General features: G+C 37.2%; 1 protein-coding gene across 4 annotated transcripts; it reads left to right on the top strand.

Annotated features, from left to right (window-relative positions):
* The first annotated feature begins 72,091 nt into the window (after positions 1 to 72,091).
* On the top strand, positions 72,092 to 135,550 carry LOC106081414 (potassium voltage-gated channel protein Shal). Of its 4 annotated transcripts, none has more exons than XM_013243336.2 (7): positions 72,092 to 72,995; positions 118,631 to 120,247; positions 120,316 to 120,478; positions 121,544 to 121,732; positions 126,100 to 126,138; positions 133,786 to 133,941; positions 134,010 to 135,550. In XM_013243336.2, the coding sequence occupies exons 2-7, from the start codon at positions 119,133 to 119,135 to the stop codon at positions 134,103 to 134,105; spliced, it is 1,758 nt and encodes a 585-aa protein (XP_013098790.1). In that variant the 5' UTR covers positions 72,092 to 72,995; positions 118,631 to 119,132; the 3' UTR covers positions 134,106 to 135,550. The 4 variants fall into 4 exon arrangements, 3 of the variants coding, with proteins under 3 accessions (XP_013098790.1, XP_013098792.1, XP_013098793.1); XM_013243338.2 differs by having other exon boundaries at positions 72,092 to 72,999; XR_009398043.1 differs by lacking the exons at positions 126,100 to 126,138; positions 134,010 to 135,550 and adding an exon at positions 124,965 to 125,248 and having other exon boundaries at positions 133,786 to 133,874.
* The last annotated feature ends 8,629 nt before the right edge of the window (positions 135,551 to 144,179 follow it).

Below are 144,179 nucleotides of genomic sequence, written 5' to 3'. Positions count from 1 at the left end.
AGTAAATGCCTATTTAAGTCTGAGTTAATGTTTTCATATTGTTTGGCATGAAGGCAGGCAACCGCTTAATTTCATTAAAAAGTATTTGCCATATGACTGAGTTTTCACATGAGGCTTACACATTGATGATGAGTAAATACGCAGCTCACTCATGAATATTTGATCATTTGGAAAAATAAGAAAAAAATGTGTTGCCTTTTGGGTATTTGTAAAGGTGATTAAAACTTTTGACTTAATTTTAAAATGAAAGAAATTTTCATATAACTTAATAAACTTAAAAGTAGGGAAAAAGAGGGAAGTAGGCTGTTCTCAACCAAAATCAATGTTTAAAAGACAACTCACTTGAGTTGCTTCTTCCTCAGCTTATATATCCCTCTCTTTAGTAAATCACCTATCATATAACAAAGTTTATACATAAACTACACATTTCATCTGCTCTGTCGGCTGTTTTAACCCCAACAACCAACTAACAACTTCATTTTATTTGATATACTTCAAGTATTTATTATACAATTGTTGGAAACTACTTTGTGTTTACTTTGTGGCCTTAACTTTTTGTCCTGCATTGATCCTTCGGCAAAGTATTAAAACAAGTGAAAACAAAATTGTCTACTTTTGCCAATGGTGTATCATTACAATTGCATTGTGAGGCCAAAAAGGTGGTTCATTTTGGTGGGAGAGGAGTGAAAGTTTCTTTAGTTGTGAAGTGGTTGGTTAGGTTAGGTTCTGTGGTAGTCTGCTATCAGTAGCCTGTATTTATTTCATTGTAATACCACTAAACCCTTCCAACTCAACAGCAAAATTCCTTTTCCATCATCCAAATACTTGCTTGACACCATTTTGCTTTTAACAGTTTCTTGCAAACAAATGTTTGCATATATTAGTGGCAAATTTAAGAATAATGATGAGAGGCAAGTATGCCTGCAACCTTCGCATATCAGAAACAGTGATGTACCCTTTTCCTAATCGATGGACCAAATTATAAATTTTATGAGGTACTAGCCGAATCGGGCCCACTCCGCTGCGCCTTCTTTAACTCTCTAATATCTTTTTAGGATGGGGACACTTCGCCCTGAATGCGCACATCGAATTCGTGCCATTGTAGCCTTTGACGCTAAACGCGTTCGAATCCTGGGGAAAACATCGGACAAAGCGGTGTTTATCCCAACTTAATGTCATGCATGGTCATTTAAAAAAATTTCCCCAAAGAGATGTCGCACTGCGGGGCGCCGTTCGGACTCGGCTATAAAAAAAATCCCTTATCATTGAGTTTAAACCTGAATCGGAAAGCACTCACAGATGTGTGAGAATTTGCCCCTTCTCGATTCCTTGTGGTAATTTTCTTCCTTAGGATATTGTTCTCTTTAGAGGAGGGATGGCGCCTCCGACATTTCGACTCAAATATGGAAATCAAATTTGGGCTGCACTCCCTAATCCCTTTAATTTGACCCTCATATTGCCATGGCCGGTAAATATGAACCTTTTGGAGGGTGTTTTGGGGCTGGGGCTGCCACCGGCAGTTTTGCACTGAAAATTGATATCAAATTCGTTCTTTATTCCCAGCGGAAACGAATTCCAGTTTAGGGGGTGCTTTAGAGCGTACCCTAAAGCACTTGGGTCCAAAATTGTTTATTAAATTCATTTTCTACTCTCAAATACCTTTCATTTCAGTCCCATATTGTCACAATGGGTCAAATAACCTAGACTTGAATGCAAATTTTGATATCATATTCGTAATCTACTCCCTAATATTTGTAATCTACAGCCTTATACTTTTCATTTGAGTCCCATATGGACATGAACTTCGAATATATCTGTTTAGAGAAGTTTTGGGGATGAGGGAGGCGCTGGGCACTTGGACCCAAATTGTAATACCATATTCGTTTTCTGGTCTCCAATATCTTTCATTCGATACCCTTATTGTGCCTATCGGACCACTTTCGGATATGGGTGGCGTTTTGGAGGTAAGGGCGAGGGTCCGCCTCCACCCGATATCTAAAAATTATATAGCCTATGTTTCCTTTCAGACAAATGCACAATCTATGAAAATTTTAAGAAAATCGGTTCAGCCAAATATCATGTAGTCATAATGGGTCTTATGGGGTTTTTGAGGGGTGGCGTGACCCCCTATACTTCGATCCGATTTTGTAAGCCCGATTCGAAATCTACTCCCGAATACCTTTCATTTGAGCCCCATATTGAAATAAACGTCCAATATGTCTGTTTGGGAGAGTTTTGGGGTTGGGGTGGCCCGATGGGTACTTAGACTCAAATTTTAATACAATATTCGTATTCTACTCCCCAATTTCTTTCATTTGATACATATATTGTCCCGATCGGTCCACTTTTGATTTTGGGTTGTGTGGCATAAGGGGGAGGATCCGTCCCCCTTTCGATACGGAAAAATTATGAAGCCTATGTTTTCTTCCAGACCAACCTACACATTAAGCGAAAATTTCGAGAAAATCGGTTCTGCAGTTTTTCAGTCTATACGGAACAAACAAACCGAGTCTCATATATCCGTGATTGGCTAATATGCCCATTTTGGGCGTTTTTGTGGGGTGGGAAATCTACTCCCGAACACCTTTCATTTGAGCCCCACATTGTCCTTATCGGTTCACTTTTGATTTTGGTTGGTGTTTTTAGGGTAACGGTGGAGGAGAAGCTTATTCCTACTTCCTGACCATATTCGTAATCTACTCCCGAATACCCTTCATTTGAATCCCATATTGCCATGATCGTCAAATAAACCTATTTGAATTCAGATATGAACAAGTAACAAGTAAAAGCGTGCTAAGTTTGGCCGGGCCGAATCTTGGGAACCCACCACCATGGATTCTGCAAAAAATTTAGTTCATTCTACATGCCAAGTTTCTGTCAAACCAACAAAAATTAAAGCTTCTAGGAACCGAACGAGGATGATAGATAGGTTTTTAGCCAAATCGGACATAAATTGCAGCTTCCAGGAGCTCAAGAAGTCAAATCGGGAGTTCGGTTTATATGGGACCTATATCTTAATCTGAACAGATATGGCCCATTTGCAATCCCCAAAGACCTACAAAGACCAACATTTCAAGCGGCTAGCTTTACACGTTCAACCGCTATTTCGTGATTTCGACAGACGGACGGACGGACATGGCTATATCGACTCAGAACGTCGAAACGATCAAGAATATATGTGCTTTATGGAGTCCTCGATGAATATTTTGAGGTTGTACAAACGGAATGACTAGATAAGTATACCCCCATCCTATGGTGGTGGGTATAAATGTTCGGCCGTGCCCAACTTTTGATATCCACCACCATGGATATACGTTTTTTTTTTATCCTACCAAGGATATATGCATTTTTTACCCTGTTAATAACTCTACTATATCCATATTAATGTCCAAATATAGGTCGATCTTTTTCATATTTGGTCCCCCGAAATCGGAAAATAAATGCGGCTTTGATGGGCTTTAGATCGGTGTTATCCTTACGTTGCGTTGCGCCATCCCAATACACCAAACAACTGAGGTGTAGCTCAGTATTGGTCTAATCACGTTTCTATAGAGATAGACTACTATCCCCGAACTCAGGCCCCATTTTGAACCTAAGGCCCGTTTACATAGTGTAAGCCTTCTCGAAACGCGTATGGAGTAACAGCGGGAGTAGAGCTCCTCTGACTCTTTCCCCGACGTTCCTTCATCATTTCAACTTCTGGTTAAGAATTGTGCCCCGATACTCCAAAGAACCGCAGCTCTATCTCGTGAAGTATTGTGGCCTTCTAGGGGACCCTGAGAAATGTTCATAGCTTCTTAGTAGAGAGAGATCAATTATCCACCATAATGACAATATCATCCACGTAGTCAACAACCTTCACTCCATTCAGCTCCAAGCAAGTGGTACAAAATAATCGAATCTTCTATGTAATGCGCTGATAAATTTGAGCATTACCATTGTATCGATCCAGCTGACCAGGTTGACATTTGGACTTGAATGACCGCTTAATGCCATTCTTCTACAGAGTCAACTCGTTTTTATAATATATATAAATCCAAACCACAATGAACAGACCGAAACTTAATGTAGGTGTCTGGCTAGCAGTTGCTTGTAAATGATAGATCAAAAAAGTGTTAATGTGCAGATTATAACACAGAAACATTTCTCTTCATTACCATTTTATACACCCTTTGGTCATGTATGCAGTATGCACTTAATATCCTTGCTGGCTTTAAACAACAGAATGCAATTAAAATTTCGTATGCAACACATTTCAACGAAACCAAGTTGAATGTTGTTGGTTCACAACAACAATATGCGCTCCAATGATAACCACACACGGAATGGGGAGAACATTCTGTTTGTGAGAAGAAGTGATACTTAATAGCATGACAATATTGGAAATATTGGCATTGTATTGCCAATAAATGAAGATATTAGCTGGCATTGCAGCAATATCAACTCCTCTTTTATACCATGCATACAAAAAAAGTTTTTGCGGATGGTGAAATCTGTCTATAAGATAACAAGCCTCTTACGCAGCCTTAAAATGGTAACGAGAAGAGGTTTTAAATGGAACAAATTTTATATTCTTCAAAGATACCTCAACCTTAGTCTCATTGAATAGCATTATAGTAAATTCAAGACAACTAATTGTTGAGCAATGACCTTAGAGGTAATCATATCTCTCTGTGGACTCTATCCTACTATAATAATGTACAGTTTTATGAAGAAATATGATCTAAGTGCGAATTTGTGGTGCTTTATATTGTCTTATACACAGAAAAAAATAGGTTTCAATCACGAAATTTATTGATCCAATTAGTTTTTTAATTGAAACTACTTCAAACACAAACATGATAATATCAATCTCCGTTTTCGAAGAAGTAATTCAGAAAATGTCAATTAAACAAGTAAGAGCCTGCTAAGTTCGGCCACTATGGATCGCATTTGTATAGTTCTTTGCGTCGTATCTCTTTTTAGGCAAACAGGGAATAAAGGATAAGAATAGTTATGTTATTGGAGATATATCAAGTAGTAGTTCGATTCGGGCCATAAATGAATTGAATGCTGAAGAACATAGGAGTAGTCATTGGGTAATATTTCAGTCCATTCAGAGAAAAATTGCTTCTTGTAGAGACTCAAGAAGCATTATCGGAGATCGGCTCATAAGGAAGCTGTATCAGGCTGTGGACCGATTTAGACCATGTATGTTGAAGGTCATGAGAGAAGACTTTGTAGAAAATTTCAGCAAAATCGGACAAGGCTAGATTGACTTAAAATGTCATGACGATCAAGAATATATATAATTAATGGGATCCTAGACGCATATTTCAAGGTGTTATAAATGGAATGACGAAATTAGTATACCCCCATCCTATGGTGGAAGGTATAAAAATCATATTCAATTAAAAAATGATTGAATCAATTGAATATTTAATTGAAAACTATTGGTTGCCCGAAAAGTAATTGCGGATTTTTCATAAAGTCGGCGTTGACAAATTTTTTCACAGCTTGTGACTCTGTAATTGCAGTCTTTCTTCTGTCAGTTATCAGCTGTTACTTTTAGCTTGCTTTAGAGAAAAAGTGTAAAAAAAGTATATTTGATTAAAGTTCATTCTAAGTTTTATTAAAAATGCATTTACTTTCTTTTAAAAAATCCGCAATTACTTTTTAGTCAACCCAATAATTTATTTTCAGTAAAAGTTTTAATTGACAATTTTTTTTGATTTTTTCTGTGTAGTGTTTAACATCAATTTGTAGATAAATCATATTTCCATTCAATTAAAATTTTAGATTAAATAAATTTTTTAATTCAAAATAAACAAAAAATTCAACCACCATTATAATTGAAAATTCTCTAAGATTCAAATAAAAAATTAATTTAATTAATCAATTTTTTAATTGAAAATTTCAAAAATTTTAGTCACGACTGTAATTGAAAAAAAAAAAATAATATTCAATTAAAATTATGATTTATTTTAGAAATGCTAAAATGCATTTAAAATGCAATTTAGAAATGCTAAAATGCATTTACCTTTGCAATAAAATATTTTTCATTGTTAACTCAATATATATATAATTTACAATTATAAACTAGAAAAGGGAGATCTTAAATGTGGTTTCTTTTCAGTCTTCTAATTTCATTGCTATCATCTAGTATGGATATTGCTAGTGGATTTAAATGGTTGCTGAGTCTGTCGAGGTAGTTATTGCTGCTTCTGATTATCTCGTCCTTAATTTTTCTTATACTCAGATCGTTGTGAATACAGTTGTTATTTACAAAGCAAGGAGTATTGATATTTAGTTTAAGGGTCTTGGACCAGTATCTCCGCAAAATCTCTAGTAGGATTTACTTGCGGTTCCCCATAATTCTATTCCATAAGTCCTTACTGATTTAAAGATCGTTTTATAAAGAATAATTTTATTTTGCAGACTGAGTTGTGATTTGCGTCCAATAAGCCAATACATTCCTTTTGTTTTTCTGTCAACTTCAGTTCTTTTTGACTTAATATGCTCTTTCCATGTAAGTCGCTTGTCCATATGCAGACCAAGGTATTTAAAACCGCCAGACTTGCGATCACAACACCATTCAAAAATAAGTCGGGACAATCTTCTCGTCTTAAAGTAATGAACACTTATGTTCCACCTTTTTAACCTATCTTGAATTCCGTTCAGTTGTTGTTGTACTTTACATGCTGCTGCTGATGGATGTAAACTTGGAGCCAAAATAGCAGTGTCATCGGCATTTGTAGCCAAAAATGCATCAGGATTAACAAGAATGTCAGATGTATTTATAGTATATTACATAAGACCAACAACGCTGCCCTGTGGTACTCCAGATATAGTATTTCCTATTTCAGATTCATCAATTATTGTACTTTCAATAAAATTTTTTTAATTGAAATTGAAAATTTGTTATCGATTTTTGTTTTCAGTTAAGTGAAGTGTCATTTGTGTTTGTTAATGATCGATCATGAAAGTGTTCTAAAGAAAGTATATGTTTTTCTACCTTTGATCCATGTTGACCGTGCTTGTAGATTGCGGATTTTTAGTCGCCCCCTGATCCGTAACATGTATAGATTAATTATAGACCGGCCTGGGCGGTATTATACATAGGGCTAAGAGCTTGCACGATATATTATGGGTTAGGTTTAAGTGTCAGTCTGCCATCAGACTCACTTAGTCGTTTTCGTCCATTGTGATACCACGGGAAAAGGAGAAGGAACATTACTTCTACTTTCTGCCGTTGAATCATCCAGATCGCTTTAAAAAGCGCAACAACTTGGGAAAGCTCACATTCGCTAAATCAGACAAGTTCTCAAAGAAATGAGAACCTAAAGTGGAACTCCTTCTGATTGCCAGTGCGGGGATATCCTGGAATTTTGATGTACATTCCTCCCTTCAGAGGAGTAGGCTTGTTATGTATCAATACAGATTAACTTTTGTTTGGCTAATCAAGACTGTTTGATTGCTGTTTTCATAAGAATGGACATCTTCTTGAATTCTTATAATTTAAACTCCAACAGAATACCAAAGCAGTAATACATAAAACTAAACTTTAGGAATTTTAAAAGATGAATTCAAAATTTTATTATGTATGCCTTGAACAATATCTTATGTAAATAAACAGCATTAACTTTAACAACAACAAACAAATTTATTACTTCTCCTTGTTCATTCATTTTTATGTTGTTTTTATCTTGGCCTTTTGAAAAATTCATTCAAAGATAATTTACATACATCAATGTGAGTACAACTACAACTTGTTCAAATGAAATATGTAAACGAAGAGTCCAACAAAATATCCTTTGTATCTGCAGACTTCAACAACTTTCAAGTGGTAAGCCAGCAGGACAAAATAGCAGTTGGTCGGTACCTTTAAGTCATCAAGTGGACTTGTGCTTAAGGGCTTAAACATATCAACTACATGCAATCTTTGCTTATGAGTTAATGTTCATGGGTTTGAGTATGACACATGCCAATTTCAATATGATAGATACTTTGACAGCTTGGGGATTAGGTTGGGTCATTAAAAAAAGTTAATGAATTACATAAATATTTAAACAAACCGAGACTTGCAGTATGACAAATGCCCACAGGATTCAATTAACTTAATAAACTTTAAGAGAAGTTGAAAATATGACCAACTAACTTTCAATTAGGGAATAGTGGGAGAACTTCTTTCATATTATTGAGTGTTTTTCACTTCAATTATCCAACTGTCCTTAACCATCATTTAAAGCGATTAAATGGTGTTCTCATCTGTTGCATCATCAATATCTCTGTGACCACACTTGATGTTGGCAGAGGAAACGAAAGCTAATAAAACAACCCCATAATAATCTCCATTTTTGAATATTTCATAATAGCGATTTTGCTTCTTTCACTGGTTTGTTTTCTTCTATGTTGTATTGTCAAATCCATTTATATCCTTCATCAGATATAATCATATCATATTATATCTAATTGGAAGAGTCCGGATTTATATATTGGGTTGCCCAAAAAGTAATTGCGTATTTTTCATATAGTCGGCGTTGACAAATTTTTTCACAGCTTGTGACTCTGTAATTGCATTCTTTCTTCTGTCAGTTATTAGCTGTTACTTTTAGCTTGCTTTAGAAAAAAAGTGTAAAAAAGTATATTTGATTAAAGTTCATTCTAAGTTTTATTAAAAATGCATTTACTTTCTTTTAAAAAATCCGCAATTACATTTGGGCAACCCAATACTTACTTTACTTTGATTGGCTATGACAGAACATTTGTTCCACTAGTCGAACGTAGAATAGCGTTCCAATAGCCTCGATCTTTTGCGCTCATTCCAAAATCTCTGACACCAAGTTTCGAGGTGTCTCCCACCACTTGATCTTCTCTTCGGGCTTTTGGTCTTCCCGGTTTGTTTGCGTGTACCACCGTGTTTGCCTTCAAAAGACTTTTTTGCTGAAGCTTCTTCATCCATTCCGACAACATGACCTGGCCAACGAAGCCGTTGTATTTTGATACGTATAACTATGCTATCCTCGTCATACAGCTCATGGTTCATACGACGCCTTTATTCTCCATTAACGCAAACTGGTCCATATATTTTACGAAGAATCTTTCTCTCAAATACTCCAAGCACTGCCTAATCTGCTTTCACAAGTACCCATGCTTCAGAACCATATAACAGCACGGGTAGTATCAGTGTCTTGTATGGTGTAATCTTCGTCCGTCGAGAGGTGGCCTTGTTTGTAAACTGCTTACTTAGTCCAAAGTAGCATCTGTTTGCCAGTATTATTCTTCGCTTTATCTCAAAACTGGTGTCATTCGTTTCGGTTAAGGCGGTGCCGAGGTAGATAAAGTTACTGACTACCTCAAAGTTGTGGTTCCCAACTTTCTCCATTTTCTTTATCTGCTCGGTTGTTCAAGGTGTTTTGGAAGTTGAAACCATCCATTTTATCTTATCTCCATTTACTGTTTGAATCTCTTTCGACTCTTTCAAAGGCAGCAGTTACTATCTCCGGTCCCTGACCTATAATGTCGATGTCGTCGGCATAGGCGAGTAGCATGTGTTCTCTTGTGAATAGTGTCCCATATCTATTCACATCTGCATCTCGTATCATCTTCTACAGCAGAATATTAAAGAGATCACACAATTGGCTGTATCCATGTCTGAAACCTCGTTTGGTATTAAATAGTTCGGAGAGATTTTTTCCTATTCTTACTGAGGCACGTGTATCCGCCAGTGCCATCCTGCAGAGTCTTACAAATTTTGCAGGGATACCAAACTCAGACATGGCTTGAAATACCTTTGAAATGGGCTTTGTTTGCAATAAAGTGATGATAGGTGTGAATTTGTCCTTCTCGGGTCTTTTCCAGGATTAGGCGCAGTGTGAATATCTGGTCTAGGGTGGTTTTAACAGGTCTAAGGGGTATCGAAAGGGGCTTTGTTTGCAACATAGAGATGATAGGTGTGGATTTGTCTTTCTCGGATCTTTTCCAGGATTTGGCGCAGTGTGAATATCTGGTCTAGAGTGGTTTTAACAGGTCTAAAGGCGCATTGATAGAGCTCAATTATCTCATTGACTTAAGGTTTTAATCTTTCACACAGTACGCTGGAGGGTATCTTGTAGGCGATGGGGAGGAGGTTTATTCCTCTATAGTTGGCATATTCCGTCTTGTCTCCTTTCTTGTGTACGGAACATAGTATGCTAAGGTTTCAATCTTCGGGTATGCGTACTTCTAGCCAGATTGCACAGACAAGCTGATGCATACGCCTTATCTGCGTGTCGCCTCTGGTCTTAAATAGTTCAGCGGGTAAGCCGTCGGCTCCAGCTGCCTTGTTGTTCTTCAGTCACTGCTCCTTGGACCTCTTTTTGACTAGGAGGCAAACATTCTATACCGTCATTTGGGATTGGTTCTGCGATATCCTCTTCGCCGCCAACGGCGTACACTAGCAGGTTATGTTCTTTCCATATCCTCAGCATTTCATCTATGTCAGTTACCAGATTTCCTTCTTTGTCTCTGCAGGAGAATGTGCCTGCATCAAAGCCATCGGTTTGATGTTTAATTCTTTGGTAGAATTTCCGGACTTCATTCTGACTCCTGTACATCTTAATTCGCTCACACTTACGTCTTTCCATTTCGTTTTTCTTTCTGGGGAATAGATGTTTCTACTCTCTCCTTTTCTCCCGATACCCCTACTGTTTGCAGGGTTGCTCTATATGCCGCATTCTTGACTTCAGTTGCATCTCGACACTCTTGATCGTACCATGGGTTTCTTGGGGGAGGGTTCCGATACCCAATTACGGATTTCGCGGCATTTTACATGCAGTGGGCAATGGTTTGCCACTGCGCCATTATATCATCGGAACAAGGAGTGCTTTCATCAAGCAGTTGGGTCAGTCGAGTGGAGTATACCATCTGTTGAGTTTGCAGCTTTTCAATGTCCAGCTTCCGTGCAGTGTCAGATCGTACTTTCCTCGCCATGTTCAAACGGGTGCGACCCTTTGCTGCAACAAGGTAATGCTCTAAATCTATTGGGTTGCCCAAAAAGTAATTGCGGATTTTTTAAAAGAAAGTAAATGCATTTTTAATAAAACTTAGAAATATATTCGCTAGCAACCAGCCTGGGAACAGACGCTGATGTTGGCCTAACATCAGCTAAGCTGCCCGTGTTAACGATGGACACCACACAAGTCGGAGCTTAAAGTTCCAGCCTGTGTGGTTCTCTTCACGTTGTCCTTGATGTTAGTATCCTCTACGCACATTTGCATTGCCTACCCTAATGTTATTCATATCAAAATCTACCTTTACTACCTTTTATTGTAATGACCCACAAACAAGATAACAACAACAAAATGACCCTTATTCCACAATTTAATAACTCATGATGAACTTACTATTGACAACAATATGCATCTACAAACAATAATAAAAACCAGAGGCAACAGCACCTGTATAAATTCCTCTTTACAATTTGAAAAAGTCATTGCATTTCCCATTTCTATGAGTTTGCCTCAAGTTGCACATCTGTGTAGTGCACATTTTGAGTTTTCTGTTTTGAGATGACCAACGAGCAAATGTTATTTTGATTTACATTGGATTACTAGATGAATATACTCCTCAACTCTTTAGTTGAGTAAACATGTTTGGATGAGATGTAATTGTGTGGAAAAATACAGAACTCAAAAAATTGAGGAATAAAATGAATGAGATTTTAGAAAGGAAATGTACACTTTGAAAAATATTTTTTTATACCCACCACCATAGGATGGGGATATACTAATCTAGTTATTCCGTTGACAATACCTGGAAATATTGATCTAGGATCCCATATAGTATATATATACTTGATCGTCCCGACATTCTGAGTCCATCTACCCATGTCCTTCCGTCTGTCTGTCGAAATTACGATACTGGTCGAATGCGTAGAGTTAGCCGCTTGAAATTTTGCGCAGATACTTAATATTGATGTTGATCATTGGGGATTGCAAATGGGACATATCGGTTCAGATTTGGATATAGCTCCCATATAAACCGATCTCCCGATTAAACTCCTTGAGCTCCTGTAAGTCATAACAGAACACGTAGTGTTCCGTTATGACTTCCAAGAATTGTGCCAAGTACGGTCCAAATCCATCAATAAGCTCATATAGCTCCCTTATAAACCAATCTCCCGATTTGACTTCTTGAGCCCTTTCAAGCCGCAATTTTCATCCGATTTGGCTAAAATTTTGCACACTGTGTTCCGTTATCACCTTAAACAACGTTGCCAAGTAAGGTCCAAATCAGTCAAGAAACTGATATAGCTCCCATATAAACCGATCTCCCGATTTGACTTCCTGAGCCCCTGGAAGCCTCAATTTTCATTAGATTTGGCTGAAATTTTGCAGGTAGTGTTCTGTTATGACTATCAATAAGTTTGCAAGGTACAGTTCAAATCGGTTAAGAACATGATACAGCTCCCCCTGAAAGCCGCAATTTTTTATCCGATTTTGCTGAGACTTTGCACATAGTGGTCTGTTATGACTTCCACTAACTGTGACAAGTGCGGTTCAAATCGGTCCATAACCTGATATAGCTCCCATATAAACCGATCTCCCGATTTTACTTCATGAGCTCTTACAAGCCGCAATTTTTGGTTGATTTTGTTGAAATTTTGCACATAGTGTACTGTGCTGACTACCAACAACTGTGTCAAGTACGGCCCAACTGGGTCTATAACATCATATAGCTCCCATATAAACCGATCTCCCGATTTGATTTCTTGAGCCCCTGAAATCCGCAATTTTTATCCGATCACGATAAAATTTTGCACATAGGGTTCCGTTATTAATTTGCAGCGTCTATGCCAAGTACGGTTCAAATCAGTCTATAGCACCCATATAAACCGATCTCCCGATTTTATTGCTTGAGCCCCTGGAAGCCACAGTTTTTTATCTTTATAACTTCCGTTATAACTTCCAACAACCATGCCAAGTAAGGTTCAAATTGGTCTACAGTCGATCTCCAGATTTGATTGCTTGAGCCCCTGATAGCCGCAATATTTGTCTGATTTGGCTAAAATTTTGCACATAGTCATCCGTTATAACTTCCAATAACTATGCCGAGTACGGTCCAAATCGGTATACAACCTGATATAGCTCCCATATAAGCCGATCTCCCGATTTGACTTATTGAGCCCTGGAAGCCTCAATTTTTGTCCCATTTGGCTGAAATTTTGCATGTGGTGTTCTGTTATGACTTCCGATAACTGTGTCAAGTACGGTCTTAATTGGTCTATAACCTGATATAGCACCCATATAAACCGATCTGCCGATTTGACATCTCGAGCCCCTGGAAGCCTAAATTTTCATCCGATTTAGCTGAAATTTTCCACATAATGTTGTGCTACGACTTCCAATAACTGTTTTAAGTACGGCTCAAATCGGTCTATAAGCTGATATAGCTACTCTATAAACCGATCTCCCGATTTGACTTCTTGAGCCCCTGCACGTGGTGTTTTGGTATCACTTCCATCATCTGTGCTAAGTATGATTCAAATCGGTCCATGACCTGATATAGCTGCCATATAAACCGATCTTGGGTCTTGCCTTCTTCAGCTTTTAGAGGGCGCATCTCCGATCCGATTTGGCTGTAATTTTGCATATGGTGTTCTGGTACCACTTTTAACATCTGTGCTAAGTATGGTTCAAATCGGTTCTTAACCTGGTACAGCTGCCATATAAACCGAACTTGAATCTTGACTTCTTGAGCCGCTAGGGAGCGCAATTCTCATCCCATTTGGCTGAAATTTTGCATGAGGTGTTTTGTTATGACTTTCAACAACTGATCTGGGAACTTGATTTCCTGTGCCTCTAGAGGGCGCAATTCTGATACATAACCTGATATACTTGCCATATAAACTGATCTGGCAACTTGACTTCTTGTTCCTCTAGAGGGCGCAAGAGGGCGCAAATTCATCGAATTTGGCAGAAATTTTGTACAACGGCTTCTTCCATGACCTTCATCATACATATTCAATATGGTCTGAATCGATCTATAGCTTGATACAGCTCCCATATTAACCGATCTCCCGATTTTGCTTCTTGAGCCCCTACAAGGCGCAATTCTTATCCGAATGGACTGAAATACAATGTTCAGCATTCAATTTATGGCCCGAATCGGACTATAACTTGATAAAGTTCCAATGGCATAACAGTTCTTATTCTTTGTTAGCCTAAAAAGAGACGGCGCAAAGAACTCGACAAATGCGATCCATGGTGATATAAGATTCGGCCCGCCCGAACATATTACTTGTTTTTTTTTTTTGTATACTAGCCGAACCGGGCCCGCTCCGCAGCGCCTTTAAGGTTCTTATACCTACATATATTCCATGTTCGTTATATAAGTCCTGTTTTGGTAGAATTTAAAGATAGGGACATTGCGCCCCGAATGTGGATATCGAATACGTGTCATTTAAGTGCAGAGGTAAGCAAGTCCGCTAAACAATTGAGTTCAAATCCTGGCGAGAACATTGGAAACATTTTAAGTGGTGGTTATCCACTCCTAATATTGGCGACATTTATGAGGTCATGCATAGAAGTCATTTAAAAAGGAGTTACTTTATAATTGAGCTTAAGCTTGAGTAGAGGCCACCGTAGCGCAGAGGTAAGCATGTCCGCAAATGACGCTGAACGCCTGGGTTCGAATCCTGGCAGGAACATAAGAATATTTTTTGGCGGTGCTTGTCCTCTCCTAATACTGTCTTCATTCGTGAAGTACTTTGTCATGTAAAAACTACTCCCCTAAGAGGTGTCGCTCTGCGCCACGTCGTTCGGACTCGTCTATAAAAAGGAGGCCCCGTATCATTGACCTTAGAATTGAATCGGGCAGCACTCATTGATATGTGAGAAGTTTGCCCTAGTTCCTTAATGGAATGTTCATGGGCAAATTTGCATTTGCAAGCTTGAATCGGGCAGGACTCCTTTGTACGTGAGAAGTTGCAATGTTCATGAGTAAACTTTTGCTCTGCTCCCTTATACTTGACTTTGGGGTCCAGATTTTAGTATGTAAATATGTCCGGTTTAGGGTGTATTTTGAGAGTGAGGTGGCCATCCACACACTTGGCTCTTCAAGTAAATATTGGGTTGCCCAAAAAGTATTTGCGGATTTTTCATATAGTCGGCGTTGACAAATTTTTTCACAGCTTGTAACTCTGTAATTGCATTCTTTCTTCTGTCAGTTATCAGCCGTGACTTTTAGCTTGCTTTAGAAAAAAAGTGTAAAAAAGTATATTTGATTACAGATCATTCTAAGTTTTATTAAAAATGCATTTACTTTCTTTTAAAAAATCCGCAATACTTTTTGGGCAACCCAATATAAGCGTCGTACTATACTCTCAAATACTTTTATATGATTCCCATATTACCATAGTTGGTAAATAAGTCCTGTTTCATTCCAGCCCTATATTGTCGTGATTGGTCTTTATATTCATTTGGCAGGGAGTGCTTTTTGGGGATGGGATGGTTCCACAAATATTTCGCCCAAGTATGGATGTCAAATTCGTGCCTACTCCCAAATACCTTTCAATTAAGACCAAAATTGTCATGGTCGATGAATATGGACGGGTAGGAGGGCGTTTTGGGGCTGGGGCTGGCACTCCGCTACTTTTCCTTAAAAAAAGGTATTAAATTCATTCTTTACTAATTAAAATTGCGTGATTTTGGCGATGGGGACACCACCCATTACATGTACTTCTTCCTTTTCCTATCTACTACCAAATATCTTTCATTTTAGTCCCAAATTGACATGACCATCCAATGTGTCTGTCTAGGGGAGTTTTGGGGTTTGGGGTGGCCTGCTGGGTACTTAGACGCTGGATACTTAGACTTAAATTTAAATACCATATTCGTATACTACTCTCCAATACCTTTCATTTGATACCCATGTTGTAGCAATCGGTCCACTTTTGATTTTCGACCGAATTTTGCATGCCAGATTCGTAATATATTCCCGAACACCTTTCATTTGGGCCCTATATAGATATTAACGTTTAATTTGTCTGCTTGGAGGAGTTCTGAGGTGAGGGCGACTTCCGGGGTACTTGAAGCCAATTTTTAATACCATATTCGTATTGTACTCTTCAATATCTTTACTTTGGTACCCATATTGTCCTTATCGGTCCACTTTTAATTTTGGGTGGTGTTTTGTGGTTACGGGGGAACGTTCGACCCCCTTCCGATATCAACATATTATAAAGCCTATTCCTCCTTCCTAACCATATTCGTAATTTACTCCCGAAATCCTTTCATTTGAGTCCCATTTTGCCATAATCGTCCAATAAACCTTTATTCGGGGGTTTTTGGGGGTCGGGCCTCCCAGTTACTTGGACCCAATTTTTAATACAAAATTCTTGATGTACTCGTGAAAACCTTTCATTTGAATCTCGTATTGTCCGAATCGGTACACTTTTATTTTTGGGTCGTACTTCTGGGGTAAGGGGGAGAGTCCGCTCCCCCTTCGGATATCAAAAAATTATATAGCCTATGTTTCCTTTCAGACCAACCTATACAATCTGTGAAAATTTCAAAGTAATCGGTTCAGCCGTTTTTGAGTCTATACGGAACAAACAAACAAACACACATTCATTTTTATACCCTACACCACTACTGTGGTACAGGGTATTATGACTTAGTGAATTTGTTTGTAACACCCAGAAGAGAGATAGACCCATTGATAAGTATACCGATCGACTCAGATTCACTTTCTGATTAGATTTAGCTATGTCCGTCTGCCTGTCTTTCTTTCCGTCTTTCAGTCCATTTTAATTTGTACGCAAAGTACAGGTCGTAATTTTCATCTTATCGTCTTCAAAGTTGGCACAAGCATTTTCTTGGGACTAGAGACGAAACCTATTGAAATTGGGAAAAATCGGTTCAGATTTGGATATAGCTCCCACATATATGTTCGTCCGATTTGGACTAAAATTGCAATTACATCGTCATTTGTAAACCGATTTTCACGAAATTTAGCACGAGGTGTTCCCTTATAAGTCTCGACATTGCTGGTGAATTTCTTAGATGTCTGTCTAGATTTCATTTATATATGTTCGTCCGATTTTAACTAAAATTTAACTATGTAAACCGATTCTCGAAATTTTTGCACAAGGGATTCTTTTATAAGAAATTTTAGACGAGGGGTTCTCTTATAAGTCTCGACATTATTGGTGAATTTCATTGAAATTGATTCAGATTTAGATATAGCTCCCATACCAATATGTTCGTCCGATTTGGTCATTTGTTAACCCATTGACGCGAAAAATGGCACCAAGGATTCCCTTATGACTCCCGGTATTACTATTGGATTTAATAGTTCAGATTTAGAAAAAGCTCCCATATATAAGCATCTCCCTATTTTATTTTTAAGGCCATTGCCAACTCATTTATCAATCGATCTTCTCAATAATGTTGCACAACGATTTACTCTATGGCTCCTACTATATGCACGGATTTTGATCAAAATTCTACATTTCAAATTTAAGCAAATTTTAAATTCGTCAATTTAGTCTACATATCCAATGTGGTGTAAGGTACCAAAAGGTTGGCTTCGCCCGACTTCAGCCCGTCTTTACTTGTTATATATAAGATACTAAAATTTAATTTTTGTTCATTTTCTTCTAAATCTCGAGAACAGATACAAGAGCAAATCAATTAAATACAGTTTGTAAGGCACAAAATGGCCTTTGCTTCGGTTAGCGCCGCTGGCACCAATTATTTTCCACTTCACTCTTACTCTTATCCCAATGAGCTTTACTTTCATAAGTTTAGCAATTTTTTTAATTGAATGTTTATTCATATAAGATTTTGCAACACATTGCGATAACAATTCTTCTCATACTTATTTAACAGGCTTTTTTGTTTGGGTGCAACGAAGGAAATCATTATCGCCATCTATCGGTGGGTAGTGCGAATTAAGTTCATTTAGTCTAGTAGCACAGACAACAACCTTTGAATTGTTTTGGTCTTAACTATGAAGGCCAACAGATGTATTATATCGTATGTTGGTGGTACTCACCATTTTATTACGTTTTTGTATGAGATACTATACCGTGGGTATGGGTTGCGTTAGGTTTGGTTTAAGTGGCATTCTGCCATCACTCTCACTTCGAAGTTTTCGTTCATTGTGAGACCACAGGAATAGCAGAAGGAACGTGCCTTCTAGTTTCTACCTTTGAACCATCCAGATCTCTCTAAAAAGTCCAACAACTTTCGAATGTTCACATCCGCTAAATCAAACATGTTCTCAACGAGATGAGAATCTAAAATGAAATTCCTTCTGACTGTCTGTGCGGGACACACACAGAAGGTGTTTTATAGTCTTTTCTTCTTCCATGTCCTCACAGCAAAAGTCATTACTGGCAACCTTCAGTCGGTCAGCATGTTTTCCGATTAGACAGTGACCTATCATAACGGACATAATGACTGAGACGTCTGTTCTAGCCAATGACAGCAAGGCGGCAGACCGCTTCAAGTCTAGAATAGGCCACATAGTTTTGGAATGCTCATAGCCCCCTCTTTGTGACCATCTGTCATTCAATGTCCTTCGGGCCTGGTCCTGCAAATTTAGCTTACATGTCGCTAGAGGCATACCAACAGACTCCAGATTCCCTGGAGTGTGTAAGGAAATTCCTAGTTTCGCAAGCTCATTCGCTTTACAATTCCCTGGGATATCTCTGTTGCCCGCACCCAGAACAGGTGAATTTTGAATTTGAATTTTTTCGGGCCCGAGCGCAAATAAAAAAATGTCATCTTAATACTGAAGCTGATTCGATGAAACTTTAACTACAGAACTAAGTTATTCCCATAGACAACCACACTTTGAAGGTTTTGAAAGATAAGGATCGGTAATAGAAAATAGTGTATTGGCAATCAGTACAAAATTCAGCTCTGACTTTATGACCAAATGTCACCGCCGATGGGTTCCTGCACCCAAAAGCGACCACAATTTAAAACAAAAAAAAAGTTTTGAGGTATCTTTACCAATTTCACAGTAACAAAAGAATTTCAACAATTTCCAATTTTGAAAGATTGTGGGTTGGACCCCTCCTCCAAAAAAAAAAAAAAAAAAAATAAATAAAATCCTGGCTACGTCCCTGGCTCCCGATTTGATTTCCTGAGCCCCTGGATGTCTCAATCTTCATCCGATTTGGCTGAAATTTCGCACATAGTGTTCCGTAATGACTTCCAATAACTGTGCCGAGTATGGTCCGAATCGGTCAGAAACCTGATATAGCTCCCATTTACCCCGATCTCCCGATTTGACTTCCTGAGCTCCTGGATGCTTCAAATTTCATCCGATTTGGCTGAAATTTTGCATGTAGTGTTTTGTTACGACTTGCAATAACTGTGCGAAGTACCGTCTAAATCGGTCTATAACCTGATATAGCCCCCATACAAACCGATCTCCGGATTTGACTTCTTGAGCTCCTGGATGCCTCAATCTTCATCCGATTTAGCTGAAATTTTGCACATAGTGTTTTGTTATGACTTGCAACAACTGTGCCAAGTATGGTCCGAATCGGTCAGGAACCTGTTATAGCTCTCATATAAACCGATCTGCCGATTTGACTTCCTGAGCTCCTCGAAGCCTCAATTTTCATCCGATTTGGCTGAAATTTTGCATGTAGTGTTCCGTTATGACTTCCAACAACTGTGGCGAGTATGGTCCGATGGGTGGGTTCCTGCACCCAAAAGCGACCACAATTTAAAACAAAAAAAAAAATGTTGAGGTATCTTTACCAATTTTACAGTAACAAAAGAATTTCAACAATTTCCAATTTTGAAAGAATGTGGGTTGGACCCCCCCAAATAAAATCCTGGCTACGTCCCTGGCTCCCGATTTGATTTCTTGAGCCCCTGGATGCCTCAGTCTTCATCCGATTTGGCTGAAATTTTGCATGTAGTGTTTTGTTACGACTTTCAACAACTGTGCGAAGTACCGTCTAAATCGGTCAAGAACCTGATATAGCTCCCATATAAACCGATCTCCCGATTTGATTTCTTGAGCTCCTGGAAGCCTCAATCTTCATCCGATTTGGCTGAAATTTTGCATGTAGTGTTTTCTTACGACATGCAACAAATATGCCAAGTACGGTCTGAGACGGTCTAGAACTTGATATAGCTCCCATATAAACCGATCTCCCGATTTGACTTCCTGAGCCCCTGAAAGCCTTAATTTTTTTTCGTTTTGGCTGAAATTTTGCATGTTGTGTTTCGTTATGACTTGCAAGAAATATGCCAAGTACGGTCTGAATCGGTCAAGAACTTGATATAGCTCCCATATAAACCGATCTCCCTATTTGACTTCTTGAGCCACTGGAAGCCTCAATTTTCATCCGATTTGGCTGAAGTTTTGCTTGTATTGCCAAGTATGGTTCGAGTCGGTCTATATCTGATATAGCTCCCATACAAACTGATTTCCCGATTTGCCTTCTTGATCCCTTACAAACTTCAATTTTCATTCGATTATTGAAAATGGTTTTATTGGCAACACCAGTTCTATGAAAAGATGATCTTCAAAACTTTAAAACTTCCTCCCATTCACATTAAAAATCCATAACAAAAGTTCTCCCCTATATCTCGATCACTTTTTTGTTTCAGGCCTTTCAAGTGCAATCTCTCTTCTCCGGCAAAAAAAAATTCTAAAAATTCCCATTAAAATTGAAAAATATCATACGTTAGCCATTTTTACGATGAATGCAAAGTGACAGACATGACTTTGACAGTTAGGCAAACATGGATCAATTGCCAAATGTTGCAAGCATAAAACATGAAGCCAGGATCATGAAGGCAAAAACCCACAAAGTAGCACACACATACATATATACATGCAGAACATAGTCGTTGAGGAGAAAGAGAGAGAGAGAGACAGGGAGCTGGGGGAGTCCAACATCAATAACCGACTTAACACACTGCAATAGAGAAGCGTTTTCTGGTGGTCACATGCGAATCTTGGGATGAGTATCTGAAAGCTTCAATGGACCACCATCTATCCCATAGCACATTTTGCTCTGGAGGTGGACCATGGAAAAAGTTCATGTTGCTAGTTGCTGATTTAGTCATTGTTGAGATGTTTATCTATTTAGCTATGGTTGTTATTGGCGTTGCTTTGGATTTGGATATGAACGAACGAATTCGGATTTCAATTCAAAAAATCATTGTTGCCGTTGCACTTTCTGTTACTACTACTATTGCCTCAGCCTCAAGTTGTTGATTTGGCCTTTGTTTGGCTGGCTTTTTTAACTGGGCTCATTTATGTTTTTCTTTTTTTTTTTTGCCTTTCATATGAATGTTCATGGCCACATTGAAAAATCAAAAACAATTGAAATCTAAACTTTTTCTGAGAGCAACAGCATCAGTATCAGCATAGAGAATAGTTAAAAGTGGCTGTATGGCAAAAATTTTGCGTTTATGGAAAATTTTTATGTCGCTGTTGTTTCCTTCGGTTTCTTTTGCCTATGACTTTTGGGTTATTTTGACAATATATCCGCATGGCTGTTGCATGTCTTGGAAGTCAAAACATAACGTTCCGTTACTTATCATGATGATGTTCATGGTTCCTCTTTGGCTTTGTTGACATTGATATTTTTGCAGAGTAGGATTTCTGCTAGAACTTTGCCTCCTAGAAGTTCATCCATCCCGTCTGCATGGAAGTTGACAAAACCTCAATACACTAAATTGACAATTTTCATTGCACAAGCTAGCACACACAACGGGAAACCATTGTTTTCTTCTCTATTGCAAGAACATTTCGAAACTTTTTGGTTTTTTTTTGGGGCCAATTGTTTAAAAGATTTATTTGAACTCGTCCAGAGTCATGCATGCATTCGTATGACAGTTGAGTGGAATCCATACAAATTAAGGGGAGTTGATGATTTTTCCTTTTTTTTTGGTTGTTAGACATTTTGCACTAGGAGGTCAAAAATAGCAATTTTCACATAAATCTATGTTCTTTGCCTAAAATAAACAAAGTCTTGGAAAAAAAAAATATTATTCGATTTTAAGCCACCTAATTTTGGCTGCCACGCATAGGTATTGTGATACCTAATGTTCAAGAAATAAATTGGCCCTATTCTTGAAATTCTTGAAAATTTTAAAAAAATAGGAAATAACAATTATTGTGCTTACTTTGGGAGCCATTTAAGAAATAACAAGTAAAAGCGTGCTAAGCTCGGCCGGGCCGAATCTTATATACCCTCCACCATGGATCGCATTTGTCGAGTTCTTTTCCCGGCATCTCTTCTTTGGCAAAAAAAGGATATAAGAAAAGATTTGCTGTGCTATTAGAGCGATATCAAGATATGGTCCGGACCACAATTAAATTATATGTTGGAGACCTGTGTAAAATGTCAGCCAATTCGAATAAGAATTGCGCCCCCTTGGGGGCTCAATAAGTAAAATTGAGAGATCGATTTATATGGGAGCTGTATCGGGCTATAGACCGATTCAGACCATAATAAACACGTATGTTGATGGTCATGAGAGAATCCGTCGTACAAAATTTCAGGCAAATCGGATAATAATTGCGACCTCTACTGGCTCATGAAGTCAAGACCCAAGATCGGTTTATATGGCAGCTATATCAGGTTATTGACCGAATTGAACCATACTTAGCACAGTTGTTGAAAATCATAGCGAAACAGGTCATGCAAATTTTCAGCGAAATCAAATAAGAATTGCGCCCTCTAGAGGCTCAAGAAGTCAAGACCCAAGATCGGTTTATATGGCAGCTATATTAGGTTATGGACCGATTTAAACCATACATGACGCAGATGTTGGATATCATAACAAAACACGTCGTGCCAAAATTCATTCAAATCAAATAAGAATTGCGCCCTCTAGAGGCTCAAGAAGTCAAGACCCAAGATCGGTTTATATGGCAGCTATATCAGGTTATGGACCCATTTGAACCATACATGACGCAGATGTTGGATATCATAGCAAAACACGTCGTGCAAAATTTCATTCCAATCGGAAAAGAATTGCGCCCTCTAGAGGCTCAAGAAGTCAAAACCCAATATGGGTTTATATGGCAGCTATATCAGGTTATGGACCGATTTGAACTATACTTGACACAGATATTGGATATCAAAGCAAAACACGTCGTGCAAAATTTCATTCCAATCGGATAAGAATTGCGCCCTCTAGAGGCTCAAGAAGTCAAGACCCAAGATCGGTTTATATGGCAGCTATATCAGGTTATGGACCGATTTGAACCATACTTAGCACAGTTGTTGAAAGTCATAGCGGAACGTGTCGTGCAAATTTTCAGCGAAATCGGAAAAGAATTGCGCACTCTAGAGGCTCAAGAAGTCAAGACCCAAGATCGGCTTATATGGCAGCTATATCAGGATATGAACCGATTTGAACTATACTTAGCACAGTTGTTTGAAGTCATAGCGGAACATGTCGTGCAAATTTTCAGCGAAATCGAATAAGAATTGCGCCCTCTAGAGGCTCAAGAAGTCAAGACCCAAGATGGATTTATATGGCAGCTATATCAAAACATGGACCGATATGGCCCATTTACAATCCTAACCGACCTACACTAATAAGAAGTATATGTGCAAAATTTCAAGCGGCTAACTTTACTCCTTCGTGCTTCCGACAGACAGACGGACGGACGGACGGACATGGCTAGATCGACATAAAATGTCACGACGATCAAGAATATATATACTTTATGGGGTCTCAGACGAATATTTCGAGTAGTTACAAACAGAATGACGAAATTAGTATACCCCCATCCTATGGTGGAGGGTATAAAAATAACCTTTTTCACTACCCACACTCTAATGCTACAGGCAATTATCGACTTGGTAAAATTCTCTATAAAAAGTGTTTTTTTAAGCAGCTCAATTGGAATTGGTATCAGAGAAGTTTCCACTCTGATGTATAAGGGGACGTTTTATGGAAAAAATGTAACGTAGCTTTTAGGTAAATTTCTGCAATTCACAAATGTTTAGTGATATGTCAAAAGAAAATGTGTTGCCTATTTTTAGGAGATATTTTCCCCCTAAAAGCTTTAAGTCGCGGAAAATCCTTTTAATTTGCTTTGCCTATTTTTAGGCAACTTGAGTTTTGAGCAAAATTGCCGCATTAGAGGGGGGATTTCTGAAAATTTCTTTTTTCCAATGATTGATTGCACTGGCTAATTTTCGTTTTAATTTGTATACCTTACACCACCACTGTGGTACAGGGTATTTTAACATTGTGCATTTGTTTGCAGGCCATCGTGGCGCAGAGGTTAGCATGTCCGCCTATGACGCTGAACGCCTGGGTTCGAATCCTGCCGTACTTGCCAACAACTGTGTCAAGTACGGCCCAAATGGATCAAGGACATGATATAGCTCCCATATAAACCTAATTAAAGGCATTTTGAAGAAGAGTATGAATCTGATATTGATATGAGGGACCAAATATCTGGGGTGACTTTCTACCTTTAAAACCCAACAGAACAAGTTTACCGGTATGGTTATCAGATGTGAGCTTTCAGGATGTAGAGTAAAAATCTATTATAAATGTATGGCCCCAGTTGTCTGGCGGATGCCTTCTCCCAAATATCTGGCACTGTTAGTAAATGCTTTTGAAAATAGACAACAAATGCCCTAAACAAATGATTTTGTAGTTCTGAGAAAGATCCAGGGCCCCAAATGCCTGCACCCCATTGTTGCCAGCTTCATATTTACAATAACATTTTATTTTCAAAAGGCATTTTAGGGTATAGCAAAGCTCACCGGTCCAGCTAGTGGGTTGCATACAACCAGAGAAAAGTTGATTTCAGTGCCATACGGAATTGATAGTAAAATAACACCGTATGGCACAAAATTAATACCGGACCGTAAGGAAGAAACATAGAATGATTAGTACCGTTTGATACTAGCCTTATTACCAAACAGGTATTGGTTCTAATAACAATCTGTTATTGATTTTAGCACCAGACCGTTAATGGTTTTAGTCCAAACCGCTATTGATTTTTCATAAAATTATTAGTAACGCTTGGTACTAGCCCCATTATCGAACGGATATTGGTTTTAATACCAAATTGTTATTGGTTTTAGCACCAGACCGTTATTGGTTTCAATCCAAACCGCTTTTGATTATTCCACCACATAATGAACAAAAAAAAAAAAACTATTGAAAATAATTTTAATCTAATTTTATTTCGATTATTTATGTTAATGATTACAAAAAAACAATATTACATCGTGACCAACCTCAATTCTTTGTATTCATCAATTGATTTCAAAACCGTTGATTCCTAGAAGTGGTTTCATATGAATATACCAACACAGCATCGTTTTACATACAAGAGACTATCATGTTTTTTTATGTAGAATGTCCTTAGAAATTGTACTATTTACATTTTCACCGCTTTCGAGTATTTGAACAGGTTTTTACGCACTCACATTTTATTAAAATATTGTATTTGTTTGTTTAACAAATATTTTATATATTTTAAGTACAAAGCTCAACTACACTTCTGGCGCGATGACAAGAATTCAAAAGTGGCGCAGCCAACTCTCAATAGCCTCCTTTGTCTGGTGTTGAATTAATACCAAATGGTATTAAAAATCTTTGGTATTGGCAAAGTATCGTAATTTTTCATTTTTCAGCGTAACTACAATATGACATATTTATTGCCTACATTTAGGCAGTTCTTACCAGAGACTTTTGTACGTTTCTACAAAATAATATCAGTAGAAACCAAAACGAATACAAAATTTTTAAGGGGATCTGATTAAGATATCCTATTATCTAACCTAACCCAAGGTAAAAATGGTTATATATTGGGTTGCCCAAAAAGTAATTGCGGATTTTTCATAAAGTCGGCGTTGACAAATTTTATCACAGCATGTGACTCTGTAATTGCATTCTTTCTTCTGTCAGTTGTCAGCTGTTACTTTTAGCTTGCTTTCGAAAAAAAGTGTAAAAAAGTATATTTGATTAAAGTTCATTCTAAGTTTTATTAAAAATGCATTTTCTTTCTTTTAAAAAATCCGCAATTACTTTTTGGGCAACCCAATAGTTTAAAAATTAAATTTTTTACTGATTACTTTTAGGTAATATCCAGTTAAAGTTTCACTGTGTACCTTAAAAATGATAACTATATTATCATCAGGGATTGAAATTGTCTAAATCAGTCTGCAGACTTAAGTTACTAACTTAACTTAAGTACCTAATCCAAAACAAAAAGTTCCATAGCTGCTTATTTTTATTGCCTACTTTTAGGATTATTTTTAAATTTTTTTCCTTCTAAATAATTAGGTCAAAATGGAGTATATTTCTTCTGGCTATAAGCTTCAAAGTGTCACTTTTTTTTTAATTAACCGAAAATTATTCATCATCTTCTTAAGAATAATAATTAAGACACGCAACTGCCAAAGAATTATCTTAAGATTTTTTTTAAAATTGCATTTTTTTATTGCATGTATAACATACTCGTAATAACCTGCATTTTCTTCGCCTAACTGCTTCACTAATGTGTCATTATGCTAACTAACAACAAATGTTGCATTCATTTTAACAACTTGTTTGGTGAAGAGGCAATGCAACTGCACTTTTTGTTTACTGCTAGCTTTTCAGTTGTACCAAACACGCTATTTAGACATTAAGAAGGTCGTTTCAAAATTTAAAATGCGCATTTTCTCCGAAGAACCATTAAACAAACCCGTAGACTGGGATTAAGGTTAACACATGTAGCTGGGATAAAAAGGCATAAAATGTAAATACAATAATAATGATTTTTTCCATTAGGGAAAATGGAGAATTTAGAAAGCTATAAATTATTTTAATAAGCTAAGAAAAAATATAAGCTGAGAAAGGCTCAGAACAAATCCTTGATAGAATTCTGCGGATCCATGGAGAATACATCTGAGGCTTCTAGACTAAACAAGATTCTGCCCTCGAGACCTATTACGGTGGGGTATATTCAGAATGTATGGACAATGTCTAGTGAGGAACCACTAGAACTACTCATTGATACACATTTCCCGGGAAATTCTTCAACGGACAATGTGGCGCCAGAAGAGGTTGTCACATTGCATTCGTCAGAGGTTGTTAGGGAAATTGTGTGTGAGCCGAAAATCCTTTGGGCGATAAGAAGTTTTAACTCCTTTAAGTCGCCAGGCCCTGATGATGTATCGCTGGTTGAATTACAAGCTGTGTCTAATAGACTGGTTCCCTGGCTTAGGGAGATATATTTTGCTTGTATCAGAATGTCACACAAACCCTACCATATGAAGGCGAAAGATTTTCGACCTATTAGTCTGTCATTCTTTATGCTGAAGACTCTAGAGAGGTAGATAGAAACATATCTTAGGGCAAAGATCCTTGGAGACCGCCTGTCTTGGCAGCAGCATGCATATAGTAAAGGCAAGTTCACTGAAACAGCCCTTCACGACCTAGTCGCCTACATAGAGGGTTCTCTCACTGTCAAGGAATATACAATGGTAGCATTTCATGACATGGAAAGTGCTTTCAATAATGTAAAACCGACGTCAGTCATGAAGGAGTCGGAGTTTCTAGGCATCAACTCTACCGTAAGAAAGTTTATAAATAACTTACTTACTAAAAGATGCATTACGGCAGGCTTGGGATCTGTGGATCTAAAAAGATGGGTCAGCAGAGGAACGCCTAAAGAAGGTGTACTGTCTCCTCTACTTTGGAACATAGCCATTAACAATATATTATTGTCTCTGGAAGAAAAAGGTGTAAAAGTGGTCACGAATTGTCTTGACATGGCAATTGCGATTAGGGGAAAGTCTCCCAGCACTCTAAGAGATATACTTCAGGAAGCTCTACGTGCAACAGCAAAGTGGGCTACCGAAAGTGGTCTAGGTATAAATCCATGCAAGACACAAATAATTCTTTTCAGCAGAAGATACAAGTTGCCTACAGTAGAACCTGTCTCCTTAGGTGGAGAGAGTGTTCCATTAACAGAAATCTCAAAATACCTGGGTGCAAGGGCAAGAAAGGCAACTCTTACCCGTTACACCTGCAAGAGAGCCATTGGCAAAAGTTGGGGGTTTAGACCGATACTGCAGTTGTCACACTTATAATGCTATATGGTGTTGTGGTCTGGTGGACGGCGTTTCAAAAGTCCGCCTATTGCTCAATACTTGTTGTTTTCAATACAGTCGCACTGAGGACGACACCTTTTGATGCTCTGATTTTAATGCTACATATTATGCCTCTGGACATTGTGGCTAGACAAATTGCAGCGACCCATGCCGTGAGGTTAAGGGAGCTTTCTTATTGGTCATGTGGCGGCTAAGGACACTGTGTTATCCTTGATACAATATCCCATGTTCCAGGCAGTGTGGATTACATCCTACATAAGCCGCTTTTTGATAAAAAGTACTGTACCACTATTTCTGATAGAACCGATTGGAACTACGATATCCCTGGTAACAGAAGTTAAATAGACTTCCATACGGATGGTTTCAAACTAAACGACCAGGTGGGCTTTGGAGTGTATTCTAAAGATCTAGAAGTGGTCATATCGAAAAGGTTACCCGACTTCTGCAGTGTGTACCAAGCGGAGATCCTTGTAATTAAGGATGTGGTGGAATGGCTGGAAAACATATCTCTGAACACAAAAACCGCCCTCAACTGTCTCAGATCTCTCAACGAGATGGCTGAGCAGTTCAAAATTTTCCTGTTCTGGGTGCCGGGCACAGACAGTTATCCCAGGGAATTGTAAAGGGGATGAGCTTGATAGACTAGGAACTACCCTACACATTCCAAGGATACTGGAATCTGTGGGTATGCCTCTAGCGACATGTAAGATAAGTTTTCAGGACTTGGCCCGAAGGACAACGAATGATAGATGGTCACAAAGAGGGGGCTGTGAATATTCCAAAACTATGTGGCCTATCTAGACTTGAAGAGGTCTACTGCTTTGTTGTCATTGGCTAGAACACACGTCTCAGTCATTGTGTCTGTCATGACAGGTGACTATTTAATCGGAAAATATGCTGACAGACTGAAGGTTGCCAGCAATGACTTTTGCAGAAGCTGTGAGGATATCGAAGAAGAAGAGACTATAGAACACCGTGCGTGTCCCACACTAGCAGTCTGAAGGAGTTTCACTTTAGGTTCTCATTTCTTTGAGAACCTGTCTAATTTAGCGGATGAGAACATTCGCAAGTTGTTGGGCTTTTTAAAGCGATTTGGATGATAGGTTCAACGGTAGGAACTAGAAGTCATCTTCCTTCTTCTGTTTCTGTGGTATCACGAGGGGCGAAAATAGCTTAGTGAGTCTGATGGCAGATTGCCACTTAGACCTAACCTAGTTACGATTCCGGACCTCATTCCCTTAGGCTTCATGCGTTTCTCTTAAAGAAAAACTTACAAATATTAGGTTGCCCAAAAAGTAATTGCGGATTTTTCATATAGTCGGCGTTGACAAATTTTTTCACAGCTTGTGACTCTGTAATTGCATTCTTTCTTCTGTCAGTTATCAGCTGTTACTTTTAGCTTGCTTTAGAAAAAAGTGTAAAAAAGTGTAAAAAATTATATTTGATTAAATTTCATTCTAAGTTTTATTAAAAACGCATTTACTTTCTTTTAAAAAATCCGCAATTACTTTTTGGGCAACCCAATAAAATACAAAATAAAACCATTTTATTTTCTTAAATTCTTCATGTTCAGCTCTTAACTTCCTTAAGACATCCATAATGACAAATTTATTCTCTTCGTAAAATTGTTTTTCTCACCATCAAATCAAAGGCATGTTTCTAAAAGTGTTTATCCTCTTGATATGTTTATCTAATCAATTCATTATACTGCAAAACTATCTTCACTACTTAGCCAATTTTAAGAGAATACGTACATACCCACTTTTATCCAAAAACAAATGGCGTTGACAACCTTAACATTGCTTTGACTTGCTAAGAAAATGTTTGTTCATTGACCTTTTGGCTGTTGCCAATAAATAAGCACCTTGTTTGTGGTATAAAATTCATGGAACTAGACATTGTATATTGGCTTAATATACAGCTGGTGTTTTTTATTTCGCTATTCTTAGTTTATCTTTGAAAGTCAAACAAAAAAAAAAAAAAAGAAGCTGCTACCTGGGCTAGACTTTTTGATGGCGCTTAACATTATGAACATTATGGGCAAACCCATTAAATGTCTGCGAAAACATTAGCCTTTGGTCTGTCCAATGCAACCAACTTTGATGTAAAAAGGAAAAAAAAACCAAACAACAGCAATGGGTGGAATGCCTTCATGCCCATTGAAGAGACTTAATAAATATTATCAAAACCATGGTCTATTGATGATGACTGTGGGTCAATATACCGATAAGTTAAAACTGCAGCTAATGGAAGAAGGAGTTTTACAGAGTCATGGGCAAGCTTAGAATGACCTGTCATAAGTTGTTATGAAAATTTTTGTGTTTTTAAAGTCTTTTTATATGAGAATTAGTATAAAAAGGTTGGAAGGGTGATGATAACATCAAAACAAAAATCCTTAAATAATAAAAAAGTCGCATAATAGTTAAGGTTGAAATAAATGATGGAAATTCTTCCAACTGAAGAATGTTGGTAAAACTTTATCCGAAAAATTTAATTAAAAATATTTTTTCTGTTTAATTTTTGGAACTGGGGACTGTAAAATGTTTTTAAATTTAATTAGATTTTTAAAATTAAAAAAAATTGTGGTAAAAGACCAGTAAAACAAAAGAGGACCTCCCGTGGTGAGGGCAGCCAACTTCGTTTTCTGCAGTGTTCCATTGACTGTCTTTTGTTTCTTGGTTTTCGTTGAATCTGAGCTTCAATGGACCTCAGCAACTTGCGGGGCTACTTCCTTCACAGTTTATATGTTCTTTATCTTAGGTTTTGGTACTCACTACTTCTGCTTGCGATGCCTCTGCAACTATCAGTACGTCTAATGTAAGACTATTTTAATGAATAGATCATCCCCTTCAGGTACTTCGTGCTTTACCGCAGGTTCTGATTCTTTCGTGGCGCTAAACCCGTGAACCGCGTCTTCGACCGTTTCAAGTGTGATGCCTTATCCTGCTTACAGCGCGTCCTCTTTTAAACGCCTTTCGTGGTGCAAAACCCATTTACCGCGTATTCAACCATTTCTCCGACCCTTGGGTGGTGCCGTTTGCCTCTACACTACATTTCGAAGTGCGTCTTCTTCGAAATGTAGTGTAGAACCCGGTAGACGCGTCTGCTACCGTTCCTCCGTGTCATTTCCCATTTAGCGTTCGTTTTTTTCGGGCCAACTGCCATAGTGCCAAACTGCGTAAGTCGGGTACACTACCGTGTCTCTCAGCTTAGTGTGTTAACTTTTGCTGAACCAGCTTACGTAGTGGTTCTCCGTTCTTCAGGTGAGGTTCTTCAGATGTAGTTGTTGTAGTAGTGTGTTGTACACTGAGGCGGCAGTCCTTTATCGGGTCAATCGGTGTCGAACCAGAGCATTTCGCGATCGATAGCTCTTAATTCTAATCCGCAGGCGAGTGTGGATCATTCCGTCATGGTTGGCCAGATCTTGCCCTCCCGGCATATCACCCTCATTTTCTTTGGACACCATCCTACCTTTCCAACCAAGATTCTCCGGGTGAGTGATAAGGGCGCCCTGACTTTCCCTACAAAACACCGCCACATGTGTCCTCCACCTGTCCCGGACGCCAGAAGCAGCTTCGTATCCGGTCACGTTACCTCCAAAGTGTCATCATTAGGACTCAGGTGCGTTTTAAGTTTGAACAAGATTAAGTGATGTTTGAACAAGATGTGTCAACGTAAATGGGTGCAATATATACTTCGATGTAGGCTATTTTTTCTTACAACATTGGAAATACGCCTCGAGGTCTCAAACTGCCTAAAAGTCCAGATCCCTCTTTCGGGCCTTTGTTTTTTTACTTCATATGTCACACATGCAAACAAATTTTTACAAATGATACCCCAAAAGGGGTATCATGGGAATTTTTGTGGATAAAATTCGAGCAAAATTTATTTTTGTTTTTTTTTTAGGCTCTTATCTGCATAATCTTAATATATATCTCTTTTTGTTTTTCTCTTATATTTTTTTATTTTTTTTTTTTTTTTTTAATTTGGAAGCCTCGGTCAAAATTTCAAAAAATTACAGCAAAAAGTCGGATATTCCCGAAACCAATAGAAATAATGAATATCTCAAACGGACTTTTTTGAACCACAAGTGGCAGGCCGAACAATCTTCGAAATGCCAAGCTGACCAACTTTACAGCCCTTTCAAGAGGTGAATGAACCACTTAGGACCTTAAAATAGGGCACATGATCTCGCATACAACTCTGCTCTAACCATTTGATGTTTCAAAGAGATATCTTTCCCCGTTCTCAAACGGCAGATTCTTTCCCACAGTGCGCTATGTTGCACCGGGCCTCGTCATCACTTATTTCCATCTCTAAGGGGCGCCGAAGCAGTGCCATAGCAGGTCGCTTCCCCTTTTTCTAGTGACAGGCCGAACAATCTTCGAAATGCTAAGGTGACCAACTTCCAAGAGGTGCTTGTACCACTTAGGACCTTAAAATAGGGCACATGATCTCGCATACAACTCTGCTCTAACCATTTGACGATTCAAAGAGATATCTTTTTCCGTTCTCAAACGGCGGATCCTTTCCCACAGTGCGCTTTGTCGCACCGGGCCTCGTCATCACTTATTTCCATCTCTAAGGGGCGCTGAAGCAGTGCCATAGCAGGTCGCTTCCCCTTTTTCTAGTTGTCCTTAGAACACCAAGACGTAGTGGCGGCCCAGCCCATGTCCACCCCACTGCATTTGGAAACAAACAGAACATAACCTGCCACTTGACAGCGGTTGCGTACAGTCTGCAAGAATTCATTTCATACCCATGCTTTCTAATCTTGTAGTGAAGAGCAAACCTAATCGGCTACCGAAGTGGCGACCACCTCAATTTCTATGCCCTCATCCTTTTTTGCCAACACCCGCTGCAACCACTTAACAGTGGTTGCGCACAGTCTGCAAGAATTCTCCATACTTTCTAATTTTGTAGTGAAGAGCAAACCTAATCGGCTACCAAAGTGGCGACCACCTCAATTTCTATGCCCTCATCCTTTTCTGCCAACATCTGCTACAACCTCCTTTGGTTCTGCAAACTCCGCACGATCTACAACCTTCTTCGGTTTTGCTAATAACTCAAACAAATTCTGCCAACACCTGCTGCAACCACCTACAGATCTGCAATCACCACCAGCCAGATCTGCAACCTTCTTCGGTTTAGCGAATAACTCAATTTTTTGTTCCATCTAAGATTCCCGTTCTCCCTCAAATTATGGTACCACCACCGAGTTTTATCACCACCTTAGGTTTTGCTACTACTACTACGGATTCTGTAACCTTCTTCGGTTTAGCGAATAACTCAATTTTTTTTCCATCTAAGATTCCCGTTCTACCTCAGATTATGGTACCACCATCGAGTTTTGTCACCACCTTAGGTTTTGCTACTACTACTACGGATTCTGCTACTATTGGTTCATCCTCAGATACTACCATAGACTCTGTTACCAATCCATGATTCTGCAACCACCGTTGGTGGTTCTACTACCTCAGATTCTGGCTCTACCCCAGACTCCGCTTCAGTTTCTGCAACCGACTCCGGTTCCCCAAATGCCTCACTTTCTGCTTCTACCTCAAAAATTCTATTTCCAAATCAGCCCGAACCGATCTTGCTGTGCACTAGATAGAGAATTATTTTCATCCAAAAATAGACTTTCTACCGTCAGAAGAGATAGCATATCTTTCTGTACAATTTGCCTCTATCCAAAACACTGTCTAGCTTCATCAACGGCGGTATCATTCTGCCCGACACTAGTTACCAGTACAGTGTGCACAGGTAAATTGTAGAGGACGATAAATAAATGAACCTTGGTATACACAACATTTTCAGAATCAGTGTAGAGTACATCAGACAAATTTCTCAGAGTGGTGATTCTCTCACAAAAGCTTGCTACATTTGTAAAACCTTGTAACGTGGTATTGTCTATGGCTGAGGATAACTCAATCGTCTCTACGTTCGACTTAGCCACCCACAAACCTTAAGTGATAACACAAGTTAATAAGAATCAAGGATTGACAATAAGATGATTTTTTTGTCATGATGAAATTTGGGGGGTCCATCCTGCTAGAGATGTTCTCATCCACTTTAAGGATATCAGCTGAGAATATCTCCAGCAGGATCCCACACAGTCCAAGCTCACATATTCTATTCAATCTTTATACACTTGAAAGCTATGACTTAGCTTAAGGTTGTGTTGTTTTTTTCCTTCTCCGTCAACTCCCCTGATAGAATATCAAATTTTATAATAAACTGTGAACAAGATAATCTCTAGCAACACTTTACTGACAATTGAGAGATCCTTAGAAAAGTAGAGAAAACATCAAAGTAAGCCCCTCTCTTAACCCCCAATGTGACATTTGTAGAACATGCTACTTCCTTTAGCAGTATCATCACAATTTCAACCATAATATAGGCCCTTGTGGGTATTGTTACAACATGACTATGACAGAGTGAGTAATCTCTCATGAATTGCTTATGACTTTCCTCATAACACAGGTTGACAACAGCAAGAAACTGCTTGCAGCCTTAGTTATTCCTTGATGGCGGCAGAACACACACACACGCACACACACTCACTCGTCATAAACCAAAGAACAACAATCAGGCAAAGTGTTAACAAAATGATACAACACCGACTGATGTTTTGTCAAAAGGTGCAGCAGTTGTAAGGCCATGCAACAGCCAAAGGATGAAGGCATTAATGTTGGAGTTTTTGCCTGGTGGCATTGTCATTGCAATAACTTGTTGGTGTCTTTGGAAATTTATTAGAACGCGTTAAACTGCTCAGATAACAAAGCGCCGTCCATAAGCCCCAGGGGGAAATTTTAAACATTATTCCTGTTTAAAAAAAAACAAAAAGACAAAGAAGAACTCTATCTTAACAGCTACTCTTATGGCCTAGCAAAATGGGAGAAAAAAATACAACAACAAATCTTTAAGTTACAAAGATTACAGCTATTGCGCATGCGTAACCATTATACCTCCTGTACATAAATGTTGTTGCATATTCCATGCTAGTGCTGCTGAAGTGAGGCCAGATCCTTCTGATGACATAGGTGTTTGGTTTCATGGCCTTCAAGGCATTGCCATACACCCGTTTTATTGCTCTTGACCACACACACACACACTCTTTAAAACTCCTCCCTGCCTAGAGGCTGTCCAATGCCTGGGACCGTTGCGTTGATTGATGTTGTTAGACATCAGATACCTCTATTTGACCATTGTAGCAATGCCTGGATATTTGTAAATATTTAATTTCACCTTAGCTAACTTTAATTAACAAGAAAATCACCAGCTGCAAGTGTCAATTCTGTGAAACTCTATAACCTCCATTAAGCCTCCCTCATGCACCTTCTCCCTCTCTCTCTCTCTGCCATTAATGCTGGAGTTTTGCATGGCTTCCAATTTCCGTTTGATTTATCTGTTCGTGTGGCCAAACGCTACAAAGTCCAATTTTATCTTGATCGTTTAATTGGTATGATCTCTCATTAAACATAAAATGTTTAAATGTTCTGCATAGCAGAGTTCTGTTTTTCCCGTTTGAAGTTGAGTTGGATTAGCTGCTATACCACCCATTTTCATATGGAGCATGCATGAAAAGGAAATTGCACTGTATGGTGGTGGCAGCTTATGCGAACTTCCTCATGTTTAGGTTCTACTACAGTTGTTAATGGCTTTTGGGATTTATTGAAATATTCCCATGGTATTGATTAGGAGTTTAGCTTTAAATGTTTCATTCCAAAGAATATGGAAGTGATAGCAGAAACTATGGAAACAAACATAGGAAATATAGGAAGTACACGGCGAATGATAGTGAATATAAAATCCACTGAGTGAATTCACCATGAAAATGGACAGCTTTGACGAGCTATTTGTGGAAAGGGGCCGAAAGATTTTAAGAATAGTATCAGAGCTCAATGTACTAGAAGAGTATAGCAAATGGGAAACAAGCGAACCTAAAATGAAATGAATCGTCGAATGAATTGCTGTAGGACGTACCCCAAAACACTTGGCTCCAAAATTGGATATGAAAATCGTTTTCTACTCTCAAATACCTTTCATTAGAGTCCCATTTTGTCATAATATGTCAAATAACCCATTTAACATATCTTTAGGAGGAAAAGCGCAGATTTTAATGTCATATTCGCTATCAACTCCCTAATACCTTTCATTTGAGTCCCATATAGCCATGGTCGGCTATATGCCCATTTGGGGGTGTTTGGGGGTATTTGAGGGTGGACGACCTCCCATTACTTGGACCTAATGTTTTATGCCATATTTGTAATCTACTGCCTAATACATTTCATTTGAGTCCCATAATGAGCTCGAATATATCTGTTTAAAGGAGTTTTGTGGTTGGGGGGGTGGGGGGCCCGCTGGGTACTTGGACCCAAATTTTAATACCATGTTCGTTTCTGGTCTCCAATACCTTTCATTTGATACCCATGTTGTGCCCATCGGACCACTTTCGGATATGGGTGGCTTTTTGGGGGAAAGGGGGAGGGTCCGCCTCTAACCGATATCTAAAAATTATATAGCCTATGTTTCCTTCCAGACAAACGTACACAATCTATGAGAATTTTAAGAAAATCGGTTCAGCCAAATATCATGTAGTCATAATGGGTCTAATGGCCTTTTTGAGGGGTGGCGTGACCCCCTATACTTCGATCTGATTTTGTATGCCAGATTCGAAATCTACTCCCGAATATCTTTCATTTGAGCACCATATCGAAACGAACGTCCAATATGTCCGTTTGGGGGTGTTTTGGGGTTGGGGCGGCCCGATGGGTACTCAAATTAGACTCAAATTTTAATACCATATTCGTATTCTACTCTCCCATACCTATCATTTGATACCTATTTTGTCTCAATCGGTTCATTTTTGATTTTGGAGCGTGTATTTGGTCCGTCCCCCTTCCGATATCGAAATATTATATAGCCTACGTTTCCTTTCATTTGAGCCCCATATCGAAACGAACGTCCAATATGTCCGTTTGGGGGAGTTTTGGGGTTGGGGCGGCCCGATGGGTACATAGGCTCAAATTTTAATACCATATTCGTATTCTACTCTCCAATACCTTTCATTTGATACCTATTTTGTCTCGATCGGTTCATTTTTGATTTTGGAGCGTGAATTTGGTCCGTCCCCCTTTCGATATCGAAAAATTATATAGCCTATGTTTCCTTCCAGACCAACCTACACAATATACGAAAATTTTGAGAAAATAGGTTCTGCCGTTTTTCTGTCTATACAGAACAAACAAACCGAGTCCCATATATCCGTGATTGGCTTTTTGTGCCCAATTTGGACGTTTTTATGGGGGTGGGGTGACCCCCTATACTTGAACATGAATTAATATGCCAGATTTGTTATCTACCCCGGCATACTTTTCATTTAATACCCATATTATCCTTATCGGTCCACTTTTGATTTTGGGTGATGTTTTTGGGGTAACGGGGGAGGGTCTGCCCCCTTCCGTTATCAACAAATTATAACGTCTATTCCTTCGTCGTGACCATATTCGTAATCTACTCCCGAATAGCTTCCATTTGAGTTCCATATTGGGGGCGGCTCCCCAGGTACTTGGGGCGGCCCCCCAGGTACTTGGACCCAACTTTTATTAAGAAATTCGTACTATACTCTTGAGTTCCATGTTGTCTCGATCGGTCCCCTTTTATTTTGGGTAGTACTTTTGGGGTAGGGGAAAGGGTTCGCTCCCCTCCCGATATCAAAAAATTATATAGCCTATGTTTCCTTCCAGACCAACACAATAGTAGTAGTACTTTTGGGGTAGGGGGGAGGGTTCGCCCCCCTCCTGATATCAAAAAATTATATAGCCTATGTTTCCTTCCAGACCAACCTACACAATCTGTAAAAATTCCAAGGTAATTGGTTCAGTCGTTTTTGACAAACAAACAAACACAAATTGAATTTTTTATACTAATACTAATTAATACTAATTTCGTCATTCTGTTTGTAACACCTCGAAATATACGTCTGAGACCTCATAAAGTATATATATTCTTGATCGTCATATCATTTTAAGTCGATCTAGCCATGTCCGTCCGTCTGTCCCTCCCTGCGTCTGTCTGTCAAAAGCGCGCTAACTTCCGGAGGAGTAAAGCTAGCCGCTTGAAATTTTGCACGAATACTTTTTATTAGTGTAGGTCGGTTGGTATTGTAAATGGGCCATATCGGTCCATGTTTTATTATAGCTGCCATATAAACCGATCTTAGGTCTTGACTTCTTGAGCCTCTAGAGTGCGCAATTCTTATCCGATTTGAATGAAATTTTGCACAACGTGTTTTGTTACGATATCCAACAACTGTGCCAAGTATTGTTCAAATCGGTCCATGACCTTATATAGCTGCCATATAAACCGATCTTGGGTCTTGACTTCTTGAGCCTCTGGAGGGCGCAATTCTTATCCAATTTGAATGAATTTTTGCATGAAGTATTTTATTATGATATCCAACAAGTGTGCCAAGTATGGTTCAAATTGGTTCATAACCTGATATAGCTGCCATATAAACCGATCTGGGATCTTTACTTCTTGAACCTCTAGAGGTCGCTATTATTATCCGATTTGCCTGAAATTTTGTACGACGGATCCTCTCATGACCATCAACATACGTGTTGATTATGGTCTGAATCGGTCTATAGCCCGATACAGCTCCCATATAAATCGATCTCTCTATTTTTCTTCTTGAGCCCCCAAAGGGCGCAATTCTTATTCGAATTGGCTGACATTTTACTCAGGTTTCCATCATATAATTTAATTGTGGTCCACACCGGACCATATCTTGATATCGCTCTAATAGCAGAGTTAATCTTTTCTTATATCCTTTTTTGCCTAAGAAGAGATGCCGGGAAAAGAACTCGACAAATGCGATCCATGGTGGAGGGTATATAAGATTCGGCCCGGCCGAACTTAGTACGCTTTTACTTGTTTTTAAAACTTCCTTTACTATGGTAATTTTGTCAAAATTTTGTTTTTATAGTTTTTTTTTGGGAATTTCGATAAAATTTTCTGGTTTTAAGAAAATTTTCTTATAATTTCTTTTTTTTTTGGGTAGTTTTATCAATGTTAGGTTATTTAGGAAATTTTGTCTACATATCATTTATATATATAATTTTGTAGATTTTGGTTTCTAGTGGTCATTGTTTTTTAACATTTTGTTTTTATGAATTTTTTTTTAATTTTTTATTTTTTGAATCTTCAGTTATAGAAATTTTCTTCAAAATTTCCTTTTTCATGCTTTCAACTTATTTGAGTCCCACTTGCTTTTTTCTTAACTAACTTCCTTCAGTCTTTGTCAGATCTGGGTGAACAACTACCACAGATGTTGCATAATTTAAAGTCAGTCATTTGTCTTCGTTTCCACTCAAATGGTTAGAATTCAATCAAACAATATTTGACAAGTTTTGGCCAGGCATTTTTGCCCAAGCAAGCATTACCAGTTGCAGATGAAAATTCCAAAAAAAAAGAAAAATATCCTCACAAGAAGAGAATTATAGCCACTAGCTCAACTACATATTTGCAGTGGAGGATGTTCTTAAATGCAATATCCAGCATTTGCAAATATTAGTCGCTTGCAGCTCTCATAGATGAAGATTAATAGACGAGTTGAATGCCATGGCCTCTGCATGTCAACATGATTTAGCGAAAATCTTAGCTCTTAAAGAAAAAATCTCGCGAATCCTTGCATATACCCATGTTTCATGGTGCCTGAAGGCTTTTAAGAGCATAATAAGTGAGTATTTCAAAATGACAGGTGGGAAGAAGAATTTCCTGCCAGAAATGGGTCACCAATGTCAAATCATTCAACAGGCAATATGTTACAGATTTTGTAATTTATTTTGCCAAGAACAATTAGGAAATATTTATAAAACTTCCTAATTGTGCTTTGTTACTTACAGCTAATTGTTCTCTGTTAGGAGCTTGGAATTAAAGAGTTTCTCTAAATGCCAGCGATAAGGATTTATGGCCTTATGCCACACCAACTGACAACTACAAATGCTAATTGGAGAAATATCAAAGAAATAATCATAACGGTACCATAACACCTTACAAAGGTATGTCAAGTTATGGGGAAATATCGCCAGCAGGCATTCGAGATAACTTGGCTTCTAATAAATGTTTATGAAAGATTTGTATCGTAATCTGTGGTAGCTTAAGGTGGTGTGGAAGTACATAATTGCCTTATACTGCTAATGATCGATCATACACCAGAGTCAAGAATTTTGTTACGATTTGAGTTGTATGGCCTGCTTGATATGGTTGTGGTAGAAAATTTTGCCTTGTACGTCTTTCCGTGAAAAACTCTTATTTTATTGCTGCTGCATTTAGGTATCTTGGTGCGTATTTTTCTGTTCAATGAAAAGTATGAGTGAGAGACTTTTAATCCAGTCAATGACAATGTCCGTCTTTCCGTCAAAAACTCTTTTTTTATACCCTTCACCATAGGATGGGGGTATACTAATCTAGTCATTCCGTTTGTAACACCTCGAAATATTGATCTAGGACCCCATAAAGTATACGAGGGTTGCCTTTTATATTTCGGGATTGGACAACTTTTGTGTTGCAATCTGCCAACTGACAGCTCTATCGTAAAGCTTGACATTTTTGAGGTTATTCTGACTCAGAACGTTTTGTGTTGTTTACAGTAACTTAATAGATTCATCTCGCCCAACAAATGGAATTAAATCGTGAACATTTTCGTGCGATTATTTTTTACAACCTTCGATGTGGATTAACTCAACCACAGTGCATCGATGAACTTAATTCAATTTTTGGCGATGAAGTTCCATCAAGGACCAGTTTTTATCGATGGTATGGTGAATTCAACCGAGGTCGTAGTCCAAGACGTGAAGGTCTTCCAAAATCGGTTGTTGTTCCAAAAACCCTTGATGCTGTACGCCAACTGATATTGCAAGATCGTCATACATTCAATATTGCATGAACATTTGACCATCGAAGAAAAATTTGTTCGTGTTTGTTAATCGCTCAAAAAATGACTAGTGTCGATTAGTCGAGAGAAATGCTCCGAAAATACGTTCGCGGTGCTTCAAAACACGCCTATGACATCGTGACAGGTGATGAATCGTGAATTTACGCGTATGAGCCCGAAAGTAAACAGCAGTCGACTGTATGGGTGTTTCAAGATTAGCTAAATTCAACAAAAGTTGCTTGCGCACGAAGCACTTTCAAGCAAGTGATCGCCTGTTTTTTCGGAAAAACTGGACATGTCGCAATCGTATCACGAGAACAACACAGATCCGTCAATTCTGAATGGTGCACAACCATTTCATTGCCTTTTGTCTTCCAAGAAATCAGGAAAACCAACCGCCGAAAACGGATTACTATTCACCACGACAATGCGAGCTCTCACGCATCGGCACTAAAAACATCGATTTCATGAGTCATCCGCCGTATATTCCTGACTTGGCCCTGAATGACTTCTTTTTATTCCCGTACGTAAAAAATAAAATGCGAGGTGTACGTTTTTCGACACCTGAAGGAACGGTTGATGCGTTCAGAATGCATGTTTTTGAGATACCTCAATCAGAGTGGAAAAAGTGCTTCGACACTTGGTTCAAACGCATGCAAAAGTGTATAAATCTTAATGGGGAATATTTGAGCATATTAAAGAATAAATCGATTTTCGATGATTAATATTTGTTTTTTTTTCTTTAATCCCGAAATATAAAAGGCAACCCTCGTATCTTGATCATCTCGACCTCCTGAATCGATCTAGCCATGTCCGTCCGTCCGCCCTTCTGTCGAAATCACGGTAGGTGTCGAACGCCTAGAGCTAGCCGCTTGAAACTTTGCACAGATACTTAATATTGATTTAGGTTGTTGAGGATTGCAAATGGGCCATATCGGTTCAGATTAGGATATTACTCCCATATAAACCGATCTCACGAATTGACTTCTTGAGCCCCTGGAAGCCACGATTTTCATGCGATTTCGCTGAAAATTTGCACATTGTGTTCTCTTAGGGCGATGTCCGTCTTTCTGTAAAAAACTCTTTTTTATACCCACCACCATAGGATGGGGGTATACTAACTTAGTCATTCCGTTTGTAACACCTCGAAATATTGATCTAAGACCCAATCACATATGTTCTTGATCGTCTCAACATCCTGAGTCGATCTAGACATGTCCTTCTGTTCGTCCATTCGTCTGTCGAAATCACGATAGCGGTCGAACTCGTAGTGCTAGCCGCTTTAAATTTTGCACAGTTACTTAATATTCATGTGGGTTGTTGGGGATTGCAAATGGACCATATCGGTTCAGATTTACATATATGGGTTGCCCAAAAAGTAATTGCGGATTTTTTAAAAGAAAGTAAATGCTTTTTTAATAAAACTTAGAATGAACTTTAATCAAATATACTTTTTTTACACTTTTTTTTCTAAAGCAAGCTAAAAGTAACAGCTGATAACTGACAGAAGAAAGAATGCAATTACAGAGTCACAAGCTGTGAAAAAATTTGTCAACGCCGACTATATGAAAAATCCGCAATTACTTTTTGGGCAAGCCATAGCTTCCATACAAACCGATCTCCCGACTTGACTTCTTGAGCCCCTGAAGCCGCGGTTTTCATCCGATTTGGCTGAAATTTTTCACATTGTGTTCTGTTATGACTTCCAATAACTGTACTAAGTATCGTCAAAATCGGTCTAGAACCTGAGATAGCTCCCATATAAACCGTTCTCCCGATTAGATTTCTTGAGCCTCTGGAAGCCGCTATTTTTGTCCGATTTGGCTGAAATTTTGCATGCGGAGTTATGTTATGACTTCCAACAACTGCGTCCAGTCCTGCCCAAATCGATCTATAACCTGTTGTAGCTCCCATACAAACCGATCTCCCGATTTGACTTCTTGAGCCCCTGGAATCCACAATTTTCATTTGATTTGGCTGAAATTTTGCACGCGGTGTTCTGTTAGCACTTCCTGTGCTAAGTACCATCAAAATCAGTCAAGAACCTGATATAGCTCCCATATAAACCGTTATTCCGATTTGACTTCTTGATCCCCTGGAATCCACAATTTCAATCCGATTTGGCTGAAATTTTGCGCATAGTGTTCTGTTACTACTTCCAATAACTGTGTCAAGTACGATCCGAATCGGTCTATAAATTTATATAGCTCCCATATAAACCGATCTCCCGTTTTGATTTCTTTAGCCACTTGAAGCGAAAAATTTCGTCCGATTTGTCTGAAATTCTGCATATGGTGTTGTGTTAGAACTTCCAATAACTGTACCAACTACGGTCCAAACCGTTCTATAACCTGATATGGCTCCCATATAATTCGATCTCCCGATTTGATTTCTTAAGCCCCTGAAAACCAAATTTTTTTCCGATTTGGCTGAAATTTTGCAAAATAGTGTTCTGTTACGACTTTTAACAACTGTGCCAAGTACAGTCCAAATCGGTCTATACCCCGATATAGCTCCCATATAAACCAATCTCCCGATTTGCCTTCTTGAGCCGCTGAAGCCTCAATTTTTGTCCGATTTTGCTGAAACTTTGCGAGCGGTGTTCTATTATGACTTCCTGCGCTAAGTACTGTCAAAGTCGGTAAAAAAAACCTGATATAGCTCCCATATAAACCGATCTCCCGATTTGACTTCTTGAGCCTCTGGAGGCCACAATTTTCATCCGATTAGGCTGAAATTTTGCATGTGGTGTTGTGTTATAACTTCCCACGACTGTGCCAAGCACGGTTTAAATCGTTCTATAACCTGATATAGCTCCCATATAAACCGATTTTCTGATTTGACTACTTGAGCACCTGAAAGCCTCAAGTTTCATCCGATTTTGCGGAAATTTTGCACATAGTGTTCTGATATGAACAACTGCCAAGTATGGTATTTCGGCCAGATATATATCCTATATTTTAGCAGAATCAATGGTGGTGGGTTCCCAAGATTCGGCCCGGCCGAACTTATCATTTAGTCTCTTCGGTATTTTTCAGTCTGAGAAACGGATTGAGTGGCGCTCAGGTATCGCCCCACAATCTCGAAGGAATGACCGTCCCAAATCTGTTGGTTTTCACTTGAGGTGTCGACCGGCATGTCGTCACAGTATACTGGTAGCTCCTTGTAAGCTCGATTGCGCTAAAATTTTTTACCTATAGCGTACCCCTCGAACCCCATGAAACCGAATGACCCACTCTGGCAAAGCTTCTCGCTTCCAGTCTTGGAGTCTTAACTTCTGCTTTTGATCTAATCCGCTTCCTTTAAATGCTTAAACTTCAATATTCTTTTACCTTCATCAAACTTTTCATTTACATGTTTAAAATCTTAATGAAAACCCAAAACTTAAATAGACCATGCATTATTTTTCATAGACTTCCAATTAAAGTCGAGATTATTTTGTTATAGCAAATACAAAAAAAAAAAAAACCAACAAAACATCTGCTTCATTCATATGCTTTGATGTTTTCTAGCCTTTGGCCACAAAAAAAGAGAAACAAAATAAAATGCTAACATTCAATTAACCAGAGTTTAAAAAATCTAATGGTTAAGAAATCAGAACAGAAAATGGATGGCAACAGCATAAAAGACTAAACAACATTTCATAGTTAATGGTCTTAACTAAGAAATGGTTTTCTGGGCATAGCCCCAAGCTGTGCCCAGAATTACACCTGACCAATTTACCACATATCGCCTCTTCTTCTTTGGTCTTCTTCGTTATACGTTCTTGTCTAGTTAGTGGCTTAATTATGATCCATTTAATTGAAATGTTTGCTGGGTTCCCGCTTCAGCTGCTCCAAAACCCTTGCCTTGAATGATTTGTAGATTTTTGCAGCAAGTGTTGAGTTTTGTTTCTATGTTCTCTCTCCCCTACCCCCCCCATCCATTTTTATGTTAGTGCTTCTTCATTTCTTTATTGCTTGCATACTCTTATACCTTAGCCTTGACAGACCATAACGCGTGCGGCATTTTCTTCATCGTCGTCTTCTCATATTTTTGAGCTTAAATGAAAGTTACCTTGACGATTGACCCATATAGGCAGAAGGCCAAAACATTTGCCAACAACACCGACACACGTCGTTTGACTAAATAGAAATGGGTGTAATACTTGCCAACGCACACACACACACACACACCCAAGAATTTATTTATTCAATGTGGTTTTGGTTCTTAGAAAGGTAAAGCGAAATTTCTTCTAGGGGTGAATGTCACAAAAAGGAATCTTGAAATTTGTTTGGGATTTTTCGCGAAAATGCCGTTTCTGAAAATAGAAAGCTCGGAAAATTCTGTAGCAAAACAGAGCTTAAAATAATTTGGTGATTTTTGTGCTTTTCACTGAGATACCAAGAAAATTGAATCGTTTTATATTGAGTCTATATTGAGCCTTGGGAAGATTGTAAGCATACACTGAGAATATTTTTATGCTAACTCCAAAGATAAGTTTAATGAAGGTAAACGAATATAGAAGTTTAAGCAGATAATGTGCATTTAAGGGAAGCGGACTAGATCAAAGAAGTGGGTAGGACTCCAAGACTGGAAGGGAAAAACTTTTTCAGAGTGGGTCATTCGGTTTCATAGGGTTCAAGGTGTAAGCTGTTGGTAAAAAATTGTAGCGCAATCTAGCATGCCAGGAGCCACTTGTATACTGTGACGACATGCAGGTCGACACTTCAAGTGAAAACCAACAGATTTGGGACTGTCATCCCTTCGAGATTGTGGGTCGCTACCTGTAACAGTAGCCCCACTCATCCCGTTTTTCAAACTGCAAAATACCTAAGAGACTAAATGAATCAGCAATAAACAAGTAAAAGAGTGCCAAGTTCGGCCGGGCAGAATCTTGGGAACCCACCAACATGGATTCTACTAAAGATTTATACAAAATAAATTTTTACGAAGGGCATAATTTAATTCTACTTACCAAACTTCTCTCAAACCAGCAAAAATTAAAAATTCTAGAAACTGAACAAGGATGATCGACCGGTTTACATGGAATCTATATCAGGTTATATACCGATTTGGACAGTACTTGGCACAGTTGGTGGAAGCCATAACACAACAGAATGTGCAAAATGTCAACCAAATCGGATGAAAATTGTGGCTTCCAGGGGCCCAAGAAATCAAATCGGTTTATATGGGAGCTATATCATGTTATAGACCGATTCGGATCGTACTTGGTAGAGTTTTGAAAAGTCCTAACAGAACACCATCTGCAAAATTTCAACCAAATCGGAAAAAATTGTGGCTTGAAAGTGCTCAATAAGTCAAATCGGGAGATCGGTTTATATGGAAGCTATATCAGATTATAGACCGATTCAGACCATACTTGGCACAGTTGTTTGAAGTCATAACCAAACACCACATGCCAATTTTCCACATGCCAAATCGGACAAAAATTGCGGCTTGTAAGGGCTCAAGAAGTCAAATCGGGAGATCGGTTTATATGAGAGATAAATCAGGTTATAGACCAATTTGAACCATATTTAGCAATATTATTGGAAGTCATAACAGAATACCACATGCAAAATTTCAGCCAAATCGGACAAAAATTGCGGCTTGTAAGGGTTCAAGAAGTCAAATCGGGAGATCGGTTTATATGGGAGCTGTAACCAAATCTGAACCCATATAGCCTATTTGTAATCCCCAACGATCTACATCAATATTAAGTATCTGTGCATAATTTCAAGCGGGTAGCTTTAGCCGTTCGACCGCTATCGTGATTTCGACATAGCTAGATCGAATCAGAATTTCGAGAGGATCCAGAATATATATACCCTATGGGTTCTTAGATCAATATTTCGAGGTGTTACAAACGGAATGACTAGATTATTTTACCCCCATCCTATGGTGGTGGGCTTAATCAAAATGTGTGGCTCTTTGTTTGTTCCAAATAGTCACAAAAACGGCTAAACCGATTTTCAGGAAATTTTCATAGATAATAGAGTTCAGCTCCCCCGATGAAAAAAAGTACTTCATTTTGTGATATCCGCAAGGGGGTGGACCCTCCTCCCCCTAACCTCAACTTTCAAAAACGCCAGATCTCGGAGATGGGTGCATCGATTTAAATGAAAAAATTAAAAAAGTTTGTATGCCTACTTATGGTAACCCAAAAACACAAAATTTGTATAAAACTTTGGGTTCAAATAAACGTGGGGGAGCGCCCTACCCCAAAACCCATCCAAACGGACATGTTTACCGATAGCAGCAATATGGGTATCAAATGAAAGGTATTTAAGAGTATAGTACGGATTTGATACAACAATTCGAGCTTACGGGTAGGGCGTCCCACCCCCTCCCCCTAAAACCGCCCAAAAATAACATGTTTTCCGATTGGGGCAATATGGGTATCAAATGAAAGGTAGTTGGATGTAGAATACGAAACTTATATAAAAATGTGGGATCAAGTGCAGGAAAGGGCGCACCACCCCAAAAATCAACACAAAATGGATCAAAGGACGATCGGGACAGAATGGGATTAAAACGAAAGGCATTTGAAAGTAGAATACGAAACTTATATAAAAATTTTGTGTCAATTCCCGGGGAGTGACCCTACCTCAAAGTTATGCCCCAAATTGACATGCATACCAAACGGCTCAATATGGAATTCTAATGAAACTTATATGAGAACTAAATATGAATATAAATAATATTAAAATTTGGACCATGTAAAAAGGGGGCCGCAAACACTTATGTGTGAAGCGAAGCACACCGGGCCCGCTATTTGCTTGTAATTAAGCAATTCAATACTCAATTTACTTCATTCATACACCCAAATTGTAAGTAATTTGCAGTTTATTAATAAAACCAGTAGCTAGAAATTTGCTAAAATTATATGTTCTAAGACAACGGCGGAGAAAAATCATCATCTAGCAACAAACCTATTGCTCTTAAACACATTGTTATAAGTTGGTAAAGTAGGTAGACATAGGATTATTTCAATATACTAACAAACATATCAAGTTGGGTGCGATTTCACTTGAATCAGCATAAATGTATGCCACACACATGCTAAATTTAGCCCATATATTTTTTTTGTTACAACAAAAAAGCCATGGAAGAAGACATGCAAATTCTCATAGAGCTATGCAAAATGTCTTAAGACATACTTATTTGCCACTTCACAAGCATGGCTGGCTGGCTGGCTGGCTGACTAAAGCTCATGGTGAAGCTGAATAGGACGATGTTGATCTTCATCATCATCGTTGATGATGATGAATGAATGAAGGAATGAAAGAATATACCGCAAATGTCGGCTTGGGATGTAGGTATCACATTTGTATATGATAATCGGGGAAAAAGTAAGTAAGTATCAGGTAACCCATGTTTGAAATGAAAACTCTATAGGCGAATGTGTGTGGATGTGGTAGGTAGCATCCACTTACACCACATTAAATTGTTTTTTTTTTTTTATATTATTATTCTAATGCTGCTGTTGATGGTGGGCCTAAAATTGTGAGCAGCCATAATCTGATGGAAGCCGATCTTACATTAACAGTGGTTACAAAAACTTGAAAATTGAAAAAAAGTGTTTTGAGAAACTATGGAATGAATAGAAATGAGTAAAAATGCATTAAATTCGGCCAGGCCAAACTTTGGTTAAGCACGGCAATGCTGAATTACAGTTTTCCTATAGAAAACCTTATTAAAAGCCAGGCTGAATTACAGTTTTCCTACAGAAAACCTTATTCAGCCCGGCTGAATTACAGTTTTCCTGAGGGAAAACCTTATTCAGCCAGGCTGAATTACAGTTTTCCTATAGAAAACTTTATTCAGCCAGGCTGAATTACAGTTTTCCTATAGAAAACCTTATTCAGCCAGGCTGAATTACAGTTTTCCTATAGAAAACCTTATTCAGCCAGGCTGAATTACAGTTTTCCTATAGAAAACCTTATTCAGCCAGGCTGAATTACAGTTTTCCTATAGAAAACCTTATTCAGCCAGGCTGAATTACAGTTTTCCTATAGAAAACCTTATTCAGCCAGGCTGAATTACAGTTTTCCTATAGAAAACCTTATTCAGCCAGGCTGAATTACAGTTTTCCTATAGAAAACCTTATTCAGCCAGGCTGAATTACAGTTTTCCTATAGAAAACCTTATTCAGCCAGGCTGAATTACAGTTTTCCTATAGAAAACCTTATTCAGCCAGGCTGAATTACAGTTTTCCTATAGAAAACCTTATTCAGCCAGGCGGAATTACAGTTTTCCTATAGAAAACCTTATTCAGCCAGGCTGAATTACAGTTTTCCTATAGAAAACCTTATTCAGCCAGGCTGAATTACAGTTTTCCTATAGGAAAACCTTATTCAGCCAGGCTGAATTACAGTTTTCCTATAGGAAAACCTTATTCAGCCAGGCTGAATTACAGTTTTCCTATATAAAACCTTATTCAGCAAGGCTGAATTACAGTTTTCCTATAGAAAACCTTATTCAGCCAGGCTGAATTACAGTTTTCCTTTAGAAAACCTTATTCAGCCAGGCTGAATTACTGTTTTCCTATATAAAACCTTATTCAGCCAGGCTGAATTACAGTTTTCCTATAGAAAACCTTAACTGAAAAACTGAAACTGAATTACAGTTTTCCTATAGAAAACCTAATTCAGCCAGGCTGAATTACAGTTTTTCTATAGAAAACCTTATTCAGCCAGTCTGAATTACAGTTTTCCTGTAGAAAACCTTATTCAGCCAGGCTGAATTACAGTTTTTCTGAGGGAAAACCTTATTCAGCCAGGCTGAATTACAGTTTTCCTATAGAAAACCTTATTCAGCCAGGCTGAATTACAGTTTTCCTATAGAAAACCTTATTCAGCCAGGCTGAATTACAGTTTTCCTATAGAAAACCTTATTCAGCCAGGCTGAATTACAGTTTTCCTATAGAAAACCTTATTCAGCCAGGCTGAATTACAGTTTTCCTGTGGGAAAACCTTATTCAGCCAGGCTGAATTACAGTTTTCCTGTGGGAAAACCTTATTCAGCCAGGCTGAATTACAGTTTTCCTTTGGGAAAACCTTATTCAGCCAGGCTGAATTACAGTTTTCCTTTGGGAAAACCTTATTCAGCCAGGCTGAATTACAGTTTTCCTTTGGGAAAACCTTATTCAGCCAGGCTGAATTACAGTTTTCCTATAGGAAAACCTTATTCAGCCAGGCTGAATTACAGTTTTCCTATAGGAAAACCTTATTCAGCCAGGCTGAATTACAGTTTTCCTGAAGGAAAACCTTATTCAGCAAGGCTGAATTACAGTTTTTCTATAGAAAAGATTATTCAGCCAGGCTGAATTACAGTTTTCCTATAGAAAACCTTCTTCAGCCAGGCTGAATGAGGGATTTTAAAGAGAATTTTTTTTTATCTTCTTCCACACCACCCACTGTTTGTCATCATCCCAAGACCCACTAAGTAATTCAAGCAAACCGACACAACTTAGTTGCATAGACACAGATAAATCGACAGACAGACGTTTAGACTTTCATGCCACAAAGCTCTCACTGACCAACGGCAGACATATTATATATATATAGTAGTGGTCACCACCATAAGGAATGAATCAAATAGCTCACTCTTGTTGACTTAGGTGGCTAAAATACATTCCTATGATATTTCATTGTATTTTGTTTGGTAAACTTTTCATTTTCTGCAAAAACTGAAGTAGAAGAAGCGAAAAACAGTTCATAATTGTGCCAAGTCACATTTAACCGAGTTACCTAAATAATAGCATAGACTAAGCACAAGACAGACAGACAGATGGATGGATGGATGGATGGATGGACAGACATATAGCAACCATCAGACTAAATGGTCTAAATGGTTGGTTTGGGAACATCACCAAGCATTTGCTGGTTGTTAGTGCTGGTTATTTTACTATCTGTGGGATTTGTCTCCCTGCCATGTACTTACTTCTGTATATATACCTACTTATAAGTATACAGCAATTCTTTTGGCTGTCATATATATGGCTAACCCAAAGAGAGTTGGCAATCATCTGGGCAAAAGTTTTTTGGCCACATTCTAAAGATGATGACTTGCCCAGGCAGTAAACGAAAAATAAAATATTTATTTAGAATTAATCATAATTATAGAAATTATAAGCCTCTTTGCTCTTTGCAACACTTTCATACAACCCCTTTGAAAAAAAAAAACGAAAATAAAGCGACACTAGCCAGGTTTTTTAGGTTTGAGTAGGGCAGTGGGCCAGACTCTTGGGAAAAAACACCTTATTTTTTGTTTGGTTTTTTGTTTTGGGAAGGGGCAGCTCATAATTTATTGTCATTTCTAGTTGGTTTCCCTGAGCCATAATTGTATTTTTGTTTTTCTCATTTGCTCGCTGCGTCCCGTTCCCCCTTTTTTTTAGGCCAGTTGGCTTTAAATGCTCTAACATCTCAACGAAAGTGTAATTTGTTAATGCCTTTAAGGCTGCGCCATTAATTGTTCGCCAAAGACGTTAATCATATTTGGCCAAAGAACAAAATAGAGGAAAATAAATAGTGTAGTCTTTGGAAGAACAGAAACAGGGCATTGAAAGGAAAACAGAAGCATTTTGTTAAATTAAGAATATTTTGTCAGGTGAAAGGCCAAAGGAGGTAACCTCTTATTCGGACAATAAGAAATATATGACCCTTAAGCAAATCCCCAACTGCAAGGTAAATTTTCTCTATGCAGAAGGCGCGGTTTATACACTGAATGTTTAACTTGAGAAAGTCTGATTTCTTCCATTCCCCTTCCAGGCAGAAAATCTCCGGTTTGTCTTTTTTTTTAATATTTTCCTAGTTCACACATTCAGTTCTTGCACATGCTCTCCAAAAGGCCCAAGGCTCAAACCTTACTCTACTCCCAAAACTTGCCTCAGCTTGGTGTTGGTGCTTTCAAATACAAATTTTTTTCTCACAATTTGTTAAAGTTAATCAATGATTAGTCATGGGAATAAGCCAAAGCAACACGCCAGCAACGGGGAATTATGGGCACACATTAAAAGTGGAAAAGCGGAAAATTTGCATACATTAAGGCAAAAGGTAACAGAGACGATGTTAGTTTATAAACAACAACAAAAAAAGACATGGGATATTTTTTAGTTGTGTATAAATTAGGGCAAAAATGAACGCCCCATCAAAGGCATGAAAAACCAAAAACATCTACTCAGAGGCTCCATAGCTAGTTTTATTTTTCATAAGAAACTTGATGGCAAACTTTTCCAATATAGGTGAGGGAGTTAACTCAAATGAAAAGAGCAAAGAGTAGTCATTCATTCGTACTTACCCATTTTTCAAAACAAAAAACTATGCCATCTTGATTTTGTTCCCTTGCCACTCCAAGGAAATAGGTAGCAGCAACAGCACCAACATGCTTTTCAGTTTTCCTTTGATGGAAAACCACCGCAGCCACATCACCATGCTACCTATGATGATATTGAAGTTACCATGGCCACCGTCACAGCCACAGCCACTGTTGTTTTGAAATTGCATTGATGTTCGCATTGATGTTGTTTTCGTTTTAGGTATCGTTTTGATGAATGTGCCTGTAAAGATAATAAGACATGACTTCTTGACAATAAACAAACAGCAAAATATGATAAAGGGCCCCTGCTGAAGTTTTGTTTAGTTTTTCCATTTCTGTTTTTTTGTTTTTTTTTTGCTCATCTCCAAAGACAGGAAAAAGCCAATTTTCCATTTGTTAGGGCTGTCTGCAGCTATTCAAAGGTGCCATATGAGTTTACAAATGGCATTCCTGCATAAAATTTTCTTAACCGCAAGATAATTTTTCTCAGTGATTAGCTGCGGTTTGGTTCATATCAACGGATAAATGATAAACAAATGGATATACAATAATTATGGTTAGAAAAATAAAAAGAAGCGTCAAAGAGATCAGGTATCACTTAATGGGAAAATTGTATTTAAATGATAGTCACAAAAAAAAAAATAAAAATTCTGGCGCCCAAAGTGGGGGTTTCCTAATCGGCCGGATCGAATCTTATATACGCTCCACAATGAATCGCATTTGTCGAGTTCTTTTCCGGGTATTGCTATGCCATTAGAGCTAAAGAGATCAGGTATCCCTTAATGGGAAATTTTATTTAAATGATAGTCACAAAAAAATCTGGCGCCCAAAGTGGGGGTTTCCCAAAAATTTGACAATTTTAATCTAATTTTAAGATTTATAATCAGTGAAATAATGATAGAGTCCTAAACACATTTTTTATGTGTTAAAAACAATATAAACTAGAAAATTCAAATTCTGGCGCCCAACTTGAGAAACTTAAGTTATAAATTTTTATAAACAATTTTTCAAATATTTATAATAGGGAAATATTTTCATCAATTTAACCAAATAATCTCTCAAATTCTTCAAAATTTTATGGAAAACATAATAAAATAACGATCTTTTTAACTCTGGCACCCAAAGAGGGATCTTTCTATCAACATAATTCAATTAAAATTAGCAAAATTTCAAACACACATTATATTAAGAAATATTCTTTTAATAAGAAAAGTAGAACACAATAGACTGTTGGAAAATTTAAACAAGTAAAAGTGTGCTAAGTTCGTCCGTGCCGAATCTTATATACCCTCCAACATGGATCGCATTAGTCGAGTTCTTTTCCGGGTATTGCTATGCCACGTTTTGGTCCGATTCGAACTGTAATTGATTTGAATGTTGGAGACCCTAGTAGATGTCAATTGTGTAAAATTTCAGCCACTTTGAATAAGAATTGTGCCCTTTAGAGGCTCAAAAATTAAAATAGGGAAATCAGTTTATAGCAGAGCTGTATCAGGCTAAAGACCGATTCAGATCATATTTGAAACATATAATGAAGGTCCTGGGAGAAGCTGTTGTGCAAAAGTTTAGCCAAATCGGATAATAATTACACCCTCTAGAGGCTTAAGAAGTCAAGATACCAGATTGGTTCAGCTAAATCGGATAAGAATTACACCCTCTAGAGGCTCAAGAAGTCAAGATTCAAGATCGGTTTATATGACAGCTATATCAGGTTATGGACCGATTTGAACCATAATCGGCACAGTTGTTGGAAATCATAACAAAACACCTCTACGCAAAATTTCAGCAAAATCAGATAAGAATTGCGCCCTCTATAGGCTCCTGAAGTCAAAACCTCAGATCGGTTTATATTCATATCATGAACATTCCACTAAGGAACAGGGGCAAACTTCTCACATATCAAAGAGTGCAGTCCGATTCAAGTTTTAGCTCAATGATAAGGGGCCTCCTTTTTATAGCCGAGTCCGAACGGCGTTCCGCAGTGCGACACCTCTTTGGAGAGAAGTTTTACATGGCATAGTACCTCACAAATGTTGCCAGCATTAGGAGGGGAAAACCACTGTTGAAATTTTTTTCCGATGGTCTCGCCAGCATTCGAAACCAGGCGTTCAGCGTCATAGGCGAACATACTAACCTCTGCGCTACGGTGGCCTCCATATCAGGTTAAGAACCGATTTAAACCACACTTAGCGCAGTTGTTGGAAATCATAATAAAACACCTCATGCAAAATTTCAAATCGGATAAGAATTGTGAACTCCAGTGGCTCCAGAAGTAAAAATCCAAGATCTGTCTATATGGCAGCTATATCAAAACATGAATCGATATGGCCCATTTGCAATCCCAACCGACCTATACTAAGATAAGAAATATTTGTGCAAACAGAATGACAAAAATAGTTTACCCCCATCCTATGGTGGAGGGTATAAAAAGTCATTTAATTGTTGGCGCCCAACGTGGAAACTAAATATATAGATATCTTATAGCCAAACATAGAACCAGTTGCTGGAAACGTTTGCTAATAATTTCTGGAAACTTATATTAAAAACAAAACAAGTACAAGCCTGGTCGAGTCTTGAGTACCCACCACTATGGATTCCGCTAAAAATTAATCCTTATTAACAGAGTTTGTATTAGAATTATTTTGGTCTCAAGAAGACATATCGGGATATCGGTACTTAGAAGGGCCATATATCATCATATTGAACGATTCGCATAAAACTTCGCACTGATATTGCAAGTCCTAAGATAGGGATTTGGTTCAAATTTCAGCCCAATCAGGTAAAAATTTAGGCTTCTAAGGACTGAAGAATTAAAATTGAGGGATCGGTTTATATGGAGACTATTCGGATCATGTTTGGCATGTGTTTTGAAAGTCATAACACAAGCCTTTGTTCCAAATTTCAGTCAAATCAGATGAAAATTGAGGCTTCTAAGGGTTCAAGAAGTCAAATCCGGTGATCGGTTTATATGGGTGCTATATCTGTTTATAGACCGATTCGGATCAAAATTGGCAAGGATGTTGAAAGTCGTAACACATGTCTTTGTTACAAATGTCACTCAAATCAGATGAAAATTAATGTTTCCAAGGGCTCAAGTAGTCAAATCCGGAGATCAGTTTATATGGGGCTATATCTGTTTATAAACAAATTTGGATCGTACTTAGCATGGACCTTCAAAGTCATCACTCAAGTCTGTGTCCGTGAAGATAAAGTGAACTTTAACTAGTAGAGACACAAACCAATCCAATTTTCAGCGTAATGTTAACACGTTAACAGAGCTCTGTTATAAAGTTATCAGCAAATATTTAATAATAAAAAAAACGATAAAAAAACTAAAATATATCACAAACGCTTCAAATTTCTCAAAAAATATTAAAATTATGTAAATATTTACTATTATCACATATATGAAACAACTTTTCTCACGTGCGCTATTCTAGATAAAGATGAGCCCAATGTGACGGACTGAAAAATAGTGCATCAATAGCCGCTTGGGGATTTATTACATGGACCAAGGGTCTTCCAAAAATGCTTTAATCGACACCCTAAGTATTGAAGGAAAAAAGATAATGGACATTTTTGATTGTATTGGCCATATCAGAGCAATTTCACTTTAGAGAAAGATGAGCCCACTGTGGCGGACTGAAAAATAGTGCGTCAATAACCGCTTGGGAATTTATTACATGGACCAAAGGCTTTCCAAAAATTCTTTAACCGACACCCTAAGTATTGAAGGAAAAAGATAATAATCATTTTCGATTTTATTGGCCATATCAGAGAAATTTCAAAAAAGTGGAAATATTTAATTCTGGCGCCCGACGTAGGACATGTATATCAACTTAACCTATTAATGCCGAATGGGTAGCAAAATACAAAAAAAAAAAAAAAAACATAGCTATTTAAGAATAAAACCTATGCGATTTCTACTGGCACTATGTGGCGAATGATATTAATCAAATAATTGGTTTCTCCCCAAATAAGGTCATGTTTTGGGCGAAAATTGGCTTGTCAAAAGTCAATACTTTTACAAAGCCCAAAAGTCGAAGCATAAAGTTTACTGAAAATGCTTGAGAGTGGGAACTCTGGCAAGAGTCTTGAAGATTTGATAGTTTTTATATCTAAATGAGAAGAAAATTTTTCAAATTTTCAAATTTTTTTTTTCCAAATTTTTTTATTCAAATTTTGTTTTAAATATTTAAAAAAATTCCACGTCAAAGCTCTTAAAAATGATATAATGAGATTTCATAACATTCGGACTGGCGGTAATGGGTTAAGACAATTTTTTAAGTTCTGGCGCCCAACATGGCAACTTTCATATCAAATCAATATTCTTAAAATTTCAGTTCAGGATTTTTTTTTTAATTAAGTAAAAACAAAAAATCTATTTTTAAATTATGGCACCCAACGAGATCTTTGCATTGTTGGGTGCCAGAATGAATACAAATGATGTATAATGAAAGCAAATGATGTATTCTTATAAGAAATTCTTTAAATATATTTATTATTTTTAAAACTGGCGCCCAACGAAGCTAATATTTATTTGAATGAAAGCCAATCATGTATTGTATTTTTATGATAAACCCTTCAAATATTTTTATTATTTGATTTATGTTTAAAAAACAAAAAATTAATCCTGGCGCCCAACGTGCGAGCTTTCATTTCATGCCAACAAAGTATTTGAAATAAATATATTTATATACTGGCGATGCGCGGAAAGTCTTTCAAATGAAAATGAAGGCGAAAGTTATAAGTTTTTTTTTGTGGAAAGACAGAAGAACCAGTTTAATTTCTGGCGCCCAACTTGGGAGCTTTCATATCAAGATAACGAAGAATTCTTAAAAGGAATCTTGACATTAATAATAGTGATCGTGAAATATTTTTGTAAGCAGTATAAAATTCTATATAAATATTTTATATATTTTTAATTAAAACATTATTTTTCCTTGTTTTGATTGTTTTTTTTTTTTTTTTTTTTTTTTACAGAACCTCAAATTGCTCTCTAGTCAATGGAAACTCATCAAGTTTAAGGTTAGTTGGCTTTTTTTTGTTTTTATTTCTTCCCCAACCTTTTGATTTCCTATTGCCACTGAAAATCACAACCAACTAAAGAAAATAGAGCCACGTTGTTTTTGTTTTTTCTAACCAAGCATATTGAGCTGCGGTTAGTTGCAACTTCTTTTCGCTGTCGCTTTAATGGTTGATATTTCTCTACAGCAACATGGATGATTGAATGATAAGACACCGTGTAGATGTGGTTACTTGGTTGGACTTCCAGCAGAAAATTCATATAAATTTTCATCAAAATTCGCACAAATTGTCATTATGTCTTCATCAGTGTACAAAATGAGTTTAAGAGCGTAACAACGCGCAAAATCATGGCCAAGGCTAGGGGCTCTAGGAAAGAAAAAAAATTTTTATATATGATTAAACAGGAAAATGGTCAAAAGACACTCGAGGAAAAAAGTATTTTTTTAGAGAATGAAATATATTTCAAAAAATTAAATTAAAAAAAAAATGTTATCATACTTGGTTTCAGCAGCGTAGCGGTTCATAACCTGATTTAGCTGTCATAAAGCCCCATCTCTGATCTTGACTTCTTTAGCCTCTAGAAGGAGCAAATCTTATCCGATTTGGCTGAAATTTCGCATGATGTGTTCCATCATTCGTTTTATAACCTGATATAGCTCCCATGTAAACCGATTTCCCGATTTAACGTCTTCAGCCTCTAGAGGGCGCAATTACTTGGCTGAAATTTTAAACGTGTTTTTTTCTAAAGGCCATGACAAGTACCTATATATTTGAAAAAGTCATTCAAAGAAAGTGTCAAATGCGATCTATGGAGGGAGGGTATTCACTTGTTATACCTACCACCATAGGATAAGGGTATACTACTCTAGTCATTTCGTTTGTAACACCTCGAAATATTGATCTGCGACCCCATCTTATATATAAAATTCGATTTGTGTTTGTTTGTTTGTCGGTTTGTTTGCCGGTTTGTTTGTTTGTTCCGTATAGACTCAAAAACGGCTGAACCGACTATCTTGAAATATTCACAGATTGTGTAAGTTGGTCTGGAAGGAAACAAAGGCTATACAATTTTCATATCGGGAGGGGGACGGACCCTCCCCCTTACCCCAAAGTACTACCCAAAAATAAAACTGGACCGATCGAGACAATATGGGATTTAAATGAAAGGTATCCAAGAGTAGAGTACGAATTTCATAATAAAAGTTGGGTCCAAGTACCTGGCGGGCCGCCCCAGCCCCAAAACCCCTTAAAATAGCTTTATTTGACGATCGTGATAATATGGGACTCAAATGAAAGGTATTCGGGAGTAGTTTACGAATATGGTCAGGATATAGGAATAGACTTTATAATTTATTGATAACGGAAGGGGGCGGACCCTGCCCCGTTACCCCCCCCCCCAAAAAAAAAAAAAAACAAAAATCTAAAGTGGATCGATAAGGACAATATGGGTATCAAATGAAAAGTATGCGGGAGTAAATAACGAATCTGGCATACAAATTCATGTCGAAGTATAGCGGTCACTCCACCCCCACAAAAACGCCCAAAATGGGCACAATAGTCAATCACGGATATCTGGGACTTGGTTTGTGTGTTCCGTATAGACTGGAAAACGGTAGAACCGGTTTTCTCGAAATTTTCGCATATTGTGCAGGTTGGTCTGGAAGGAAACATAGGGACGGACGCTCCCCCTTATGCCAAAACCGCAACTCAAAATCAAAAGTGGACCAATCGGGACAATATAGGTATCAAATGAAAGGTATTGGGGAGTATAATACGAATATGATATTAAAATTTGATTCTAAGTACATACCGGGCCGCAACCCCAAAACTCCCCCAAGCACACATATTGGACATTAATTTCAATATGGGGCTCAAATCAAAGTTATTTGGGAGTAGATTTCGAATCTGGCATACAAAATCAGATCGAAGTAAAGGGGGTCACGCCACCGCTCAAAAACGCCATTAGACCCATTATGACTATATGATACTTGGCTGAACCGATTTTCTAAGGAAGAACACCAAGAACCGAGAAGTGGCAAATTCTCACACATCAATGAGTGCTTTCCGATTCAAGTTTAAAGTCAATGATAAGGGACTTTTTTATAGCCGAGTCCGAACGGCGTCCCGCAGTGCGACACCACTTTGGGAAATATTTTCTAAAATGTTTTTTAAATATAATATTTATTTTTATTAAATTTTTTTTCTCCAATTTTTTCTTATAGTATCCACCCAGTTTTACTTGTTTTTTCCTTATTTTTTTATTTTAATTTATTTTTTTAATTTTATATTTTCTCCACAACTTTTTTTTTGAGTGTTTTCCCCCCAGCACTTAACTTTCTTCACCTACAGTAACAATCATCGATTGTAAGTCATGGATGGGCCGTAAGCTTACTGCTGCTACTGCCGTTTTTGCTGTCATTGAGTTTTCGTGGTTTTTTATGTTTCGCTTCCCCCACATTGTTGCTGTTACTAAGATTTTCTTCTTTAATCCTTGTAACATTTTTTTTTTTTATTTTTGAAAATGCAATAGCCTCAATCCTCCCAAGCAGCAGCTAGGAATTGATTTTCCTTATTTTTCTGGCCCTGTAACGAACTCATGTTGTCGTAGTCATTGCCATAGTTTAAGGGCATTTTGCTTTAGCCATGTCAGCCAGCCAAGGCATGGCATGGCGAAAAGTTGACGTTTCTGTGGTTTATCTTTGGTACGGTGATAAATTGCTTGAGCTGCCAAGTTATGAGAACTGCAAATCTTGTAATACAAAAATTTTTTTAGTTTTTTCTTTCCTTAAAGATTGTTGATGTGATGCGATGTTGGTATTTGAGATTGTTATTGGAGGGGGAGATGAGTTTGGTCAAATGCTGCCTAAGCCATTGAACATTTTCGAGAAAGGTGTAGATAGTTGTAGGGCCTCTAGGATTTTCATAACAACTAAGTGAGGGCAGACCCCCTAAGGGGGTATTTAGGTTCAATCCATCTAAAACAAGTAAAAAGGCATTAAATTTAGCCGTGCCGATATTTGAACGACCACCGCCAAATGCAAAATTTCCCATGAGCATCCCATCAAGGAACAGTTACAAACTTCTTACATATCAATAGTGCTGTTCAATTCAACTTTAAGCTCAATGATAAGGAACCGTCTTCTTTTAGACAAATTTCAGCGATATCGGGTAATAAATGTGCCTTAAATAGGCCTAAGACCCCAAATCGGTAGATCGGTCTAAGTAACACAAATTTTCTAAAAAAAAGACCGATATGGACAACATCCCAAATTTCAGCGAAATTGTTTAGTATATCTCAGAGACATATTGGTATGGGCGAGTGTGCGGTCTTTCAGGCAGAGGTCTTTGCCATTACGGTGCCGCAAGAGAAATTCTAGTAAGGGATTTAGGTTAGGTAAGAATGACAGTCCTTTACGTGGGTACACAATGTGACGCTGACATGGGTTCCTGGACATGAGGGGATTCCAGGAAATGAGATGGCGGACGAGTGCGCCAAAAAGGGTTCGTCTGCGCCGGGCGGACCAGCCACTGGTCTTGCCCACGTTGCAAGATGGGACTTCGTGGAGGTTGCAGGACTGCAAAGGCGCTCTGTCCTGGCATCGACCGAAGGAGAACGAGGGAGTTGCTGGTGTTCGATAAATGGTCGATGAGTACCTTAACAGGGGTCATAACCGGGCACTGCGCCATAGAGCGTATGACGGCGCGCATGGGGATACCGCATTATGATTTCTGCAGGAGTTGCCTCGATGAGGATGAGAAGGAGACTATCGAGCCCTCCTAATTTGTATTCATCTCCTTTCTGGGGAGCCGTTTCTTCTGCGATCTGAGTGAACGTGCGAACGTAATTCTGTTAGGTCTCCAGATTTTTTGTCGGAACAGGATGGTTTTAATGGGGGGTGCCATAAGCTCCGGCGTAGGTCCCCTCCCAGCTACTTTTTGCTAACCTTATTAAGCCCTTTGCGGGTAAGCCATTGGTACTTGCTGTCTTTTCAATTTTGAGGCTATCTTCGACTTTTCTGCTGCCCTTGCTAAGATTTTTGTGGGTAAACCAGATTTCTGTGTGTGCCTCCGTAACACAGAGGTTAGCATGTCCGCCTATGACGCTGAACGCCTGGGTTCGAATCATGGCGAGAACATGAGAAAATAATTTTAGCGGTATTTATCTCCTCCTAGTGCTGGCGACATTTGTGAGGTAATATGCCATGTTAAAACTTCTCCCCAAAGAGGCGTCGCACTGTGGCACGCCGTTTGGACTCGGCTATAAAAAGAAGTCCCTTATCATTGACTTCAAAATTTGAAACGGACAGCACTCAGTGATATGTGAGAAATTTGTCCCTGTTCCTTAGTGGAATGTTCATGGGCAAAATTGCATTGCAAATACAAATCATCCGTATCGGCTGCCTTCATAATTTTGAAATTGACTTTTTTCCAAATCTTGGAAGGATATTTTTGGGTAATTCATCGGTATCGGCAATCTGATAACGGTGGGATAACGGTGGGTAAAGCATCGGAAACGGGTGTCTTCATAATTGTTAGGCTACAAGCGCCTTTCTGCTTCAATTAGAAACGCCTTTGGAGGTAAACCATCGCTACCGGCTGTCTTAATAGATTTTAGGCTAACTTTTGTTTCTTTATGGTGATTCGTTGGTACCGGCAATCTTAATAAGATATCTATATGCAATTCATCGGTACCGGGTGTCTTCATAATTTAGATACCCTATTTTTCTACTATCGTCAGAAACACCTTTTCTGGTAAACTATTGCAAATGGCTGTCTTCATAATTTTGAGACTGACTTTTTTTTTTATCTTAGATAGACCTTAGGAAACGTCGGAACCGGCTGCCTTCATTATTTTAAGGCTGCCAGCGACTTTTCTGCTACCCTAAGAAAAATCTTTCGAGACTGAATCTTAGAAAGACTTTTTCTGGGTAATTCAGGGGTATCGGCAATCTTAGTAAGATAACTGTGCGTAAACCACCGTTACCGGCTGCTTTAATAATTTTGAGGCTGTTGGCGACTTTTCTGCTACCATTAGTAACACCCTTGTGGGTAAACCATCGCTACCGACTGTCTTCATAATTTTGAGATTGACTTTTCTTCTTATATTGGAAAGACCTTGGTGGTAAATCTTCCGTACCGGCAATCTTAGTCTTTATATTTTCTTCTTATCTAAAAAAGACCTTTGGAACCATCGGATCCTTCTATCCTTAGAAAGACCTTTTTGGGTAATTCATCGGTGTCGGCAATCTAAGTAAGATACCTGTGGATAAACACTGGTACCGGCTGCTTTACTAATTTCGAGGCTGCTGGCGACTTTTCTGCTACCATTAGTAACTCCTTTGGAGGTAAACCATCGCTTCCAAATGCTTTCATAATCTTGAGACTGACTTTTCTCCTCATCTTTGAAATACCTTTGTGCGTAATTCATCGGTACCGGCAATTTCAGTAAAATATTAATGGGTAAGCCATCGGAACCTTCATTATTTCGAAGTCGCCGAAGTTCCGAAGATCTTTGGGAGTAAACTATCGCCACTGGTTACATTAAAAATTTTGAGCCTGACTTTTCTCCTTATCTTAGAAAGACATTTGTGGGTAATTTATCAGTACCGGCAATCTCAGTAAAGAATTCATAGGTAAACCATCGGAAGCGGTTGTCTTCATAATTTTGAGGCTGCCAAATACATTTCTGCTACTCTTAGAAAGATCTTTGGGAGTAAATTATGGCTACTGGTTACATTGAAAAATTTGAGATTGACTTTTCTCCTTATCTTAGAAAGACATTTGTGGGTAATTTATCAGTACCGGCAATTTCAGTAAAGTATTAATGGGTAAGTCATCAGAACCGGCTGTCTTCTTTATTTTGGGGTCTCTAGCGACTTTTCAGCCAGGATTAGACAGATCTTTCGGGGTAATCTCTTTCAGATTTTCAACGTAACCAGTAGCGGGTTACAATCTTGAGACTGACTTTTCTCCTAAGCTTTGAAATACGTTTGTGGGTAATTCATCGGTACCGGCGATTTCAGTAAAGTATTAATGGGTATGCTATCGGAACCGGCTGTCTTCATTATTTTGAGGTTGCTAGCGATTTTTCTGCTACTATTGGAAAAATCTTTGTGGGAAAACTATCGCTACTGGTTACATTGAAAATCATAAGACCGACTTTTTTCTTATCTTTGAAATACTTTGTGGGTTATTCATCGGCACCGGCAATTTTACTAAGACATCTGTTGGCAAACTAGCGGTACCGGCTGCCTTCATTGTTTTGAGACTGACTTTTCTCTTTATCTTCGAAATACCTTTGTCGATAATTCATCGGTACCAGCAATCTTAGTAAGATATCTGTGGGTAAACCATCGGCACCGAGTGCCTTCATAATTTTGAGTCTGCTAGCGACTTTTCTGCTATCTTTAGAAACACTGCCTTCAAAATTTTGAGATTGACTTTCTCCTAATCTTAGAATGACCTTTGTGGCTAATTCTTCGGTACAGAAAAACTTAGTAAGGTATTTGAGGGTAAACCATCGGAACTGGCTGCCTTCATAATGTTGAGACTGCTAGAGACCTTTTTGCTACCTTTGTAACTGCCAACGACTTTTCTGTTGCCCTTCGCAACAGCTATGGGTGGGTTAACCATCGGTACCGGCTTCCTTCATTTTTGTAGCCACCACCATAGGATGTACTGTATACTAATCTAGTCATTCCGTTTGTAACACCTCGAAATATTAATCTGCAATCCCATAAAGAAAATTTATGTCTTGATTTTAAGTCGATCTAGCCATGTCCCTTTGTCTGTCCGTCCGTCTGTAGAAATCACGATAGTCATCGAACACGTAAGGCTAGCCGCTTGAAATTATGCACAGGTACCTCTTATTGATGTAAGTCGTTGGTGATTGCAAATGGGCCATATCGGTTCAGATTTGGATATAGCTGCCATATTAACCGATCTCCTGATTTGAAATATTCAGCCACTGGAAGCCTCAATTGTTATCCGATTTGACGGAAATTTTGCACGTAATGTTTTGTTACAACTCCCAATAATTGTGCCGAGTATGGTCCGAATCAGTCTATAACCTGATATAGCTCCCATATAAACTGATCTCCCGATTTGACTTCTTGAGTCCCAGGAAGCCGCAATTTGTGTCCGATTGAGCTGAAATTTTGCAGATAGTGTTCTGTTACGACTCCCAACAATTGGGCCAAGTTTAAATGGAGTCGGCCTATATGCTGATGTAGCTCCCATATAAACCAATCTTCCGATTCGACTTCTTGAGCCCATGAAAGCCGCAATTGTTGGCCGATTGAGCTAAAACTTTGCATGTTTGAGTGTTTCGTTACGACTTTCAACAATTGTGACAAGTGCCTGATGTAGTATAAGTTTTAGTAGAATCCATGGTGGGGGGTTCCAAAGATTCGGCCGGGTTGAACTTAGCCCTTATTTTGTTTTAACCTTAAGACTGCCCGTTAGTTTTTAGCTGACCTTAGAAAGACCTAGTTGGGTAAATCCTCGATTTCATTTACATATCTAATTTTGGAGCTTTCAGTGAATTTTCAGCTATCCATGTAGAGATCTTGGTGGCAAACCATCTGTGTCGGCTGGCTTTTTAGTTTTGCGGCTGTTATCGACTTTTCCGCAAACCTTAAAACGGCATCCATGTGCACTCTGCTGACACAGGTTACCTTCTTAATTTTAAGGCTGTCAGCCTTAGAAAGATGCCTTCTTTTCTGTTTCCCTTAAAATGAAGACTTGTTCAAAGAAGACCTACTTTAAAAAGAAGTTGCTTTTCTTCATCCTCTAAGGCCTTATTTTGCCTACCCTATCTTACTTCCGCCTCTGTAAGCTTATGTTTGCATAAATGTATTGGCAGTTATCCATATCTATGAGTTACATTTTTCTTCTTGGCCATAAACAACAAAAGGGCTATTGAACACTGTTTTGATGTTTATAAGTGTTTGAGTATATGTGTTACTCGTGCAACAAAACAAAAAAAAGCGAAATTTAGGACATTCAAAGTGGTTTTTGGTGTGAACGAAAAATACCAAAACATTTTAACTTTCACATTTGGAAAAATGTTTCTGGGCTTTTATTGGAAAATGAAAACTGCAAGCGAAAATGTGAACATGATATGCATATTTAAGCATGTGTTTTTAACGACAATTCATGAAAATGAAGGACAATAGGGGGAAGAAAAAAAAAACAATACAAAAGAGAAGTATTCAATGCAATAAAGTTTTAGAGAAATCAAGCGCTGCATTTTTTAACTATTGTGGCAAAGATTTTTGTGAAAACAATCCATACATATTTTAAAAATTTTTGGCATTTCAATGTCTAATGAAAAATTTTCAAATAGGACTTGACAAAATTACTTGTATTTAAAAAAAAAGAATTACGTGATTCTACATAATTCTAGAAATTTTCCAAGAAATAGTGCTCTGCTCACATTTTTTTTTTTAATTTTAAAAGCTCAATTAAGAAATATTCAATAAATTCATTGTGAAGCTCTTAAAAAAATTTATTTGCCTAAACAAAAGCATAATGTGTTTGTTGGCCATACATTCCATCAATGATTTCTGCTGCCTATTTTCTCCCCGGTGACTCATACGTTGTCATAAAGTCTGTCAATTTTCCCTCACTGTATACAAACTTTGATCATACTTTCCAAATAATGGCAGCAGCGTCATTCACCTATTTTCAAGGGATTCGTATTGAATTTTATAGCCATTTAACACATATTTAAATGTTAATAAAATCCTACAGAATAGCTTTGCAGCAAAAATACAAAACTAATAGGAAATACCAAAAGAGAAATAAAAAATTCACAAAAAACGAAACACCATATCAAATCTACAACCATCATAATAATCTGATTTTTGTTTTGTAGCTAAAAATAGCCCGGGAAATTCCTTCAGCCATTGAAGACACGCACTCAGCACAAGACTGAAACAGTGGCAAATGTGGGATGACTAGATGGAATGTTTATTTGATAGATGCAAGCACTGGGCTAGCGGCTAGCTGATGCTAGTGCTGTAGCTGTTAATGATGATTATGCTGCTCTGAGGCTGTTAAAGATTTAGAAAGATACTAATGCTGTTGCTGCCCATAGCCAAACACTTATGAGGCTCATACCATGTATGTAGAACTTTAGCAAGAGTGCATTAACCGCTTAGCTGATATGTTCTGAAACACTTTAGCTGAGGATATGAAAGAACAAGAACAACTGATGTGACAGCAGCAGCAAACAGTGTTGCCGTATGTTGGGAGAAAAAAATTGGTCCAATAAAATGAAATGAATTGAAATGATATGAAATGAAAAGAAACGAAACAAAATGAAATGAAACGAAATGAATTGAAACGAAACAAAATGAAATGAAACGAAATGAATTGAAATGGAATGAAATGAAATGAAATGGAATGAAATGGAATAAAATGAAATGAAATGAGTTGAAATGAAATGAAATAAAATGAAATGATATGTAATGAAATGGAAGGAAATGATATGTAATGAAATGGAAAGAAATGAAATGAAATGAAATAAAATAAAATAAAACATAATAAAATAAAATAAAATAAAATAAAATAAAATAATATAAAATAAAATAAAATAAAATAAAATAAAATAATATAAAATAAAATAAAATAAAATAAAATAAAATTAAATTAAATAAAATAAAATAAAATAAAATAAAATAAAATAAAATAAAATAAAATAAAATAAAATAAAATAAAATAAAATAAGATAAAATAAAATAAAATAAAATAAAATAAAATAAAATAAAATAAAATAAAATAAAATAAAATAAAATAAAATAAAATAAAATAAAATACAATAAAATAAAATAAAATAAAATAAAATAAAATTAAATTAAATTAAATTAAATTAAATTAAATAAAATAAAATAAAATAAAATAAAATAAAATAAAATAAAATAAAATAAAATAAAATAAAATAAAATAAAATAAAATAAAATAAAATAAAATAAAATAAAATAAAATAAAATAAAATAAAATAAAATAAAATAAAATAAAATAAAATAAAATAAAATAAAATAAAATAAAATAAAATAAAATAAAATAAAATAAAATAAAATAAAATAAAATAAAATAAAATAAAATAAAATAAAATAAAATAAAATAAAATAAAATAAAATAAAATAAAATAAAATAAAATAAAATAAAATAAAATAAAATAAAATAAAATGTAATAAAATGAGAGGAAATAAAATGATGTGTAATGAAATGAAATGTAATGTAATGAAATGAAATGAAATGAAATGAAATGAAATGAAATGAAATGAAATGAAATGAAATGAAATGAAATGAAATGAAATGAAATGAAATGAAATGAAATGAAATGAAATGAAATGAAATGAAATGAAATGAAATGAAATGAAATGAAATGAAATGAAATGAAATGAAATGAAATGAAATGAAATGAAATGAAATGAAATGAAATGAAATGAAATGAAATGAAATGAAATAAAATGAAATGAAATAAAATGAAATGAAATGAAATGAAATGAAATGAAATGAAATGAAATGAAATGAAATGAAATTAAATTAAATGGAATGAAATGAAAGGGAATGGAATGACATGAAATTAAATAAATTAAATTAAAATAAAACAAAACAAAATAATATGAAACAAGTAAAAGCGTGCCAAGTACAGTCGGGCTAAAAATTTATGCAAACTAAAATTTGTTGAATGTAATAATTTTATTCTACAAACCAAATTTCTGTCAAACCAGCAAAAATTAAAGCTTCTAGGATCCGAACAAGGAAAATCAAGTCACCGGTTTATAAAGGAGCCATATCAGGTTATAAATCGATTTGGAACTTACTTGGCAGGGTTGTTAGAAACAGAACACCCCATACAAAATTGCATCCAAATTGGACAAAAATTGCGGCTTCCAGGGGCTGGAGATGTCAAATCAAGAGATCGGTTTATATGGCAGCTGTATCTAACTCTGAGCCGATATGACCCATTTGTGTAATCCCTAATGACCCACATCAATAAGAGATATCTGTGCAAAATTTCAAGCGGATAGCTTTACGCGTTCGCACTTATATCAGGTTATGAACCGATTTGAACTATTCTTAGCACAGTTATTCGACGTCAAAACAAATCATCTTATGCGAAATTTCAACTAAATCAGATAAAAATTGCGCCCTCTAGTGGTTCAAGAAGTCAAGATTCAAGATTGGTTTATGCGTGGCTATATCAAAACATGGACCGATTTGACTCTTTTACAGTCCCAACCGACCCACACTAACAGGTTGTATTTGTACAAAATTTCAAGCGGCAAGCTTTACTCCTTCGAAAGTTAGAGTGCTATCGAACGGTCGCTCAGACGGAAGGACAAGGCTAGATCGGCTTAAAATGTCATGACGATGAAGAATGTATATATTAGATTTTTCAATAAGAGCGCAAAAAAAGTTGTCATAGACCATAGACTTTACGTAGCCCCACAGGAAATAGTCTAACTCTTCAAATCGCACGATCGAGGCGGTCAATCGACTGAACCATTTCGTGAGATAACACGTTCCCCAAACATGGTTTTCAACAAATTGATTGCGACATTCTATTATCATTGAATGGTAGCGATTCCCACTCATAGTAACGTGCCGGTCATCACGGAAGAAGTATGGGCCAATGACGCCGCCGACCCATAAACCGCACCAAACCGTAATTTTTTCGGGATGAGTCATTTAGTACTTGTGGATTGCTGTTCATATAATAATGAATCGTCTGAAAATTATTGAATTTTATTATCAAAATGCGTGCTCTGTTAAGAAAGTTCCACTCGCTTCTTGCTTTTTACGACGAAGCTAATTCGTCGCTCAATGGGTACATAAATGAACAGATTTATCGATTTTGGAGTCATGATCAGCCCGAAGCATTGCAAGAGCTACCAACGCATCCAGAAAAAGTCACAGATTGGTGGGGTTTTTGGGCTGGTGGCATCATTGGACCGTACTTCTTCACAGATGATGCGAATCGTAACGTAACTGTGAATGGTGAACGCTACCGTGAGATGATATCCAATTTATTTTTTTTTTTTGCCCAAAATTGAAGATCTTGACTTGCATGATATGTGGTTTCAACAAGATTTTGCCATATGCCACACAGCATGCTTAACAATGGACTTATTGAGAGGCGAGGTGAATATTTTGTTTCACGTTCGAAACCGGTCAATTTGCCGCCTAGATCTTGAGATTTAACGCCTTTAGACTATTTGTTTGACGCATGGGAAGACAACATTGAAGCATTTATTCGTGATATACTGGCCGAAATGTTCGAAAGAGTACGCCAAGATTGGTCTAAGCGGATGGCCCATTTGAGGCGCAGTAACGGTCAACATTTGCATGAAATAGTCTTCAAATATTAAATTATATGGACCATATTATCGATTCAAATAAAGGTTTCATGGATTTTTCTGAATTTTATGTGTTTAATTCTTTTTTTTGAAAAACTCTCCTATAGCTCTTCAAATGTCATCGTTTTTTTGCTGTTGGCAACACTGCTATCAAAACACCTTTCAGTTTGAACAACTCACACTACCATGCATTCATGACTATATCAACATTTGTTTTTTTTTTATATAAAAAGCATATAAATGTATTAATAAACTATGCTAAATTTCCATTTCATGCACAACAAGAACGCACCTTGTAATGCTTACCAACCCAATTTCTATTAGTTTATTTTTTTTTTTGCCCAAAAATAGTGTTATGTTAGTTTAAATATATATTTGACCATGTTTTGCATGTTGTGCAACATAAAAAATATCAGTGATTTAGCCTTAAATACAAATACCCATACATTTGCCCTCCCGAAGGTCCTTTTCCCTTTGTGCTGTTTTGGTTTTTATCAAGGCGGTTTTCTTGTTTTTTTATCTATTTCTCATGTTATCAAACGAATCCTTCAAACGAAGTGTGCAACAAAAACAAAGGTCTTTGGGGGGAAGTAGCAGCTGCCACTGCAGCAGCATAATTCTGCAGCAGAGATAACAAAAGCAAAGAGTTTATGTTTATCACCATGAAAAAAGGGACAGCTGGTCTTCAAAGCTCTTCTGCAAAGCACTTGTATTTGATTATGGGTTGCAAAAAGCAAAGCAAATGTTTTTCTTTTTCAATTTAAGAGCATGAGGGAGCAGAGTGAAAGAGAGAGAGTGTTTTTTTGAAAAAATTGGGAGAGTTCAGAGAAAGAGCATAATGAGATTATTTATTTGGTTTTTCTTTTGTTATGTTTGTTCTAGTAAAGCTTTTTGGCTAGTTGATGTTTGATGAACGAACACCTGCTAATCTTGTGATAAACTGAGCATGTGCCATAATAGTAAATTAATAAATATGCAGAGTTGTATTAAAACACTACTGAAACGTGCTGAAATAGCAGCAGATATTTAAGGAAGAGTTGTATTATTGTGTAGTTTTCACAGTTTAAAGGACTAATCTATGGTTTTAGTATGTTGTTGTTATATTTATACACATTACCATAGGATGGGGGTTTACTCATTTTGCCATTCAGTTTGCAACATATCGAAATACCCAAATTCCAATCTATAAAGTATATAAATTTTTTGATTCTCCGTTCGTCCATGCGTCTGTTGAACTCACGCTAAAGGATTTACAAATGGAGGTAATTAGCTGAAACTTTGTACAGATTCTTTTTTTGTCCATAGGCTGGTTAATTTCGAAGATGGGCGATATCTTGATATAGTCCCCACATAGACCGATCTGCCGACAATGGCACAATTGGTTGCGTTTGGCTCTTTGACATCCGTACCGAATAAGGTCAAGATCAGGCTATGTTTGGATATATGAACCGTTTTCCCGATTTAGGTCTTTGGGACATAAAAGGCGTATTTGTTATTTGGCACAGAGAAATAAGTTTGAATTTTCGACATGCATTCCTTATATGGTGCAGGTGGGTCTATATTTGGACTAAGCAGCCATATATACCAAAGTCCTGCACAAGACCATTAATTTCTGGTTTCGAGACACCCTAACAAGACAATTGAGACAACTTGTAAGTTTTACTCTGTATTCAGTTTCTCGCTCTTCTGTAGACTTGAAATCCAACAACAGTATTCACGGGTTCATATGGACTTGTGCAAGCCTTTGATATATATATATATATATATATATATCAATATCCCGATTAAAGGCCCATAAAAGGCATATTAATTACCCGATTTCGCTGAAATTTATCACAGCCAGCTGTGTTAGGCGCTTCGGTATCCCCGTCATTCCGCTTATAACACCTCGAAATATTGATCTGCGATCCCATAAAGAATATATATTCGGATCGTTTTTTTACCTATAAAGAGATATCGGGCAAAGAACTTGACAAATGCCATCCATAGTGGAGGGTATATAAGACTCGACACGGCAGAATTGGCACGCTTTTACTTGCTTCATATTTTACTTAATATCTTACTACAAGAATAAACCAAGATATGGACATTAGGAGTTCTGAAGTTAATTTATGGCCCCAAAACAAATACCGCATTTATAGGTCCATAATTAAATCTAGCCTGCATTTAGCCCCGGTTATGGCTTTTTGGCCCCCGAGAATATCTATCCAGACTTTTGCTACTTTTCCAGCTTTGTAGCATCTATATTCCAGCTACCATTCTTTGCAACCCTGCGTATAGGCATGTGCCTGCTTGCCTGCCGTTAAAAGCTTTTCTTTTTGTCTCCATCGTTTTGTGTTGTCTTCGCCCTGTGGAGCTTTTCTAATGTCTATTTGCAGCAGTGCTGAGCAAAGAGCCACGGACCAGAACTCAGTGTCCGTGTGGCATATACTCGAACGATTTGTGGTGGAAAAAATTGCGGAAAACGAAAGGCAAGCTAACGAGCCCAACAGACAAATACATCTTTTTTTGCACAAAAAAGGAAAAAGAACAGAAAACTTTAATAGAAAGAATTTTCTGAAAAGTGATTGATTTTATGAAAAAAGGAAATGTCACAACAACATGGAGAAATACATGCTAAGATAAAATAAAATAAAGTTTCCAACTAAAAAAAAATTGATAGCAAAAAATTAGAAAACAGAAAAAATTGATTAAAAGTAGAAAAAAAGCAAAAAAGAAGCAAAGGAATTAAGAGCAGCAGCGAGCAAGCAAATCCATGAAAAAAAGCTAAATCCAAAAAAAAGAAAGGAAAAAAAACCAAAGCAATGAAATTTCAACGAAAAGGGAAAATTTGATAAAAGCAAAAAAAAAAAGAGTGGCCGAACACCACTTGCCATACTCCCAACACCATCAAAAATAACAACAACAACAACACATCAACCACCTAATGCCACCAAAGCAACACCCCCCAACCCGCTTAACAGAAACGGTGCCATAGAAAACGAAAAGTAGTAGTCGTCGTCGTCGTCGTTATAGCAGTCGTCGGCAATAACAGCAACAACAACAGCAACTACAATAAAAAGAAAAATAAAAGAAAAACTTGCTGCTGCTGCTCAAGTGTTTGTGGAAGAATTAAAACAAAAACAACAACTACAACAATAACAATAATATAATCATCATAATCAACAACATAGTCATAATTATCCACAAAGTCAACGCCGCCATATTCGACGTCTTCACAGTCAACGTCAACAACATCGTTGTCAACAATAACGGGAACGAGAAGGAATATGTAGGTACATACATACATACATACATACACACACAGCCAAATATGCGAGTACATAAATAAGTATAGTAACTACAAACAATTGCCAATGTAGTACATACGCGAGTACATTCGTAACCCAAGGAATCCTCCTCCATAAAAAAGAAATTAATTGAGCAAAATGTTCTTCCGAAATTTGCTCTCTCCCCCCTACCTCCTTCCCCCCTAGCACAATCCCATATTCATCTCCTACTCAATCACCCTCTCTCCTCCCACACCATCTGCTCGAAGTCGCAGGCAACAATGAAAAACAAGGCCCCTATATGAGGATGATGATGGCTGTGATGATGCCAAAGTAGGAGAGCATTTAAAAATTAAAATCACTTTTTCTGTTGTTGCTGTTTTTGCTTTCGCTAATAGCCCATCGTTGCTGGCAAATTGTAGTCAATAAAAAATCATAAAAAATCAACGCAATGAGTATTTGTTGGTTTTGTTGGTTTGTTTGTTTGTTTTACTACCAACAACAGCACCTATCACTACTACCTACTACTGCCGCCAACACTGATTACTATATTGCTGCATGGGATCGTTTTGGTCCCATATTGTAAACAGTGTTGCCAACGTTTATTACCAATATTTGAAAAAAAAATACAATCACATTATAGAACAATAAAACTAGGTAGACTGTCAAAAATGAGATAAATTGGCATTTCGAAATTTTACATTTTACAGGGAACTTTTTCCCTTTTTTGCTTTTTTGTAGTTATTCGTCTTAAGAATCCTGGTAATTCCTTCTTTTTTAGGTTCAAAGTGTCTCAGGGAATTTTCTTGATAACGCTGCGAGAACTATTTTATATGCCATGGATGGAACGACTATTCCCCCTTTTTGTAAATTTTTTGTTGATATTCGACTTAATATTCCTGGTAATCTCTGCATTTTAGGTGTGAAGTGTCTCAGGAAATATTTTTGGTAGGTTAGGATAGGTTTAAGTGGCAGTCTAAAAATGGTCTCGCCATATCGGCAAATCGGTCTATGTGGCAGCTTTACCGAAAAATAGTTCGATTTGGACCACATTCGGCTTGGACATTGGTAGGCACAGTACACCGTTCCAAATTTCAGCGAAATCGGATAATATATGCGGCAATTATGGGCTTAAGACTAAAAATTGGTAGATCGCTCTGTATGGCAGCTATATCGAGTTGTACCATATTCGATTCGGACATAGGAAGGCATAGTACAACCCACCGTTCCAAATTTCAGCGAAATCGGGTAATATATGCGGCAATAATTGGCTTAAGACTAAAAATCGGTAGATCGCTCTATATGGCAGCTATATCGAGTTGTACCATATTCGGTTCGGACATCGGATAGTTTGGCATATTACAACTCACCGTTCCGAATTTCAGCGACATCGGGTAATAAATTGTGGCTTTTATATATTTTTGGCCGCTCTTTCCATTCAAGTCCAACCGCAGTGTAGTGGCAGCAAAGCAGTAGACCTCTTCCAGTCTAGATTAGGCCACATAGTTTTGGAATGCTCACATGCTTATTCGTTATCCTTCAGGCTTGGTCCTGAAGACTTAGATAACATGTCGCTAGAGGCATACCCACAGATTCCAGTATCCCTGGGATGGGTACGGTAGTTCCTAGTCGCACCAGCTCGTCCGCTTTACAACTCCCTGGGATATATCCGTGACCCGGCCGCCAGAACAGGTGAATTTTGAACTGTTTAGCCATCTCGTTGAGGGATTTGTGACAATCGAGGGCGGGTTTTGTGTTCAGAAATACCTTCTCCAAGGATTTAATAGCTGCCTGTCTGTCTGAGAAGATATTTATGCCATCCTCGTTATGACTTTATATCTTAGCCATTCCACCACTTCCTTAATTGCAAGGATCTCCACTTCATACACACTGCAGAGGTCGGTACCCTTTCCAATATAACCAGTACTAGATCGTTAGATTACACTCCAAAGCCCACCTGGTCGTTTAGTTTGGAACCATCCGTATAGAAGTCTATGTAACTTATATTACCCGGGATATCGTAGTTCCAATCGGTTTTATCAGGAATAATGGAGCAGTACTTTTTATCAAAATCGGCTCAGGTAGGGTGTAAGCCACACTGTCTCGAACATCGGACATTGTATCAAGGATAACGCAGTGTCCGTAGCTGCCACATGACCAAAGGGAAGTTCCCTTAGCCTCACGGCGGTGGTCTCAGCAATCTGTCAAACCACAATGTCCAGAGGCATTAGAAGTAGCACTAAATGCAGCACATCAGATGGTGTCGTCCTCAGTGCGGCTGTGATGCACAAACAATCCATCCTTTGGATTCGGTGGACTTTTGAAGCGCCGTCCATCAGCCCACAACACCATATAGCTTTATAGGCCTGACCATTGCAGTATATACCCAATGTATGACGCGCGGTTTAAACCGCCCAGACCTATTTCGGTAGCCCACTTCGCTGTATTGAGCAGTAGGAGGGCTTTTGAAACGCCGTCCACCAGACCACAACACCATATAGCATTATAGGCCTGACCACTGCAGTATATACCCAATGCATGATGCGCGATTTAGACCGCCTAGAGCAATTTCGGAAGCCCACTTCGCTGTTGCACGAAGAGCTTCCTGAAGCATATCTCTTAGAGTGCTGAAAAACTTTCCCCTAACCGCCATCTATATTTCAAAGTAGAGGAGACAGTACACCTGTTTGAGGTGTTCCTCTGCTGACCCATCCTTTTAGATCCACAGATCCCAAGCCTGCCGTAATGCATCTTTTAGAAAGTAAGTTTTTAAAAAAACCTTCTTATGGTAGAGTTGATGCCTAGAAACTCCAACTCCTTCATGATTGATGTTGGTTTTACTTTATTGAAAGCACATCCAATGTCAAGAAATGCTACCATTGTATATTCCTTGGCAGCGAGAGAACCCCCTATGTTGCCAAATGGGTCGTGATGCATGTTTCAGTGGACTTGCCTTTACTGCCGAAACAGACTATCTCCAGGGATCTTTGCCCTAAGATATGTTTCTATCAAACTCTCAAGAGTCTTTAGCATTAAGAATGACATACTAATAGGAAGAAAATCTTTCACCATCGTGTGGTAGGGTTTTCCTGCTTTCGAAATGAAAATGACCTTCGTGTCCCTCCATGCCACAGGTATATATGACATGCTGATTCAAGCAGAGTATATCTCCCTAAGTAAGCCAGGGAACCAGTCTATCAGACACAGCTTGTAATTCAACCGGTAATACATCATCACGGTCTGGCGATTTAAAGAAATCGAAACTTCTTATCGCCCAAAGAATTTTCGGCTCAAACACAATTTCCCTAATAGCCTCCGACGAATGCATACCAGTGACAACCTCTTCTGACGTTAGTTGTCCATTGGAGAAATTCCCGGGTAATGGGTAATATATTCGATATGCAGCTCTCCCCTGTCGTTGGCATCCGAGGTTCCCCATATCTGGTGATTTGCATTAGCATCACTTCCTATAATGAGTCTCTTTTTCCCTACTGAAGCGGCTTCAACCAGCAACTTAAGGTTTGAAGGCGGCATCTCTGAATCGTTTGCCATATATAGGGAAGCCAGTCAATAATGAGACTTTTTATTTCAAGGCTGGCTACCACAGAATCTTCAGTGCTTAGTGACGGAAGAAGAAAAACATTTAGACTACTCTTGGCAAGATTACAGACTCTTTGCCTCCCATTCCCCGTACCCTTGAATTGTTTGAATCCCGGAATTCTAAATCCACGAACCATTCCTCCATACATACATGGTTCCTGGATAAGAACCGCATCAAATCTCCCTGCCATTATGAGGACCTTTAATAGTGCGAGGATTATTTTTTATGCCATGTATCGCAAGCAAGTTCCTTTTCATAGGTAGAAACAAAACGAATAAAAACGTTATTAGTTCGGCCGGGCCGAATCTTGAGAACGATCCAAAAATTTACATACATGAAATAGGTGAAGGGCACATTTGTATATGTCAAATCAAGGAAATCATGCGGACCGAATCTTGGGAGCAAACCAGAATGGGTTATGAAAAAATTGTACACAAATGAATTCGGTTTAAGGTCACACGTGTACTGAACGTACCTAATTTCTGCGAAATCAAGCTAAAATTGTGGTTTTTAGGCAGAGGCGTAGCCAAGGGGGCTGTTAAGAAGTCCAATTGGTGCAAATGGGAGTTATATCGGTTTAAGGTCCGATTAGATCCATACTTGGTTTGAATGTTGGAAGTCATGGCAGAAATTATCATGCCAAACTTCAGCCTAATCCGATAATTTTTGTGCCCTTTAGAGCATAAGCGATCAGGAGATCGTTGATATGGGAGCTACATATATAGGCCGTACTTGACAAGTATATTGGAGGTCGAAGGAGAAGTAATTTCAGCCAAACCGGTTAAGAATTGCACTCTTTAGAGGCTCAAGACATCATATTGATAATTTGGTTTACATTTAGGCTGTTACCAAATTTGGACCCATATGGCCTATTTGAAACCCCCAAAGACCTACAACAAGTATCTTTGCAAAATGTCAAGTGCCCAGCTTCTTGCCTAAGATTGCTAACGTGACTTCTACAGACGGACTAGACTAGGTTAGATCCACACATAATGTCAAGACGATCAAAAGCATGCAAATTTTTGCAGGTTTGCCAAAGAACATTCCATTAAGGAACAGGGGCAAACTTCTTGCCTATCAATGAGTGCTGTCCGATACAAGTTTATGCTCAATGATAAGGGGCCTTCTTTTTATAGCCTAGTCCGAAAGACGTGCCGCAGTGCGACACATCTTTGAGGAGAAGTTTTTACCAATGGTAGTCTTCGGATAACCTAAATCGAAATCTTGGGTGGAGATATTTCACCTTTAGGAGATATGTGAACAGGATGGTGGAAGTGTAAATTTTTGAAAATACATTCAAAAGAAAACAAGTAAAAAGGCGTTAAGTTCGGCCGGGCCGAACTTTGGATACCCACCACCTCGGGTATATATGTAAACCACCTTTCATCAAAATTCGGTGAAAATTTCATACCTTATGTCCCATATCAGTTATATCAAAATAGGTTCTGATTTGGACCAAATACTAATAAGTCTACTAGCTAAATCTAAAAATAAACCGATCTGAATTATATACGACACGGAAGTCGAAAAGCCTAATGTAAGACACTGTGTCAAACTTCAGTGAAATCGTATTATAAATGCGCGTTTTATGGGGCCAAGACTTTAAATAGAGATATTGCTCTACATTGCAGCTATATCCAAATCTGGACGGATTTGAGACAAGTTGCATAAAAATGTCGAAGAGCCTAATACAAAGCACTGTCCCAAATTTCGGTGAAATCGGACAATAAATGCACCTTTTATTGGGCCAAGACTTTAAATCGAGATATCAGTCTATATGGCAGCTACATCCAAATCTGGACCGATCTGTGCGATATTGCAGAAGTATGTCAAGGCCCTTAACCTAACTTACTGTCCCAAATTTCGGTGAAATCGGACAATAAATGCCTCTTTTATGGACCCAAAACCTTAAATCGAGAGATCGGTCTATATGGCAGCTATATTAAAATCTGGACCGATCTGGGCAAAATTGAAGAAGGACGTCGAAGAGCCTAACCAAACTCAATGTCTCAAATTTCAAAACCTAGATATCGGTCTATATGGCAGCTATATCCAAATCTGGACCGATCTTTGCGATATTGCAGAAGTATGTCAAGGGGCATAACTTAACTCACTGTCCCAAATTTCGGCGACATCAGACAATAAATGAGCATTTTATGGGCCTAAAACCATAAATCAAGAAATCGGTCTATATGGCAGCTATATCCAAATCTGAACCGATCTGGACCAAATTGAAGAAAGATGTCGAAGGGGCTAACACAACTCATTGTCCCAAATTTTAGCAAAATCGGATAATAAATGTGGGTTTTATGGGCCTAACACCATAAATCGGAGGATCGATCTATATGGCAGCTATATCCAAATCTGGACCGATCTGAGCCAAATTCACGGAGGATGTTGATGGGCCTAACACTATTCACTGTCCCGAATTTCATCAAAATCGGATAATAAATGTGGCTTTAATGGGCCTAAGACTCTTAATTGGAGGATCGGTTTATATGGCAGCTATATCCAAATCTGAACCGATCTAAGCCATATTGATGGAGAATGTCGAAGGGCCTAAGACAACTCACTTTCCCAAATTTCATTAAAATCGGATAATAAATATGGATTTTATGGGCCTAAGACCCTAAATCGGAGGATCGGTTTATATGACAGCTATATCTAAATCTGAACCGATCTGAGCCATATTAACGGAGGATATCGAAGGGCGTAAGACAACGCACTGCCCCAAATTTCAGCAAAATCGGATAATAAATGTGGCTTTTATGGGCCCAAGACCCTACATCGGAGGATCGGTCTATATGGCAGCTATATCCAAATCTGGACCGATCTGAGCCAAATTGACGGAGGATGTTTGGGGGCCTAACACAACTCACAGTCTCAAATTTCAGCAAAATCGGATAATAAATGTGGCTTTTATTGGCCTAAGACCCTTAATCGGCGGATCGGTCTATATGGGGGCTATATCAAGATATAGTCCGAACTTAACCTGCTTATGGACAAAATAAGAATCTGTGCAAAATTTCAGCTTAATATCTCTATTTTTAAAGACTGTAGCGTGATTTCAACAGACAGACGGACGGACATGTCTAGATCGTCTTAGATTTTTACTCTGATCAAGAATATATATACTTTATAGGGTCGGAAATGGATATTTCGATGTGTTGCAAACGGAATGACAAAATGAATATACCCCCATCCTTCGGTGGTGGGTATAAAAAGGATTTTTTTTGGATAAACTTAAATTTTGAGTAATCTGAAAATTGAAAAAATTCTAAAATCTTTAAAAAATTGATTGTTAAATTTATGTTCGATAGAAACTTAAGTCCAAATTTGAATTTCCATGAAATCCCAGTAATATTTTAATTTCCAAAAGAAAAACTCGCAGTAACGGCAGTACTGAACTTAACGTAGCGATAATATGTAGTACTCATACGTACAGAGGTACATTTGTACCATCATGCAAGGATTTTATACCTATACCATATAAATTGTATGACTACAACTAGAACGGTTTCTATAAAAAAAAAACATTTTTAAACGCAATAAAAAATCATTTTGCTTATAATTCACAAATACAAACAACAACAACAGCAGCAAATAACAACAACGAAAACCGACACGAAATCAAACAACCAAGAAAAAAATCAATCTGAACAAACAAAATGCTTGTCGCAGTGCAAGCGAAAAAAAATTTCAAAATAACCAAAAAATAAAAATGAAAACACAAAAAACAAAAAACGAAAAGCTTTATAGGCTAGCTTATGGGGGAAAATCCATGAGAAAACTCACTCATCATTATAACAACAACAACACCAGGCTATTGGACATAGGAAATCAAATGACAAACAAACAGATGGACGGACGGACGGACATACCAGTCATTCAGTCACTGGTCAAATGTAGTAAACAGCTCTTCTGGTATACAAATATCAGAGCAATGGTAGTAGTCGTAGTAGCAGTCGTAGTAGCAGTTGTAGTAGCAGTATACCATAATGAATAAACAGCTGAGCTGTTATTCTTCGCCCCTTGCCTCCTTGGTAATTTATGCATGGCACTCCCTTGTACACCCTCTGTGGTATCTCAAGGCAGAAATCAAGAAAACAAGAACTATGATTTCTTGGCATTTGTCATTTGCTGCCAATTCCTTTGGCCTCTCAAGTTGTATCCTTTTGCTGGCTAAGCATTCTCCAAATAGGTAACAAGATGTAATCTAATTGAAAGGTTTATTTTTAATTTATCAATCGCATACCATTTATTGAGGAAATGGTTGTTGTAAAAATTGAATTTTTTTCCTAAGTTACTTGAAATGAAAAGGAAGAAAAAATTTGAAAAAATAAGGACGATAATATGGCTTTAAGGTTTAAACAGTAACCAGAATTGTTTACCAGACTATTTTTTTTATTTACAATAGAAACAAAATTTCCTATGGAAACATTTCTGAATGAAGACATTTTGAAAAACAAAATCTTTAAAATATTAATTGTTGGAAAATATGCCATAAAAACTTTTACAAAGTTTCACACAGAAATGAAATTTTGAAAATTTTTTTATAGAAAGGAAATTTTGACAAAATTTTCCCATAATATTTTCATAAAAAGGACATTTTGACAAAATTTCCCATAAAATGGATATATTGAGAAAATTTCCGAAAATTCGCCAAATTTCATATCGAAAGGATGTTTCGATAAAATTTCCCATAAAAAGGATATTTTAATGGGAAAATTTCCCATAGAAAGAATATTTCGACAAAAATTTCCATAAATAGAATTTTTTAAAAAAATTTCCAATAATGGACAAAATTTCCCTTAAAATGATACTTGGGCAAAATTTCCCATGGAAATGATGCAAATGCAAATATTGCCCATGAACATTCCACTAAGGAACAGAGGCAAACTTTTCACATATCAATGAGATCATATCCGATTCCAATTTAAGCTCAATGATAAGGGGCCTCCTTTTTATAGCCGTGTCCGAACGGCGTGCCGCAGTGCGCCACCTCTTTGGAGAGATGTTTTTACATGGCATAGTGCCCCACAAATGTTGCCAGCCTTAGGAGGAGAAAACCACCGCTGAAAAGTTTTTCTGGTAGTCTCACCAGGATTCGAACCCAGGCGTTCAGCGTCATAGGCGGATTTGCAAATCTCTGCGCTATGATGGCCTTCTGAAATGATATTTGGACAAAATTTCCCATAGAATTGAATTTTTAACAAAATTTCCCATTTCAAGGAAATTTTGACAAAATACTTCAAAAGAAGCAAAATGTCCCCTTAGAAAGGATATTTTGAATAAATTTCTCGTAGAGAGGATATTTTGGCAAATTTTAACTAATAGAAAGGAGATTTTGACAATTTTCCCATTAAAATTAAAATTTTGATAAAATTTTCTATAAAAATTAAGTTTTGATATAATATCCCATGATTAACAAAATTTCCCATAGAAATTAAATTTTGACAAAATTTTTCATAAACATGAAATTTTGGCAGAATTTCCTAAAATTGTCAAAATTTCCAGTAGAAATATGACACTTGGGCAAAATTTCCCATAGAAATGACATTTGAACAAAATTTCCCATTGAAATGAATTTTTAACAAAATTTCCCAAAGAAATTTTGGCAAAATTTTCCATAATTGGCGAAATTTCCCGTAGAAAGAATATTTTAACTAAATTTCTCGTTGAAAGACATTTTGACCAAATTTAACATAGAACGGATAATTTGACAAAATTTCTCATTGAAAATTTCCCATAGAAATAAAATTTTGACAAAATTTCCCATATTGGCAAAATTTCCCATAGAAATTTCCAGTTGAAATATGATACTTGAGCAAAATTTCCCATAGAAATGACATTTGAACAAAATTTCCCATTGAAATGAATTTTGAACAAAATTTCCCATTGAAATGAATTTTTAACAAAATTTCCCAAGGAAATTTTGACAACATTTTCCATAATTGGCAAAATTTCTCATAGAAAGAATACTTAATTTCTCGTTGAAAAATATTTCGACCAAATTTAACATAGAACAATTAATTTGACAAGATTTCTCATTGAAAATTCCCATAGAAAGAAAAATTTTGAAAAAATTTCCCATAGAAATGAAAATTTGACAAAGTTTTCCATAAACATGAATTTTTGCCAGAATTTCCTATATTTGGCAAAATTTCAAATGGAAATGACTGAATTTCCCATAAAATGGATATTTTGACAAAATTTCCAATAAAAAAGAAATTTTGACAAAAATTCCCATAGTTGGCAAAAATTTCCCATAATTGGCAAAAATTTCCCTTAGAAACGATATTTTGACAAAATTTCCTATAAAAAGGATATTTTGACAAAATTTCCCATAGAAATGAAATTTTGACAGAATTTCCGATAATTGCCAAAATTTATGATAAAAAGGATATTTCAACAAAATTTCCTATGAATAGGAAATTTTGACAAAACTTTGCACACAAATAAAATTTCAACAAAATTTCCCATAGAAAATAAATTTTACCAACAATTTCCCATAGAAAAGAAGTTTTTAAAAAAATTCCTATACTTGCATAATTTCCCATCAAAGGAAACTTTGACTAATTTCCAGCAGAATTTCCTATAAAAAGGATATTTTGAAAAAATTTCCCATAGAAATGAAATTTTTACAGAATTTCCTATAATTGCCAAAATTTATGATAAAAAGGATATTTCAACAAAATTTCCTATGAATAGGAAATTTTGACAAAACTTTGCACACAAATAAAATTTCGACAAAATTTCCCATAGAAAATCAATTTTACCAACAATTTCCCATAGAAATGAAGTTTTTAAAAAAATTCCTATACTTGCACAATTTCCCATCAAAGGAAAAGTTGACTAATTTCCATCAGAGAGGAGATTATGAAAAAATATCTCATAATTAGCAAAATTTCCCATAGAATGGATATTTGGATAAAATTTCCATGCAACGGATATTTTGACCAAATTTCCGTCAGAAATGAAATTTTGACAAAATTTCCCATAGAAATTAAGCGTTAAAAAAAATTCACATAGAAATGCGATTTTGATTTCCCATAATTGACAATAATCTTCCATATAAAAAATATTCGGAAAAAAATTTCCCATAAATATGACTAAATTTCCCAGAGAAAGAAACTTGGCAAAATTTCCCAAACAAGGACATTTTTACTAATTTTCCGTAGAAAGGAGTTTTTGACAAAAGGATATGAGGAAGGGATATTCGGATATAAGGAGTTTATGAGGAAAGAATTTTCGGAAAAAATTTCACATAGTTATGGAACTTTGACTAAATTTCCCATAGAAAGGAAATTTTTAAAAAATTCCCATAATTGGCAAAATTTCCCAAAAAAAGGACACTTTGACTAATTTCCAGCAGAAAAAAGATTATGACAAAATATCTCATAATTAGAAAAATTTCCCATAGAATGGATATTTGGATAAAATTTCCATGCAACGGATATTTTGACCAAATTTCCGTCAGAAATGAAATTTTGACAAAATTTCCCATAGAAATTAAGCGTTAAAAAAAATTCCCATAGAAATGCGATTTTGATTTCCCATAATTGACAAAATTTTCCATGTAAAAGATATTCGGAAAAAATTTCCCATAAATATGAAACTATGACTAAATTTCCCAGAGAAAGAAACTTGGCAAAATTTCCCAAACAAGGAAATTTTTACTAATTTCCCGTAGAAAGGAGTTTATTACAAAAGGATATGAGGAAACGATATTCGGACATAAGGAGTTTATGAGGAAAGAATTTTCGGAAAAAATTTTACTTCGATATGGAACTTTGACTAAATTTTTTGAAAAAATTCCCATACTTGACAAAATTTCCCAAAAATGGAAATTTTTACTAATTTCCGTAGAAAGGAGATTATGACAAAATATCTTATAATTGGCAAAATTTCCCATAAAATGGATATTTGGACAAAATTTCCCATGCAACGGATATTTTGACCAAATTTCCTTTAGAAATGAAATTTTGACAAAATTTCCCATAGAAATAAAGCTTTGAAAAAAATTCTCATAGCAATGAAATTTTGACTTCCCATAATTGACAAAATTTTCTATATAAAGGATATTCAGAAAAAAAATTCCCATAGATATGAAACTTTGACTAAATTTCCCATAGATATTAAGTTTTGACCAATATTCCAATAGAAAGGAAACTTTGACAAAATTTCCCATAAAAACGATACTTTGACCAAATGTTCTATTGAAAGGATATTTTGACAAAATCTACCCATTGAAAGGATATTTTGAAAAAAATTTCCTTTGAAATGAAATTTTGACAAAATTTCCAATAATTGGTGAAATTTCCCATTGAAATTAAATTTTAACAAAATTTCCCATCGATAGGAAATTTTAAAAAATTGTCCCTTAGAAATGATATTTTGACAAAATTTCTTATACAAAAGAATTTCTAACAAAATTTTCCACGCAAAGGAAATTTTTAAATTATTTATAACATATTGCAAAAGTGAAATTTTGACAGAATTTCCCATTGTTGACAAAATTTCCCAAAAAAAGAATATCTTTACAAAAATTGTTCATAGAAATAAAAATTAAATATGACAAAATTTCCCATAGAAATGAAGCTTTGACAAAATCTCCCATAAAAATGAAATTTTTATACATAGGATCCAACAATTATGGAACCTTTCAATAACAAATAATTTTTTGCCTAAATTTCACATAAAAATCAAATATTTTGATCTTTTCTTCGGAATTTGGATACAGATATTATGGGAGATAGATTGCAAGGTTACCTACGATTCACTCTGTCTTCCTCTTAGGAAATTTTCGTTCTCTCAAAACTCATTCCTAAAACTTCATTGACAATATTCCTTATATAGGTGTTTAGAGAACACCCTACCATCATTCCCTTGTCTTACTTTACAGCAAAATGTATCACTGATGCTATCCGGCATGCATGTGTGACCAGTTAGTAATTTTCTTTGCACATATGGCGTGAAATCAATCCTTTTTCATAACATTGAAAATAATATAAAAAGGTATGGACACTGAGTTTAAGTGCTTATATGAGCTACATATTTTTAAAATGAATTCGTGCATGAGATTTTTTGTTCATAGATAAACCAAAATGGAGTTTATTTTATAATAAAAAAAAAAAATTTGTTGATGGGGAGTGTAAGGAGGATATGTGGATAAGGACAGATGAATATGATTTAATACAACTGAACCCAACAATCTCAAAAAAGCTACCTTAAAGGGTCTTTTGGAAGAATGCTTAATAATATGAACAAACCTTGTGAAGTCAATATTTTCCACTGAATAGGTCGTCAGTGGTAAATGGCTCAAAATCTCATCTCAAAATGTGGATGATGTCGTTCTGGGAGCTTGATATGCGATATCAATGTAATATCAACAACATTATCATATACGTAATGGAAATCCCCAGAAAGGATTTTTCACTATGGAAACGTAGAAGTAATTTAACAGTATGGTGGTGATAGGATCTGAAGGACCTGCAACACAGAAAATTAAGCCCATAGTCATTTGTTGGAAGACTTGAGAGTCATGTCTTAATGCTTCAGCAAAACGTTGAGAAAGTTGAACGAGTGAACGGTCTTTTACACAGATTTCTGTTCCATTACGAAATCGAGGGCGAAATCCTGGAATGGGATATTCCATCCTGTGGAATGGTCTTTCAGGCAGTGACCTACAGCAATAATCGCAATAGCAATCCTGAATGAAACTCATGATTCTTATGGATGGCATGGCGGAGATAGAATGTCGTTGAAACGGATGAGTGTAAGGTCTTTTTATATCTAATCATCCTAGAAACTTAGGACTTATGTTAACTTAATGGAGAAAATAAAAACACATTCGAACAGAGAATATCGGGCGCAGATAATGTATTTGTGAAAGAATAGACCATACTGATCTAAGATAGAATCGGGGACAGAATTGATGGTCTAGCTTATGGCAAATGGAATTGATGTGCCATTGAAACTGGGCAACGGGTGTGCAGTCTTTCAGGCAAAGATTTGTGACATTAAATTAGCCATAATCGAAATCGAGATAAGGTTTATTTCACCCTTGAAACTGGGGCCTTATATGGACAGTATGACGGACTTACAATCTTTAGAATACGCTTTTCCAATGGAGAAGAATGGACAACAGATGCTGTGTTCGAGGACGATAAGACCTCAAACTTCGTTTTGGGCCCCCAAGATGAAGTCCGAAACGGGATTTAGGATCGAAATCAAAAAGCAAAATACCCAAAAAGGCAGTAGTATTTGAGATAATTGGCATTTAAAGCTAAAGTTAGAATTAACAGAATGGCCCTCTGTGCAAAAACTTGATTTTATTTTAAGATCCTTTCTGTTAAATTGTTAGCATAGCTCTGCTAAGCTCTTAACAGCGTTCTGCTAATTGAAGGGGTTTGTGTCTCTGCTGGTTTAAGTTAACTTTATCTTCACAGACACGGACTTGCATGGGCTTAGGTGATCTTGCCAATATATCTTTGAGATATCTCCTCAATTCAGAGACAGGAAAATATGGATTAGATAAGTTACGCACATATGAATGTGGGTCCGCAGGGATGTAAGTTTTCAAACTCTGATAGACGAGGGCTCCTCCAGGGGATTTGATTCCTACCCTATTCTTCTGTTTCTTTTTATACCTTCCACCATAAGATGGGGGGTATACTAATTTCGTCATTCTGTTTGTAACTACTCGAAATATTCGTCTGAGACCCCATAAAGTATATATATTCTTGATCTTCGCGACATTTTATGTCGATCTAGCCATGTCCGTCCGTCTGTCCGTCTGTCCGTCCGTCCGTGTCCGTCCGTCCGTGTCCGTCCGTCCGTGTCCGTCCGTCTGTCTGTCGAAAGCACGCTAACTTCCGAAGGACTAAAGCTAGCCGCTTGAAATTTTGCAAAAATACTTCTTATTAGTGTAGATCGGTTGGTATTGTAAATGGGCCATATCGGTCCATGTTTTGATATAGCTGCCATATAAACCGATCTTGGGTCTTGACTTCTTGAGCCTCTAGAGTGCGCAATTCTTTTCCGATTGAAATGAAATTTTGCACGACGTGTTTTGCTATGATATCCAACAACTGTACCAAGTATAGTTCAAATCGGTCCATAACCTGATATAGCTGCCATATAAACCGATCTTGGGTCTTGACTTCTTGAGCCTCTAGAGTGCGCAATTCTTATCGGATTGGAATGAAATTTTGCACAACGTGTTTTGCTATGATATCCAACAACTGTGCCAAGTATAGTTCAAATCGGTCCATAACCTGATATAGCTGCCATATAAACCGATCTTGGGTCTTGACTTCTTGAGCCTCTAGCGTGCGCAATTCTTATCCGATTGGAATGGAATTTCGCACGACGTGTTTTGTTATGATACCCAACAACTGTGCCAAGTGTGGTTGAAATCGGTCCATAACCTGATATAGCTGTCATATAAACAGATCTGGGGATTTGACTTCTTGAGCTTCTAGAGGGCGCAATTCCTATCCGATTTGGCTGAAATTTTGCATGACGTATTTTATTTTTACTTTCAACAACTGTGTCAAATAAGGTTCAAATCGGTTCATAACCTAATATAGCTGTCATATAAACCGATCTGGGATCTTGACTTCTTGACCCCTAGAGGTCGCAATTATTATCCGATATGCCTGAAATTTTGTACGATGGATCCTCTCATGACCATCAACAAACGTGTTTATTATGGTCTGAATCGGTCTATAGCCCGATACAGATCCCATATAAATCGTTCTCTCTATTTTACTTCGTGAGCCCCAATGTGCGCAATTCTTATACGAATTGGCTGAAATTTTACACAGGTCTCCAACATATAATTTAATTGTGGTCCGAATCGGACCATATCTTGATATCGTTTTAATAGCAGAGCAACTCTTTTCTTATATCCTTTTTTGCCTAAGAAGAGATGCCGGGAAAAGAACTCGACAAATGCAATCCATGGTGGAGGGTATATAAGATTCGGGCCGGCCGAACTTAGCACGCTTTTACTTGTTTATTCTTTTCTCTTATTCTTAGAACCGATCTAACGATTCACACCTCCTTTTGAAGCCCTCCACCATATAATGCGGGGTACCTCTAGAGGGAGCAATTCTCAATCCGAATTGATTGCAGTTTTGCACAATGACTTCTGCTATGACCTCCATCACGCTTGCCAAGTATGATATGAATGGGTCCATAACTTGATATACATTGCTTCCATATAAACCGATCTTTCGATTTTACTTCTTGAGTCTTTAAAAGGACCAATTCTTATCTGCGCAAGAAAAAATCTTTCAAAAAACTTGACTAATTCGAATCATGGCGAAGAGTATATAAGATTCGGCCCGTCTGAATTTAATGCGCTGTTATTTATGCCAATGACCAAAACAAAGATTTTTTATACCCTCCACCATAGGATGGGGGGTAGGCTAATATCGTTATTTGTAACACCTCGAAATATGAGTCTTATACCCCCTTATATTTAAATTCTTGATCGTCATGACATTTTAAGTCTATCTAGCCTTGTCCGTCCGTCTGTCCGTCCATCTGTCGAAAGCACGCTAACTTTCGCGGGAGTAAAGCTAGCCGGCCGAACGTAGCATACTTTTACTTGTTTTCTTCTAAAGTGAAGTGTTTACCAGTGTTTGCCTTGGATGCAGAAACATTTGTTGTTTTTGTAGCTGTAGATTTGCAGCTCCTGGAACGAGTCTTGGTAGATACCTCTACTAAGGCCCCCCATGCAGTAGGCATCGCAGAGAAAATTGTTACAGACTCGTATATCTAAGCTTATATGACATATTTTTCATCATCTCGACCTAGAAGCCTATAGAAAATTGTATTAGAAATCTCCTTGAATTTTACAAAAAGTAACCAAAACGACAGTTCTGTATGATTCCCAAAATGTGGGTGCCCAAATACATAACACTTCTACTTCTGGGGGTAGTACTTCAAAAACTGAACCCATAAACATAATGGATCTCTCGTTCACCCACTGAGTCTGGGTAGAACTGATTCACCGCTGCTGGCCACATAGGAAATGTGGCAAATTGTTTTTTGTTTTTGATTTAATGATGGATGTTTAATATTAATTGCCGTTGTTTCTGTTTTGTGTAGATTTTCATTATGCCCCATCACCACCACCTCTACCGCCAACCACCCAACCACCCACTAACATGCAAAGGAGGCTAGCTTGCTATTGTTTTACTGCTGGGTTTTACTGCTACAACAATAATAATAACAATAGCCAGAAAAATAAGAAGAAAAAGAAGAAGCAAAAAAGTAATAAAACCAAACACCGAGGTCACTCGCCCATACAAGTCCATTTAAATGTGTAGTGTGAGTGTGCCGAAAGGGGGACACAAAAGGCAAGGCGTTACAAGGGGTTAGATGGCAGCAAAAGTCAGTTTCCTTTGGTTGCCTGCTTTGCTCTCGTCACTGTTGTTTTCACTTTTGTTTTTGCTACAACACCCTCGGTGACTCTGAGAATTATTAACGCCTATTTGACCATTGTGTGGCAGTCAGCCTTAACATTATTATACGTTTGCGAAAAATAAAGAGCACTCATGCCAGGCTGACAGCCAACCAAACACACTCCTATCTCCCACTCAGGCTTGAGATTACACAAACACATGTTTCTCTCACACTCTCTAGGTTACGCTCTCATACAGTCAGTCGCTCATCCACCATAATCAGGATAACTTGCTGCGACTACTGCCTTTTAACTACTACTAATGTAGTTGTTGCTGTTGTTGTCGTTGTTGCTACTGACTCAGCTGACACTAATGTATGCCGTATGAATACAGCCATTACGTCCAGAGTTGCCACCTTGTAGGTAAAATTTCTATGGTTCTTGGCGGTATTTATGTGTATGTGTGCCAGCGAGGGGTTATGTGGTAGCACATGTGTGTGCATGGCAAATGTCGCATGATATGCTTGTAGTTTTGATGAGAAGGCATTTACCTCTTCCATGTCCCCCCCTTAACCCCACCCCTAATGCAGTGCTAACATATTTGACCTTAGACACATCAACATTATTTGCAGTAGCAGCAGCAGCAGCAATGGCTGTGGCTGTGGTGATGTTAACAAGAACCACAGCAAGAGCAGCAGCCATCATAACACTGTTACCCCAAAAACAAGCAACAACATTGAAACAGAATGAAAAACATCGAGCACACAAATAAGCAACCACACACCCACCTATTCAATGCGTCCATCTATCCATTTACCCATTTATCAACAAACGCATGCACAGTGGTGTTTGAAAATATGTAAATTAAAGGGGTCTTGGCTGGAAAAAGTTAAAAAAAAATCGTTGAAAGAAAAGTTTTATAATACAAAGTTTTAAAAAAGACGGACCAGAGTCCGGCGAAGACTACCTTTTAATACCCGATACCAGATTGGGTATGCAGGCTACGTCGTCGCAACTACGTTAGGTTAGGTTGAAAATGAAGATGCGGATATTAATCCGCCCCAGGCCACCATGTACATACACCTAAGTTAGTAATCGGCTTAACTCGTCGAAACTAAAATTTGCTTAATTTGAAAAGGAACATTTTAACCAAAATCCGAACATATTGTCCGAGTCATAGAGGAAATCAATGAGCAAAATTTTGAAAGATCGGTTTATAAATGCGTTAGCAAAGGCCTTAAAAGAGACAATCGGGAGATACATTAATACGGGAGCTATTCTTAATCTGAAAAGATTTCTTTGAAATCTACCATTAATCAGAAGAGTCATTAGAGCAATCTTAGTGACACATTTTGTCATTAAAGAAATTTAGAGAAAATCTGACAAAGGCTCTAAAAGTGAAAATCAGTTGCTACATATATATGGGAGCTATATCTGAATATGAACCAATTTCTATGAAATTCAACGGTAATGCTGGGGGTCATAAAGGAATCCTTTGTGTCTAATTTCGTGTGAATCGGTTACAAAATGACATTTTTAAAATATTAGTCCAAATCAGATGAATATATTGGGTTGCCCAAAAAGTAATTGCGGATTTTTCATATAGTCGGCGTTGAAAAATTTTTTCACAGCTTGTGACTCTGTAATTGCATTCTTTCTTCTGTCAGTTATCAGCTGTTACTTTTAGCTTGCTTTAGAAAAAAAGTGTAAAAAAAAGTATATTTGATTAAAGTTCATTCTAAGTCTTATTAAAAATGCATTTACTTTCTTTTAAAAAATCCGCAATTACTTTTTGGGCAACCCAATATATGGGAGCCATATCCAAATCTGAACCAATTTCATCCACGTTTTGTGGTATTCTTAGAAAAAAGCGTGTTTTAAAATTTTGAGAAGTGATTGCAAATACCCTAGAAGTGGAAGCTGGGCAATAGATATTTATGAAAGCTATATCTGATTCTGAACCGATTTCTATCAAATTCACCTGTCATGCCAAGACATAAGAGACTAACTTAAGCCAAAGTTCGTGAGAAACGGTTATTGCAGTGCTAGTCCAAATTGTACGAACATATATGGGAGCTATATTCAAATCTTTACCGTTTTCTTCCAATTTCAATATGCTGCGTCTCTGGGGCACAAAAAGATGCCCGTGACAAATTTGAAGACGATCGGATGAAAATTTGCATCTATACTTTGTACACAAATTTACATGGACAGACAGACGGACTGACAGATGAACAGACAGACGGACATAGCAAAATCGAATCAAAAAGGGATTCTGCATTAATTTACAATACACTGTACCTCATGAATGATGCTGGGTATAATTAAGCAATGATATATACAACATTTTGCTCTTTTATACCCTCCACCTTAGGATGGGGGTATACTAATTTCGCCATTCTGTTTGTAACTCCTCGAAATATTCGTCTAAGACCCCATAAAGTATATATATTCTTGATCGTCATGACATTTTAGGTCGAACTAGCCATGTCCGTTCGACTGTCCGTCCGTCCGTCTGTCTGTCGAAAGCACGCTAACTTTCGAAGGTAGTAAAGCTAGCCGCTTGAAATTTTGCACGAATACTTCTTATTAGTGTAGGTCGGTCGGGATTGTAAATGGCCTATATCGGTCCACGTTTTCATATAGCTGCCATATAAACCGATCATGGATCTTGACTTCTAGATCCTCTGGAAGGCGAAATTCTTGTCCGAATTGACTGACATTTTGCATGAGGTGTTTTGCTATGACTTCCAACAACTGTACTAAATATTGTTCAAATCGTTTCATAACCTGGTGTTGATGCCATATAAACCGATCTTGGACTTCGACTTCTTGAGCCCATATAGGGCGCAATTCTATTCCGATTTGACTAAAATTTTGCCCGTGTTGTTGTGGTATCACTTCCAACAACTGTGCTAAGCATAGATAAAATCGCTTCATAACCTGGAATAGCTGCCATATAAACCGATCTTGGATCTTGACTTCTTGAGCCGCTAGAAGACGCAATTCTCACCCGATTTGGCAGAAATTCTGTACAATGGCTTCTCCCATGATCTTCAACATATCCCGATTTTGCTTCTTGAGCCTCTACAAGGCACAATTTTTGTCCGATTTGCCCGAAATTTTGCACGTAGTGGTTTTGTTGAGACTTTCAACATCAGTGCTAAGTACGGTCCAAGTCAGTCTATAACCTGGTATAGCTCCCATAAAAACCGATCTCCCGATTTGACTTATTGAGCCCTTACAAGCCTCAATTTCCGTCCGATTTGGCTGAAAGTTGGCACGTGGCGTTTCGTTATGACGTCCAACAACTAAGGTTGAAATCGGTCTATAACCTGGTATAGCTCCCATAAAAACCGATTTCCCGATTTGACTGTTGAGCTCTTACAAGCTTCAATTTTCGTCCGATTTGGCTGAAATTTTGCACGTAGCGTTTCGTTATGACTTCCAACAACTTTGCCAAGTACGGCCCAAATCGGACTGTAACCTGATATAGCTCCCACATAAATCGATTTCCCGATTTGACTTCTTGAGTCCCCGGAAATCTCAATTTTCATCCGATTCGGCTGAAGTTTTGCATCAGTGCTCTGTTTTGACTTCCAACAACTGTGTCAAGTACGGTCCAAATCGGCCTGTAACCTTATATAGCTTCCACATAAATCGATCTTCCGATTTGACTTCTTGAGCCCCCGGAACCTGATATAGCTCCCATATAAACCGATTTCGGATATTGACTTCCTGAGCCACTAGAGGGCGCAATCATTATCCGATTTTGCTGAAATTTAGCATGAAATATTTTGGTTTTACTATCAAAAACTCTGCGGAGTATGGTCTAAATCGGTTTATAACCTGATATAGCTCCCATATAAACCGATTTCGGATATTGACTTCCTGAGCCTCTAGAGGGCGCAATTATTTTCCGATTTGGCTGAAATTTTTACACAAAATGTTTTAGTTTTACTATCAAAAACTCTGCCAAGTATGATCCAAATCGGTTTATAACCTGATATAGCTGCCATATAAACCGATTTCGGATATTAGCTTCCTGAGCCTCTAGAGGGCGCAATTATTTTCCGAATTGGCTGAAATTTTGCACGAAATGTTTTAGTTTTACTATCAAAAACTCTGCCAAGTATGGTCCAAATGGGTTTATAACCTGTTATAGCTCCCATATAAATCGATTTCGGATACTGACTTTCTGAGCCTATAGAGGGCGCAATTATTATCTGACATTTTGCATGACCTGATATAGCTGCCATATAAACCAATCTTGGATCTTGACTTCTTGAGCCACTGGAAGGCGCATTTCTCAACTGATTTGGCTGAAATTTTGCATGATTTATTGCGTCATGACTTCCATCAACTGTGTATGAGTATGGGTAAAATTGGTCCATATCCTGATATAGCTGCCATATAAACGGATCGTTAATCTAGACATCTTGAGCCAGTAGAGGGGGCAGTTGTTGTCCGATTTGGCTGAAATTTTCCACATTGGCTTCTGCTATGATTACCAACATTTAAACCAAGTATGGACTTAATTCGCTTCTCGATGTGAATTTTTGAACACTTACAGGAAACAATTTTCATGCAAATATATGAAAGACCTTAGGTATTTCCTTATATGACCTCCCACTAGGTTTTTTTTTAGTTTCTGCTTATAAGGAGGAAATGTGCAAAGAACTTCATAAGTGCGATGCTTGGTGGAAGTCGGCCTAGCAGAACTTGAGACGCTTTAAAATTGTCATATATTTTTTTTCTTTTAGTTAAGACCACTGTCCATATCAAGTACATCATAATACCAAATCATCACCGCAACCACCCTTGACAAACATTCGTTCACTCACTCATCACCCCAAAGCAAGACAATCAAAATCTCGTAATTTTTATATTTTAACTAAACTGTGAATAACAAGGAGATTTTTCCTTGTCTATGCGATAGTTTTTCACTTTTTTTTTTATTAATTTTTGTATAGAAGCTGAAATCATGTCAAATTAATTGAAACTTTCCAAATCGATTTTAAATAAACATTTTGGCCAATTCATTTTCATTCATCAGCTATGGTAGATTTCAAAAGTTGGACATGGACACAAACATGGACATATGTTTATTTTTTCCCAAACAGATTTGTTTACGATTTTGCTTGAATCTATTTTCAAAGCATAACAGAAAAAAAATCTTTTTTTTTTTCTATTTTGTATACATTTTTGATAAATAGTCAAATGGACTAAAACAATTTTATTGTTGTCTACTATTTTTCATGGAGAATTTATTTTTATAATCAAAATTAAAAGCAGCAATTTGACTTTTTTTCGGTTTTTATCTTATGAAAATTGGCCAAATTCTACTCCCCCCCCTCGCGGTGGATAAAAATCGTACATCTGTTGTGAGTTGTTGTTCGGGGTTTTTTATGCTTTGTTTTCCTTTGATTAGAAAAACACCTTGTTTTTGCAATTCTATCAATTTGTCTCTCTCTCTCTTTAAACACAAAAAAAAAAGATTATTCTTAGGGGGGGATTTCTAATCTGCTCTCCCTCCTATGGCTTTGTTATGTATATCCACAATTTTTCCAGACCAAGAAAAAAAAACAACAACACAACTGTAACAGACACAATATTTAATGTGCCCCTCTACAGTTGGAATTCCCTTTGAAGAGAATTGAAAGTCCCCTAAAGGGGTGTCAAAGGTGATTATTAAAAGCTTTTATTTCCCTCTCTCTCTCTCCCTCTCTTTCTAGGCATAAACATTAACCTAAGAGAGACACTGAAAGAGAGCCTAAACTAAAGGGAATAATTTAACTACCATAAGGTGTAAATCCCCTAGAGGTTTTTTTTTACAACCGCTCTCTTTTTTCTTAACTCCCTTTCGTTAGCTCTCTTTCTCTCCTTTTGGGCTTATCCTGTATAAACAAACTTTGAAGAAAAAAAAAATCAGTTAACATTATTATCATCACCATCACACAGCACAGCGCCTGTTTTAGTGACATTTGTGTTGCCACATTGTTTTTTTATTTTCTCTGCCACTCTTCTCTTTGCTGTGTAGCATCAATCATGGTTTGCGAGGACGCTTAAAGTGTAGTGTTTGCTTTCCTTCCTTCCTGTTTGTCTGCTACACCGCTTTTATGACCACTTGAAAATCCTTGAATTTTAACGAGTTTTAAAGTGGCTAATATGTACATGGTGGTTGCCTGCTTGCTTGTACGTTGGTTGCCTCTTTTTGTGTCCAAATTCAAATGGCACGATGACGTTGATGGACGAGAATGCTGAAAGCACATATCAGTTTTTGTACTTTTCTCATGGTATTAACATAAAATCCATTTTATTTCCATAAAGCGAGAAAAATGCATTTCATACGAAAATGTCACAAATAAATAATTGCCTCTTTTATTGGTATAAAAGAAGGAATTTGTGAGGGTACTGGCTTTGGATCGATTTCTTTTAAAAACACTGAAAATATAACTTCAGTATATTTTTAAGGCCTTGGACGCGGCCAATAAATATATGAGGAAAATTCTGCCATTTATCGCTGGTCCCTGTGTGTAATGTATATAGTAAAGGGTGACTTTTTAGACGTTACAATCTTCGTTGTGGCAGCATTGGTTGATAATTGTGTTCAAACGCCACTCCAATTTGGGTGTTTTATCAGATTAAAAAAAAAAAAAAAACATCCCGAATGAAAATTATTCAATAGTATCAATCTTAAGCATGAATATTGAAAACCCCTTTGAAGTTGCCTAATCGATTGAGAAGCAAGTGTAGATCATATTGTCAAAAAACCTTTTAACAGTCCAGGAGACAAGTTTGCTCCTTGTAATCCTTGTAATATCACTGAGTTAGGAAGAGTTTATGGGGTGAGGCTTCCCTCAAATATTTACCCATTAAAAAGATATTAGATGTCATTTGAGCCTCTTTTTGGCCATTGTCAACAAATATGTCCAGTTTGAGAGATATGTAGAGGGTGGAGAGGCCACCCACGCACTTGGCCCCGAAAAATATCAGCAAAAAGCTCTACTCTCAAATTTCTTCTATTTAAGCCCCAATTCAATTTTCATTGGGGCAGTTTAGCGGGTAAGGTGACCCCAAGATACTTGGCCTCAAAATTGGATATCAAATACGTTTTCTACGATCAAATGCCTTGTATTTGAGCCCCTTATTGTTATAGTCATCAAATATGTCCGGTTTGTGGGCAGTTTAGGGGGTGGACTCTGAAAAAATATCATTACCGTGCTCTACTCATAAATTACTGTTCTTTGAGCAACTTTAATGTTAAGGCCATCACGAATATTGATATCATATTCGTGCTCTTCTCCTAAACATCTTCCACTTAACCAAATATTGCTGAATTCTCCAAATCTGTCCGGTTTTGGGGGGTGGGGCGGCCAAACAGAGTATTGGCCCTGAAAAAGATCAGAATCGTGCTTTACTACTTTTTTAAAGTTCCCATGAACATTACACTAAGGAACAGGAGATACTTCTCTCATATAAATGAGTGCAGTCCAATTAAAATTTAAGCTCAATGATTGGGGGCCTCCTTTTTATCCCGAGTCCGAACGGCGTGCTGAATAGCGACATCACTTAGAAGACATGTTTTGCCCAAACCGATCGACGGATATGGCTAGGTCGACTAAAAATATCATGACGATCATTAACATATAACTTTATATGGCCATACACTATTATTTTTAATTGCTACAAATGGAATGACAAAGACAGCTTACCAACCATCCTATGGTGGATGATCTATTGGGTTGCCCAAAAAGTAATTGCGGATTTTTAAAAGAAAGTAAATGCATTTTTAATAAAACTTAGAATGAACTTTGATCAAATATACTTTTTTTACACTTTTTTTTCTAAAGCAAGCTAAAAGTAACAGCTGATAACTGACAGAAGAAAGAATGCAATTACAGAGTCACAAGCTGTGAAAAAATTTTTTAACGCCGACTATACGAGATGATCTACAAAAAAATTGTCTTAGTCATAGGATCTGTGATAATTGATCACGCGTTGGGCGCCACTTTTAAATCCTATGTTTTTCAAAAAATATTTCATACCATAAGATCAGCATATGATCATGCGTTGGACGCCAGTTTTAACTCTATTGGTGCTGGCTTACCACCACCTATCCAATACGAGATGATCAAAAAAATTGTCTTAGCCATATGATCAGCGATAATTGATCACGCGTTGGGCGCCACTTTTAAATCCTGTGTTTTTCAAAAATATTTCATACTAGATCATACTAGATCACTAGATAAGATCAGCATATGATCACGCGTCGGGCGCCACTATTAAATCAATTGGGTTACTACCTATCCTATAGTGAAATATCGACGAAAGTATTTTCTTAGCCATACGTCTGGTAGGTGGATTACCACCTATCCAATAGGAGATGATCTACAAAAAAATTGTCTTAGCCATATGATTAGTGATAATTGATCACGCGTTGGGCGCCACTTTTAAGTCCAGTGTTTTTCAAAAACATAGTTCATACCATAAGATCAGTATATGATCATGTCATATGATCACGCGTTAGACGCCACTTTTAAATCCTGTGTTTTTCAAAAAATATTTCATACTATAAGATCAGCATATGATCACGCGTTGGGCGTCACTATTAAATCAATTGGGTTACCATCTATCCTATAGTGAAATATGGACAAAAGTATTTTCTTAGCCATACGTCTGGTAGGTGGATTACCACCTATCCAATAGGAGATGATCTACAAAAGAATTATCTTAACCATAGGATCACTGATAATTGATCACGCGTTGGGCGCCACTTTAAAATCCAGTGTTTTTCAAAAAATTTTTCATACCATGAGATCAGTATATGATCATGCCATGTGGCCATGCGTTGGACGCCAGTTTTAACCCAATTGGTGATGGGTTACCACCCATCCAATACGAGATGATCTACAAAAAAATTCTCTTAGCCATAGGATCAGCGATAATTGATCACGCGTTGGGCGCCACTTTTAAATCCTATGTTTTTCAAAAAATATTTCGTACCATTAGATCGGCATATGATCATTTCATATGATCGCCAGTTTTAACTCAATACGAGATGATCTACAAAAAAATTGTCTTAGCCATAGGATCAGTGATAATTGACCACTTTTAAATCCTACGTTTTTCAAAAAATATTTCATACCATAAGATCAGCATATGATCATGCGTTGGACGCCAGTTTTAACCCAATTAGTGCTGGGTTACCACCACCTATCCAATACAAGATGATCTACAAAAAAATTCTCTTAGCCATAGGATCAGTGATAATTGATCACGCGTTGAACGCCACTTTTAAATCCTATGTTTTTCAAAAAATATTTCATACCATAAGATCAGCATATGATCATGCCATATGATCACACATTGTTCGCCAGTTTTAACTGAACTGGTGCTGGGTTACCACCACCTATCCAATACGAGATGATCTACAAAAAAATTGTCTTAGCCATTCGATCAGCGATAGTCGATCACACGTTGGGCGCCACTTCTAAATCCTATGATTTTCAAAAAATGTTTCATACCATAAGATCAGCATATGATCATGTCATATGATTATGCGTTGGACGCCAGTTTTAACTCAATTGGTGCTGGGTTACCACCACCTATCCAATACAAGATGATCTACAAAAAAATTGTCTTAGCCATAGGATCAGTGATAATTGATCACGCGTTGGGCGCCACTTTTAAATCCTATGTATTTCCACAAATAATTTATACCATAAGATCAGCATATCATGCCATATGATCATGCGTTGGACGCCAGTTTTAACCCAATTGGTGCTGGGTTACCGCCATTTGAGTAACCCAGCACCAATTTCTTAGCCATACGTCTGGTAGGTGGATTACCACCTATCCAATAGGAGATGATCTACAAAAAAATTGTCTTAGCCATATGATTAGTGATAATTGATCACGCGTTGGGCGCCACTTTTAAGTCCAGTGTTTTTCAAAAAAATAGTTCATACGATAAGATCAGTATATGATCATGTCATATGATCACGCATTGGACGCCACTTTTAAATCCTGTGTTTTTCAAAAAATATTTCATACTATAAGATCAGCATATGATCACGCGTTGGGCGTCACTATTAAATCAATTGGGTTACCACCTATCCTATAGTGAAATATGGACAAAAGTATTTTCTTAGCCATACGTCTGGTAGGTGGATTACCACCTATCCATTAGGAGATGATCTACAAAAAAATTGTCTTAGCCATATGATTAGTGATAATTGATCACGCGTTGGGCGCCACTTTTAAATTCTGTGTTTTTCAAAAAATATTTCATACCATAAGATCAGCATATCATGCCATATGATCATGCGTTGGACGCCAGTTTTAACTCAATTGGTGCTGGGTTTCCACCACCTATCCAATACGAGATGATCAAAAAAATTGTCTTAGCCATATGATCAGCGATAATTGATCACGCGTTGGGCGCCACTTTTAAATCCTGTGTTTTTCAAAAAATATTTCATACAATAAGATCAGCATATGATCACGCGTTGGGCGCCACTATTAAATCAATTGGGTTACCATCTATCCTATAGTGAAATATGGACAAAAGTATTTTCTTAGCCATACGTCTGGTAGGTGGATTACCACCTATCCATTAGGAGATGATCTACAAAAAAATTGTCTTTGCCATATGATCAGTGATAATTGATCACGCGTTGGGCGCCACTTTTAAATCCAGTGTTTTTAAAAAAATATTTCATACCATGAGATCAGCATATGATCATGCCATATGATCACGCTTTGGGCGCCTCTTTTAACTGAATTGGGTTACCACCTATCCTATAGTGAAATATGGACAAAAGTATTTTCTTAGCCATACGTCTGGTAGGTGGATTACCACCTATCCAATAGGAGATGATCTACAAAAAAATTGTCTTTGCCATATGATCAGTGATAATTGATCACGCGTTGGGCGCCACTTTTAAATCCAGTGTTTTTCAAAAAATAGTTCATACCATAAGATCAGCATATGATTATGCCATATGATCACGCTTTGGGCGCCACTTTTAACTAAATTGGGTTACCACCTATCCTATAGTGAAATATGGACAAAAGTATTTTCTTAGCCATACGATCAAGCGTTTGTTGACACTTTTAAAGCCAATATTTTACGAAAAAATACTTCATACCAAAAGATCATGTTGTAATTTTTGTACAGTTTTTATACCCTCCACCATAAGATGGGGGTATACTAATTTCGTCATTCTGTTTGTAACTACTCGAAATATTCGTCTGAGACCCCATAAAGTATATATATTCTTGATCGTCGTGACATTTTATGTCGATCTAGACATGTCCGTCCGTCTGTCCGTCCGTCCGTCTGTCTGTCGAAAGCACGCTAACTTCCGAAGGAGTAAAGCTAGCCGCTTGAAATTTTGCACAAATACTTCTTATTAGTGTAGGTCGGTTGGTATTGTAAATGGGCCATATCGGTCCATGTTTTGATATAGCTGTCATATAAACCGATCTTGGGTCTTGACTTCTTGAGCCTCTAGAGGGCGCAATTCTTATCCGATTTGAATGAATTTTGGCACTACGTGTTTTGTTATGATATCCAACAACTGTGCCAAGTATGGTTCAAATCGGTCCATAATCTGATATAGCTGCCATATAAACCGATCTTGGATCTTGACTTCTTGAGCCTCTAGAAGGCGCAATTCTTATCCGATTTGAATGAATTTTGGCACGACGTGTTTTGTTATGATATCCAACAACTGTGCCAAGTATGGTTCAAATCGGTCCATAACCTTATATAGCTGCCATATAAACCGATCTGGGATCTTGACTTCTTGAGCCTCTAGAGGTCGCAATTATTATCCGATTTGCCTGAAATTTTGTACGACGGATTCTCTCATCACCATCAACATACGTGTTTATTATGGTCTGAATCGGTCTATAGCCCGATACAGCTCCCATATAAATCGATCTCTCTATTTTACTTCTTGAGCCCCCAAAGGGCGCAATTCTTATTCGAATTGGCTGACATTTTACACAGGCCTCCAACATATAATTTAATTGTGGTCCGAACCGGACCATATCTTGATATCGTTTTAATAGCAGAGGAAATCTTTTCTTATATCCCTTTTTCCCAAAGAAGAGATGCCCGGAAAAGAACTCGACAAATGCGATCCATGGTGGAGGGTATATAAGATTCGGCCCGGCCGAACTTACCACGCTTTTACTTGTTAAAACTCTATAATTAGTTCACAAATGAAAGATTGTGTGACGCCTAACTAAGTCAATTACTTTAAAATAGTAAAATACAAATATCTCCACCCTTTAGTGGCAATGCACGAGAATTGCACTTTGCTTGATAGTTTTTTCTAAACCATTGACAGTCTTTCTAATTTTGAACTTTCGCAATTGACCCTATTTAATTTTTAAAGAAATATTTCATTTCTTCTAGCCTTTTTTCTTACTACCCATACATTTTCAATACCATCGAACTCTTCTTTCTGCACCTGCTTTATTTTGTTATAAAGAATCCGCTAAAGTTCACAGGGATCATTTGTCGTTCATTCCTCCACATTTCGGCAAATATCATCTCATTCACAAGTCATAACGTTTATTATACAAGGAATTAAAAATTGATTATTGTAGTTATTTTTTTTTTTTTTTTTGTTTTTTCCTGCTACACTTGGCGAATTTATACATTTTATGGAATTCATTAAAATTTTTGAAATTTCTATCGTACTTTCGAAGAATTTATTCTATGGCCAATTGGTATACCATTCATAGCACCCCTTGGTGAAGTATACAAATTCATAAGCCATATCTGGTTAACATCAAATGGTTTTATTCCCATTTCTTTTTCGCCTACATTCCTTCAAAGTGAATTTGCTGCTCCATCAACAATGTATCAATCGAATCGAAGGCATATCGAACTCAATCAACAATTCGAAGAAAATTTCAAACCAATGCAATATTTCTTGCAGTGATGGACCAAGCAATAAAAATCCATGTTATCAACACTCAATATTTGTATGATTGATACAAGCCCTCATTCCAAAAACGCACACACACACACACACAGAAAACAAAACAAAACACTGGCATATAAGAGTGTATTTTTTACGTCAAGAATAAAAGGTATTAAATTTTTTCTTGAGAAAGCGGAAAAGTAAAATTAACTAAATTTCGCTTGCCTCGGAAATTGGATGATTTGGATTTTTAAACAATTACAGTGTAAACATTTCAAATAGTATTTCATTCATCTCCTCTCCAGAAAAACACACACACACACATCCGTTTGTATTTGCAAGTAAACATGGGTAACGTGCAAGAAAAACATTTGTAATCTTTAGCCAATAGTTAGCAATTGCTGCTGGCTGACTGTGCTGCCTCGTCCACAACAAACATTATGGGGCGAAAAATTATAGCAATAAACTTGGAAATGCCAGTTTAGCACGAATAAAGAAATAGAAGATTTCTGCCTTAACCATTCATTGATTATGCATTCTCTGAAAACTATGGCAAAACAAAAATGATTCAATGACAGATGCAACAGCATTGCCTAAAATGGATGGGACAAGAAATTGAAATTTTTCGATCCGTTTTATTTTTTGGATGATTTGATGGAGATATACTAATTTCGTCATTCTTTTTGTAACACCTCGAAATATGCTTCTGAGACCCCATAAAGTAGACATATTCTTGATCGTCATGTCATTTGTAATCGATCTTGCCATGTCCGTCCGTCTGTTTTTCAAAGGCTAACTTTCGAAGGAGTAAAGCTAGCCGCTTGAAATTTTGCACAAATACTTTTGATTAGTGTAGGTCGGTTGGGATTGTAAATGGCCCAAATCGGTCCATGTTTTGATATATTGGGTTGCCCAAAAAGTAATTGCGGATTTTTTAAAAGAAAGTAAATGCATTTTTAATAAAACTTAGAATGAACTTTAATCAAATATACTTTTTTTACACTTTTTTTCTAAAGCAATCCAAAAGTAACAGCTAATAACTGACAGAAGAAAGAATGCAATTACAGAGTCACAAGCTGTGATAAAATTTGTCAACGCCGACTATATGAAAAATCCGCAATTACTTTTTGGGCAACCCAATATTTGCCATATAAACCGATCTTGGGTTTTGACTTCTTGAGCCTCTAGAGGGCGCAATTCTCTTCCGATTTGACTTCCAACAACTACCCTAAGTATGGTTCAACCGATCTTGAGTCTTGATTTCTTAAGCCTCTAGAGGGCGCAAAACTGATCTTGTGTTTTGACTTCTTGAGCCTTTAGAGGGCGCTAAGTACGGTTCAAATCGGTCTATGTTTTGATAAAGCTGCCTTATAAACCAATCTTGGGTCTTGACTTCTTGAGCCTCTAGAGGGCGCAATTCTCGTCCGATTGGACTTCCAACAACTGCCCTAAGTATGGTCCAAATCGGTCTATGTTGCGACATAGCCGCCATGTAAACCGATCTTGGGTCTTGATTTCTTAAGCCTCTAGAGGGCGCAAAATTGATCTTGTGTTTTGACTTCATGAGCCTCTTGAGGGCGCTAAGTATGGTTCAATTCGATTCAAATCAAGCTACCATGTAAGCCGATCTTGGTCTTGACTTCTTGAGCCTCTAGAGGGCGCAATTCTGGTCCGATTTGACTGAAATTTCGCACGTGGTGTTTTGGTATTATTGTACTTCCAATAACTGTACTAAATATGATTCCATTCGGGTCATAATCTGGTATAGCTGTCATATAACCCGATCTTGGGTCTTGACTTCTTCAGCCTCTAGAGGGCGCAGTCCTCATCCGATTTGACTGAAATTTTGAACGTGGTGTTTTGGTATTACTTCCAATAACTGTACTAAGTATGATTCAATTCGGGTCATAATCTCGTATAGCTGTAATATAACCCGATCTTGGATCTTGACTTCTTGAGCCGATAGAGCGCGCAATTCTCGTCCAATTTGGCTGAAATTTTGCATGAGGTGTTTTGCTATGACTTCCAATAACTGTGCTAAGTATGGTGCAAATCGGTATATAACCTGATATAGCTGCCATATAACCCGATCTGGGATCTTGAATTCTTGAGCCGATAGAGCGCGCAATTCTCATCCGATTTGGCTGAAATTTTGCATGAGGTGTTTTGCTATGACTTCCAATAACTGTGCTGAGTATGGTGCAAATTGGTATATAACCTGATATAGCTGCCATATAAATCGATCTGAGATCTTGACTTCTTCAGTCTCTAGAGGGCGTAATTCTCATTCGATTTGGCTGAAATTTTGCATGAGGTGTTTTATTATGACTTCCAGTAACTGTGTTTAGTATGATTCAAATCGGTTCATAACCTGACGTAGCTGCCATATAAACCGATCTGGGATCTCGACTTCTTGAGCCTCTAGAGGGCGCAATTGTCATCCGATTTGGCAGAAATTTGCACAACGGCTTCTCTCATGACCTTCAACATACGTGTCTAATATGGTCTGAATCGATCAATAGCTTCATACAGCTCCCATATAAACATATCTCCCGATTTTGCTTCTTGAGTCCCTACAAGGCGCAATTCTTATCCGAATGAACTGAAATATTACACAATGACTTCTACAATGTTCAGCATTCATTTACGGTCCGATATAGCTCCAATAGCATAACAGTTCTTTTTCAATTTTCTTTGTTTGCCTAAAAAGAGATACCGCGCCTAAAACTCGATCCCAATGCGATCCATGGTGGAGGGTTTATAAAATTCGGCCCTGCCGAACTTAGCACGCTCTTAGTTGTTTCTTGATGCAATTGCCTCTGAATTGAAACACACTCAAATGTTTGAAAGATTTGTTGACCAACAGTTGGTGTAATGTAAACATCATATCAACTTTATGGCCAACGTGTATATCGATATCGCCTCCACCACAATCATCAACATCATCATCATGATTAGCTCTAGCCACAATATAATCACCCATAACCTAATCATGTGTTTTTGTTTCTATTTTTTTAGTATGGTTGCTTTCAAATTCACAAAATGTAAACATAGCCTAAATTTAAGAAAAGTTTTTTCTTATTTCTCATCCATATGGTGAGATGCATTCACTAGCCACTACTAGCCTGCTCTTATAGGAACAATATTAGGCAATTTTTGTTCAGGTTGCTTAAATGCTTAAAACGCAATAGAATAGATGTTGGGAAATGTATACATATACAGTTTAAAAATTATGAAATAAGATTAACTTATAAAATAAAAGATTTTTTTTGTATGGACCCAAGTTGGGCGCCAGTTTCTGGTTTGTCGAGATTCTTTTTTTTCCAATGATGTAGTTAACCAAAAATTAACTATGATATCCACCTTTATAAAGTAAAATTCATATAAATTTATATTGAGCCGGCACGTTGGGCGCCAGTTATTGCAGTGCCGACTAGCTTAACTGTGGCACATAGTGCTGATAGTTTAAAAATCTTTCTTTTTCGTAAGGATAATCAAATTAGTTAATAATTTGTTTTTCTTAGGATCTAAATTGGGTGCTAGCTTTAATTTTTTGTTGTCATTTATAAGAATGCATTTAAGTTGGGCGCTAGATTTTTTTTACTACCGACTAGCCTAGCTATAGGACATAGTCTTGTTTGGTGAGGTTGAAAAGACGGCGCAGATGTTAATTCGCCCCATGCCACTATGGACATACACCTAAGCCAGAAATCGGCTTGTTGTGAGCTCTAAAAACTATAAAGTAGCCTCTAAAAAGAAAATCTTTAAGTAAGGAATTCCGTGCTACTTACAAAATCCATAATTGTTTTCAATACCACTCCCCGAAGTTGGTTCATGTCTGGTATTGTGTCTCCACCTAAGTACCGGTATCTGTTAGACGCTAAAGCCGGGCTATGGCAAAGGAAATGCTCAAACGTCTCATCATCTTCCCTGCATGCCCTACACATGCTATCACTTGCCGCACCGATTTTACATAAGTGAGCTCGTAGTCCTATGTGTCCCGTTATGATACCAATCGCTATACTGACCTCCTTCTTGCTTCCATTCAGTAAAAGCCTCGTCTTCTCACGATCTGGATCCCCCTATAGGATTTTCGCCGTCCTACCGACCGTTTCGCTGTTCCACAATGTTGCATGCGCATTCGTAGCCCACTCCCTTAACTAGGACTTTGTCGATCCGAAAGAATTCGGGTTAACCAAGTTTATTGACTGCAGTCCTCTGGCCTTTACCGCCAAATCGTCTGACTTTTCATTTGCCCTTGCTCCGTTATGGCCCGGCACCCAAACGATGCGGATTTCCCATCCTCAGATAAGGCGTTAATCTCCTTCTTACACTGCAAGACTGTTCGTGACCTTACCGTCCTTGTTGTTATTGCCCTTATGGCAAATTTACTGTCGGTAAAGGTATTCACACTCGACGTTCTCGCGTTAGCACCACACTACTTCACGCATTCCGTGATCGCCCGGATCTCCGCCTGCAGGACCGTATTATGGTCAGGCAGTCTAAAGCAGATCTCAGTCCCTGGGTGCTCAATGTAAACCCCCAGGCCCACTCTGTCCTCTAGCTTTGATCCATCCTACACGGATGATGGCCAGACTAGAGTTCCGCCAAACCAAGACTGTCTCATCATCTTCCCCGCATGCCTTAAACATGCTATCACTTGCCGCACCGATTTTACATAAGTGAGCTCGTAGTCCTATATATCCCCTTATGATACCAATAGCTATACTGACCTCCTTCTTACTTCCTTTCAGCAAAAGCCTCGTAAAAGCCTCTCGTATTATGGTCAGGCAGTCTAAAATAGTTCTCAGCCCCTGGGTGCTCAATGTAAACCCCCAGGCCCACTCTGTCCTCTAGCTTTGATCCATCCTACACGGATGATGGCCAGACTAGAGTTCCCCCAAACCAAGACTTTCCCGCATGACTTAAACATGCTATCACTTGCCGCACCGATTTTATATAAGTGAACTCGTAGTCCTATGTGTCCCCTTCTGATACCAATAGCTATACTGACCTCCTTCTTGTTTCCTTTCAGTAAAAGCCTCTCGTAATATGGTCAGGGGTGCTCAATGTAAACCCCCAGGCCCACTGTGTCCTTTAGCTTTGATCCATCCTACACGGATGATGGCCAGACTAGAGTTCCATCAGTCCAATACTGTGCCTATGGCAGCAGTGCCTCGCACCCGACTTCAAGGTTATCTCAGGTATCCGATTGGAAACCGTTTCCCTTCCTTCCCGATTTTCTATCGTGGCCTCGATTATACCGCGATGGCATGAGCTGCTTCCATCCTCAATCCATTCTCCTATCGCCTTAAGTCTCATAGCCGCAGTGGCTGTCTCACACATAGTCTGTATGTCAATGGGTCGGATATTTAGGATAGTCTCTAGTGCCCTAGTGGGCCTGGTCCTCATCGCTTCGCCTATGCCAAGACAACATGTTCTCTGAACCTATTGTTTGGTCCTTATGTTGCATTTTTTCTCCATGGCAGTCCACCAAACTACTAAGGCGTAAGTAAGTATTGGTCTAATCACGCTCCTATAGAGCCTGTAGACTATTCTAGGATTCAGATCGCATTTCGAGCCTACGGCCCGTCTACATAGTGCCCAACATCTGTGAGTCTTCTCAGTACTCTCCTGAATGTGACACTTTCAATTCAGTTTCCTGTCCAAGATCACACCTAAGTATTTGACCTTGTCAGATATCGAAATCGTCTCATCAAGGAAACGTGGTGCTTTAAATTGGCCCACCTTCGTCTTCCTCGTGAACAGGCATATTTCAGTTTTCTCTGGGTTAAAATTGAGACCTCTGGATCTAGCCCAGTCATATGCCATATGCAAAACCCTTTCAGCTCTTTTGCATAGCTTGTTCGGATCCTTACTTCTAATAAGTATTATAACATCGTCTGGGTATCAGACGGGTTCAAATCCCTTCTCAGTCAGCACCGTAATAGGTCATAGTGGGAGTGGCGATAAAATGCCCCCCTGTGGCGTGCCCTGTGCCATTTTCTCCCTTATATTTATGCCATGGGACTCACAATTTATCCACTTGTTCCTTGGCATATGGTTTATCCAGTCTCTAAGGACCGGATCCACCCGGTACTGGTCTAAGGATTGGATCAGTGTGTCGCTCCGCACATTGTTAAAAGCTCCCTTGATGACAATGCATACCTCCAGTGCGTAAGTTTTGGCGTCGAAGAACTCTTCCATTTTATGCACAACCTCGTGCAGGGCAGTCTGCACCGACCTTCCCTTGACATAGGCATGCTGTTTGTATTTGAGCAGTTCACTGGATGTCCTACTCTTTATCATGGTCTCCACTATGCGTTCCATGGTTTTGAGTAGAAAGGAAGTAAGGCTTATGTGTCTGTAGGCCTTTGGTGTCTCATTACTTGCTTCGCCGGGCTTGGGTATCAACACCACCCTTGCCTCTTGCCAGGCTTTCGGAGTATATGCAAGTCTTTGACACGCTGTGAAAATTTTGGCCAAATGAGTCGCCAGATAGTCTGTCATAATTTCTTCGAGATGCTCTGCATGCTGGTTTTACACTAAAAATGTAGGTCTACGTTGGGCGCCAGTTTTTTACATTCGTATTTAAAGTTTACCACTGTCAATGCAATTGACTTTTTGCAAGTATCTGTACTGTGTTGGCTATAACTATAACAGCTACTAGTTGGCTATAATTTCTAATATTGAAAATCAAATTTACTTACGTTCGGAATTTTGAGAATTTTCTCAGCGTTGGGCGCCAAATGTAAATATTTCCTTTTGCTTCCTTGCGATTAATTAAAATTATTATTTTTTAAACAATTTTTTTTGGTTTGGCTTAGAGTGACAATCTTTTTAACAGTCTTAAAGAATAACCTTACGTTGGGTGCCTACTTTAGGTATTTTGAGAATTTTCTCATCGTTGGGCGCCAAATACAAAATGTTTCCTTTTGCTTCCTTGCGATTAGTTAAAATTATTTTTTTTTTTTAACAAATTTTTTTGGGTTGGCTTGGAGTGACAATCTTTTTAACAGTCTTTAAGAATAACCTTACGTTGGGTGCCTACTTTAGGTATTTTGAGAAATTTTTCAGCGTTGGGCGCCAAATACAAATTTTTTCCTTTTGCTTCCTTGCGATTAATTAAAATTATTATTTTTTAAACATTTTTTTGGGTTGGCTTAGAGTGACAATCTTTTTAACAGTCCTTATGAATAACTTTACGTTGGGTGCCTACTTTAGGTATTTTGACAATTTTCTCAGCTTTGGGCGCCAAATACAAAATTTTTCCTTTTGTTTCCTTGCGATTAGTTAAAATTATTTTTTTTAACAAAGTTTTGTGGGTTGGCTTAAAGTGACAATCTTTTTAACAGTCCTTAAGAATAACCTTACGTTGGGTGCCTACTTTAGGTATTTAGGTATTTTGAGAATTTTCTCAGCTTTGGGCGCCAAATACAAAATTTGTTTCTTTTGCTTCCTTGCGATTAGTTAAAATTATTTTTTTTTAACAAAGTTTTTTGGTTTGGTTTGGAGTGACAATCTTTTTAACAGTCTTTAAGAATAACCTTACGTTGGGTGCCTACTTTAGGTATTTAGGTATTTTGAGAATTTTCTCAGCTTTGGGCGCCAAATACAATTTTTTTTGTTTCCTTGCGATTAATTAAAATTTTTTTTTTAACAATTTTTTTTTTTTTTTTGGATTGGTTTAGAGTGACAATCTTTTTAACAGTCTTTAAGAATAAACTTACGTTGGCTGCCTAATTTAGGTATTTTGAGAAATTTTTCAGCGTTGGGCGCCAATTACAATTTTTTTGGTTTTGTTATCTTGCGATTAATTTTAATTATTATTTTTTTTAACAGTTTCTTTTGATTGGTTTAGAGTGACAATCTTTTTAACAATCTTTAAGAACAACCCTACGTTGGGCGCCAGTTTTTCCTAATTTATAGAATATTTTCCCATGACCATTACTATTGCATTTTGGGTCACATACAAATGTTTTGCCTACAACAAATTTGCCAATAAACAAATAAGGCGTTTGACCGAATTCAGTTGTTTTGACCTTCAATACAAAACTTCACACAAATTTCCCCTGATGGTTGGCATAAATGTTAATAATACAAAACTTTTTTGTAATTTTTTTTTTTTTGCCGTTGGGTGGGTGTATGGAAAACTAAATAAACTTATATGGATATATGTGCAACTTTGGCCAACAAATTGGTTAACCCTGTATCAACTTGTAATTGTTGGTGTTGTCAATGCAAACAGAAAAACATTTTTTTTGTATAACTTTTTGGACTATATCTTTGCTTAACTGCAATGCTTGCATTTATTTCCATTTTTGTGTCGTTTTTTGTAGCTCTTTGAAAGTGCCATAAAAGGAATTGTTTCGTTTGAAAGTATTTCGGATTTTTATTGAGAGCATAGCCAAAAAGAAAATAAAGCAATGAAATGCAATAAAACGATGGTTGGGTGCACCAACATTTTCTGGCTAAAGTGTAGGAGGAGATGCCAATCGCAATGGCATTGACTACAAGGGACTACTGATGTTTGATGTGGTTGTTGCTGTTGTTGTTGACTTTTCTTGGCCTGCTCTTGATATAAACATTATTATTTAGATTTATGATCCATTGTTGGCTAACATTGAATCATTGTTGCTTGATTGAAATGAAGCTAAGAAAAAACAAAAGACGCCTCTTGCCTTATGGGGGCCTTAAACTACAAAATATGTATGTGTGGGCTCTAGGGCAAGCTGGACATTGGCATCAAGCACCATACCATAACAAAAAAATAGATAAAACTGCTTACAAAACTTTGTAAATGTCAAGGGTATTGGCATCCTTAAATTGAGTTTATAGTTTAGTTGACACACAAGCAAATCATACCAAAGGCCAGACAAATCGTATGCCAAACAACATACTAGCACTGGAAAAAAAATAGAGGATAATTACGCAATTAACATATAAACTTCCAAGAAGATTTTAAATGGTAGAATCACAATTTATGGAGCTAGGAAAAAAACAAGACCCAAGATCGGTTTATATGGCAGCTATTCCAAAACATTGACCGACTTGATACCAAAACACCACGAGTGATACCAAAACACCACGTGCAAAATTTCAGTCAAATCGGATGAGATATGCGCCCTCTAGAGGCTCAAGTAGTCAAGACCCCAGATCGGTTTATATGGCAGCTATATCAAAACATGGACCGATTTAGCCCATTTACAATCCCAACCGACCTACACTAACAGAAAGTATTTGTGCAAAATTTCAAGCGGCTAGCTTAACACCTTCGAAAGGACGGACGGACATGGCTATGACATGACGATCAAGAGTATATGTACTTCATGAGGTCTCAGACGCATATTTCGAGGTGTTACAAACAGAATGACGAAATAAGTATACCCCCATCCTATGGTGGACGAAATAAAAATATGTAGTATATCACAAATCTACATAATCCAAAAATAATTTTTCAGTGTGTATATGCTAGGTTAGGATTTAAATCTTGGTTTTGAGCTTAAACACAAATTGTATATGTTTTTCTATTGCGATAACTTTGTAATCCAATGGATTCGTAGGACAAAACAAGCATTTAAGATTCCTAGAAACATGCTTTTGTTTCATTAGGAAGACCTAAATTCAGTTAAAGTTGTGCTTACAAGGAAATTTATTTTCAAAGAAAATGTCTTCGTTGTAAATACAATCAACTTTACAAACATGCAATTTTTGCTGATACGATGGTGACATACAAAGCGTTGTAGTAGATAATTATTTCTTTTTATTGTATTTTCTTTTTGAAAAAAAATGAAAAAAATAGGTCATTCCTCCCATTGGTAACACCACTTTCGTGTCGATGACTCCTATCAAGGCTGTGAAAATAAACACTTGGCCGCTTTTATTGGTTACTCTCCATTGTTCTTGGCCAGATAATCGTTTTCATTAAAACAAGTCCTTGAAAAACAACTTGTCATAATAGCCACAAGTGTAGATTTTCACTTGGGTTATACATTAAACCCCCGTTTGCAACCTTAATACAACTGATGGTGTGACAAAACTAGACAAATGGTCTTTTTCCCATGATACGAAGAAGAAGGTAAGGAAATGTTGCGTTAGGTTAGTGCCATAAATTGGAATTAAAACAAAACTCAGTAGGGATAGATAAAAGTCGGGCGGTGTCGACTTTACCTGCACCTACTCTACAAGTAAAAATTCGGGCAATGGATATATGTATATGAGAGCTATATCTAAATGTGAATCGACTTTTTTCGAACATATCGTTCGAAAGATTGTTGTTCCTACCGCCACATAAGTGCAAATCCGGCGATAAATATATATATGAGCTATATCCAAATCTTAACCGATATTGATGAAATCTTGGAAATATGAATAACAAAACAACCCCTGCCAAATTTTGTGGAGGTCGGTTGAAAATTGAAGTCACTACGGCCATTTAAGTGGAAATCGGGCGATACATATATATGGGAGCTATATCCAAATCTGCACCGATTTATAAGAAATCTTGCAGATATGTTAAAATCAGTGACAAAGTAATCTGTGCCCAAAATTGCACAGATCGGTTGAAAATTGTAGTTCCTATGGCCATTTAAGTGGAAATCGGGCGATACATATATACGGGAGCTATATCCAAATCTAAACCGATTTAAAAGAAATCTTGCAGATATGTTGAGACCAGTGACAAAACAATCCATGCCAAATTTTGTGCAGATCGGTTGAAAATTGTAGTAACTACGGCCATTTAATTGGAAATCGGACAATACATATATATGGAAGCTATATCCAAATCTGAAGCGATTTATAAGAAATCTTGCAAATGTGTTAGGATCAGTGCCAAAACAATCTGCGCCAAGTTTTGTGCAGATCGGTTGAAAATTGTAGCTACTGCGGCCATTTAAGTGGAAATCGGGCGATACATATACTTGGGAGCTATATCCAAATCTGGACCGATATCCATGAAATCTTGCAGATATGTTGAGATCAGTAACAAAACAATTCGTGCCCAAAATTGCACAGATCGGTTGAAATTTGTAGTAACTACGGCCATTTAAGTGGAAATCCGGCAATACATATATATGGAAGCTATATCCAAATCTGAACCGATTTATAAGAAATCTTGCAGATATATTAAGATCAATGACGAAACAATCCGTGCCAAATTTAGTGCAGATCAGTTGAAGATTGTAGTTACTACGGCCATTTAAGTGCAAATCGGATACATATATATGGGAGCTATATCTAAATGTGAACCGATTTTCGCCAAAATCAAAAGCGTTCGTCCTTGAGCCAAAAAAGTGATATATGGAAAATTTTGTGACGATTGGGTAACAAATACTACCTGTACTTTGATTACAGGAATACATTGACTCACAGATTCATTCTGTGAATCTGTCAGGACTCACAGGACAGAATCAGGACTCACAGGACAGACGGACATAGCTAAATCGAAACAGAAAGTGATTCCGAGTCGATCGGTATACTTGTCAATGGGTTTATCTTTCTTCCTTCTAGGTATTACAAACAAATGCACTAAATTATACTACCCTGTACCACAGTAGTGGTGTAGGGTATGATGATATGAACAGATGGCAGTTAATTTGAATTTCTTGGTGACAAATTGAAAAAACCTATTAGACAATTAAGGCTATTTAATTAAACTCACAGACAAGGTAAAGGACAGGGCTTTTTGTTTAAGAAAGTTTTTGTTTTTTCTTTTTTTAAACCCACCACCGAAGGATGGAGGTATATTAATTTTGTCATTTCGTTTGCAACACATGGAAATACCAATCTCTGATACTATAAAATTTATATAAAATTGTAAGACAATTTATTTGTCCGTTCCTCTGTCCGTCCTGCAATTGAAATCAAACTCCAGTCTATAAAATTTAAGCTGTTAAGCTGAAAATTTGCACATTGCGGAAAAATGTTCATATATGAATAAGTGCTGTCCAATACATGTTTAAGGTCAATAATAAGGGCCTTCTTTTTATTGCCGAGTTCGCACGGCTTGCCGCAGAGCGAGACCTCATAGTAGAGAAGTTTCTACGGTTATACCTCACTGGTGTTGCCAATAGAAACACGAGCAAGGCGCAACGGAAACTACAGCAGGTCATGATCAGAACTAGACATTGGTTAGAATCCCACAGGGTACATGGAAACACATCCCCACAAAGATAGATATGCGTATCGAGGACGACGCCTTATCCATTAGAAAGCACGTGAAATACCTACACGCAAAAGAGATAATTCGTTTCACATAAAGGAAATTTTCGACAAGTAAATTTCTATTGTGAAAAACGTTGCACTTTGGTTACGATGAAAATACATGATTTTTGAGATAAATTCCTTCAAGAATTTGTGACAAAAATGAAGCTATTTTACCCTGACAATATATCTCATTCTTCATATACAGAATTTTTGTACCTAAGACAACAGTTAAAAAATGTTCACTTTCCGAATTTATCATCCGTATTCGACATAGCTGCTCAATATACTGTCAGTCAAAACAAATAGAAACAATTGTTGTGTATGAGTCTATATGTGTCAATATCAGCGACGAGCACACAATTGCAATAATGTGCGAGCAAGTGTACTTGGACAGTAATGTGCAATAGTGTGAGGAGTTTTGCCCATCACTGTTCTAAACGCTCAAAACGTCACCTTATCGCTCTAGTAGGAGAGACTCAAGAGAATAATTACGCAACTCTTTTATCATTAAAAAGTTTTTGGTTTTACAACAAAAGAAAGGTCCTTTCACCGTAGGTGAGGCTGCTAGAAGGTTTACAATAATGCAACGTTTATGAATAACGTTTGATATGTTGAAGCGATACTTTACATAGTTAAAATAAAAGAAAAATTTTGTAATAAAAGTATTTTGTTTGTCGTAAAAATGTCCCAAACGTTTTATTTTTTTGCCTTGAGGAGTACAACTCTTCACCAAATTGAGGTTTAAAGCCCAGACGCAGTACGCGGCAACAAAAGCTGAGAAGATAACAGCCCAGTTAGGGAGACTAATGACGAACATCGGAGGACCTCTACCCTCTAATGATAGAGGCCTGCAATAGAATTATTTTATATGAAAACGAGATTTGGGGTAAATCTATACAGTCTAAATGCAGGCTAAGTTGCTGCTTTCGGTACAGAGGACGGCCGCTTGAAGAGTCACGTGACGTCAGCTAACCGAACAGTGCCTGAACCCACAGTTCTCGTAATTGCCGGTAAAGTGCTAATAGATATACAGACCCAAGATCGGGTGAAAATATATGATGGTGGAGGGTATAAAAATGTAAAAATAGGAAATTTTTTTGGTCAAAAAACTGTTTTCATTAATTAATATTTATTTAAATATCTTAAGTTTTTCTTTCCTTTTGTAAAGTTGGCATATTCAAGTTGTGTTTTAAGTTAATTTAAACAAGATATGTCAACAAAAACGCGTGCTTCAAAAAAGCACAAAATTTTAAAAACCCCTAGAGTTCTGCACCAAGCAATATTTGTAGGCTCCACAGAAAATTTACTAAAAAAATGCCGATTTGGAAACTAATATCTTCGACGAAATGAGTATTTTGGTTATTGTCGTAAAAAAATTGGACAGCATTCATTTTTATACCCTCCACCATAGGATGGGGGTATACTTACTTCGTCTTTCCGTTTGGAACACCTCGAAATTTTCGTCTAAGACCCTATAAAGTACAAAATTCTTCATCCTCATGACATTTTCAGTCGATCTAGCTATGTCAGTCCGTCCGTCTGTCGAAACTTTTGAAGGAGTAAAGCTAGCCGCTTGAATGGGCCATATCGGTCCAACAACTATGCTAAGTATGGTTTAAATCGGTCCATAACCTGATATAACGGCCATATTAACCGATCTGGGATCTTGACTACTTGAGTCACTAGAAGGCGCGATTCTTATCCGATTTGGCTGAAATTTTGCACGACGTATTAAGTTATGACCTTTAGAGGGCACAATTCTTATCCGATTTGTCTGAAACTGAACTAAGTATGGTTCAAATTGGTGCATAACCTGATATAGCTGCCATATAAACCGATCTGGGATCTTGACTTCTTGAACCTCTGATTTGGCAGAAATTTTGTACAACGGCTTCTCCCGTGACCTTCAACATACATACATCCAATATGGTCTGAATCGATGTATAGCCTGATAATGCCGCTATGTAAACCTATCTTCCGATTATACTTCTTGATCCCCTACAAGGCGCAATTCCTATTCGAATGGACTGAATATTACCCAATGAAATACTATGATCTTCAACACTCAACTATAACTTGATGTAGCTCCGATAGCATAACGATTCTTATCCATTATTCTTTGTTTGTCTAAAAAGAGATATCGCGCAAAAAACTCGACAAATGCAATCCATGATAGAGGGTATATAAGTTTTGGCCCGGCCGAACTTAGCACGCTCTTGCTTGTTTTTTTTTTTAAGGACTCTAGGTCTGCAAAGCATAAAAAAATAGTTATATATCACAATTCGGTTTTTTCTAACAAATTCTTATACCCACCACAATGGGGTGGGGGTATACTAATTTAGTCATTCCGTTTGTAACAAATATTGATATAGGATCCCATAAGGTATATATATATTCTTGATCGTCTCGACATCCTGAATGGATTTAGCCATATCCGTCTGTCTGTCCGTCCATCCGTCTGTCCGGTCGAACGCAGAAGCTGTGAGGATAACGAAGTAAAAGAGACTTTAGAACACCTTCTGTGTCCCGCACTACCAGTCAGAAGGAGTTCCACTTTATGTTCTCATTTCTTTGAGAACCTGTCTGATATAGCGCATTTAAACATTCGCAAGTTATTGGGCCTTTTAAAGTGATCGGGATGGTTCAACTGTAGGAACTAAAAGGTATCTTCTTTCTTCGGTTCCTGTGGTATCACAGTGGATGAAACCGTCTGACAAACTCAAACCAAACCCTAACCTAACCTACATAGCCCCATCCAGGGAGGTCTCGGTTAATTCCCCCATTTGAGATAGGCATACTACTTGTATTCCAGTAATTCTCCGAGTTTACAACTCTTTATTATGGTGCCCATTGTACGCTCCATCGTTTTGAATGGAAGATAAACGTTTTTTTGGCATTCGAATTTACTTAAAATTTGGAGATTAACAATAAGGCTTCCAACCTCACCATATTTGGGAGGTTGGAGACCTGTTTCCTTCATAAAACTCCAATACTACAATACAAGACTTCTTATCACACTATGCTATGTTGAACTAAAGATTCAATCGATTTGCTTGATTAATAATTGATCAGTTATCTCAGCAATCAGGTTTGATTGTGACCGATCCATCCCTGGAATGTCTCTTAGTAGTCCAGTTCAGTCCTTCAAGTAGCTGTAACAAACCTGAAATGCAACGCGGAAAAGATTTGTCTGTATTATTCTGAAGCATGGTTACTTGCGAAAGCCGGTGAGGATGTTCTTGGCTTATTTCAGAGTATAACACTTGGAAAAATATTGGGTTGCCTAAAAAGTAATTGCGGATTTTTCATATAGTCGGCGTTGAAAAATTTTCTGTGAAATATTTAATTTAAATTTAGTTTTGTCATTTTGGAGGCCATGAAATATATAATAAGAACTTTTAAAATTTATATAATATCGTAAAATATATTAGCATTTGAACTAATTCCAGCATTTCTCTTCTTTTTCAGATCCAGAAAAAAAACTTTTGTGTGTCATCAAAAAAATGTCAGCAATAACAAAAAGCAATATACCAGTGAGAAAAAGAGGGTCTTAAGAGCAGCACCACACAGAGTCCAAAACAACAACGAGAGGCTGGTAGAAGGTTACAACAAGAAAAAAGGGCAGCTTTAGCAATTGAACTGCAAAAAGAGTGCCAGTTACTAAGCCACCGCCAAAATAATCTCTCCAACAACAACAACAATAAAAGCTGAAAGTTACTAAACCTCATTTTGAGTTCTGGCTCATGGTGTTGTTGAACTACAACTATTGAGAGTTACATTAACTCTCTGCCTTTTTTGCCAAAAGCAAAACAAAATAAACACCGCAACGGCTAACGTGAGCACCGCCATACCAGGCTCTAGCTGAGCAACTCGCATTTGGTCCCATCTCCATCGCAGAAAGCCAACCCACCCACCCATTCACATTGGGGTCTTTGGTTTAGTTTTGCATTGAAACATTCCGCCACATAGCATGGCCTCGGTCGCCGCTTGGCTGCCATTTGCACGGGCGGCGGCCATTGGTTGGGTGCCCATAGCCACCAATCCTTTGCCTCCAGCTCCCATACCCAAAGATCGCCGCAAAACCGATGATGAGAAGCTGCTGATCAATGTTTCCGGTCGTCGTTTTGAGACTTGGCGCAATACCCTAGAAAAATATCCCGACACCTTGTTGGGCTCCAACGAACGTGAATTCTTCTACGATGAGGACTGTAAAGAGTATTTCTTTGATCGAGATCCTGACATATTTCGCCACATCTTGAACTACTATCGTACCGGGAAATTGCATTATCCCAAACATGAATGTCTCACCAGCTACGATGAGGAATTGGCCTTCTTCGGCATCATGCCCGATGTCATTGGCGACTGTTGCTACGAAGACTATCGCGATCGCAAGCGTGAGAATGCTGAACGTCTTATGGATGACAAACTGTCGGAGAATGGTGATCAGAACCTGCCGCAGCTGACAGACATACGCCAGAAAATGTGGCGAGCCTTCGAGAATCCACACACATCAACTGCAGCCCTAGTGTTCTACTATGTGACCGGCTTCTTTATTGCCGTCTCCGTCATGGCCAATGTGGTGGAAACGGTGCCTTGTGGTCATCGTCCCGGCCGAGCTGGTACACTGCCCTGTGGCGAACGCTACAAAATTGTTTTCTTCTGCTTGGACACAGCCTGCGTCATGATCTTCACCGCCGAATATCTGCTGCGTCTGTTTGCCGCTCCCGATCGTTGCAAATTCGTGCGCAGTGTCATGAGTATCATTGATGTGGTGGCCATTATGCCCTACTACATAGGCCTGGGCATTACGGACAACGATGATGTGAGCGGTGCATTTGTAACGTTGCGCGTCTTCCGCGTATTTCGTATTTTTAAGTTCTCACGTCACTCGCAAGGTCTGCGAATTTTGGGCTACACCCTCAAATCTTGCGCTTCCGAATTGGGTTTCCTGGTATTCTCATTGGCCATGGCCATTATTATATTCGCCACGGTTATGTTCTATGCTGAGAAGAATGTGCATGGTACAAATTTCACCTCAATTCCGGCGGCATTTTGGTATACCATTGTCACAATGACAACATTGGGGTGAGTAGATGCAAAAACAGAAATGGTGACAGAAGACTGACTTATAATTTTTTTTTTTTCGCTTCCAGTTATGGTGACATGGTACCGGAAACAATAGCTGGCAAAATTGTGGGAGGTGTCTGCTCGCTCAGTGGTGTACTTGTGATCGCCTTACCCGTACCTGTTATTGTATCTAACTTTAGTAGAATTTATCATCAAAATCAACGAGCTGATAAACGAAAAGCGCAAAGGGTAAGTAGAAAATATTGGAGACCAAAAAAAAGGAGTGATAAACAATAGTGAAGAAAATAATAAGCTGTAAAGGGCGAGAGCTCGGTCTATATGTCAGCTATATCCAAATCTCCACCGATCTGGACCAAGTTGAAGGGGGATGTCGAAGGGTATAACACAACTCACTGTCTTCAATTTCGGCGAAATTGGACAGTAAATGCGCCTTTTATGGGCCCAAAACCTGAAAGCGAGAGATCGGTCTATATGGCAGCTATATCCAAATCTGGACTGATCTGGGCCAAATTAAAGAAGGATGTCGTAGAGCCTAACACAACTCACTATCCCAAATTTCAGCAAAATCGGATAATAAATGTGGCTTTTATGGGCCCAAGACCCTAAATCGGCGGATCGGTCGATATGGGGGCTATATCTAGATATAATCCGATATAACCCATCTTTGATCTTAACCAGCTTATGGACAAAAAAGAATCTGTGCAGAGTTGCAAACGGAATGACAAAATGAAAAATTTTCATGTGACAAGCCTCGATGTGGCATGGTATGCCATTGACATGTCGTACCATGATATGTCATTAACATGTCATGTCATGGTTTGCCATTGACATGCCATGACTTTTCATTGAAATGACATGTTGTGCGTTTTGGTCACAGTTGTTGAGTTGAGTCATAACCGAACAAGATATGCAAAATTTTAGCCAAATCGGATAAAAATCGCGGTTTGTAAGGGCTTAAGAAGTCAAATCGAGAGATCGGTTTATATGGAAGCTACATCATGTTCTTCGCCGATTTGGACCGTACATGGTTTTTGAGAGTCATAACAGAGCACTGTATGCAAAATTTCAGAAAAATCGGGCTCAAGAAGTCAAATCGGGAGATAGGTTTATATGAGAGCTATATCATGTTCTTGACCGGTTTAGCCCGTACTTGGCACAAACGTTTAAAGCCGAAACAGAAGAATCAGTAAAAATTTGTCAAAATTCGGTCAAAATTTTTAAGAAAAAGTTTTTATGTTTAAAATTTTTTCAATAAAATTTTCTTCTTCTTCCTTTTCACTTTTTCCTTTACAGAAAGCCCGTTTGGCGCGCATACGCATTGCCAAAGCTTCATCAGGCGCTGCATTTGTTAACAAAAAGAAGGCTGCCGAAGCCCGTTGGGCTGCCCAAGAGTCTGGCATTGAACTGGATGACAATTATCGCGATGAGGATATCTTTGAGCTGCAGCATCATCATCTACTGAGATGTTTAGAGAAGACAACGGTAAGTTCTTATGATACAAATGGTGGTGGAAAATCTGATTATTTGGATACTCTTAACCAAAGAATATAGAAACATAGACTTTAAATTAACTATTTTCAAACAAAAATAACGCACATGTTTGACCTAGGAAAATTTTGATAAAAATACTAAATTGGTTTTTTTGAACGACTTAAAAATTAAAAAAAGATTTTTTTATATGACGAATATTTTTTACATAGGTAGAACATACTAAAGAAATGCTAGGCATTATCTGTATCTTCAAGAATTATTTAAAAACGACAAGAGAAAGAGATGAAGTAAAAATGACTCAAGTAATTCATGAACTCGAAAAATTTATTAGGAAGATCGGTCTATATACAGTTATAGTATATTATGGACCAAATGTAATTTTTTCCAAATTTCTTTGAAATCGGGCAATAGATATGCCTAAGACCTAAAATGAGTAATATGGTATGAAACTCTGAGCAAACGAATCGTTACCGAACGAATCGCTTGAGCTTACGAATCACGAAAGCGAATGCAAACGAATCGAACCAAACCAAAACGAACCAATCGTGTAAGCGAACCAATTGTGTAAGCGAATTAATCGCGCAAGACAACTCAACGGGTAAACGAATGAGTCGGATAGGCGAATGAATCGTGGGAAGAATCGCGTAATCGATAAATTATGATAGCGAACGAATTAGGTTAGCAAAAGAATCGCGTAACCCAACGCATGGCGTAAACAAAAATTCACGTACCGACCGAATTACGTTAGCGAACATAACGCGTAAGCGCAGTTATGCCATTAGCGAACGAATCACGTAAGCCGACGAATCACATAAGCGAAAGCCAACGACTCGCCAACCGATACGGGATAGCTTTGAACATCACACAGGGTGGAACATTGAGATCCGATCTGCGTGGTGTTTATTGCTGCCACGAGAAGCTTAGATGCGAGCTACCTGGCGCGTCCACAGGTTATGGATAGTGAAAAGCTCTTTACGGAGTAGCTGCAATGGCAGTCGCGGACAATCAGCGATATCGAGCGTGGAGTCTCAGTGATAGACCGGGCGGCACCGGCTCTTGCACAAATACTGATTGGCTATGATGCTCAATATGATAAGGCAGGATATTGGCGCCTATAAATAACCAATGGCCACGAACGAATCGTGTAAACGAACAAATCGCGAAGGGGAACAAATCACTTGAACGGAAGAATCACATAAGCGAGAAATCGCATAAGGTAACGAATCGCGTAAGCGAACAAATCACATAAATAGACGAATGTAAGCCGAAATTCGCATGAGCAAATGAATCACGTAAGCGGCCAAATCGTGTAAGCGAGAAATCGCGTAAGCGAGAAATCGCGTAAGCGAGAAATCGCGTAAGCGAGAAATCGCGTAAGCGAGAAATCGCGTAAGCGAGAAATCGCGTAAGCCAGAAATCGCGTAAGCGAGAAATCGCGTAAGCGAGAAATCCCGTAAGCGAGAAATCGCGTAAGCGAGAAATCGGGTAAGCGAGAAATCGCGTGAGCGAGAAATCGCGTGAGCGAGAAATCGCGTAAGCGAGAAATCGCGTAAGCGAGAAATCACGTAAGCGAGAAATAGCGTAAGCGAGAAATCGCGTAGGCGAGAAATCGGGTAAGCGAGAAATCGCGTAAGCGAGAAATCGCATAAGCGAGAAATCGCATAAGCGAGAAATCGCATACGCGAGAAATCGCATAAGCGAGAAATCGCATAAGCGAGAAATCGCGTAAGCGAGAAATCGCGTAAGCGAGAAATCGCGTAAGCGAGAAATCGCGTAAGCGAGAAATCGCGTAAGCGAGAAATCGCGTAAGCGAGAAATCGCGTAAGCGAGAAATCGTGTAAGCGAGAAATCGCGTATGCGAGAAATCGCGTAAGCGAGAAAATGCCAATAATTCATGTAATCGCGTAAGCGAGAAAACACGAATGAATCATGTAAGCGGCAAAATCGTGTAAGCAAGAAATCGCTTAAGTAAGAAATCTCGTTAGCGAGAAATCTCGTTAGCGAGAAATCTCGTTAGCGAGAAATCTCGTTAGCGAGAAATCTCGTTAGCGAGAAATCGCATAAGCGAGAAATCGCGTATATGAGAAATCGTGTAAGCGCACGAATCGTGTGAATGGACGAATCATATTTGCAAGAAATCGCACAAGCAAAAGAATCGCGTAAACGAACGATTAACATAAATGAACGTGTTGCGTAAGCCAAAATTCGCATAAGCGAATGAATCATGTAGGTGACCAAATCGCGCAAGCCTAAAATTACTGAATGGAACTATTCGCCGTAGCTGAAAAGTTTATCGTTGCATATCTAGAGTGCATAGGAATCCAATTGATAACTCAGGGTTTTGCCTTGGGAAATTGGGAGGAGTATACTGATCTTCCTATATGGGATCTAACCTAGCGTAAAGATTAACTAGATGGAGTAGATTAAGAATAGGTAAAATTTAAGTAGCAATCTGCAATTTACCCCTCTTAGACGTTTTCGTCTATAGTGTTACCACAGGAGCAGAAGAAGAAAGATGCCTTCTGGTTCTTAACATTAAACCAACCAGACTGCATTAAAAAGTCCAACAACTAGCGAACCTTCGCAGTAACATTAGAAGAAAGATGCCTTCTGGTTCTTAACATTGACCCAACCAGACTGCATTAAAAAGCCCAACATCTAGCGAACCTTCGCATCCCCTAATTCAGACAAGATCTCAAATACCATTGTGGAACACACAAAGACATCAGATGTTCTGTAGTCTACTGTTCCTCGACGTCCTCGCAGTTTCTGCAGAAATCGTTACTGAATTTAGCTGGTAAAGAAATTGAAATTGCATTCAAATATGGTCAATGACCTCTTTCTGTTTATTGTACAGATTTTTTTCATTATAATGAGCGAGAAAGAAACTGCTAAAGTTGAGACTATAAAAATTTCATGAAGCAGACTTATAAGAATATTGGAACAGAATTTTAAAATTGAGATGAATTTTTTTTTTTTTAAATAAAGATTCCTTGCATTTGAAATTGAACTTTCTCTTTGTTTGCGAGTATCCAAATATCTGCAATATTTTATTCAAATTATGTACCCTTGTTGCATTAGTAATAGTTTTCATTTTCACTTTATTGTTTTCTTTATATATCTTTCTTTCCATTTTTTTCTTTGGAACAATTATTTGTTAATTTTAATTTTAAACCAAATGATTTTCTTCTTTTTTATATGAAAACAAAAAAAAAAACAACAGATGTAGCAACCATTTGTTCTAATTACAAAAAGCAATGACAACATATGTATTTTTTATAAAATCTAAAATTACAAAAAAAAACTAAACCTTTTTCAAAAAATGAAACCTCTCCCCAAACAAAAACAAAAAAATCTACAATTCGAACTTAAAGCAAGCAACAGAAAATCTAATGAGTAACCAACCAAAACCAAAAAAAACACACGACCAATTCTTAAATTAACACAAACTGAAAAGAAAAAAAACACAAAACATTTGTGAAAACTAGAAGCAAGATAACACGAAAAGTGCGTATTTTTTAAAGAAATATTTTTTTCCAAAAACAAAATTAACAAAAAAAGAAAATGTAATTGTTAATTCTTTGTAAACTCTATCTTTTGTGTGCCATAATTGTTTGTTTTCAACTTTCTCTTTATTCGTTTTGGTTTCAGTTATAACTATTAGTTTAAATTTGTTTTTAGTTAAGCTGTTTGATTTTATTCTCTATTAATGTCTATAAACTATGATTTCCTTTTGATGAACTTGTTTTCCAACTTCCTACTACCTATCTATCCTATGCTATCCTAATCTAACTATACTATGTAAATGTAATTTTTATTGAACTAGTTGTTGTTTTTCTTTCTAAGATGTATTTGCCATTTTCAAACTGAGACTAAGTAAATTGAAAAAAAATTAAATAATAAAACAAAATCGATATAAAAATCCCATTTAGTTTTTAAGTTGATTTTTGTAAAAAAAATATATATGAAAAATCCAAGATTTTTTGTATAATTCTATTCACTCATAGCATAATTTGATTTTCTTAAACTTCCAATTAATAATTAATTAAAAATTAATTAATTTTAGTTTTTTTCTAATGATAATTAAATAAAATTTTCTTAAAAAAAGAAACCTTACAAAAAACCAAAGTTTTTCTTTTGAATTCTTCTTCACCATAACATTTTCATTTCCATTTTCATTTGCTTTCTTTCTATCACTTTTCATTTTTCATAATTTAAGCACCTTTCGAACATCTATACACATTCCCTCCCCCACACACACAAAAAGAAAAACTCATTGCTGAAGAAAAAACCCAGCTTATTGCCTTTGAAATGAAATGAATTTGCATTACGTTTTGAAATTTTTTTTTGATCTGAAGGCTATAGACCCAAATGACATACTACTGGCTAAGGCAAGTGTAAGTATTGAAAGTCAAGTTTTAAGGGTTAGCCTTTGCCACTAGAGGCCTTAGAGAATTTTTAACCATTATAGTGAATTTTCTCCCAGCTAGCTTTAGACTACATTATGAAGCATAATTCCCCCTCCCTCCAAATAGCATAAATGTACAGACCATTGATTGTGTAACACTAAGTTCCTGTATACGCATCAAAAATCAAAATTTAGGATTTAATACAAAAGGTAATTGGATTTGCCAATGATTTTAGGATTACTTTTTCTAATATTCTGGTGTAGTAAATATTTTATTTATTAAAAAAAAATGTCAACAAATGCACTATTCTATATAGAGTTCAAATTATGAAGAAATCACAACCAAAACCTCTGTAAATTAAACCTATTCAAATATAAAATTTTTCTAGCATATTTAGGCTTAAAAATTTTTTTAAGGTTTTTCCTCAATTTATTCTGAAGGTCCATGATGATCTGACTGTTTTTTCTCGAAATTTAAAAAAAAAAACTTTTCTTATACCACTTTTTACAGACATCGTTTACAGATAGTAGTAGCACTTGATAGATTTATTCTTGCACTTCACCACAAATACATTTGTTTAAAATCACCTATAGCAGGATCAATATGTCATAGCCAATGAGGAAATGATTCTATTCATGTAAAAACTAAGTTCTGCATATCTCAATACAAGCCTTTTTTATAACCACCATCGTAGGATAGGGGGTATATCCACTTAGTCATTCCGTTTGCAATACATCGAAATATCAATTTCCGACCCTACAAAGGATATATATTTCGGATCGCCGTAAAATTCTAAAACGATTTAACGATGTCCGTGTGTCTGTCCCTCCATCTGTTGTAATAACTCTTTAGCCTTCAAAAAATGAGATATTGAGCTGAAATTTGGTAAAGATACGTCTTTTTTTGATGCACGCTGGTTAAGTTCTTGGCCCAAATCAGAAATTTGAAGCAGTGAGTAGCTTAAGGCTTCCCGACATCTGACTCAAATATGGTTCAGATTGGACTATATTTAGATATAGCTGCCATATAGACAGATCTCCCGATGTGTCTGAGACCCATAAAAGCTTTATTTATTATCCGATTTCGCTGAAATTTGAAACAGAGGTTTAAGTTAAGCCTCCCGACATCTAACCTAAATATAGTTCAGATCGGACTATATCCAGATATAGGTGCCATATAGGCCAATCTCCCGAAAAAGGGCCCGAAACCCATAAAAGCTTTATTTCTCAACCCGATTTCGATGAAATTTGAAACGGTGAGTAGTTTTATGACTCCCAACATAGGACCCAAATATGGTTCAGATCGGACTATATCTAGATATAGCTGCCATATAGGTCGATCTCCCGATAAAGGGTCTGAAACTATGCCTCCCAACATAGGATCCAAATATGGTTCAGATCGGACAATATAAAGATATAGCTGCCATATAGACCGATCTGCCGATAAAGGGTCTGAAGTCCATAAAAGCTTTATATTTTAAACGATTTCGATGAAATTTGAAACGGTGAGCAGTTTTATGCCTCCCAACATAGGATCCAAATATGGTTCAGATCGGACTATATCTAAATATGGCTGCCATATAGACCGATCTGCCGATAAAAGGTCTGAAACCCATCAAGCTTTATTTTTTAACCGATTTCGATGAAATTTGAAACCCTGAGGAGTTTTATGCCTCCCAACATAGGACCCAAATATGGTTCAGATCGGATTATATTTAGATATAGCTGCCATATAGACCGATCTGCCGATAAAGGGTCAGAAGCCTATAAAAGCTTTATTTTTATCCGATTTGGCTGAAATTTGCCGAATTTGGGTGCATAAGTTATCCAATTTTCACCGGATTGTGACGGAAGGTGATTTACATATATACCTGAGGTGGTGGGTATCCAAAGTTCGGCCCGGCCGAACTTAACGCCTATTTACTTGTTTAGTAATGCTTTAAGAAGTGAGTGTTCGATACGCCAAAATTTGTTCGTTTAGAATGTGTACATATATCATTGATGTCATGGTTGGGTTGGTTTTTTAAAAGGGAATGTATGGACATGCTTCGGTATGGGCGGTCAACTGAAAATGTTCAAGGATGGGTGACATTACATAGTTGGTGTTGTTGTCGCAGTTTGTTGTGTTCTATCTTTCGTCTGCTTGATTCTGTTGAGTATCAAGACCCAGTAACTCTGCGACTAAGATGGGGTGCGTCCACGGAGATTTGGGTCTGTGTCGAGTGGGTCTGGCTGGGCAGTTAAAGAGGTGACGTGTATCGTTTGATCACTGGTTACAATTGGGACATACATCTTGCACGTCGAGTGGGTCTGGCTGGGCAGTTAAACAGGTGACGTGTATCCTGTGGTCCCTGGTTACAATCGGGACATAAATACATCTTGCACGTCGGCATCAATTCTTGCTCTGTAGGAGTCGAGATGGCATCTGCCGGAACATAACTACTTTGTTTTGCAGGGGGAGGTCAATTTCTTCAGGTGCAAATGGAGAACGTCATTCTGCAAGTACCATATTCCACTGATTGATATTCAGTCTAGACTCGCTTGATATGCTTTCTGACTGAGTTTGTATTTCAATTATTTTGGTTTCAAGACGTCAAATCAAATTAGGGGGGCCTATATCACTATATTGAAAGATTCAGATAAAACTTGGATCTGATGTTGTAAGTCATAAGATAGGATTTTGGGCCAAATTTCAGCCAAATCAGTTAAAAATTTAGGCTTCTAAGGGCTTAAGACTTCAAATACGGGGTTCAGTTTATATTGGAGCTATATTTGTTTAAAGACCGATTCGGTCATAAATGAAGTCTTTGTACCAAATTTCAGTGAAATCGGATGAAAATTGAGGCTCCTAAGGGCTCAAGAAGTCAAAGGTGGGATCGGTTTATATGAAGACAATATCTGTTTATAGACCGATATGGGTTATACGTGGCATTGATGTTGGAAATCCTAACTCAAATCTTTGTTCCAAATTTTAGCTGAATTGAATGAAAATTGAGGCCTGGAAGGGATCAAGAAGGCAAATCGTGGCATCTTTTTATATGGGGGCTATATCCAAATCTGAACCGATATGGCCCATTTGCATTCCCTAACGACCTTCATCAATTTGAAGTACCTATGCAAACTTTTACGCTTTCGACCGCTATCGTGATTTCGACAGAGATACGGACGGACATGGCTAGATCGACTCAGAGTGCAGGGACGATCCAAAATAAATGTACTTTATGGGGTCACAGATCAATATTTCGATGTGTTACAAACGGCATGACTAATGGATGTAAAAAAATTTAAAAGGGCATGGGATTTGCATCATTGTCCTACGAACTAAAAATAGCCATGCGTGAACTTGCCTACACAGAAAATAATACAAATCGGTTTCAATCACGACATTAATTGATCCAATTAATTTTTTAATTGAAACTGCTTCACTCATGAAAATGATAATATCAATCACAGTTTTTGAAAAAGGTGGTTGAAAAAATTTCAATTCAATTTAAACCAGTAGGGAAAGGCAAAAGTCGGGCGGGGCCGACTATGTAAAACCCTACAACACCGAGAATATGTACTTCTTTTAATACATGGAACCTATGTTGAAATATATTCAGACCTTAATTTTGCATACCTATTAAAATATTAAAAATAACCTTGTAAGATTTTCTTACATTAGGACCTAAATTGTGGCTACTACCGTCTTTAAGGGCCACCTCGGATAAAATGTATATGTCGGAGCTTTGTCTAAATCTGGACCGACTTTGATGAAATTTTGAACATGTATTGGGATTATATATAAAATGTCTCATGCTAAATTTTGTGAAGATCGGACAAAAACTGTGGCTTCTGCAAACGACCTACGCTAATAGGATATATTTGTGTACAATTTCAATCGGTCCATAATCTGATATAGAAGATCGATATTTATGGCGATCTTAGTTCTTGACTTTTTGAGCCAATAGAGGGCGCAGTTTGCATCCGATTTAGCTGAAATTTTGCATGGGGTGTTCTGTTATCACTTCCAATAACTGTGCTTAGTATGGTACAAATCGGTACATAACCTGATATAGCTGCCATATAAACTCTTCACTTCTTATGTCCCTATAGGGCGTAATTCTTATTCGATTTGGCTGAAATTATGCATGAAGTGTTTTGTTATGACTTCCAGTAACTGTTCTAATGATTGATTTAAATTGGTCCATAACCTAATATAGCTGCAATATAATCCGAACTTGGATCTTGACTTATTGAGCCACTAGAGGGCGCAAATCTTATACGAATTGGCTGAAATTTTGAACAACCGCTTCTCCCATGAACTTCAACATACGTGTCCAATATGGTCTGAAGCGGTCTATAGCCTGATACAGCTCCTATATAAATCGATCTCACGATTATGCTTCTTGAGCGCCTACAAGGCGCAATTCTTATCCGAATGGACTAAAATATTACCCAATGACTTCAACATTAAATTCATTTATGGTTCGAATCGGACTATAACTTGATATATCTCCAATAGCATAACAACTTGCCTAATACTCCTAATATCCGTTATTCTTTGCTTGTCCTGTAAAGTATATATATTCTCGATCAGCGTAAAAATCTAAGACGATCTAGCCCTGTCCGTCCGTCTGTCCGTTGAAATCACACTATAGTCTTTAAAAATAGAGATATTGAGCTAAAATTTAGCACATATTCTTTTTTTGTCCATAAGCAGGTTAAGTTCGAAGATGAGCTATATCGGACTACATCTTGATATAGCCCCATAAAGACCGATCCGTCGATTTAGGGTTTTAAGTCCATAAAAGCCACATTTGTTATCCGATTTTGCTGAAATTTGGAACAGCGAGTTATGTTAGGCTCTTCGACATCATTCTTCAATTTGGCCCAGATCGGTACAGATTTTGATATAGCTGCCATATAGAGGCCACCGTAGCGCAGAGGTTACCATGTCCGCCTATGACGCTGAACGCCTAGGTTCAAATCCTGACGAGACCATCATAAAAAATTTTCAGTGGTGGTTTTCCACTCCTAATGCTGGCAACATTTGTGAGGTACTATGCCATGTAAAACTTCTCTCCAAAGAGGTGTCGCACTGCGGCACGCCGTTCGGACTCGGCTATAAAAAGTAGGCCCCTTATCATTGAGCTTAAAACTTGAATTGGGCTGCACTCATTGATATGCGAGAAGTTTGCCCCTGTTCCTTAGTGGAATGTTCATGGGCAAAATTTGCATTTTTTGCCATATAGGCCGATCTCTCGATTTAAGGTTTTGGGCCCATAAAAGGCGCATTTATTGTCCGATTTTGCCTAAATTTGGGAGTTGTGTTAGCTTCTTTGACATCCTTCTTCAATTTGGCCCAGATCGATCCAGATTTGGATATATCTGCCATATAGACCGATCTCTCGATTTAAGATTTTGGGCCCATAAAGGCGCATTTATTGCCCGATTTTTCTAAAATTTGGGACAGTGAGTTGTTTTAGGTTCTTTGACATCCTTCTCTAATTTGGCCCAGATCGATCCAGATTTGGATATAGCTGCTATAAAGGCCGATCCGCCGATTTAGGGTCTTAGGCCCATAAAAGCCACATTTATTATCCGATTTTGCTGAAATTTGGGACAATGAGTTATGTTAGGTTCTTTGACATCCTTCTTCAATTTGGCCCAGATCGGTCCAGATTTTGATATAGCTGCCATATCGACCGATCCGCCGATTTAGGGTCTTATACCCATAAAAGCCACATTTATTATCCGATTTTGCTGAAATTTGGGACAGTAAGTTGTGTTAGGCCAGTCGACGTTCTTATTTAATTTGGCCCAGATCAGTCCAGATTTGGATATAGCTGTCATATAGACCGATCTCTCGACTTTAGGTTTTGGGCCCATAAAAGGCGCATTTATTATCCGATTTTGCTGAAATTTGGAACAGTGAGTTATGTTAGGCTCTTCGACATCATTGGATATAGCTGCCATATAAACCGATATCTCGATTTAAGGTTTTGGGCCCATAAAAGGCTCATTTATTTTCCGATGTCGCCGAAATTTGGAACAGTGAGTTGTGTTAGGCTCTTCGACATTTTTCTGAAACGTGGTTCAAATCGGTCCAGATTTGGATATAGCTGCCATATAGACCAATATCTCGATTTAAGGTCTTGGCCGCATAAAATGCGCATTTATAATCCGATTTCACTGAAAGTTGACACAGTGACTTATGTTGGTCTTTTCGAAATCCGTGTCGTATATGGTACAGATCGGTTTATTTTTGGATAAAGTTACTTAAAAGACCAATATTTTGTTATACACAATTGAACAATGACTTGTACTTTGGTCCAAATCGGATCAAATTTCGATATAGCTGCTATGGGACATAAGGTATGCATTTTTCACCGGATTTGGACAAAAGGTGGTTTACATATATACCTGAGGTGGTGGGTATCCAAAGTTCGGCCCGGGCTAATTTAACGCCTTTTTACTTGTTAAATGAAAAATTTTTTGGTATTTTTTCTGTGTAGTGTGAATTAGGTGTGAAAAAAAATTTTTTTTTTCAAAATTCTATTGTCTTCCGCTCAAATTAATGATATGATTCTAAGGAAAGAAAAAGAGAATAACGTTTTTAATTACATTGTCCTTGTCTTTTAAATTCGAGGTAAGCTTTTCTTTGAAAATATGAACTTTTCCCTCTTCCAAGAGAATAAAGGATTCATTAGCATATCTTTAACAAGTTTCAACATATTTCATGTCATCTGACACTTCAAAGTTCCATAATTTCTTTTAATATCATTTAATTAATTTAATATTTCTGTTCGTCATTAATGTGTGTCTCTCCACCCCCTGTTCACGCCGTCGTTCATTCTATCTACTAAATACCTACCTACCTAATGCCTAATGTCGTTGTGAATGTGTTGTCTCTGATATGTCTGTGTGTCTCATTTTAAATGTTTTATGGTCCCCGGTGTACAACATCAAACCAACAAGCGAACATCTCAAAGCATTATTAAGGACATGCAAGCATTAACGATAGCCAACTTTTCCATAAAAGAAAGTTTAATGAATGCCTTATGTCACATGTCATAAAATCAAAAAAAAAAAAATATCTTAAAACACATAGAAAATTTCCTTCTAACTGGTGTTGTGTATGACAAAAAAAAAGTTCTTTTAATGCTAATGATTGGTAACTAATTTTGTTTTGGTAATAGCTAGCTCTTTAGTGAATTGATATGGAAAAACATTAACATTTGGACAAAAACAAAACATGTGTTGTTTTACACCCTTTGGCTACTTGTTCCATACTACTATCATCTTGTCTTTTATTAGATAGTTGAAAGCTTTCCTTTCTAAACATCATCTAAGAGTTTCATGATAACTGCCATCCACTAAGTCACCCGAGATAAATATTGCGTCTTAAATGTTTCAAAAAAAAATATTAAAAAAAAAAAATTCTAATAAATGTATAAACACCATTTTCATGTTGTTTGTTGTCAATTGCTTATAAAAATGTACATTTTGATTAAAAAACAAAAAAAAATTATTACTTTTGTTGCTTTGTGTTTAATTAATATAAAAAAAACTAATTACAAATTTAATTAATTTTTTAGAAAAAAAATTTTTTAAAAATATTTTTCTTATTTTTTTTTTGTTCAATACTCTAAAGGATCGTGAATTTGTGGAATTGGAAATACCCTTCAATGGAGGCCAGCCCAAGCGTCCCAGATCCCCCTCTCCCATGGCCAGTCCGGCTCATTCCACCAACAGTGCCATGGGTCTGGTGCAATCATGTTGTGGACGTTGCTGTTCCCAACGTTATCAGGTAAGTGTTCTTTTTCTTTTCCTTTCCTTGAAATTGGATTTTTTTCTAAATATTTTCTGTGTGGCCAGGCCTGTGGAAAATATATGCCCGCCACCGGTAACGCTCAAAGTAACCAAAACAATCAACCCATGGATGGCACCTATCTGGTGGAGGCCTCATTCTAGACCTGATTTCTTAAAATCCAAACAACCAACTACTTTAACTAGTTATGTAGTCTTTAAAAACCCATCTCTTAAGATTTTTATTTATTTTCATATGGTTTATGGTTTAGACCATAAATCCCTCTTAACAACAACAAAAAGTTTCAACTAGGGGAGCTTAAAAATATGAAAAAAAACACACACACAAATTGAGAAACAAAAAACCCAATACTCAAATGAAAACCAAAATGTTATCAATAAATAGTTCAATAATAATTTTAAAACAAAACAATAACAAAAAATAAATTATTAAAAAAATAAATTTCTTAGAGATTAACACAAGAAAATGATAACTTAGAGGAACTGAAAACAAAACAGTTGAGAAAAAAGAATTAATCTCCCAACAACAAAGAAAAACTTTAAATTCAAACACAATTTCGGTGTTAACTCGCAATTAAGAAAGTTGACTTTCTCATTATAAGTTTTTTTTTTAATTACTTTTAGTTCAAACTGTTAAATAGTGTCATAGTCTAAAAACAAAATAACTATCAAGGAAAAGAAAAATAGTTTTAAAATAAAAAAAAAAAAATTTAGAAAAAATTTTCAAAATTAAAAAAAACTCCTAATTTTCCCTTATTATGAAAAAAGAAAACAAAATTTTGATTAAGTAGCAAATATATGAAATAAAAAAAAAATAATTTTATTTAATTTTTGTAATACTCCTAATAAAACTATCATAGATTTTAGCCAACTCCCCCTTAACATAGAAAAAACAAAACAAAATTGGTTTAAGATTTTTTTTCTTTTCCAAAACCAAAAAAAAAAAAAATAAACCAAATCAACCTTAAAATCAAAAATTGGTCATAAGTTTCTAGAAGAAAAAAATTAAAAAAAAAAAAAAAATTCAACCATTCCATAAGCCCCCACTCAATTCTGTTTCAAGATAAACCCACTATTAATTTTCAAAAAAAAAAAAACACACCCTCTCAATTAGTAACACAGAACTATAAAAACAAGAATTAAAAGAAAGAAGAATGCTGCCAAAAACAAGAATTCATAAAAAAAAACAATTGTTAAACTATCATGAAAAAGAAACTCCCACAATAAAGAAAAACTAATATTCATTCATTGAAAATTTTTTGCTAATGAATGAAAATCTCCCCCCTTTAATTAACTAAACAAAGAATTCATTATAACTAAACAAACAAACCAGAAGAATAAGAAAAAAAAAAAATAAAAAAAGAACAAAAAATACATGCAAAAACCTCAAAACACAAAATGAGAACATAATTTAACTTCCATGCTCTAAGCTGTTCTTTGAATTTTTTTGTGTGTGTCTGTGTCTATAAACTAAAAACTAAAAAAAAAGAAATTAAGAACAAATTGAAAAAAAAAACACAAAAACATTTAAACGAAAAGAAATAACAGAAACCCTCAGCAACAAGAAGAAAAAAGAGAATTAAGTAAAAGATGAAAAAATAAAATTGTAAAAAAAATTAATAAGAAAATGAATAAATAAAAGAAAATATTATTTTAGTGTAAATGTTAATAATAAAAAAAAAATAAAAATCTTTTATTTTAGGAAAGAAAAGGGATGAGTAAATATTTAAGATAAAAACAAAAATACATAATTTAATAAAAAGAAATAATCATTGAGCTCGTCTCGAAAGAAAAACAACCAAAAATTTTATAATGTAATGATCTTCGCCCTAACAGTCAAAAAAACTTGAAAAATGAAAATTTCGGTGGAGCCTGGCCAGGATTCGAACCTGGGCACACGGAACAACAGCGAGAGCCATTGCCGTTGTCTTAGTGTTCGAAGCCATCAATACAACTTCCAACAGATGCACAAAATCATGTGTAGTACGGAAGAAGTGTAATTTGTCACAGAAAGAATGTCTGTCATTACACAAAAATACATGCATTGGGAAAAGTACAGCTAATAGTCAGGGTTGTCGAGCTTGGTTAATGTGGTAATTGTATCATAGATGCGTTTTCGCTATTATTACGATTCAAATACAACATGCCAACGCACGGCCCTTGAAGCCATCACACCTAATATGGTTGAAAAGTCTTCTAACCAAAGACTAAATGCGCCCCATAGTTATTGGTGTGTGTTGCTATCTGTGGCTTTCCTTTTTACCATTTACATCTCCGATCATTCAGCTCGTCTCGAAAGAGAAACAAACAAAAACTTTACAATTTAATCAAATTTCATCAAAATCGGATGAAAAATGCTCCATTTATGGGCTCAATACTCTATATCGGGATATCGGTTGCAGCTATATCCAAATATGTTTAGATCTGGACGATATTCAACAAACAGATGAAGAGGTCTATCAAAACTCACTGTTTCAAATTTCATTGAAATTGGATGAAAAATGCTCCTTTTATAGGCTCATTATACAATATCGGGAGATTGGTATATATGTCATATAGGGCCGTTCGTAATATCTAAGCTACTCTACTCTCTTATGCACCCATTACAATTGTTTTTGCTTTTACAACACACCCGACTCAAAGCGACGTACACCAAATGTTCGTTTGTCAACAAGAAGAACTGCTCTGTCGGCAGAGCTAACAAAAAATATGAACACGGATTTTGGACTTCAATGGTTTGCTTCGAGGGAATTCTTGAATGTGCACGACCCGATTTATGGTTTTGATTTAATAAATTGTTCAGGGTGGTGAGGTTAAGATACTAATATAGTATGTATGTAGATGTTAGTTGTTAGGTTTTTGGTCTGTGTGGTTATATTAAGAGTTTAATGGACAGATAACGAGATGTTCTAAACAACAACATTGCTTTAAGGTGTTGTCAAAACATCTCTAAATAACTTGCTACATAAAAATGCCAAATTAAAATTTTGATATACGAGGGTTGCCTTCTATATTTCGGGATTGGTCAGTTTTGCAACCTGCTAACTGACAGCTCTATCGTAAAGATTGACATTTTTGAGGTTATACGTACTCAGAACATTTTGACATACGAGCACTATTTGTGTCATTTACAGTAACACATTCTTAATCCTGAGAAATTGTATGGCAGTGCATTTTGTTTATTATTGAAACACCAAATTTCAAATTTGCTTGTAATAATTCTATGCTTGTGATTACTATGCCCAGCACACGTAATATTAAATTCCAAAAAATGATTGTAATAAATAATTACTGTAGTTTAAAATAATGCATTTGCCTGGCTTTGCAAATTGACTAATACGTTTTGTTTACTCACTCTTATTTAATTCATTAATTTTCATAACCCTTTGTTCATAAAAAACCACAACAATTCATATTCTTCATCATTCAACATTATTCTCCTCTTTGTTCCAAGACCTTGGTAATATCATTAATAAATAAAACGCAAAATGTGTAACACTTATCCCCAATAATCTCTTTTTATCCCTCTGCAATATTTAATTAGAAATGAGACTGAGAGAGATTTTTCTTCGTACCCTAATCTTGTTTCCACTCAACACTAATAAGACCGTTATGTTCTCTCTTTGAATAACTCTCATCTCCAAGAAGCAGTGTTGTGTTGTATGGCAAAGGCATACATTGTTTTTGCATTCCATTATTACAACAACAACCTTTTGATGTAATCTGCTTTTGGGGACAAAATTGATTTAGTTTACTTCGAGTGATCGGTGCGTGAGCAATTAAAATTTCGAAATTGGTAAATATGTAAATATGTAATGGGGCTTCGGGCAATTGTTAAGGCATATTAACAACAGTGTTACATATATACATACTGTAATTCTTGTAATTGATTCTGTGGAAGTGTTTTTGTAAATTTAATTTGTTTTCAAGACTAGTGCGGACTTCGTTATGTGCGTGTGTGTGCTCATTGCAAAAACAGCAATAGCTAATCGGTTATCGGTAATATAAAATGTGCCAAAATGAAATATGCGCAAATGCTTATAAGAATGTGTGTTTGTAAAGCTCTTATAACATGAACATTTAATGAAATCAAAACAATCATTCGTGTCGTGCATATTCAAGAATTCCCTCAAAGCTTATCATTAAAGCCCCAAGTCAAGAAGCCTATACGTGTTCATATTTTCTGTTAGCTCTGCCGGCAGAGCAGTTCTTCTTGTTGACAAACGAACATTTGGCGTACGTCGCGTTGAATCGGGTGTATTGTAAAAGCAAAAACAATTGTATTGTGTTTTCGATATTGGAACATTATGTGGAGTGAATACAACTGGTGAAGAATGTTTATGGTGAGTTAATTAGAGAACAATGGGGTAAGATTAAGTTAATAATGGATTCTAAACAGTTTCTTAGTTCTAAGGCATTGTCATATTGTTACAAGACTATCCCTAATTAATTGGTAGTACAAATATGACAAATTTATTTTGTAGAAGGGGTTAATTTGTCTGGGTAGTAATATATTTTTTTTATACACATTTAATATACATATGAACATAATATACATACCTAGTATGTATAGGCATATTACTTCTTACCTTATTATAATCCAACTTATGAAACAAAGCTAATAACAACAAAAAACATTTGCCCAACTCATATGCTTTCTGCAAATTATGTTCGTTTGTTTTGCCAAAATTTTCTATAGAAATACAATTTTGACAAAATTTTGTTTGTTTGTTTCGTACACAATAAGAATCCCCTCAAAGCTAATCATTGAAGTCCGAAATCATAACGCCTATCCATCTTCATGTTTTTTGTTAGCTCTGCCGGCAGAGCATTGACAAACGAACATTTGGTGTACGTCGTGTTGAGTCGAATGAGTTGTAAAAGCAAGCAATTTTATTCACCCCTTGTGTGGGGTGAATATAACTGTTGAAGAATATTTATGGTGTGTTAATAAGAGAACATAGGGAGGGTGGTGAGGTTAAGTTGCAAATATACTATGTATGTATGTAGATGTTAGTTGTTTTTGGTCTCTGTGGTTAAATTAAGAGTTTAATGGACAGATAATGAGATCAAAACAACAGCATTGCTTTAAAGTATTGTCAAAACATCTCTAATAAATTTTCTATATAAAAATGCGAAATTTATATGGTTACATGGAAGGGGTAAATTTGACAAACTCAGTTTGGCGAAATTTAGATACACACATATGATCATAATTCAAATCATACATACCGGTGCAGTCTAAAATGCATTTGCCATGTTTTGCAAATTGACTAATACGTTTTGTTTACTTACTCTGATCTACTTCATTAATTTTAATAACCCTTTATTCATACAAATAACAACAATTCATACTCTTCAACATTATTATCCTCTTTGCTCCTAGACCTTGGTAATATCACCAATAAATAAAACGCAAAATGTGTAACACTTATCCCCAATAATCTCTTTTTATCCCTCTGCAATATTTAATTAGAAATGAGACTGAGAGAGATTTTTCTTCGTACCCTAATCTTGTTTCCATTCAACACTAATAAGACCGTTATGTTCTCTCTTTGAATTACTCTCATCTCCAAGAAGAAGTGTTGTGTTGTATGGCAAAGGCATACATTGTTTTTGCATTCCATTATTACAACAACAACCTTTTGATGTAATCTGCTTTTGGGGACAAAATTGATTTAGTTTACTTCGAGTGATCGGTGCGTGAGCAATTAAAATTTCGAAATTGGTAAATATGTAAATATGTAATGAGGCTTCGGGCAATTGTTAAGGCATATTAACAACAGTGTTACATACATACTGCAATTCTTGTAATTGATTCTGTGGAAGTGTTTTTGTAAATTTAATGTGTTTTTAAGACTAGTGCGGACTTCGTTATGTGCGTGTGTGTGCTCATTGCAAAAACAGCAATAGCTAATCGGTTATCGGTAATATAAAATGTGCCAAAATAAAATATGCACAAATGCTTATAAGAATGTGTGTTTGTAAAGCTCTTGTTACATGAACATTTTATGAAATCAAAACAATCATTCGGGTCGTGCACATTCAAGAATTCCCTCAAAGCTAATCATTAAAGTCCAAAGTCAAGAAGCCTATACGTGTTCATATTGTCTGTTAGCTCTGCCGGCAGAGCAGTTCTTCTTGTTGACAAACAAACATTTGGCGTACGTCGCGTTGAGTCGTGTGTGTTGTAAAAGCAAAAACAATTGTATTATGTTTTCGATATTGGAACATTATGCGGAGTGAATACAACTGGTGAAGAATGTTTATGGTGAGTTAATTAGAGAACAATGGGGTAAGGTTAAGTTAATAATGGATTCTAAACAGTTACTTAGTTCTAAGGCATTGTCATAGTGTTACAAGACTATCTCTAATTAATTGGCAGTACAAATATGACAAATTTATTTTGTAGAAGGGTTTAATTTGACAAAGTCTGGTCAGTAAAATTTATTTTTTATACCCTCCACCATAAGATGGGGGGTATACTAATTTCGTCATTCTGTTTGTATCTACTCGAAATATTCGTCTGAGACCCCATAAAGTATATAACTTCTTGATCGTCGCGACATTTTATGTCGATCTAGCCATGTCCGTCCGTCTGTCTGTCTGTCGAAAGCACGCTAACTTCCGAAGGAGTAAAGCTAGCCGCTTGAAATTGCACAGATACTTCTTATTAGTGTAGGTCGGTTGGTATTGTAAATGGGCCATATCGGTCCATGTTTTGATATAGCTGCCATATAAACCGATCTTGGGATTTGACTTCTTGAGCCTCTATAGTGCGCAATTTTTACCCGATTGGAATGAAATTTTGCACGACGTGTTTTGTTATGATATCCAACAACTGCGCCAAGCATGGTTCAAATCGGTCCATAATCTGATATAGCTGCCATATAAACAGATCTTGGGTCTTGACTTCTTGAGCGTCTAGAAAGCGCAATTCTTATCCGATTGGAATGAAATTTGGTACGACGTGTTCTGTTATGATATCCAACAACTATGCCAAGTATGGTTCAAATGGGTTCATAACCTGAAATAGCTGTCATATAAACCGATTTTGGGTCTTGACTTCTTGAGCCTCTAGAGGGCGCAATTCTTATCCAAATGGAATGAAATTTGGTACGTGTTCTGTTATGATATCCAACAACTATGCCAAGTATGGTTCGAATCGGTATATATTCTGATATAGCTGCCATATAAACCGATCTTGGGTCTTGACTTCTTGAGCCTCTAGAGTGCGCAATTCTTAATTTTTGCACGAAGTATTTTGTTATGACATCCAACAACTGTGCTAAGTATGGTTCAAATCGGTTCATAACCTGATAGAGCTGTCATAGAAACCGATCTGGGATCTTGAATTCTCGAGCCTATAGAGGTCGCAATTACTATCCGATTTGCCTGAAATTTTGTACGACGGATCCTCTCATGACCATTAATATACGCGTTTATTATGGCTTGAATCGGTCTATAGCCCGATACAGCTCTCATATAAATCAATCTCTCTATTTTAATTCTTGAGCCCCCAAAGGGCGCAATTCTTATTCGAATTGGCTAAAATTTTACACAGGTCTCCAACATATAATTTAATCGTGGTCCAAACCGGACCATATCTTGATATCGCTCTAATAGCAGAGTAAATCTTTTCTTATATCCTTTTTTGACTAAGAAGAGATGCCGGGAAAAGAACTCGACAAATGCGAATCATGGTGGAGGGTATATAAGATTCGGCCCGGCCGAACTTAGCACGCTTTTACTTGTTTTTATACACATTTAATATACATATGAACAAAATATACATACATGGTAGGCATATTACTTCTTGCCTTATTAAAATCCAACTTATCAAACAAAGCTAATAACAACAAAAAAAATTTGCCCAACTCATATGCTTTCTGCAAATTATGTTCGTTTGTTTTGCCAAAATTTTCTATACAAATACAACTTTGACAAAATTTTGTTTGTTTGTTTCGTACACATTAAGAATCCCCTCAAAGCAAATCATTGAAGTCCGAAATCATAACGCCTATCCATCTTCATGTTTTTTGTTAGCTCTGCCGGCAGAGCAATGACAAACGAACATTTGATAAACATCGCGTTGAGTCGAATGAGTTGTAAAAGCAAGCAATTTTATTCACCCCTTGTGTGGGGTGAATATAACTGTTGAAGAATATTTATGGTGAGTTAATAAGAGAACATAGGGAGGGTGGTGAGGTTAAGTTGCAAATATGCTATGTATGTAGATGTTAGTTGTTTTTGGTCTCTGTGGTTAAATTAAGAATTTAATGGACAGATAATGAGATCAAAACAACAACATTGCTTTAAAGTATTGTCAAAACATCTCTAATAAATTTTCTATATAAAAATGCGAAATTTATACGGTTACATGGAAGGGGTAAATTTGACAAACTCAGTTTGACGAAATTTAGATACACACATATGATCATAATTCAAATCATACATACATAGAAAAAAGTTTTTACCCGTACCCAATTTTTAAAAACAACAGATCTCGGAGATATGTCTGGCAATTTAAGCGAAATTTTGCATGCGCCTTGCCCAAAACACGTAATTGGTATACAACTTTGGACCAACAGCTTGGAGGGACGCTCCACTCCAAAGCCCCCAAAATGGACATGTTTATTGATTGGGCCAATATGGGTATCAAATGAAAGGTATTTAAGAGTAGAGTAGGAATTTTATATTAAATATGAGTATCAAATGAATGGTATTTGGAAGTGCAGTACGATTATGTTACCAAATTTTAGGTTCAGGTGCGTTGGGCCACTCCATCCCCCAAAGACCACTAACCAATTTAGGCAATATATGTAAAGGTATTAGGAAGTTAAGTATAACTCTGATAAAAAAAAATTGATTCAAGGGCATGTGTGTTCACATAAAATGGATATGGATTGAAATATCTTTAGAAGAACACTACGTATCTGGTATAAATACTTGGGACAAATTGTCTGAATACCGCCCTACCCGAAAAAACCTCCCAACAGGACATGTAGGCCGTTCGGGATAATAAGCGACTTGAATGAAAGGTGTTTGACAGTAGAGTATAAATCTGATATTCGTATTAGGGACTAAGCCCTTCAACAGGAAAGTAAAGGACTCAATTAAAAGGTCTTCGATAAGTGTCTGAGGGCGATTGGACCTATAAAATAATCAAATAATAGGTCAATCTACATTTAGGACAAACTTTTAGCGTCGCTCAGTCTAAGTAAAAACAAAGGACCACAGGGAAAAATGAATGAATTTTGGACCATAGTAGAATACACATTTAACCCTCCAATATAGGTTGAGGTAGGAAGAACCTGTGGATCTTTAGGCATTTCCATATGTGTGTGGTTGGGTTTAAAATGATGTATAACAAATACACTTTATAAATCAAAACAATTAGTGTGGATCTAAAACGGACCCATAGCCCTAAGGTGCAGCGAAGCGCACCGGACCTCCCAGCCTTCTAATATATGAAAAGAAATTTGTGTTTGCTGTTTTATTTGTTCAGTATAGACTCGCAAACGGCTCAACCGATCTTCTTGACGTTTTCACAGATTTTGTAAAATGGTCCAGTGGTAAAAATAAGTAACTTAATTTTTTGACATTTGAAGGGGGGCGGATTCTCACTTTACACCAATTTTCAAAAACACTACAAATCGGAGACAGGTTAGGCTATTCAAGCGAAATTTTGTTTACCCTTTTATAGCGTAGGCACACCGCTTCAAAATTGGAGTCTAGGGAGGCCGTCCCAACCGCAAAGCCCGCGAATTGAAAAAAGGCATTTGAGAGTAGAAAACGAATCTGATATCCAAAAAACCCTAAATTGGACAAACTTCGTATCAAAATAGAATATTAAGATTTTATTTAGAAAACTAAAATTTTTACAAAATTCACAGCAATTTTCGTAAAAAATAAAAATAATTTCTAGGGATCTACAATTTCGAGAAATACTATACTGAAACAATTTTTTTTAATGTTTTCTACAGAAAATAAATTTCGAAAAAAAATTACAAAAAAAGGGAAGAAGACTGTTTATGGACAAATTTTCTATTGAAAGCAAGTAAAAAGGGGATAAGTTAGGCCAGGCCGAACTTTTGGATACCCACCACCTCGGGTAAATATGTAAAAAACCTTCCGTCATAATCCGGTAAAAAATGCATATCAGCTATATCAAAATATGGTCCAATTCGGACCGAATTCGACACGGACATTGAGTGG

This window comes from Stomoxys calcitrans, chromosome 4 (assembly GCF_963082655.1).
Source record: "Stomoxys calcitrans chromosome 4, idStoCalc2.1, whole genome shotgun sequence".
NCBI lineage: Eukaryota > Metazoa > Arthropoda > Insecta > Diptera > Muscidae > Stomoxys > Stomoxys calcitrans.
The sequence above is the reverse complement of the archived record's forward strand: the minus strand, read 5'-3'. Positions and strand labels throughout refer to the sequence as shown.

Coding starts and splice junctions, on each gene's coding strand:
- LOC106081414 (XM_013243336.2), top strand. CDS start 119,133: ATGGCCTCGGTCGCCGCTTGGCTGCCATTTGCACGGGCGGCGGCCATT. Junction 120,479..121,543: donor ATAAACGAAAAGCGCAAAGG/GTAAGTAGAAAA, acceptor TTTCCTTTACAG/AAAGCCCGTTTGGCGCGCAT. Junction 121,733..126,099: donor GATGTTTAGAGAAGACAACG/GTAAGTTCTTAT, acceptor TTTGATCTGAAG/GCTATAGACCCAAATGACAT.